Raw genomic sequence first — 137,258 nt, 5'->3', positions numbered from 1 at the left:
ACAGAAGGGCCTCAAACCAGGAATACTGTATCCAGAACGATTATCATTTAAATATGAAGGAGGGATTAAACAATTCCCAGACAAGCAAAAGTTGAGGGAATTTGCCTCCCACAAACCACCTCTACAGGGCATCTCACAGGGACTGTTCTAGTGGGAGCACTCCTAAAAAGAGCACAGAACAAAACACCCAACATATGAAGAAGGGAGAGAAATAAAGAATCATCAGACCGTATTTATAATAGCTCAATAAGCAAGTTAAGTTAGACAGTAAGATAGTAAAGAAGCTAACCTTGAACCTTTGGTAACCACAAACTTAAAGCCTGCAATGGCAATAGTACATACCTTTCAATAATCACCCTAAATGTAAATGGACTGAATGCACCAATCAAAAGATACAGAGTAATAGAATGGATAAAAAAGCAATACCCATCTATATGCTGCTTACAAGAAACTGACCTCAAACCCAAAGACATGCACAAACTTAAATTCAAGGGATGGAAAAAGATATTTTATGAAAGCAACAGAGAAAAAAGCAGGTGTTGCAATACTAGTATCAGACAAAATAGACTTCAAAATAAATAAAGTAACAAAAGATAAAGAAGGACATTACATAATGATAAAGGGCTCAGTCCAACAAGAGGATATAACCATTATAAATATATATGCACCCAATACAGGAGCACCAACATGTGAAACAAATAGTAACAGAATTAAAGGAGGAAATAGACTTCAATGCATTCATTTTGGGAGACTTCAACACACCACTCACTCCAAAGGACAGATCCACCAGACAGAAAATAAGTAAGGACACAGAGGCACTGAACAACACACTAGAACAGATGGACTTAATAGACATCTACAGAACTCTACATCCAAAAGCAACAGGATACACATGCTTCTCAAGTGCACATGGAACATTCTCCAGAACAGACCACATACTAGGCCACAAAAAGAGCCTCAGTAAATTCCAAAAGATTGAAATCCTACCAACCAACTTTTCAGACCACAAAGGCATAAAACTAGAAATAAATTGTACAAAGAAAGCAAAAAGGCTCACAAACACATGGAGGCTTAACAACATGCTCCTAAATAATAAATGGATTAATTACCAAATTAAAATGGAGATCCAGCAATATATGGAAACAAAGGACAACAACAACAAAAGCCCAACTACTGTGGGATACAGCAAAAGCAGTCTTAAAAGGAAAGTATATAGCAATCCAGGCATATTTAAAGAAGAACAATCCCAAATAAATGGTCTAATGTCACAATTATCGAAATTGGAAAAAGAAGAACAAATGAGGCCTAAGGTCAGCAGAAGGAGGGTCATAATAAAGATCAGAGAAGAAATAAATAAAATTGAGAAGAATAAAACAATAGCAAAAATCAATGAAGCCAAGAGCTGGTTCTTAGAGAAAATAAACAAAATAGATAAGCCTCTAGGCAGACTTATTAAGAGGAAAAGAGAGTCAACACGCATCAACAGAATCAGAAATGAGAAAGGAAACATCACGACAGACCCCACAGAGATACAAAGAATAATTAGTACTATGAAAACCTATATGCTAACAAGCTGGGAAACCTAGGAGAAATGGACAACTTCCTAGAAAAATACAACCTTCCAAGACTGACCCAGAAAGAAACAAAATCTAAACAGACCAATTACCAGCAACGAAATTGAAGCGGTAATCAAAAAACTACCAAAGAACAAAACCCCCGGGCCAGATGGATTTACCTCGGAATTTTATCAGACATACAGAGAAGACATAACACCCATTCTCCTTAAAGTTTTCCAAAAAATAGAAGAGGAGGGAATACTCCCAAACTCATTCTATGAAGCCAACATCACCCTAATACCAAAACCAGGCAAAGACCCCACCAAAAAAGAAAACTACAGACCAATATCCCTGATGAACGTAGATGCAAAAGTACTCAACAAAATATTAGCAAACCGAAATCAAAAATACATCAAAAGGATCATACACCATGACCAAGTGGGATTCATCCCAGGGATGCAAAGATGGTACAACATTCGAAAATCCATTAACATCATCCACCACATCAACAAAAAGAAAGACAAAAACCACATGATCATCTCCATAGATGCTGAAAAAGCATTCGACAAAATTCAACATCCATTCATGATAGAAACTCTCAACAAAATGGGTATAGAGGGCAAGTACTTCAACATAATAAAGGCCATATATAATAAACCCACAGCCAACATCATACTGAACAGCAAGAAGCTGAAAGCTTTTCCTCTGCGATCAGGGACAAAACAGGGATGCCCACTCTCCCCACTGTTATTCAACATAGTACTGGAGGTCCTAGCCACGGCAATTAGACAAAACAAATACAAGGAATCCAGATTGGTAAAGAAGTTAAACTGTCACTATTTGCAGATGACATGGTATTGTACATAAAAAAAACCTAAAGACTCGACTCTGAAACTACTAGAGCTAATATCGGAATTCAGCAAAGTTGCCGGATACAAAATTAACACACAGAAATCTGTGGCTTTCCTATGCACTAACAATAAACTAATAGAGAAATCAGGAAGACAATTCCATTCATAATAGCATCAAAAAGAATAAAATACCTAGGAATAAACCTAACCAAGGAAGTGAAAGATCTATATTCGGAAAACTGTAAGACACTCTTAAGAGAAATTAAAGAGGTCACTAACAAATGGAAACTCATCCCATGCTCCTGGCTAGGAAGAATTAATATCATCAAAATGGCCATCCTGCCCAAAGCAATATGCAGATTTGATGCAATCCCTATCAAATTACCAACAGCATTCTTCAATGAACTGGAACAAATAGTTCAAAAATTCATATGGAACCACCAAAGACCCCGAATAGCCAAAGCAATCCTGAGAAAGAAGAATAAAGTAGGGGGGATCTCACTCCCCAACTTCAAGCTCTATTATAAAGCCATAGTAAGACAATTTGGTACTGGCACAAGAACAGAGCCACAGACCAATGGAAACAGACTAGACAATCCAGACATTAACCCAAACATACATGGTCAACTAATATTTGATAAAGGGGCCATGGACATACAATGGTGAAATGACAGTCTCTTCAACAGATGGTGCTGGCAAAACTGGACAGCTACATGTAAGAGAATGAAACTGGATCACTGTCTAACCCCATATACAAAAGTAAATTCGAAATGGATCAAAGACTTGAATGTAAGTCATGAAACCATAAAACTCTTAGAAAAAACATAGGCAAAAATCTCTTAGACATAAACATGAGTGACCTCTTCTTGAACATATCTCCCCGGGCAAGGGAAACAAAAGCAAAAATGAACAAATGGGACTATATCAAGCTGAAAAGCTTCTGTACAGCAAAGGACACCATCAATAGAACAAAAAGGTACCCTACAGTATGGGAGAATATATTTGTAAATGACAGATCCGACAAAGGGTTGACATCCAAAATATATAAAGAGCTCACACACCTCAACAAACAAAAACCAAATAATCCAATTAAAAAATGGGCAGAGGAGCTGAACAGACAGTTCTCCAAAAAAGAAATACAGATGGCCAACAGACACATGAAAAGATGCTCCACATCGCTTTTCAGAGAAATGCAAGTTAAAACCACAATGAGATATCATCTCATACCAGTAAGGATGGCTACCATCCAAAAGACAAACAACAACAAATATTGGCGAGGTTGCGGAGAACGGGGAACCCTCCTACACTGCTGGTGGGAATGTAAATTAGTTCAACCATTGTGGAAAGCAATATGGAGGTTCCTCAAAATGTTCAAAATAGAAATACCATTTGACCCAGGATTTCGAGTCCTATCAATTTACCCTAAGAATGCAGCTCTCCAGTTTGAGAAAGACAGATGCACCCCTATGTTTATCGCAGCACTATTTACAATAGCCAAGGTATGGAAGCAACCTAAGTGTCCATCGGTAGATGAATGGATAAAGAAGATGTGGTACATATACACAATGGAATATTACTCAGCTATAAGAAAAAAACAGATCCTACCATTTGCAACAACATGGATGGAGCTAGAGGGTATTATGCTCAGTGAAATAAGCCAGGAGGAGAAAGACAGGTACCAAATGATTTCACTCATATGTGGAGTATAATAACAAAAGAAAACTGAAGGCACAAAACAGCAGCAGAAGCACAGAACCCAAGAATGGACTTACAGTTACCAAAGGGAAAGGTACTGGGAGAATGGGAGGGAAGGGAGGGATAAGGGCGGGAAAAAAGAAGGGGCATTACGATTAACATGTATAGTGTGGGGGGGGCATGGGGAGGGCTGTGCAACACAGAGAAGATTAGTGATTTTACAGCATCTTACTATGTTGATGGACAGTGACTGTGAACAGGTATGTGGGGGGGACTTGGTGAGGGAGGAAGCCTAGTGAACATAATGTCCTTCATGTAATTGTAGATTAATGAAACCAAAATTTAAAAAATAAAAAAATAAATAATAAAGGGGAGATGAGTATCTAATAATATGAAAAGATTAAAGAAATACAGAGAACAAAAAATCCAATGAGCTATCACCTCACCCATTAAGATGGCCACTGTCAAAGTATCTTAAGTGTTTTGAGGATGTGGAAAAATTAGAACCCTTGTGTGTTATTGATAGGAATTGAAATAGTGCAATCAGTATGAAACAATATTTAGATTACTCAAAAAAATAAAAATAGAATTAACCAGATGATCCAATAATCCTACTCTTGGGAATATATCCAAAAGATTTGAAAGCAAGATCTGGAAAAGATATGTGCATGCCCATGTTAATAACAGCATTATTCACAATAGCCAGGAACCCAAATATGCATTGAATGGATAAACAAAGTGGGATCTGTACATACAATGAAATATTATTCAGCCTTGGAAAATCACAAAATCCTATCTATGCTACAACATGGATGAACCTTGAGGACATTATGCTAAGTGGAATAAGCCAGACACAAAACATGCTGTATGATTCCACCTACTTACAGTATCCAAATTAGAACAGAAAGTAGAATGGAAATGGTGCAAAAAGTGACTGTCATTAACAGGTAAGTCAAATTTTTTCTTTGGTTAAATGGTCAGAGGGGCTTTAAGTGATGTTTGTTTAGTTAAATTAGAGATGTATTATATTACTAATGGTTTTTTTGGGGGTGAGCGGTTATTGTGAAATGGTGACAGTTTACCTAAGACTATTCTAAATACATATAACAGAAAAGTTAAATGGCATGATCAGTAAACATTCCCTTATGGGCTGTTTTGTTTTGTAAGTGAGTGATTTTGGAGCTGTTTGGACATTTTTACCATACAAAAGAGAACGGTGCCAAGGCATACACCTATTACTGTCTTACTCACTTTATTAGTCAAGAGTGTCTGATATTTTCAATCATGTGATTTCTACCTTCTTAATATTCTACAAACAGAGTTATTGTTTTATGTATACAGGTCCCATTTATGCCACTTTCACACTGTAACACCTTGAGTTAAACAGCTTTGAATTGGAGAGTTGTTAATAATTTTTAAACTTTTGGACGAATTCAAACAACCATAATTTTTTCTCATAAACTAGGTAAATTTTACCATAAATTTTTAAAGTCACCAAACATAACTACTTTTAGACTGCAGTGTCAACTGCTGTAGTAAATTCTAATCATCTAACACACATGTACAGTGAGAACCCCAAACTACCACATCTTGTACTGTAATCTAAAAAGCATAATAAGGGTTAATAAGCAGACTTTGGTTAGTCTGTTTACTTCAGGCCTTTCAACATAGGCCGAATCATGGCCACACACTATCTCAGAAAAAATACCCAAGTCTAAACAGTTTTACAAAGAAGGTACACTAGATGTCACTGTGGAAGTCACTATACTTTGTAATACAGGTTTGACCTGGTATTCAAAAGTAGAGTGTTTCCAAGATGCCTTTTTTTAGTGGAAATGGGGAAAAGCAAAAAAAAAATTACCATTTCATAAAAGTCGAAATCCTTTTCAGATTTCTTTTGGTTAGCAAAAACAGGTACTGATGTAGACCTTTGGTAAAAGCAAAGTGGCAAAAGGAAACTTTCGATAGCTGGGATGTTGCTCTGGGAGGAGAGAATTCCCTGCCCTGGGCAAGTTTGCTGTGAATTCACGAAGACCCAATAAAGACAAGGGCAAGAAGTTGGGTGTTTAAAAAGGGGTTCATCTCAGCTTTATTCTCACAGCAGATGTCTCAGCGGAATCCTGGCTCCAGCACGGCTCCCTCACCCCCAGCACAGGCTTAATCCTCGCCTAGCACTGGGTCTCCACAACTTCCCTCCACAAGCCTCCATTCTCTTCTAGTTCTCCCTCCAATCTTCTCTTTCCCCTCGCAGCACTCTCTATCTCAATATTATTTTTCGAAGAATTAACACAAAAATCTTGACAGAAGAACTTTAACAAAAGCTGAACGTAAAGAAATCAAGTATATATAGGTATCAATCCATCCAGTAGGCATTCAAATGTTCTGTCTATAGGGTAGTATTTCAGAGTCTAAATGTATCAATATAATAGATTGCTTTAAACAGAGCTATTATTGCTGGGCTGGTTATTAATTGTCTCTAAGCTCCAAACCCACTCTCTATACTCTGTGGCATTAGGACAGAGGCAAGCAAAAAACTACTTTAGGTTTCCCCAAAAGGGTGCTAGAAGAGATTGGAAGGCAAGAGGAGAGTGATGGGACTTTGCTGCTGTTCCTGTCAGAATCTTTCGAGTCTTCCCTCCCTTCACTCTGGCAGCAACAGTTCGTTTCTGTCCCCAGCTTTTTGAGTCAGCCTTATTGTGTCCCCTCAGAGACGCCAGCAGCAGCTGTCAGTGCCTTCTCAGAGATTTGGGTCCCAGTTCCACAGGGCCTCTCCTCCCAGCTGCTAAATTCTTAACAACCCCAACCTTTGATTCTCCAGCACTAGGGGTGATAACTGGTTTCTGTACTTATTATCTGTGTGACTTTGGTGTTCTCTTTGGGCCTTTTCAGTTCTCCATTGCCCATTTAACCAATCCCCATATTAAACATCCTGTTAAAATAACTCGTGTACATCGGAGGGGCGGAAGATGGCGGCGTGAGTAGAGCAGCGGAAATCTCCTCCCAAAACCACATATATCTATGAAAATATAACAAAGGAAACCCTTCCTAGAATAAAGACCAGAGGACACAGGACAATATCCAGACCACATCCGCACCTGAGAGAACCCAGCGCCTCGCGAAGGGGGTAAGATACAAGCCCCGGCCCCGCGGGAGCCGAGCGCCCCTCCCCCCAGCTCCCGGCGGGAGAAGAGCAGGCAGAGCGGGAGGGAGACGGAGCCCAGGGCTGCCGAACACCCAGCCCCCGCCATCCGGGCCAGAGCGCAGACACAGTACGTGCCCAGGGGGCCCTGGATGCTAGGGAAACAGGGCAGCAAGAACAGTGAGCGGGCACCGGAGGCCGGGTACCGGAGGACATAAGAAAAGCGCGCGACCATTTTTTTTTTCTTTTGTCTTTTTTTTGCTGTTTTGTTTTGGCGAGTGCTTTTTGGAAGTCTTAAAGGGATAGGGCCCCCAATACTAGGGAAACAAGGCAGCAAGACCTGTGAGCAGATGCCTGAGGCTGCCACCGGAGAATAAAGAAAAACGGGCGGCCATATATATTTTTTCTTTAATTAAAAAAAATTTTATTTTTAAATTTAAATTTATTTATTTATTTATTTATTTATTTATTTATTTATTGTGGTCGTTTTGTTTTGGCGGGTGCTGTTTGGAAGTCTTAAAGGGGCAGGGTGGGACACTTAATCCAGAGGTAGGGAATCTGGGGATCTCTGGGCACCCTAACCCCTAGGCTGCAGGGAGGCCCCTTACGGAGATAAATAGCCTCCCAGCCGCTCCTGCTCCAACGCGACTCCACCACTTTGGAGTAGCTGCCCGAGCCAGGCCACGCCCACAGCAACAGCGGAGATAAACTCCATAGCAGCCGGGCAGGAAGCAGAAACCCTGTCTGCGCGCAGCTGCCCAGCACAAGCCACTAGAGGCCGATTTTCTCCCAGGAGAGGAGGGCCACAAACCAACAAGAAGGGAAGTTCTTCCAGCCGTCACTCGTCCCAGCTCTGCAAACTATTCCTATCACCATGAAAAGGCAAAGCTACAGGCAGACAAAGATCACAGAGACAACACCAGAGAAGGAGACAGACCTAACCAGTCTTCCTGACAAAGAATTCAAAATAAGAATCATAAACATGCTGACAGAGATGCAGAGAAATACGCAAGAGAAATGGGATGAAGTCCGGAGGGAGATCACAGATGCCAGAAAGGAGATCGCAGAAATGAAACAAACTCTGGAAGGGTTTATAAGCAGAATGGATAGGATGCAAGAGGCCATTGATGGAATTGAAATCAGAGAACAGGAATGCATAGAAACTGACAGAGAGAGAGAGAAAAGGATCTCCAGGAATGAAACAATGTTAAGAGAACTGTGTGACTAATCCAAAAGGAACAATATCCGTATTATAGGGGTTCCAGAAGAAGAAGAGAGAGGAAAAGAGATGGAAAGTATCTTAGAAGAAATAATTGCTGAAAACTTCCCCAAACTGGGGGAGGAAATAATCGAACAGACCAGGGAAATACACAGAACCCCCAACAGAAAGGATCCAAGGAGGACAACACCAAGACACATAATAATTAAAATGGCAAAGATCAAGGACAAAGAAAGAGTTTTAAAGGCAGCTAGAGAGAAAAAGGTCACCTGTAAAGGAAAACCCATCAGGCTAACATCAGACTTCCCGACAGAAACCCTACAGGCCAGAAGAGAATGGCATGATATATTTAATACAATGAAACAGAAGGGCCTTGAACCAAGGATACTGTATCCAGCACGACTATCATTCAAACATGACGGTGAGATTAAACAATTCCCAGACAAACAAAAGCTGAGGGAATTTGCTTCCCACAAACCACCTCTACAGAACATCTTATAGGGACTGCTCTAGATGGGAGCACACCTAGAAAGAGCACAGCACAAAACACCCAACATATGAAGAATCGAGGAGGAATAAGAAGGGAGAGAAGAAAAGAATCTCCAGACAGTGTATATAACAGCTCAATAAGCGAGCTAAATTAGGCAGTAAGATACTAAAGAGGCTAACCTTGAACCTTTGGTAACCACAAATTTAAAGCCTGCAATGGCAATAAGTACATATCTTTCGATAGTCATCCTAAATGTTAATGGGCTGAATGCACCAATCAAAAGACATAGAGTAATAGAATGGATAAAAAAGCAAGATCTATCTATATGCTGCTTACAAGAAACTCACCTCAAACCCAAAGACATGCACAGACTAAAAGTCAAGGGATGGAAAAACATATTTCAGGCAAACAACAGCGAGAAGAAAGCAGGGGTTGCAGTACTAATATCAGACAAAATAGACTTCAAAACAAAGAAAGTAACAAGAGATAAAGAAGGGCACTACATAATGATAAAGGGCTCAGTCAAACAAGAGGATATAACCATTCTAAATATATATGCACCCAACACAGGAGCACCAGCATATGTGAAACACAACAAATACTAACAGAACTAAAGGGGGATATAGACTGCAATGCATTCATTCTAGGAGACTTCAACACACCACTCACCCCAAAGGATAGATCCACCGGGCAGAAAATAAGTAAGGACATGGAAGCACTGAACAACACAGTAGAGCAGATGGACCTAATAGACATCTATAGAACTCTACATCCAAAAGCAACAGGATATACATTCTTCTCAAGTGCACACGGAACATTCTCCAGAATAAACCACATACTAGGCCACAAAAAGAGCCTCAGAAAATTCCAAAAGATTGAAATCCTACCAACCAACTTTTCAGACCACAAAGGCATGAAACTAGAAATAAACTGTACAAAGAAAGCAATGAGGCTCACAAACACCTGGAGGCTTAACAACACGCTCCTAAATAATCAATGGATCAATGACCAAATCAAAATGGAGATCCAGCAATATATGGAAACAAATGACAACAATAAAACTAAGCCCCAACTTCTGTGGGACTCAGCAAAAGCAGTCTTAAGAGGAAAGTATATAGCAATCCAAGCATATTTTAAAAAGGGAGAACAATCCCAAATGAATGATCTAATGTCACAATTATCGAAATTGGAAAAAGAAGAACAAATGAGACCTAAGGTCAGCAGAAGGAGGGACATAATAAAGATCAGAGAAGAAATAAATAAAATTGAGAAGAATAAAACAATAGCAAAAATCAATGAAACCAAGAGCTGGTTCTTCGAGAAAATAAACAAAATAGATAAGCCTCTAGCCAGACTTACTAAGAAGAAAAGAGAGTCAACACAAATCAACAGTATCAGAAACGAGAAAGGAAAAATCACGACGGACCCCACAGAAATACAAAGAATTATTAGAGAATACTATGAAAACCTATATGCTAACAAGCTGGGAAACCTAGGAGAAATGGACAACTTCCTAGAAAAATACAACCTTCTAAGACTGACCCAGAAAGAAACAGAAAATCTAAACAGACCAATTACCAGCAACAAAATTGAAGCGGTAATCAAAAAACTACCAAAGAACAAAACCCCGGGGCCAGATGGATATACCTTGGAATTTTATCAGACATACAGGGAAGACATAATACCCATTCTCCTTAGAGTTTTCCAAAAAATAGAGGAGGAGGGGATACTCCCAAACTCATTCTATGAAGCTAACATCACCCTAATACCAAAACCAGGCAAAGACCCCACCAAAAAAGAAAACTACAGACCAATATCCCTGATGAACGTAGATGCAAAAATACTCAACAAAATATTAGCAAACCGAATTCAAAAATACATCAAAAGTATCATACACCATGACCAAGTGGGATTCATCCCAGGGATGCAAGGATGGTACAACATTCGAAAGTCCATCAACATCATCCACCACATCAACAAAAAGAAAGACAAAAACCACATGATCATCTCCATAGATGCTGAAAAAGCATTTTACAAAATTCAACATCCATTCATGATAAAAACTCTCAGCAAAATGGGAATAGAGGGCAAGTACCTCAACATAATAAAGGCCATCTATGATAAACCCACAGCCAACATTATATTGAACAGCGAGAAGCTGAAAGCATTTCCGCTGAGATCGGGAACTAGACAGGGATGCCCACTCCACTGTTATTTAACATAGTACTGAAGGTCCTAGCCACGGCAATCAGATAAAACAAAGAAATACAAGGAATCCAGATTGGTAAAGAAGAAGAAAAACTGTCACTATTTGCAGATGACATGATACTGTACATAAAAAACCCTAAAGACTCCACCCCAAAACTACTAGAACTGATATCAGAATACAGCAAAGTTGCAGGATACAAAATCAACACACACAAATCTGTGGCTTTCCTATACACTAACAATGAACCAACAGAAAGAGAAATCAGGAAAACAACTCCATTCACAATTGCATCAAAAAGAATAAAATACCTAGGAATAAACCTAACCAAGGAAGTGAAAGACTTATACTCTGAAAAGTACAAGTCACTCTTAAGAGAAATTAAAGGGGACACGAACAGATGGAAACTCATCCCATGCTCGTGGCTAGGAAGAATTAATATCGTCAAAATGGCCATCCTGCCCAAAGCAATATACAGATTTGATGCAATCCCTATGAAACTACCAGCAACATTCTTCAATGAACTGGAACAAATAGTTCTAAAATTCATATGGAAACACCAAAGACCCCGAATAGCCAAAGCAATCCTGAGAAAGAAGAATAAAGTAGGGGGGATCTCACTCCCCAACTTCAAGCTCTACTATAAAGCCATAGTAATCAAGACAATTTGGTACTGGCACAAGAGCAGAACCACAGACCAATGGAACAGACTAGAGAATCCAGACATTAACCCAGACATATATGGTCAATTAATATTTGATAAAGGAGCCATGGACATACAATGGCGAAATGACAGTCTCTTCAACAGGTGGTGCTGGCAAAACTGGACAGCTACATGTAGGAGAATGAAACTGGACCATTGTCTAACCCCATATACAAAAGTAAACTCAAAATGGATCAAAGACCTGAATGTAAGCCATGAAACCATTAAACTCCTGGAAGAAAACATAGGCGAAAACCTCTTAGACATAAACATGAGTGACCTCTTCTTGAACATATCTCCCCGGGCAAGGAAAACAACAGCAAAAATGAGTAAGTGGGACTATATTAAGCTGAAAAGCTTCTGTACAGCAAAAGACACCATCAATAGAACAAGAAGGATCCCTACAGTATGGGAGAATATCTTTGAAAATGACACATCCGATAAAGGCTTGACGTCCAGAATATATAAGGAGCTCACACGCCTCAACAAACAAAAAACAAATAACCCAATTAAAAAATGGGCAGAGGAACTGAACAGACGGTTCTCCAAAAAAGAAATACAGATGGCCAACAGACACACGAAAAGATGCTCCACATCGCTAATTATCAGAGAAATGCAAATTAAAACTACAATGAGGTATCACCTCACACCAGTAAGGATGGCTGCCATCCAAAAGACAAACAACAACAAATGTTGGCGAGGCTGTGGAGAAAGGGGAACCCTCCTACACTGCTGGTGGGAATGTAAGTTAGTTCAACCATTGTGGAAAGCAGTATGGAGGTACATCAAAATGCTCAAAACAGACATACCATTTGACCCAGGAATTGCACTCCTAGGAATTTACCCTAAGAATGCAGCAACCAAGTATGAGAAAGATCAGTGCACCCCTATGTTTATCGCAGCACTATTTACAATAGCCAAGAATTGGAAGCAACCTAAATGTCCATCGATAGATGAATGGATAAAGAAGATGTGGTACATATACACAATGGAATACTACTCAGCCATAGGAAAAGGGCAAATCCAACCATTTGCAGCAACATGGATGGAGCTGGAGGGTATTATGCTCAGTGAAACAAGGAGAAATACCAAATGATTTCACTTATCTGTGGAATATAAGAACAAAAGAAAAACTGAAGGAACAAAACAGCAGCAGAATCACAGAACTCAAGAATGGACTAACAGGTACCAAAGGGAAAGGGACTGGGGAGGATGGGTGGGTAGGGAGGGATAAGGGGGGGGAGAAGTAGGGGGGTATTAAGACTAACATGCATGGGGGGGTAGGAGAAAAGGGAGGGCTGTACAACACAGAGAAGGCAAGTAGTGATTCTACAACATTTTGCTATGCTGATGGACAGTGACTGTAAAGGGGTTTATAGGGGAGACCTGGTATAGGGGAGAGCCTAGTAAACATAATATTCGTCATGTAAGTGTAGATTAGTGATACCAAAAAAAAAAAAAAAAAAAGGGCAGTTCCTGTGTGATAACCTCCAACGAGTTCTACACAAGGGTATAAAGGGCATATAAAAGTGTAGGCAAAGGGTCTGTTTGTGTTTATACAGAGGATCAAAGCCTAATTGGGCTACCCCGAAAATGAACTAAGATACAATATGAAAAAGAACTTCCAACATCTGCACTCTCTGGAAGACTCATGCCAGAAGATGATCATCAAAAAACCCCAACAAAGATCCATGCACTGCTACAGCTGTAGATGCACTCATCCCACCAGTTCCTGGACTTGCCATGGGAATGAGGAAGGAGATATCTAAGCTGGCCTGTGCATACAGTAAAACAACAAAATTGGACTGGATCTATACTGTTGGAACTCAACCAAGAATTTGGAGAAGTGCCAATTGTAGCGCTCCAAAGTCTTACAACTACCAACTATTTACTTTTAAAAGAACATATGGCATGTGAACAGTCCCCAGGAATGGGTTGTTTTAATTTGTCTGATTTCTCTCAGACTGTTCAAGTTCAGTTGGACAATATCCACCATATCATAGATAAGTTTTCACAAATGCCTAAGGTGCCTAACTGGTTTTCTTGGTTTCACTGCAGATGGCTGGTAATTACAGATATGCTTTGGTTATGTAACTATACTCCTATTATGTTAATGTGTGTGTGCAATTTAAGTAGTAGCTTAAGACCTATACATGCTGAAGTTACTCTACAAGAAGATATATCAAAGAAATAATCAATCTTCCCATGTTTTCTTCCGCCTGCTACTTCTATAGCTTTTCTTCTTCCTTCCTAATTACAACCCTTAAATAGAATTCGTGCCTCATATCAAATTTACCGAGTATCATAATTCTTCCAAGTGGTAAAGATACCTCAAGACAAATGCTGGGCATAGAAGCCACAGGGCATAAATATGCAAAGAAGTAAAAAGCTAACTTTTTCAAACAATAAGGCTTCTCTCTCACTTACCAACTTCACATTTCCCTGTATGGCCCCGGAAGATGACTGGTTAGCTAGAGACGGGTAAGATTCCTCAAGGGAGGAACAACCTAAGACAGGCTCAGTCGCAGGGGGGCCATCAGGTGAGAAATTGGGGATCAACAGAGGTGAGGCTTAGAACCTCACCCCCCCGTTCTGAGAGAAATCTTCTGCATACGTGGATGTTTTATTGCCCTGGTCTAGCTTGGATTAGCACATAGTCTACAGGCACACACCTGATCATCTACATGTGCTCTCTGACAACACTAAACTATGTTTTCTACCTTTATCTTGTATCTACCTACCACTTCAGCATTTTATTAAAAATAATAATAATAGAGAAATGTGGTATCCACATATAAATCAAGTATAAAAACCAAATGAGTATTCATATTTGAACTGACTGTTTATAGTTCATAATGCATGAGCAAAACCGAAAGTTTCTGTGATGACTGCCCTTGTACTGTTCACTATGTAACTTATTCATTATGTAAGAATTTGTTCTACATGTTAAAACTTGTTTGTTATGCCTCAGAAGATTGGAGACTGACAAAAATTAGGCTTGGGGTGGATTAATGATTGTGCATTGAGCATTGACTCCCCTATACAGAATTTTATTGTCGTTAACAACCATTTGATCAATAAATATGAGAGATGCCCTCACAAAAAAAAAAAAAAAAAGTAAAGGACAGACTTCCAATGGTAAAATAAATAAGTAACCGGGATGTAATGTATAGCATAAGGAATACAGTCAAGATATTGTAACAGCCTGGTAGGGTGATAGCTGGAACCTAGAATTATGTATATAAATGTTCTACCACTGTGTTGTACACTTGAAACTCATGTAATGTAATACTGTGTGTCAACTACCCTTCAATAAAAAATAATTATTTAAAAAAAAAAAAAAAAAAAAGAATGGACTAACAGGTACCAAAGGGAAAGGGACTGGGGAGGATGGGTGGGTAGGGAGGGATAAGGTGGGGGGAGAAGTAGGGGGGTATTAAGATTAGCATGCATGGGGGGGTAGGAGAAAAGGGAGGGCTGTACAACACAGAGAAGGCAAGTAGGGATTCTACAACATTTTGCTATGCTGATGGACAGTGAATGTAAAGGGATTTATAGGGGGTCCTGGTATAGGGGAGAGCCTAGTAAACATAATATTCATCATGTAAGTGTAGATTAGTGATACAAAAAAAAAAAAAAAAGCAGTTCCTGTGTGGTAACCTCCAATGAGTTCTACACAAGAGTATAAAGGGCATATAAAAGTGTAGGCAAAGGGTCTGTTTTTGTTTATACAGAGGACCAAAGCCTAATTGGGCTACCCCAAAAATGAACTAAGATACGATATGAAAAAGAACTTCCAACATCTGCACTCTCTGGAAGACTCATCCCAGAAGATGATCATCAAAAAACCCCAACAAAGATCCACACACTGCTACAGCTGTAGATCCACTCATCCCACCAGTTCCTGGACTTGCCATGGGAATGACGAAGGAGATATCTAAGCTGGCTTGTGCATACAGTAAAACAACAAATTTGACTGGATCTATACTGTTGGAACTCAATCAAGAATTAGGAGAAGTGCAAATTGTAGCGCTCCAAAATCTTACAACTACGGACTATTTACTGTTAAAAGAACATAAGGGATGTGAACATTCCCCGGGAATGGGTTGTTTTAATTTGTCTGATTTCTCTCAGACTGTTCAAGTTCAGTTGGATAATATCCACCATATCATAGATAAGTTTTCACAAATGCCTAAGGTGCCTAACTGGTTTTCTTGGTTTCACTGGAGATGGCTGGTAATTACAGGTATGCTTTGGTTATGTAACTATGCTCCTATTATGTTAATGTGTGTGCGCAATTTAAGTAGTAGCTTAAAACCTATCCATGCTGAAGTTACTCTACAAGAAGATATGTCAAAGAAATAATCAATCTTCCCATGTTTTCTTCCGCCTGCTACTTCTATAGCTTTTCTTCTTCCTTCCTAATTACAACCCTTAAATAGAATTCGTGCCTCATATCAAATTTACCGAGTATCATAATTCTTCTAAGTGGTAAAGATACCTCAAGACAAATGCTGGGCATAGAAGCTACAGGGCATAAATATGCAAAGAAATAAAATGCTAACCATTTCAAACAATAAGGCTTCTCTCTCACTTACCAACTTTACATTTCCCTGTATGGCCCCGGAAGATGACTGGTTAGCCAGAGACAGGTAAGATTCCTCAAGGGAGGAACAACCTAAAACAGGCACAGTCGCAGGGGGGTCATCAGGTGAGAAATTGGGGATCAACAGAGGTGAGGCTTAGAACCTCACCCCCCCGTTCTGAGAGAAATCTTCTGCATACGTGGATGTTTTATTGCCCTGGTCTAGCTTGGATTAACACATAGTCTACAGGCACACACCTGATCATCTACATTTGCTCTCTTACAACACTAAACTATGTTTTCTACCTTTATCTTGTATCTACCTACCACTTCAGCATTTTATTAAAAATAATAATAATAAAGAGAGAAATGTGGTATCCACATGTAAATCAAGTATAAAACCCAAATGAGTATTCATATTTGAACTGTTTATAGTTCATAATGCATGAGCAAAACCGAAAGTTTCTGTGCTGACTGCCCTTGTACTGTTCACCATGTAACTTATTCATTATGTAAGAATTTGTTCTCCATGTAAGAACTTGTTTGTTATGCCTCAGAAGATTGGAGACTGACGAAAATTAGGCTTGGGGTGGATTAATGATTGTGCATTGAGCATTGACTCCCCTATACAGAATTTTATTGTTGTTAACAACCATTTGATTAATAAATATGAGAGATGCCCTCACAAAAAAAAAAAAAAGAAAAAAAAAAAGAAAAGGACAGACTTCCAATGGTAAAATAAATAAGTAACCGGGATGTAATGTATAGCATAAGGAATATAGTCAAGATATTGTAACAGCTTGGTAGGGTGATAGCTGGAACCTAGAATTATGTATATAAATGTTCTACCACTGTGTTGTACATTTGAAACTAATGTAATGTAATACTGTGCGTCAACTACCCTTCAATAAAAAATAATTATATAAAAAAAAAAGTATACACTTCCAATTTTAAAATAATAAGTAACCGGCATGTAATGAATATAGTCAATATATTGTAACAGCTTGGTATGGTGATAGCTGGTACCTAGAATTGTCATGTATATAAATGTTGAATCACTATGTTGTACACCTGAAACTAATGTAATGTAATACCGTGTGTCAACTACCCTTCAATAAAATAATAATTATCTACAAAATAAATAAATAAATAAATACCTCGTGTGGTTTCTTTTTTCCTGACATTGACCATAATCTCAGTTTATCGAGGAAAATAAGCATCAAATAATCAACTATTCATTTTGAAATAATACCTTAGACTTTCTAGAATGTTCATACTGCATTAGTCTTAATAAAAGGAATGATCTTCAATGAAATCACTTCCTATTAGAAAATCTTGAAAACCAGACAGTCTTGAAAAAGGCACACTGAAAAATTTTTGTAGAATAAACTCTTGACTCCTAAAGGCTGCTAATATGATTTCTAATAAACAAGGTAAACTGTAGGGTGTATATTTTAAGCTATGAATCTATAGTGTGACAAATGGCTGCAACAAATGAATGCAAAGAATGTTAACTGCTCTATAGTAATCCTTGCACTTAGGACTGGTAACATCTTAAATAGGTTTCTCTAAGGAGGCTTGATAGCTTGTAAACCATTTGAAAATACTTCTGGGACATTTTCATGTATGCATGTCTGACACTCCAGGTGCTGAGGATCTATTGGTGAGCAAAACACCCTTGTAGAACTTCTGATTAGATAATTATAGGTAATTTAAAGGAGGTGAATGCTTTCTTAGCCTGAGCAGATGGAACTTAATTCAGTTCAGCAGTTCAGAATGACCAAAATAAATAGGCTCAATAATGTGAGCCCTTCCTTCAAAAAGGATTAAGGTGTGCCTGGGTCTTGGTTACTAAAATACCATTACTCTGTAAAAGGAAACAGGGATTCATGGAGAATGACTGATATCAGGACTAGGGCATGAAAAAGAACTAATAAGCCAGGAATATCTTGTATTAGAGAATAAAGATGTGCTCAAAAAGTATAAACACATTAAAAGAACAGCTGAGAAGTCAGCTGGAAGTGGCTCTCACTGGGATAGTCTGAATAACAAAATAATAGTAATGTATTATAACCCAGAATCCAGAGTCTATATTGACAATAAATAAATAAGAAAGCTCATTCTTAGAGCTGAATAGTCAACTAAAAAAAGTGTAGAAGGAACAAGGATTTAGAAAACTGCCATTTTGCAACCATAATTGTAGTTGACTTAGACAAGAATCATGAGTGGTTGCCAAATTTTTCAGAAACAGGATATTTACATTGTCTCATAAGTATCTCCCCACGAATTACTTATTAATTCAGAGGAAAAGATAACTTTACAGTGACAAAACTGGATAGACACTACCTTGAGCCAAGTGATCCAAGTTAACCTCAGTGATGGTGTAAAACAACGAATGCCTCCTGAGGGAACACTGGGAAGCATACATCACTTAGATGGTCTTCCTTCCCTAAATGCACAACTTTTACTCAGGAAGAAACAACAGACAAACCCACATTGAGAAAAATTTTATGAAATACTTGACCTGTTCACTTCAAAAATGCCAATGTCATGAAAGACAAAGACAGAAATTTACAGAGCAAGGGAACTAAAAAAAACATGATCACTAAATGAAATGTGTTGTCTTCAATCCGATGCAGACCGGGAAAAAGGCATTGTTACAAAGGATGCAGTTAGGATCACTTGCAAATTTTGAATATGAATTGTAGATTATCAATGTTAAATTTCCTGGCTTTATGATTGTATTATGTTTATGTAAGAGAATATCCTTGTTCTTAGGAAATGCACTCTGAAGTATTAAGGGGTAAAATGCGATAAGTCTGAAACAGTCTCAAATAGTTCAAATTATATAGCTAGATGAATGGATGGATAGATAGATAAAACTATTAAAGCAATTGTGGCAAAATGTTAAAGACTGGCAAATCTGGAGAAGTATATATATATATATATGAGAATTCTTAGTATTATTCTTACATCTGTAAGTTTGAAATTGTTTCAAAAAATTTTTTAATGATTATAATTAAAGAAGGAAGCACAGAGATGTCCATCATACAGCAGGTTTTTAATGAACACTTCCTAACACTAGAGATGCTTACACCATAAGAAAAGATATTAGCCTTTGGAGCAGGAATGACTGTTATAGACACGTGATCCTGCTAACTACTAAGTACTGCTAGAAAAACTGCCTTTAAGTGAACTAATCCAAAACCTAAATCATTTTATACATTTCCCCAGTGTGTATCTAAGGGAATGCATAACAGGTTTGCTCATTGTTCCCTGGTTAACCTCACTTGCCTTCTAAGAATGTTCATCAGGAAGCTACACTGTTATCTAGGTATAAACAGAATCTATTCAAATGTGTTCACACTGGGTGAAGATGATGGGTCCCTGAATATCCATATGCTCCTCTGTCTTCTTAGTCCTATGCTTCTGAGTGGTGTCATGGGATTAATTCTTGCTCAAGAAATATGAGCAGAAGTGATGTGTCATTTTCATTCTGAGGCAATTGAGAGTGGGTGTGCCTCTTCCTAGTTTCCATCTCTTTTTCCCCTTCAGCCAAGCCTGTAGTAGTCATATGTTACATGGCAGAGCTGTAAGATGAAAGCACCTTTGATCCCTGAGTCACCGCCTGGAGGAGAGCTCCCTGGAGAGTCAGCTGATCAAAACCAAGTTTCATGGGAGCAGGAAGTAAACTTTTACTGTGTTGTACTGTTAGGATTTGGGGTTAATGAAGAGAGCCACAGCTGCTTTCCCTTCTCTTCTATTTCTGTTACTTTTTCTATTCTTTAAGAAATATCGATTAGTCCCTTTAACTTACTGGTTTCTTTTCTTCACTTCAGGTAGCCAGAGCCAGTGGTACCTGTAACACTGATGCTAAGGAAGCTGCCAGCCAAACTAGGACCTTGGTTATATCAAGGGGAATGAGCAAATAAAAGACAATATATTGGAGATAATGAAGACCAGTTTAACTCCATCAGAGAGGGGAGTTATAAATGTGGAAAGAAATAAAAGGCTAGAATGAATCCCGTAGTATTCTGATTTGGAACTGGAGGTATTACTGTGAACCTATGGCTTTTGAAAGAAAAATAGAAAGAGGAAGGGAGAGAGAGAGAGAGAGAAAAGAAAAGATAGAAAGGTATATATTGATTTAAATGTGTGTGTGTGTGTGTGTGTGTGTGTGTGTGTGTGTGTGTGTGTGTGTGTGTGTGTGCGCGCGCGCGCGCGTACTGTGAGAGCCCAGAAGCAATAACATCCTGGAACAAAGGCATACTTTGCTCCCAGATCTTGGTGTCTAAATGCTGTTCTCCTCTAAACAGAACCAGAGTTCTTTGAAGAAATGTCTGATCTCAGCGCTGGGGTAGAAAAGTGTAAGGTGAACCTGGAATATCTTGCTGTACCAGAAAGTTACAAAGTGCTCAAAAAATGATGGGAACTTGAAAGAATACAGGATCAGCTCAAAGTGGTTCCCACTAGCCAAATCTGGGACAGTATAAGCATCAAAAGAAATAATGTAAATATTAGCTTATAATTCATTGAATAAAATAGGAATCCATTAGTCCATACTGATATAAATAAATGAAGAATGAACTAAATAAATTAGGAGAAAGGAAAGCACTTTATTACAGTAGGATACTAATAAACATAGGACTGATGGAGTTTTTTGTACAACTGTGATTTGGCAATTATCACAATAATTATTGACTGATTCTGGCACTAATCATTGACAGATGCAAAAACTAGTGGGTGAAAGTTTGTCAAAGAACAAAATAGTTACGTAGTCTCAAAAGTATCTCTGCATCAATTACTTAGCAATTACAGATAAAAATAGTAGCTGTACAATAAAGAAACCTGGCAACACCACCTTATCCAAGTGATCAAAGTTCACCTCCCCATTAGTAGGACAAATCAACATCATCTGTCTTCTTGATATGATGCTCCAGAAAGAAAAAGGGTCACTTTTATGAAACTCCCCCCCCTAAATTCATACTCTCAAAATGATCACAGGAAAACAGAGGAAATCCAGACTGAGTGACATTCTCCAAGGTAGTGTCTTGTATTCTTCAAAAATGTCAAGGTCATGAATGACATAGATAAAAGAACCGTTCCAGACTGAAGAGTGAAGAAACATGAAAATGAAATGCAGCGTGCTCCTGGACTGGGTACTGTACTAGACAAAAAAGTGTTTTTGGTTTGATATGTTTATTGCTATAAATGACATTATGGGGAAATTTGGGTAGGAGCTATGAATTAGTAGTATTATATCAATGTTCATATCTTTTGTGATGGCTGTGCTTTGTCTTTTAGGAAATAACACACTGAAGTATTTAGGAGTAAAGACATGTATTTAACAACTCAATTGGTTAGGACAAATATGTATATATATGTGCATGTATAGGTGTCTATATATGTGTGCATCTGTGTGTATATGGAATCTATATAGATATATACAATAAGTAATTATACATGTGTGTATATCTCTTTCTATAGATGTGCATATAAATGGGAGAGAGAAAATGATAAAGTGACTGACAAAATGTTAACAATTGGGGAAACTGAGTGAAAGTATATGGAAGCTTTTAGTACAATTCTTTTATTTATTTATTTATTTTATTTTATTTTTTTATTAAAGGGTAGTTGACACACAGTATTACATTAGTTTCAGGTGTACAACACAGTGATTCAACATTTATATACATGATAATTCTAGGTACCAGCTATCACCATACCAAGTTGTTACAATATTTTGACTATATTCCTTATGCTATACATTACATCCCAGTTACTTATTTATTTTACAATTGGAAGTGCGTGTATATATATATATATTTTTTTTTAGTACAATTCTTTAATCTTTTCTATAAATTTAAAATTGCTTTAAAGCTTAAAAAAACCTAGAAAACATGAAATATAAAATGTTAATAATTTTCACATAAAGGATGAAAGCTAATACAATGGGAGCAAAGGGAATTCCTGGGAAGAGAATGTAAGAGAAGAGAGCCCAAAGCAGAATTTTGGAGATATTCACAGTTCCATAAACTATTTGTTCAATAGATATTAAATAATTTTAAAATAGATAGCTTAGGCTATCTTAGCTATTATATTGTTTTCTAAAATTCTTGTACTAAAATATTTATATTTTGCTTAGACATAATTACATATTTTAGCAATCATGCTACATTAGACATTTTAGTGGTTGAAACATGCCTATGATTTTTTTTCTCTCAGTTACCCTTAATCCATGCTGTTATGGCAAAATCTCAAGTGTTTCAACAAGTTAAAAAAGTATGTGATGTTAACTTGCCTTGTTCTTATTTTTTTAAAATAATTTTTAGAGTGGTATTCCAAAGCCTTTTAAGTTGTCTAGATTACTGTTACACAGAGCAGTTCCCATGTATTTTGGCAACCGGGCAAGAAGGTAGGATGCCTAGATATTATTTGGAAGATTGGACCTAACTGGAAGATAGTCTTAACAGAAAAACAATGGCTATAGTACCCAGCAGGACTAGGACTTGGCAAAATGAGATAAAAGGAGTTCTTAAAATTTAAGATTGAAGCTTGTCCACATAACTCAGAAGGAGATTCATTTATGTAATGAAAATTATGAAAGCAGTAAAACATAATGACAATTCAGGCTGGGTACAATTTGTTTGAAAGACAACAGAAGTACTGGAACAAATAATGTTCATGAGCAAGAACACATTATAAGGAATTCTGGACTCCACCAGTGTACAAGGAATGTATAGCAACTTCATTCTAACAGAAACTGCATTTTCATTTAGACAGACTTCAGGTGCTTAATCATATATTTTAAAAAACAAAATATGTGCCTAGCTTTAGACATACCACTTAAATAATGAAGTGAATAATATTGTTCATTTAATTCAGACACTTAATTTGATCATTCAAACACCCCAGAACAAGTTATTCTGACCCATGAACTGCCCTGGGTAAGTAAATTAAATAGTTGACAAAATTCTACCTTGATGTTTATTTTCTCCTACTTCGTAATTTTAATGATGCATGATTTAAATATTTTTCAAAGTTGACATTCTTGAAATCAAAACATGAAAACTACTGTTTCTTTTTTCACAATGTTTCAAAGCAGCATAAATTCTAGAAAATTGCAGTAATTGCCAGTGTTATGTAGGTTAATTGTAACTGTGTAACGGTCAGCAGTATGCAGTTTCTCTCAGAAAAATAAAATCAGTCAATTAATTCCACTAACACTTGAAGATACTGCTCTCTAAAGAATATGTTTTGATTCCCTAAACCTTCTAACTGACTACCTTCCAAGTTTAGAGATAAAATAGAAGAATTCGAGAATTTTCCCTAAAGTTTCATTATGTTTGCACATTTTAATAACATTTAGGGCTGATTTCAGTTGCATTGTGCTCATTTGTGAGTAGGTCTCTCAGTATCTACAGCAAAAATATAAATGACATGAGGCTTGAATAATGACAAAACTACAATACATTTCAGTTCATAATGACCCAGAGCATAATAGAAACTTAGGTGTTAGGAACTCTATCCCATGTCTCTAGGATGAATGGAATTATTTCTACTTCTTTAAGTAAAGTTTAATCCCTCCTATTCATATTCATTATCTTCAAATTTGCTGTTCTTCAGATGTATGTATTTCTCTCTAAAATTACCTGTACGTCAGTAAGCCTGTGGCTGTGTCCATCTTTGAGCAGCGCTGCTATTCCCATGTCCCCTTTTTTACCTCTCATACTTAGAAAGTTGCCCCACTTTGCATGTACCCAGCAGCCCTGCACTGTTCTGGCATGTGAAAGAACAAGGTGAACAGTCAGTTTGAAGCAAAATGGATCAGCTGGAATTCCTTTCCAGTAACTGAGCACTTTATATCTTTGGCAAACTAGGTAATTCAGGACGTGGTCTCATTTTACAGATAGGAAAGTCTGTCAGGCTCACTCCACAGGCTTGTGCCTGTCTTTGAATTCTTAGATCATCAGTATCCTAAACCTGGCTGTAGGAATCACCTGGGGATCTTTAAAAAATGGCAGATTCCAGGACTCCTCATCCAACTAAGTAGAATCTTTTGTGGCTTGAGCATACGTGTATCTAAAAAGCTCCCAGGTGCTTTGATGAGAAAACACATTTGGGAACCTCGAACTTCTGATACCAGGCCCCACTTAAAAGCTGTCAGGGTGATGAATTGTATCCATTGAATGACTACAGTTGCCACATATGTATACGCCTTCTGTGCAGCCTGTGTTAGGGTCTGCCATACTGGGTATGCCTCCTATCTTTGGGCAAACCATATTTGATGCTTTTAGCTGCAGAAAGAAGAAAATTTCAAGGTATCAAGAGATAAAGACTGGGTAAAATGATTCACCTGCATTTTATTTTCTATAAAATTGCAATGTCCCTTGTCTTGCCAATGGGTTTCAGTCCCAGGCAAGTTCGCTATGGATTCAACGTGACCAAAGAAATGACAGTAGAATGTTCTTGGGATGAAAGTGTTACACCCAACTTTATTCCCATTATGGCAGGTCAATCACTAGAATCCAGTCCACTCAGAGCAAGTCTGCACCAGCAAGCCAGTCTCTGCCTCTGGGCCCCTCTGTCGTCACAGCAGTGCTATGAGCCTCTGTCCTCGGTGCTACCACCACTCCAGACCTCTGCTCTGCTCTCCTGCACCCTTGCAACTGTACTACCGTGTTGTACAGAGCACTGGGCAGGGTTCTTTATATAGAGTCAATAACAACATATTGCCCACACATGTGTAGTGAGCTAGCCAACCAGGGCCAGGTGAGAATTCTGGCCACAGAAACCTTCATTTATCCACACCCTGAATATGCAGATACAATTTCCACAGTTTTCAGCCCCCTGAACAAAAATGGGTGATTTTAAGAGTCTGAACCTGGGCCGCAGAGCTGGGTCTGAACTCTTGAGGTGCACTTTGGTAAAGGGGTAGTCCCTGGTCTTACAGTCAAGATATACTAGGCTGAACCTAGGGTAGCCTTCCAAAGAAGGAAGGGAATGGTTTGACCTTTTAAACTTTCCAGAATGGAAATTACGGCCTCATAGTGAAATCCATTTTATCTTATTTCATATACAAAGAGATAAATTTTATTTATGGAGACATGCAAGAAAACCCAAAACAAAACAAGATTTCTAATAAAATCAGATAATAACTAAGGTGCTTGTGAATGTTATTCTTTTTTTCCTCAGACAGATATGAAATGGGACTTTAGTCTACCTTGCATAATTTATTTTACCCCTCTATTTCATGGCTGTGCTAGGAATTATTTAAGGATTTTCTTGTGATTCCCCATGACAGGGAGGATCCTCAAAGCTACAAATGCAAACCTGACCTCTAGCTCTAAGTTTACAAATGCCTGTTGGAAAGTTCCACCTGAATGTCCTATCTCTCTAGCATCTCACATTCTTGCTGTTTATCCCCTAAGTGTGGTTCTGAGTTAGGAATGACCACAAAGGGAATTTGTGCAAGATTTCGAGGGCAGAAGTGAAGCAGCAGTTATTACACTCTGAAGGTCAGTACAGGACATCAGTGCTGTAGAAGCTCATGCACACGGTTGCTGATCTGCTGGCTCACTTTGGAGTGGGGCAGTAGCCAGAAGTGGAGCTCTTGCAGCAACTCCTGGACCTTTTTCTTTCAGTTTCTCTGAGTCCTGGGTCAGATGCACGTGCAGCACTGTGGCTCTTATAAGCACCTGCACTATGGCTCCTGTAGGTACCTGAATCTTCAAGGTTGTAGGTGGTAAGAGACAGAGCATGGTCTAGTTTATTCTTAGGCGATACAGTTTGTCTTTGTGGGTTCCACTTTGTCTCTGCTCAGCCTCACTGCATGTCCAGCTTTCTTGCCTGACTATAAGCCCTAGCAATTTATAGACATTTCAGACCCATCCCTCAGACACAGAGGCAACTTCTTTTCCAGCTTCCACAATTTATAAGGCTTAATCCCTAAAATAAATCTCATGCCATATGACTCACAGTGGTTGTGCTTCTCTGCTCAAACTCTGATATAGACAATGGTATTATTGGAAGTAATTCCAGAAGAAACCAAACCTTAAGAATGGGTTCTCTGAATTGGTTCTGGGTTATCTGATCAGATTGGATTTAAATGCTATTATGACAAGTTGTCAATGATAAAGTTGGCACTGGTTGTCCATTACTTGGATTAGTGAAGTTTCTTAATTATCATCAGTGGATACCTGTAATCATGTACCTAAAGAAGGCATGGCTTTGGGTGACCAAGTAGATATGTCCATAAAATATTTAAGGAAAATAAGAAATGCAGTGGGGTGGTTGGTTTATCCTAATTATATTGGATAACTGGGGGAAAGGAAATGGTGAGATTAGGGCTTTAACTTCTCGGTTCAAGATGAGATAGTGACTAGAAAGCTTATATGACTGCCTTTCTGTATTTGCAAGATTGTAATTTCTAAAAACCAAACCCCAAATTGAATCCTGAATTATAATGTAAATGAATTCCCAATCCTGCAGATCTCCTGTTGAAGTCAGGGCATTTTTTTGAGCAGCAGTGAGACCCTGAGTATTGGAATGGGACCATATGGGCAGATTCTGATGACACTAGGATCCTGAACGCCTAAATTCTGCTGAGCCTCCTCTGCCTGTAGGAACAGCCCTTCCTCCCTTGCCTGAGGAACTTAGCCTCTCCTTGCCTATAAAATCTATAATGGCCTCCTCTGACATGGTTGCCTTGCAGGGTCTGTTGATTCTCTTTAAGACCTATTGTCAACATTTCTGATTGCTTTTAGACCCCACTGTTGGATGTCCTAGAGGGTAAGAGAAAAAGGTGTGCAAAATTTAAATTGACAGAAACCTGGGTAACATGATTGGGGATGGAGACTTAAGAATGTTGGTTTGGGTGTGTGGTAGTCATCCTTTAGGATGACACCAATGACTCCCACCACCCTACCTACACTGTTTCAGGATCGGTCTGCATGACCAATAAAATACAGCAGAAGTGATGGAGTGTTACCTCAGGGACTAAGTTATAAAAGGAACTGTAGCTTCTGTCTTTCTTGAATTACTCTGGGGAAGCCAGGTCATGAGCAGCCCTATGGAAAGGCCCACATGACAAGAACGGAAGCATCCTGTCAACAGCCAAGTTAGTGAGGTTGGGAGCAGGTCCTCCAGCCTCAGAGGCTTCAGTCCCAGGGATGGCTTGACTATAATCCATGACAAACCCTGAGCCAGACCACCCACTCCCAGATTTTTGACCCTCGGAAAATGAGATAATAAGTATTGCCATTTTATATTTTTAAATTTGGGGGTAATTTGATAAACATGTTAACTTAAATAGAATAGGAGGAATATAAAGGTAGATCAAGCCAAACTTACTGACATGGGTACAGTAAACAGTGTTTCAATCCATTGTTTTAGCTCAAATTGCCGTGAGTAACTCTAACAGTTTCATTGAAATTTAAACTAAATGGTGGCCCATACTGAATAAAATTAAAATGCCAAACTTCCTTGGTATACTAAATAGGAATGTATTGACAAAGACTCTCTTCGACCAATCTGTAGTTTGGCTCCTCTGAGCCCCTTTCCAACTATGCCTGTCCTTGAGCATGTCCTTCAAAAGCCCAAGTGTAGCAAGAATTCATAATCCCCATTATGGTTTAGCCATAATCCCCCATCCTCACTATCTGATCACCCTCAATACCTGATCAAATTCTCCATCCCCCCAAGTGATATCTGATCACGTTGGCCCACTTTCATCAAGAATCCTGTTAGGTCAATTTAGCAAGAATTACCCTATCCAACTTCCCATCCACTGTCTACTTCCCCAACCCTATTCCTTGGTTAACAATCCCCACTTTTAGATATTATTTCATTGAGTTATAATAAACTCTGCAAGATAGGCATTACTTCTATGCAGGACCAGCTACTTAATTTGCAGGGCCAAGTGCAAAATTAAGAAAAAGAAGGGCCTTTTGTTTATGAACTATTAAGAATTTCAAACTGGGGAGAGCTAAGTATTAAACCAAGCATAGTGCCTGCACACTATGTACACTTGTAATCGTACAGTTAGCAAGCCCATGAGGCCTGCCCTGCTTCCATCCTACATTTAAGGAGCAGGCTCATAGAGGTAAGTAAATTCCCAAGGTTACTTTTCAAGAGCTGGGAATTGTCAAGTCAGTATTCTAACAGAGGTTTGATACCTACTGAAGTCTCCCCAGTTAACTTAGGCCCTTCTGTGTTAAACTGAAACTAACGAAGATTTTCTAAATTTATTGAACACACAAAATCTGCTGTCACTTCCACTCTAGTTCATCCCCGTATCCCCAGATGTTAAAAAGCATTTATTGAATGTTTTAATGCCACATAAACCACTGTGATGAAACAGCAAGCTGCCTTGTCTACTTTTAACAGTTCTTGCTGCACCGTTCCTTTTAAAATACTCGCCTATAGTTTGATGTAAAATGCAGCCATGTCTATGTGTAATGTCAATGGATGGCACTTAAAAATTTTTTTTGAAAACGCCATAACGGCAGAGGTTGTGACATGAAACACCACAGTAACATTATAACTGAGACATCGAAACAATATGTCATTAAGCATTCGGTCTTTTTGCTTGAAGTGTCTACTACCCTGCGTCTCATTAAATGGAAAGAACTGAAGCCCTGGCATCAAGGAAAAGTCGCTTGAAGGTGAAGGGACAAAAAAAAGAGAAGGTCACGAGCTGCAGCCCACACAACTCCAACACCCCAGGGCCGGAATGCGCGCCTGCGCAGAATGAATCCTCCTGCGCAGAAGCCGGGCCGGAAGGGCAGGGGTGGGGATAGGGTTGCTAGGAGAACGCGATGACGCTACGGCCTTTGCGCGCTTCTCCGCCAATCGGTACCGCCTGCCTGCAGCGACGTGCTGTGTGCGTCCCGCTGACGACGCGCGAAGGGCACAGATCTAAAGGCCTTGAGGACGTTCGGTCTCTGTGAGTCGCAGCCGATCAGAGGGAGCGGTGGTGCTTGCGCCATCTTGGGGAGTGAGTGTGGCTCGGCCTTACCCGCGGTGGAGGGGGAGCGGAGCCCCTGGTGGTGCCGCTTTGGCTGTAGGCCCCGTCTGCCGCCTCTGGGGAGGCCGCCGTGACCTCCTCAAGGGCGCTCAGGCAGATAGAATGAAGGTCCTTGTCTGGATCCCTGGATGCCAGTCCCTTTTGCCTTTCCTCTGACCGCTGTACTCTCTTTTTCCAGGAAGATGTTTTCGTCCGTGGCGCATCTGGCGCGCTCGAACCCCTTCAACGCGCCTCACCTGCAGCTGGTGCACGATGGCCTCGCGGGTCCCTGCAGCAGCCCCGCCGGGCCTCCGGGCCCGCCCCGGCGCACACGCAGCCTGGCAGCCGCCGCCGTAGAAGGTGAGGTCAGACCCTGCCCCGGAACGCCGCTGTGCCGGCTCGTGGTCAGCTCGGCCTTCGCGGCGAGGCCCGGCGTGGAGGACAGGGAAGGACGCGCCCAGCTGTTTTGAGGGAGGATGTCAGCCCTTTCCGCCCTATCCCGGTTGTCAGATCCTGGCGCGCTCTCAAGGGCGTGGAAAGGCTCAGGCACAGCTAGCTTTGGTGACCTCCACGCCCTCGAGGGAGCGTAGAGGCGTCTAGAGGCCTTGACTAGCTCTTTATCTCCTCCGCCGTCAGCCCGGTTGGTCAGCAGACTAAGTGTTGGGTGAAGGGTCCTTCTAACCATTGGCCACCCGCAGTTCTGTCTTATCTGTTTCTTGACTTGGCTTTAATTTTCTTATTTAAAATACTCCTTCCCTTAAGTATTCCCGAAGTGTAGTAATACTTGATAAGAGTATATGAGGTAACTGGGTCTCTTGTTTAAATGTAATTGGTGGAGGAAGCTACTTGCAGCCCCCCATAGGCTATAGAAAGGAGATAATTTGTAGGGATCCCTTTGGTCTTATCTCTTGGGATTCTTGGTGGTTAGACCCAATTTTAAACTAATTGTATTTTAAATCCCAGTAGAGTGTATGTACAAGGAGACTTGAAAAGCGAATTGTAGGAGTCCTGAAAATGTCATCTATATTGTGCTTGTAAAATGTAAACTGTTTCAATAATGTATGTGCTTCTGTTATGTTTAGCGTGGGCAAAAAAATCCTTAAATTATCTGACTGCCCTTCAGTTTAGAAAGTTAAAGCTAACATCATTTGTGTAGTGAATGTATTTGTTTATCTATTTTTATACAACAGGAATCCTTAAGTGGAGATAGTTTTGTGCCTGGGGTAAACGTAGAGGTTTGCAAGTTTTTGTTTGTTGAGTGCTTTCTGAGTTTGATTTGTAATCTGAAGTGCGTTCTTATTGGCAATTAATAATTTAAAGTTTTGAAGTTTGACTTTAATTGGAAGAGCCATAGGTGTTGTAGAAAATGTTATTAATATGGCAAAATAAGAGACAGCAAGTATCTTACAGATTGAACACTCAGTAGTATTTAAATGTTTTTTGACAGTGAATTTCTTGTTATTAGCACTAGGTGGAAAAAAATCTTTCAACTTACTGTTCAGTTGTGATAGTATTTCAGAGAAACTCGGTTCTCTTTAATTCCATGCCCTTAGTCATCTCTGAAGAAATACTTACTTTATCTTTTTTTCAATCAAACAGAGCAGTATAGCTGTGACTATGGATCTGGCAGATTCTTTATCCTTTGTGGACTTGGAGGAATTATTAGCTGTGGCACAACACATACAGCATTGGTTCCTCTAGATCTGGTTAAATGCAGAATGCAGGTTTGTTTTGCATGTTGGACTAAATGGAAACATATTGTTGAAGCATGGCTGTTAAGTTGTAAGATATAGTCATCTACTAACAAGCTGTGTGGAAACCTAACTGTCCAGGAGGTAAGTCGATAACCAGTAACATGAGTTTTTAATTAAAATGCATGGTGTGTCTTGTCTTATTACAGAGTACAGTTGTGAATATGGTTCCATGAAGTTTTATGCACTGTGTGGCTTTGGTGGGGTCTTAAGTTGTGGTCTGACACACACTGCTGTCGTTCCTCTGGATTTAGTGAAATGCCGAATGCAGGTTTGTATTGAGATGACAACATTGAACGTCTCTTGTGTGTGACCTAATTCCAAATAATCTTTAAAGACTTCATAAATGAGAAGAATTTGAAGACAGCACACTGGTAGCAACGTTAGTAGGAAATCAAACCTAAATGTGTTTAACTCATAATCTTTAATTAGTGTTTTAAATACACGAAAAGCCTCTTTTCAAATAACAGTGTGAGTAGTTTGTTGGATCTCAGGCAGGCTGTAAATGGTTTTTTGCTTCTGGGCTCAGTTCTGGCGAGTGTTCCTCTTCAGGGTCTACTGGTTCTTTATGCTCCAAATAGCCATTTTACAAGCAGTTACATGTCAGAGTGGGCAGTTATTCTTTGTGTATTATGTGAAGTAACTTGATATTTCTTATTTATTGATCAAGGCAGTGAGCATTATGGTGATTAAAAAGGATGCTCAGTATCTTCATATTAAAAATTTGTAGGCATAGCTTCTTGCATATTTATTTACATAAAATTTTTTTAAAACTAGAGTATCTTAATTAGGATTATTGAAACAAAAATAATCAAACATCAAAAATTTATTTGTCCCAAACAGGATTAGAAGTCTACTTACTTAAAACAGAAAGGAAGGTGAAATATTAGCAGGGAGAGGAAGGTGATGTATACCAACCATTCTAGTACTGGCATAAATAGTGAGATAGGAGTTTTTTTGCCATTAGTTAATAGAATGGATTTGAAATATACCTTTACTAAAACTTAATGCCTGTCTCTTGAAGTGAATTTAAGTCAGAAGACAGATTCTCATTATGTTGATGTACCTTTTTAACTTATATTTAGTTAGCTTAAATTCAGAAACTGTAGTATAATCTACTGTACAGGCTAGCATATAACAGGGATATAGACATCTATTATTAGGTAGTATTTTTTAACCTAATTTTTCAAAAGTGGTGGAGTTGGGTGGTGAAAAGTGTTTCTGGGTCAGTTTTCTCGTGTTTTTGTAGGAATTTTGCCCTCATAACTAACCCTCTGTTGAGACTTAAATCTCACTGAAAGAGAGCTAGGTCTTAATGTACAAATACATTTACAAAGGTAATTATAGATATTAGACTGATAATCTTTCAGTGAACTTGTATTTACCTACCTTTTGTGTAGTTGTTTATTTTAGAACCAAAAGGAAAAAGTAATAATAATGAAACAATTAAATATTCCTAAGAAGTGTTAGCTCTTTGGTACATTTAATTTTTTTCCTTCTCATTTTAAATAAAGGTGGACCCCCAAAAGTATAAGGGCATATTTAATGGATTCTCAATTACACTTAAAGAGGATGGTGTTCGTGGTTTGGCTAAAGGATGGGCTCCAACTTTTATTGGCTACTCTATGCAAGGGCTCTGCAAGTTTGGCTTTTATGAAGTCTTCAAAGTCTTGTATAGCAACATGCTTGGAGAGGTATGTAATTTAACTTTGAAATTGAAAGTCTTAAGCTTAGTTTAAGACTAAGAAGGCTCTTAGATTTTTTTTCTGACCCACCTTGTTTAGAACCAAGTAAATGGTCTCAAAGGGTGAGTAACATGTTACAAATCATAAGTCAGAGATGGGTAGGAAAAAAGAAAAATGTATTTCATTAGATTTAGTGCTTTTTAATTTTACTAAACTACTTTCCAGATAAGTTGGAATTTTTAGTTTTTTAAAGAGGCCAACTATACTTAGCATCTAAATGTTCAAAAAAGTAAATTGTACTCCAGTTGATGAAGTATGAGAGAGAACATAGTCTCATCACGTGTGGGTTATCTGTGAACTGTGTGATAAATACTTTTAAAATGTCTGAAATTGAACTGTTTCCTAGAGCTGTCCCTTAAGTTAAATTGAAAACAGCCAATGCAACAGCAATTCATGTTCTTTCTCATGTTTTTCAATTAGGAGAATGCCTATCTCTGGCGCACATCACTATATTTGGCTGCCTCTGCCAGTGCTGAATTCTTTGCTGACATTGCCCTGGCTCCTATGGAAGCTGCTAAGGTTCGAATTCAAACTCAACCAGGTTATGCCAACACTTTGAGGGATGCAGCTCCCAAAATGTATAAGGAAGAAGGCTTAAATGCGTAAGTAAACATTTGCCTAAATTTATAGTATAAATATACCCATTTGAGGAAATTGCACTTGTTAGTATTAAGCTATTGTTAGCATTAAGCTGTTACATTATTTAATGTCTATCTCCCCTTCATAGAACATAAACTCCAGGGGCAAGGATAAGTTGATATATGGCTTGAGCCCTGAATTAAAGATTTTTTCCAAAGTAAGAATCATTTGTTAATCTACAAATTATTTGATATTTGACCTATACATCAACTGTTAACTTTTTGGGGAGGGCATGTTAGAATTATCGTCGTCTGCGTTCACAGTTAAGAATGCATAAGGTCAGGCCACAACATGCTTCCTTAGATCCGCCTTTGTGGATGCTAGTCTTTAACTGAGTTCTACTTGTAAGCTTCTTGTTTCCTGTAGTTCCAGTCAAAGAAACATCCAGCAACTTTTTTGGTTGTATAGTCAAAGGTGCTTGAGTCATTGGCATGTGAGATAAATATACCTGCATGTTAGTCTTAGGTTCTGATAGAAATGACATGCCGTTGTGCTGTCATTTTCTACTATCAGGACTCGACTGGTGTGCGGACACTTCTGTTAGTGATGAAAATCTCTGCTTGATGAATGTATGGAACCGAGTAAAATTAAGTCTCCTGATTTCCTAGATTCTACAAGGGTGTTGCTCCTCTCTGGATGAGACAGATACCATACACCATGATGAAGTTTGCCTGCTTTGAACGAACTGTTGAAGCGTTATACAAGTTTGTGGTTCCAAAGCCCCGAAGTGAATGTTCAAAGGCAGAACAACTGGTTGTAACATTTGTGGCAGGTTACATAGGTATGAGTTACTTAGAACGCATTTGTCTGTGAAATTAAACACAAATAATCATTCATATATTGACCTCTTGTGAGGAAAAAAATATTCCAAAGAAGTTTAATTATCCCATAGCATGTTATGTGCCCTTCAGGATTCATAAATACTTGCTAATTATAATTAGTTTCTAAAATGATTATTTTATGGTTTGCATGTGATGGCTAAGCTTGGGAATGTATTGGTTTCACTGTTGGACTATTTGTGTTTTTTTTGGTCAGGTTTTCAAGAACAAACAATACAGGAGAAAGTGCTGGTTGTTTAAAATCAATATAAAAATTTTTGAAGGATTATTGTTTTATATAGGATAAACTTTATAACCTTTCTTGTCAGTCTTACTCTAAATTGATTTTCTCTAAGAAAAGAAAATTTTATTAGTCATGAAAAGGTTGTTATGATGGGAAATTTTTTTTTCAACTCACTCCATATTGGGTCATTTATCTTCACCTTTTTCAGCTGGAGTCTTCTGTGCAATTGTTTCTCACCCTGCTGATTCTGTGGTATCTGTGTTGAATAAAGAGAAAGGTAGCAGTGCTTCTCTGGTCCTTCGGAGACTTGGATTCAAAGGTAGGATTTTCTTTTTCCTCTTTAAGAAAGAACACTTTTTGGGTACATAACCTTTTTTAAAATTCATGTTTCATATTTCGACCAGGTGTATGGAAGGGACTCTTTGCCCGTATCATCATGATCGGCACTTTGACTGCACTACAGTGGTTCATCTATGACTCTGTGAAGGTGTACCTCAGGCTCCCTCGCCCTCCTCCTCCTGAGATGCCGGAGTCTCTGAAGAAGAAGCTTGGATTAACTCAGTAGATCAAAGCAAATGTGGACTGATTCTGCTTGTTGATCAGTGTTGCGGAAGAATAAAAGGAACTTTTATATATTTGACAGTGTAGGAAATTGTCTATTCCTGACATAATTACTGTAGTACCCTTGCCTGAGGCAGGAGTTTCAAACTTACTGTTCCAATAAACCCAACTGTTGGTGATTTGTCTGTGATTTGATGATTATTTTTAAAACTAGTTTTTAAAGATTGAACCCTGAAGTGGAAAGAATTAAGTGTAAGTTAGAACCTAAAGGAAAAAATGCAAACTGACCACTGTTGGTTGAATACTCCAATCCCTATTCAGACATGTATCTCAAGTTTTGTCACTTGAGTTCTATATTTTTAGGAAACATACCCTAAATTATCAAAAAATCGATTTACTTGTAGTTAATATGTATAAATAATTGGGTTATATTTTAACAACTTCAGTATAATCAAATTTTTGTAACATGTACTTTTAAAAAGCCTAGTGAGTTTGCCAATTATTTGTAAAAGAGGTAATCAGGCTGATTCTTAGAATAATAGTTTTTAAAATGACCAAAGCAATTGATAGTTAAAACCATTTTAGGTAACTAATTCTTTTCATATATACCTGACTTTGTAAATTACAAAAAACGTTTACCATAAACTTCTTAGTTTTGTTTTTAAGAAAGGCACCTGCTTGACCACTGAAGGAGGTAAATGTCCCTGGGAAAGCAGCATTCTGGTGTACTTCAACATGTGGAATTTTGTAGGTTTGAGCCCAAACTGATTTAGATGCTTCTAAAAAGTAAGTCACTCTGTTTAGTTTCTGTAAACAGTTAAAAAGCCCAATCTATAATATAGTCAATGCTTTTCAAATGTGATTACATTTTACCTTGAGGCCTTTGGGTGTAGTACCAGTGTTGGGTTGACAATCCTTGTGTAAAGTATATAGAGGGACCTCGGGAAAAATCTTTGAAGGTTTCTAATCAGGAAGAGAAATGTTATAATTATATACCCATATTGTGAAGTCAGTGAGTTAAATTTAGAAACTAGATGCATCTAGTTGTGTGTTAACTTTTCTGTATCATCACCTGGTCTTGTTTTAGTTGCGTTGCAGAGAGAAAGGAAGGGTTATAGGTGCAAATCTGGGCCAAACTTAAAAAAGAGCTGTAGTCTGAGCACAAGCAAGTGACAGCTGTGATAGTTGGTGTCCCCAGTGTGCATTAGTTACTGCTGTGTAACAAATCATCTGCAGTGTAACGGCTTGAGATGGTATTTACCATAATCTCTGGCTTTTTGTGGGTAAGGAATTCTGGAGCATCTCTGCTGGACTCTGGCTCTGAGTCTCAAAGTTACAGTCAGATGGTAGTTCTGGGGTCATCGCCAAAGGCTTTTTACTCAATCTAGGTTGGAGAGCTGCAGCTCCCTGTTAGTGACTGGTTCAGGACTTCAGAGCAGCTGGGTTTAGTTCAGGGCTCTGAAGTGGAGTCAGGCAGAAGCTGGATCATTTTTAGGACTTGTCTGTGGAAGTCAGCATCACTTCTATTAAACTCTTGGTCACAGCCTGAGTTCCAGAAGACCAAATCCCAGCTTCAGGATAAAGGAATGTAGACTGGACTCCACCCATTCTGGGAGGAGTGTCAGTCACTTTGTAAGAAGAGCCTGTGGGTTGGATGGTAGACCGTGGATTTGAAAACTTCAAGATAAGCATTTCAGCCATCCTTCACTATGAGGCAGATTTCTGCTGTCATGGTCTCAGGATTCAAATTTTCAAGACAATAGATTTTATTTGTGGGTATTGATACAACGTATGTTGTGTTCAAGCTGTCAAGGATTGCCTATCTAGTTAAAGGTATTTCAGAGCTATTTCTGAGAGAATTTCACCTGCAAAGTTCAACTAAAACCACTTAAAATTTTGTGAATTCCCATTTCCCATTTTAAAATGTCTTCATACTGAAAGAGTATCTATAATCAGGAAGTTTTAACATTTTTTCACATCTGGTTTAATGTCAATTCTATAAAGCAGAACCCAGTGGGATGAGTGTACGGAATGAGTAGTTTAATTGAATTAGGCTATAATGCTGGAACATGACAGCATTGCATAATAGTTTCCAGAGGGATCAAATGATTCAAATTTTCTAAGCAATTAAAATTCTAAGAAAGCCTGATTTTTGCTAAATGATGCAGACCTAGTGACATGTACAATAAAATTGACTAGTAAAACAAGTCACAGCTTCTGTATTTTGTGAAAGCTTGAAATGTTTTGACCATGTTTTAAAATAACTTCTATAATACCATTTTTGGGATAGAAATGTCCACAATGTTCATGAATTTGGATTTATGGCAGTTTTGCTGCTAAATTATGTACTTTCTTAAGTTATATAATCATTGTTCACACAGTTTTTCTGTATCATTTATGAGGTAAATCACAAAATGTTAAAAATCCCAGATACCACATAGTTAAGAAACTTTGAGGAATCTAGTTCACAGCTGAATGTTGTAGCTCTCCTGATCCATCAGAGAACGATGTGGTACCTTAGTACAGGAGCTGCTACTCACAGCTCCTACCTCACTTACTTTCTATTGAATCATGCCTTTTGACAGCCCTGACTTAACATCTCTGCCAGTTCTCCAGTTAGAGCCCCAATCACACATTATGCTCTCTGGCAGTCAGGGCAAGTGGGGATTCGGATTTTGCCCCTTCTAGGTTTCCCAATGCTAGACTGGCAGATCCTGCTTCTCCCTTGGTGTTTTAGTGTGTGTTTTAAGTGTTGAGATAATGATGTTCTTGTTATATAAAGTTCAAGTATATGTTTTCACATACTTATTTTGGAAAACGAGGTGCACAATGCTTTAATATAGAAATCAAAATAGAATAAAGTACAAAATGGTATTAACTCCAAAATTCGATTATTTCTGACTTGTCAGGCTTTTTATGACAGTGGTCTTATTTTTTAAAAAGTTCAGTCTAATCTAAATAACATAAAACTAATCTATATCTGAAATACGTACTATTTCATCTTTTATATCTTTAATTTCAGCATGGACTGTTGTTAAGTTAGATATTTTTTCATTTAACAAAGCAATTTCTTTCTCTCTTTGTATTAAGTCAGTAACCAATCTCCCAATGCGTAGTATTAAATCATTTACCAATGGTTCCAAACGGGAAAAGTCCTTCTTTAGATTATACACCTTTGGTTTCAGATCATTTGCAAAAGTCACTGTCTTCAGAACTTTAGCTCTGTCACTTTCTAAGCTTAAAAACCTATCCGTGTGTTTGTTGAAATCATTCTTTAGCTCTGAAAGTATGTTCTTAACGGAGTTAATTCTTTGTGAATTTTCAAATGCTGTTTTCCGGAGCATTGCTGTTCGGTCAATGCTACTTGAAAGAAGATCACCTATGTTTTTCACTGTATTTTTTTCTACTTTTTCTATTTTATTTTCTAGTTCTTGCACAGAGTCTGTCAATGATGTTACATCCGTTACTAAACCTGAAATACGTCGTATGTTTGTCTTTATAGTTGTAATCTTGAGACCAATATCTTTTGCCATGGAAGTTATATTCTGGTCTACTTCTGTAACTTTTTGAGAAAGACCTGTCAAGTTGTTGTTCAGTGTATCCTGTTTTTCAGTTATCCTGTTAGACCAAGTTTTCGCCTCATGTATTTTCTCCTGTAGACGCTTTAAGCGAGTAATTATTTGAAAAGACTTCAATTTTTCCATGAAGGCTTCAGACTTCTGACACTATAAGAAAATATAATACCACCATAATTAATTGATTAAAGGCTTAATATTTAAAGTTCAACTTAAATTTTATGTGCTATTTTTAACTATAATTTCACTGCTTTCCTAGAAAGCATTTGGTAAAAGATGTATTAAGTGTACTACTAATGAATAAGAAGGAAACCATTAGCAAAATTTCATGTTACTGGAAAAGGTGTTTTTCAGCTATTATTTTTCACCATCAATTCTCTGTACAGTGACAAAATGAGCTAAATGAAGGACAGTGATATATTTTGTCAGTTGCTGGAGCAGGGAGGAGAAAACCTCTAGATGAGCTTTGGTAGATTTGGAGGGTCAAGGCAACATAACTACTGAAACAAGTTTGTACAATACTTATTATTTCAAGTGCTAGAATGAAGAGACCTAATTTATGAATAATTTTCTGGGGTATCCATGAGACCTTGACTAATTCGATTAACTAACTAATAAGCTGTTAGACATGCCAAGTGTAAGGGACATAAAGATGACTATAGTTTGGGTTGTGACCCTAACGGTAGTTTAGATACTATCTCCAAGTTCTAAAATTTTGATTCCAATACAAGTGGCTCTCAAATTTTATACATTTCAGTATCATCCTCCTTCCCCACTGTCTATTGTATACTTAGATACCTCTAAATTGTTTTGGTTTAACTTGGATACATTAACCTATGAACATTATGAGCCACACAGCTGTCTGGCAACATGTTTCAAGTTGTTTTTGGTGGTGGTGGTGTCTGTGTGTGCATGTGTGCGTGTGTTTGCACACAGTGTTGGAAAAGTTGAATATTTGAAATTTCATTGCATTGTGTCATCAGTTAATAAAAGTAAGAGGGAAAGGGAAAAATTTAAACTTTCAGCTTTTTTTCTAGGAAAGTGTTTTAAAATGGAAATTGCCTATAGCTTTCTACTAATAATAAAAACTAGTTTGATTCAACATTTATTGTACTAGTATGTGTTACATAGTCAGGAACAATTTGCTTTCAGAAAGGTTGTAGTTTAGTTTGGAAATGAAAATGACAAATTAAAATTTATAAAACAATCAATTAAAAACATGCAGGCTGAAAAACATTTTAATAAAATATGCAGTTTCATCTAAAGACATCAAGTTTTTTCCAAAGTAATTGTGTTTTCCTCATACATAATATATATATATATATATATATATATTTTAATGAATTACCTTTCTTAAATTGCATTTGCCTGGTTTACTTAGCTAACCTTTTGAGATTACTTTGCTAACATTAACTTAGTTATATTTAATGCAAATAAAAATTTAATATGCTTGTAATACTATTTTTATAGCAGCCTAAAAAGCAGCTATATAGATGTGGAAAATGACAAGCTGAAATGGGGCCGGTCAGCTGAAAGCAGTAACTCCCCCATCTCGTCTCATCATATATATTTGTTTTAAAAATATATTTAGTTATCCTCAGTAGGCTTTGGTATGTCAATTATTGGTGGGGGATGTGGCCCAAAATGTTTTTTGGTAGGAGTTAAGTGAAAATGTTTCTGTGGATATGATGTTAAAGAATGGCCACAAATAGGAAGGAAATGTGGCAATTGCAAAAGCATGTTTTATTTGTAAAGGGAAAGTTCTGCAATAAAGTACATTTGCTGAGACTCCCAAGAGTGAAAGAAGTAGTAGCTTAGTTCATCCATTTCATTACTAGATTATTGCTTATTAATGTATCTACTCTACCATAGAGTAAATGTAGCTTAATAGCATTACACAATTAAGACTCCTCAGAAAGCTTAGTTGATTCTTAGAAGGATCAGATCATTGAAAAGCTGCTAGTAAGCTTCTTTGTTTTACGTGGTAGCATATAAAAGCAATTTATCATAAACTTCTATTTAAAATATAAACTCAACACAGTATAGGAATAGTCTAGAAATTGTTTTACTGAGTTACTTTAAAAAATTACTTGGGGCTTGTTTAAGCTATTGGCCTAGAATGGACGGAAGAGTTTGGAGAGTCTTATCAGTAACTCCAAAGTTTCAGCCATAAAAATTTTTGAATATTTACCAAGTATCTATCATACATGTAAGGTACTAAGCTAGATGCTATCCTGTAATGTTAAATACTGTCTAAACCTACAAGCATAGCAACATGGCTCAAGGGATTTATTTCTGGGTACAATTGGCCTTCCAAAAACTTTGCTGAAGAGTTTTTGAAAATGTACTAAAAGACCTGACAATTTTATTGATCTCTAAAATTTAAAACCACTTAAAACTAGAAGGGATCTTAGAAATTATTTGGTACAATTCTCTCATGAAAAAACAGCCCCCAGATAAAGTGTCCAAGAACACAGTGGCAAAGCCTAGATTGGAAGATTCCGGTGTGGGGCTCTTTCTCCACCATAGCTTTCCCGCTCTCTTCTAAGCATATACTGATTCCCTCTTAGTGCCTAAACAATTTTAAGTCAGTTTTAACTTCAGTGACTTACACTCTAGCTTAATGGTGACATGCAGTGGATACATTTAGCTGAACTACAGTTTTTTGAATTCTCAAGATCTGACAAGTTTTTTGTTATTTTTTTCCTCCCCTGATTGAATAGCAGCAGGTTGCATTGTGTAGTGGGAGTTCAGTGGCTTTTGTAGTTGGACAGACCTAGGAGTGTGATCGCAGGCTTCTTAATCTTCCTGAGCCTCAATTTCCTTCTCATAGCTGGCAAAGCTGTGGTAAGAATCAGTGCAAAGATCCATGCAAAGTAGGTGGCACAGTTACTGGAACATGGCAGGTACTCAGTACACGGAGCTGTTAGGATGATAACGATGTAGGCCCCAGCAGTATTTGATGTGTACTAGGCTCCCAAAGGTTCAGTTCTTCTTCCCTGCTGTGTAAAGCTGGGATGGAGCGTGTTGAATAGTATTAATAGCTCATAGCTGAACTTAAAACAGATGCTGGCTGAGTTTGCAGAGCTTTTGCCAACTGCCAAGTATGAAGTGAGTCTAAAAAAATTTTTTTTAGTGTGTTTAGTGAATTTATAGCATTATTTTATAATGACATATTAAGCTTTGGTCAAGATTATACATACAAAAGTGTACAATTAGCTTGAGATGAAAAATAATGCCATTAACTTTGTATCTTACAAGTTTAGCTTTCTATAGAATATAGGTTAATAAATTAACATTTTTCATTATAAAATATAAAAGTACACTTAACAGCTTCTAATCATTAGGCAAAGTTTAAAGAAAGTACTACAAAAATACATTTAAACTTTACATCTTAAGGTTAAAAAAATTAGGTGTTTTGTAAAAAAAAAATTAGGTGTTTGTTTTGTAGAAGTGATTTATTTCAGCTAAATTAAAAAAAGTGCCCAGTGCTATCACAAATTGATGTAAAATTTATTATCAATTACAAAGATGCAAAAATGTGTCCTAGAATATGGTAATCTTCCTTAAAAGAAAGATTTAATAATATTATTTAATATTTGATGCACAAGAAAGTTTTTAAAATTTCAAGTGTCTGTTAAGTGAATGTAAGAAACAGAGGAAGACAAATTAGGTACAGTAGTCCCCGCTTATCCACAGGGCATATGTTCCAAGACCCCCAGTGGATGCCTGAAACTATGGGTTGTACCAATCCCTATATATAATGCTTTTTCCTATACATATATACCTATGACAAAGTTTAATTTATAACTTAGGCACAGTAAGAGATTAACAATAATAGACAATTATAACAATATGCTATAATAAAAGTGAATGTGGTCTCAAACTGTCTTATTTTGTTGTATTTACGCTTATAATGATGTGAGGTGATAAAATGCCTACGAGATGAGATGAAGTGAAGTGAATGACAGGTATTGTGATGTAGTGTTAAGCTACCACTCACCTTCTGATGATAGGTCATCAGAAGGAGGACCATCTGCTTCTGGACTGCAGCTGACTGCAGGGAACTGAAACAGTGGAAAGTGAAGCCGAGGATGGGGGGACTACTGTAGGTCTCAATCTCTCTAAGGACAACTTTTTATAGGAAAACCTCTGAGTAAAAGACTATACACATGTGTATAAACATAGACCCAACAGTTTTCTCCTGAAATACAATACAGTATTCGGTGTATCAAACCTGGTGATAGGCCAAAAATACATACGTAAAAATGAAGAGTACAAGAGATCACATCTGCTTTGACAGGATGGGGGTTAGAACAACAGTCCCTGCTAACTTTATTTTCTTAGCATGAAAATAAAAGCAAAATCCAATTTTGCCGGTGCACATAGATGAGAACTTAAGACATTCAAAGTCAAGAAATGTAATGTTTTCTGAAATAAATGCTATGCCCCTTAATAGCAGCACTCTTCCAGGTTTGTTTTTATGACCTGTGGCTGACTACCGTAAGCACTCCTAAACTCAAAAGTAGAACTTGCTTGGGATTTTCTTCCAAAAATGTGCAAAGTTACATCATAAAATGACCTGACCACAACTAATTTCTGTATTTTTGTAACCGCTTTCAAGTTCTTTGTGTTTAATTCCACTGAAATTGCATTATAAAACTGGGAATACAGTTGGTTATTGACAAGAAGAAACAAGAATAGTACTTCCATGTGCAGTCGACTCAGTTTTCAACAGCAAGTTTGGACACTCTTGATAAATCAGCTTACCAATAAAAGTCATGTGATCTTCCAATCCTGCACACTTCTAATTATTATTATTGGAAAAATCCAACTAGCCCTCCCCTTAATCTCATCTCAGTATGTCCATTCTTACTCCTTGTGACTCCATTATATAAATTTGTGTAAAATAAAGTCACTATGTAAAATGAATTTGGTTGGGTAATTAGTTTGGGGACTCTAACAACATACTTTTAATTACCATAATTACAATTTCTCATTATGCTGCTTTTTCCTCTTTAAATAGGCCACAGGCTTACTGGTATACTTTTTATTGTAAGTAGAAAAATATATCTAGAGATTATGTATGTAACAAACTCAAGAGTCTATAACACAGGGAGAACCTTAAAAAAAAGCCCAGGTATATGAAGATCGTCCAAGGAAGTTTCTTCAAAGCATACACACTTAATTCATATGAAAAGCCTTCAATAACAACATATCTACTCCTCTTTAAAAATTCTTACAAGTATCTGTAACAGTTTGGAACCTTAACAAAAAGTAAAAACATTTCCCAGGCTCCATAGTTTTCAAAAGTGCGTATTAATTCATAACGAAGTACCCCAGGCTCTCCCTTGGGCATGTTTATTTTTTAGATAAAATTCCTATTAACTTGGTTGTCTGGATTCTTGGCCTGCAAAATTACAAAGGAAATGAAAAACTGGCTTAAACAGGCATATATTACCAACCAACCTACAGTAAGATCAGGTCAGTGGGTCACCTTTTCAGGTGACAAAAAAGGTATAGTAGCCATACGTTTGAAAAAAAAAAATGGGTCATTTGGTGAGGAGGTAAACACTCCTCAATAGCTTCTAGAGGTATTAATATATTTAGGTCCAGTATAACTGGTGAGATTCATAATGATGTCCATTAATTATTAGAAAAACTTTAAAAAATATTAAGTATATTGATTTAAAAAGTGGAGAAATACATATTTTAGAAATATTCTTATTTAAAATGGTTAAAATGAAATAAGTTTTATTGCTTAAAAAGATAAGCTTTGGATGTATGGATAATTCATCTGTGTGGACATCTCACTAGGATAAAGTGAGACTTATCAAAATAGCACAAAAGCATAGAACTCATCAATTTATGTATAATAATGTGACTTATCAGAGTAAATGTAGTGCATTTAAAACTCACTATCAATTTTTCCTTCATTTTCTAGATTATAATCTTCTAAAGTTCCCTTTTCTCTTGTACTTGAATAGACTATAAAATCATGAACTTTTCCTTTTAGAACATCCAGTTCATTTTGCATCTTTAATATGCTATTATCATACTGAATTCCTTCAAGGGTTTTCTGCATCTCCATTATTTCAGAGACTGCTTTCAGCATGTCATCTTCCATATTAAACACCTGAGTAGTCAAATCTTCCATTTTCTTTTCTGTCTCTATCAGATCCTGAGAGACTCTCAGAACAGAGTGAATAGCACTTTCAATTGTTGGCAAATGTGTCTTGCATTCTTCAACTTTGGGTTCATAGTTGGAAAGTTTATTAGTCAGGTCTTTGTCTCTGGCAAAGAGGGCATGCTGCTGCTCTTCTAACTTTTCAACTGCTATTGTATCAGAGCCAAGCTGCTCCTCTACTCGCAGAAGATCCTCTTCTTCTTGTCTTTTTACTGTTCTAATGTTTCTCAGTGTGCTGTCTTCCAAATCTTTTAGCCTTTCAGTAAGCAATTTTATTCCTTGTTCAGCTGAGTTAATTTGGACAGTAACTTGAGAATGTATGTGTTTTGATTCTGATTTGAAAATATCTGTATTAACATTCATTTCTTCTAGGCTTCTCTTCCAGAAATCTGTAACATTCTGGAATTTCTTATTAAGGCTTTGCATCTTTTGAGTGAGCACCTCTTCACTACTTTGAATGTCATGTAAGATACTCTGGAGGCTTGATACTTCCTGCTCAAACTGGGTCACCAAAGACATGGATGATGTAGCTTCCTGCAGGACACTTTGAGTAGACTCAAGCTGCATTTGTAACACAAAACAATTCCCAAGGCTACTTAATAACTTTTATATTTCGGAAACATACTTTAACAATCACCTGTCTAGTTCAAGTTCTGAAGATGTCTAAAATATCCAAGTATACCACAATCATACTGACAAAAACATTTATTACTTTAATAATTGTTTTAACATATTTTAAACAAATTTAATAGGTTAGCACTTTGGTAGATAAACATATACTTGAACCTATAATCTCAAGCATTTGTGCATTTTCATGGAGGAATATTCAGGAGAGTCATAATGTTAAAGAAGCCTGAAGTATATCACATTTCCCTCTTTTTTTACTCAATGGAAAGCAACTCAGTTGTCATCCTTATGGTAATTTGGCTTTTTAAGGAACTCTAAGTTAGTAATAAAATTTGTTAATTTTCCTAAATTCTATGATTCTGGAAAAGCTCCTGCCTGAGGAAAAAATTGATCTCTTGTAGAGAAGGTACCAAAATCAGATCTTTATATACATCACAAAAAACAAATGAATGAAAAAATCTGTTTGGTGAGATAATTCATGTCAAACAATAAAGTATTCTAAGGATCTTTTAATTATGGTAAGCTCCTGGCATCTCCTAATATGGGTCTGGAATATAGAAGGGCCAAGTGGCCCTCTTTTAGTCATAGATTACAGCCTTAGAGACTACAGGAAGGCCTAGAAATGACCATTAATTTATCAAATGTTTGCAGTATTGTGTTAGAGACACAATACTGTACAAGACACAGTTCTGCCCTTATTCAGCCTAATTTAATTGAGAAGAAAACAGTCTATATGCACTGTAGCAGTAAAAGAGCTTTAGAAGCACTTGCATGGAGCATTCAACCAAAACTTTGATGATCAAGCAAAATGTTCTGGAAGTATTATCTAACATCTGCTTCCAGTTACCTCCTCCCTAAATCATCCTACACACTACAGCCAGATTAAGATTTTAACAACTGCTATATACATCATGGTACTACATAAAAACCCCACTATGTTTCCTAATGGTTCTAGGATAAAGTCCCAAACTTCATAACCTCTAAATGCTATTCTTCCTCCCCCTTTGCTTAGCTAAATTCTGTGCTTCCTTCAGGCAGGACTGAAGGCTCAGACCAAATCTCAGCCCCTCAGGGCAGCATTCTTCCCCAGCCCTAGCCCTGACCACCCAAACACCCGTAGCAACTATAGTATTACATAATTTGCCACCTGTTTGGCATTTTGCACATATAATTAATTTTTGAGTGTTCACTCTGCGCCAGACTTTGTTCTAGACTCTGGACATAAATACAGATACAGTATACTCCCTGACTTCACAATTTGATAGGGGAGGTAGTGTTTTGGATCTTTTACATTATATATTTTTCTAGAGTCCCAATAAGATTTATTAAGTATCCTCTGTTCCATTATTAGGCACTAGGGATACAGTCATAAAAGACAGCATTTGCTCTAAAGAGAAGTAAAAGAGACAAACAACAAAAAAAATCACAACAGATTATGATTCATGTCATGAGGAGAATGGATGCATACAGGAGAGATCAGAAGTCTGAGGGCAATTAGGAAAGGTTTAGAAGCGACTCGGAAATCTGACTCTAACAGACTGATGTGTTAGCCAGGTTAAGACATGAGAACTTCTGAATTCCTTCAGGGAAGAGATCATGTCTTATGCCTTTTTGCAGTCCCGTATCTCATATGTTTGTTGATGCTAAGGAAGCAGAATGGCCATAAACCTTTTGAGCCCATCCCAATCAAGACCTGAAGCAGTTTCAGGTGATAGCTAGGAGCAGTGTGCAACAGTACTAATATAGCAAGACTACTCTGAAACCTTGTTTAAAAATTGTTTTTAATGTACACACATAGCCATAATACAAGTTCCTTTAAAACTCAATTCTGAGAACTACCTGTACATTGATAATATTAGGTTTAGTTAGGTTTTATTAGCAGGATATATTTGTTCTTATTAGCATTTTGAAGGAGCAAACTTATCTTCATTTAAGGTAACTTCCTGTTTACACTGTTCACTACAGCCTCATTGTAATTTGGAAGTAGTATGCTCCAATAGACCCCAACTACAAGATCAACTTTCCAAGACAATACAGGTCTTAAGGTTTAATCTGCAAATATATAGTGACTAGTATACTACAATAACTAGCATTTATGGGCTGCCAACATATTCTTACAGTTTTTCATTTTTTAAAAAAGAGCCAACACCTTAAATTTAGTACTGCATTAAAGTTTTCAAAGAGTTTTCATACATATTGTATCACATCTGATCCTTATAAAAATCTTGTTATTTTCATTTAATAATGATGAAAGAGGCCAAGAAACGTTGATTTTGCCAAGGTCATACCATTGTGATAAGAGCCCACACCTTGCTTTCCCCTCCTTCTGCAATATGCTGGCCTTTCAAGCCAGCTTTGTGAAAAGGCAGCTATTGTTAAATCACATATAGGGCAGACTGGGAGGAAGAGTGCTATGCAAAGACTGAATATTTCTGGGATACTATGATGATATTTAAAAAACATGCTTCAAAAAGCATTTAAATTGCTACCAAATTTTTCATTTAAAAAGGGTATCTTCCTTCAAAATTTGTTTTCGATAGCTTTTAAGTACATGAAGATTCTATCTCCTGGAATTTTTTTTTGTCATTATGTTCCCTCTGATTAGAGGCTCCCAACAATTCTAACCAGATTCTAACTTGAGCCCTAGGACAAAAATACCAACGCCTGCAGGTCTATGCTGCTCCCTGCCGGAGGCCCCTAAACTCATCTGCCTTGGAATCTCCTGGCTTGTGTGAGGGCTGCAAACTTTTCATCCATGGCTCTTTTCCTCTAGAGGACTATCACTAATCCTGGGCATGAGGCTACAGGAATTTACACCCTCTATTTCATTTCTGCCTAGTTTTATAACATCCTTGCTCACTGTTGCCAAGTTCTTGTCTACCTTATGACACAAATAAAGGTTTAGTGAATGAATAAGTGAACAAACAAGGCATTTAAGATAGCTTGGTCTCTGGTAGCCAGAGAAGGCCCACATGATGCCTTATTGATTGCCACTGACCCTCTCCTGAGTAGTTAAAACTTTTTTATCGTCTCACATTTCTAAGAATCATAGTAATAAGCACCTGTATTTGCAGCTTGAAGAAACACAACATAGACATGGATTTAATTTGGCTAGAAAATCAATATTTTATTTTACCATTGATTTATTTTTGGATTAGTCATTCTTAAATACATATGTATATATGCTTACTAAATGGAAAGTAAAGGGGGAAAAAAAACAATGGATCTTTGCCCAACAAGTGCTGGTCCTATTCTAATTTTATACCTGAAGATCAATTTCATTTTCAGTGCTCTAGACACTTGACACTTAAATAGAAAACTGAGGTCACATCAGTATGAACATATTAGTCTTTTTAAACAATAACGTTTGTTTATAAACACAATCCTGTCCTTTCAAAATGTAACCTGAATCTAAACTGGATTGAAGGGAGAAAGTGAAGAGGTAGGAAGAACAATGAGAGTTAAAATAGTAATGGCTTTAAAGGCAGGAAAAAAGAAGCTATGAATTGGGGTAGAAGGGATGTAGTGGGGAATAATAATGGAAAAATCTTCCCAAATACGCCAATTAATAATTACCTTTTCTGAAATTAAACCGACTGAACTTTGAAAACTTTGGAACTCCTTGGTTTCTATTTTCAGTAACTGGTATTGGTTTTCTATCCTTGCAAACTTCTCCGACTGCCGAAATACAAACCTGGAAAAGACAAAAAAAAAAATCACTACCACCTAATTCATAACCACGTTAAGCTTGAATTTTAATGGTGTATTTTATATCCACTTGCGGTAAGGACAACATAAATTCTGGTATAAGTAGTAGTAGCTTTTATTGGTTGATTTCAACAAACTGATGGAGAGCCCGCTACATGGTAGGTACTGGTTTAACTGAACTACTCATGCAAAGACAAGTAAGACTGCCCCTGTTCAAGTTGACAGCCTAGACAGAGAGCTGGTATGATATCATAAGAGATGTATGCACAAGAAATACTTTGCAGGAAGAAACAGTGAATTATTGTGAATTATTTGGAACAAGATATGTGGTCTCTACTATTTTTCTCAAGGTTATATCTGGGGAATATCTAGAAAATAAGTGTTTTTACAATGAAATGTAGAAGCAAGAGTTATCTATGTAAAAAAACATTTTTAAATTAAAATGTGGGAGAAGAAAAACACGTAGTGAAGTAGAAGAGAGAGGCAAAGATTAGAAGTAAAATAACAGGAGTCAAACCTGTGAAAACAGGAGTCATTGGCAAAGTGACAATAAAACACACTCATTACAAGGTGCAAATCCCTACAACTGGTTATATGCAACAAAACGTGAGTCATGTAGGTGTAGTTTAGATACTACTCTAAAATTGGAGTGCATTCTTTACCTGGTAAATACTAAAGGACAGAGGGGTAAAAAAGTTATTTCAATCTTAAAAACAATAAATGTTTGTGCAGGACTTGAAATGAACAAGCACACACACACAAAAATGCTTTGGATCTAACACCATTTGGTTTAATCTACTTTGACTCAATTCTTTGGGAATCAGAAAAAGCAGCAGTTGAAATTCTCTGTATTTTCTGAGTCATCAAAAAGTGGGGCAGCAACATCACTAGTCATCAAAGAAATGCAAATTAAAACCACAATGAGATATCACCTCACACCAGTAAGCATCGCCACCATCCAAAAGACAAACAACAACAAATATTGGCGAGGTTGTGGGGAAAGGGGAACCCTCCTACACTGCTGGTGGGAATGTAAATTAGTCCAACCATTGTGGAAAGCAGTATGGAGGTTCCTCAAAATGCTCAAAATAGAAATACCATTTGACCCAGGAATTCCACTTCTAGAAATTTAGCCCAGTTTGAAAAAGACAGATGCACCCCTATGTTTATCGCAGCACTATTTACAATAGCCAAGAAATGGAAGCAACCTAAGTGTCCATCAGTAGATGAATGGATAAAGAAGATGTGGTACATATACACAATGGAATATTATTCAGCCATAAGAAGAAAACAAATCCTACCATTTGCAACAACATGGATGGAGCTAGAGGGTATTATGCTCAGTGAAATAAGCCAGGAGGAGAAAGACAATTACCAAATGATTTCACTCATATGTGGAGTATAAAAAGGAAAAACTGAAGGAACAAAATAGCAGCAGAATCACAGAACCCAAGAATGGACTAACAGTTACCAAAGGGAAAGGGACTGGGGAGGATGGGTGGGAAGGGAGGGATAAGGGTGGGCAAAAAGAAAGGGGGCATTACAATTAGCATGTATAATGTGGGAGGGGTACAGGGCGGGCTCTACAACACAGAGAAGACAAGTAGTGATTTTACAGCATCTTACTATGCAGATGGACAGTGACTGTGAAGGGGTATGTCGGGGGGACTTGGTGAAGGGGGGAGCCTAGTAAACATAATGTTCTTCATGTAATTGTAGATAAATGATAACAACAAAAAAAGTGAGGCAGCATAACCTTACAAACTGCCTAAATCAGAGTATATAGACCAGTGGTTCAAAAGCTTTTCAGCGTAACCGAATTACCTGGCAGCTTTAAAATAGTCTGATGCCTGGGTCCTACCAAATTTGACTTAATTGGTTTGGGATGTGACTTGGCTATTGGAAATTTAAAAAGCTTCCCAAGTTATTCCAGTGCTCAGCCAATCTGAGAACCACTAATTGTTTTGTGAAAGTGACTTCCACTGAAAGACAATTTAAACATCCCAAAACTCAATGGAGGGGTGAAAGACGTTTGCGCTTTGTGCATCATGGCAAAGGTGCTGATGTTTCAAACCCATAAATGTCATCACTTGTCTGTTGCTTTAAAACGGTCCAAAACAAAATGGATTTTTTGCTTTTGCAGCAACTATCTAGTGTTGGATGAAATAAATGTCTTTTGATTACGTTTAATGTCTATCCTAAGACAGTGAATTAAGTAAGCCTAGGTTATATAATTAGCACAGACTGACTTTTCTCCTGTGTGGCCAATAGGAACTTTTAAACAAAACTCTGTCATTTGAAAGCACCATTATCCTAGTTTTCAAAGATGTATGTATAGACTTATTCTTTTGTGGTTTCATTCTTGGCTTTTAAGAGGTTCTTTTTAGAGTATGGGCTTATCCCAGATCAGCAGAGACAAAGATAGATGACTTTCAAGAAATAAGTCTAAATTCAGGGACTAGATATATCAGCATTACTACAACCTCAGGGATTGGCCTACAGATCAGTGTGTTTATTCAAAAGAAAATCATTATTATAAAACTGGCTTTTTGTGAAGATTGACCCACAACAGTAATGTGTTACAGGAGTTTTCACTTCATTAAATATTTTAGTGTTGTCTGTCCAGTTCTCTTCAAAATTCAAATATTAAGCAAGCTTGAAGAAAATGATGTCATTTTAGTGGAAATAATAATCTTTGGTGATAAATGTAGGTTTTTGTCAGCTTCTCACTGAAATTAAAAATAAAAGATTTACCATGGCTACCTATGAATAGTAGTACATATAAGAAGAGACAAGCATGAAGTTGACTTTATGCTGGTAATGAAAAAAATGAGAAGTGATTTATTTGTATGGTGCTGAGTTACATTTATGTTGTAGTCAGATGTGCCAGACACTGTAAAGTGCCTTATAAATACAAGCCCATTTAATATTAAGGAAGAGGTTGATGTTTCCAGAAGCCAAACATATATTGAGAGAAAGTGCTTTCAATTCTGAGAAACTGATTTTTGAAATTGGCATCTAAGCCCTAATTGCTTGTTTCCTTTTTATGAGTCACAGGCATCTTCTACCAGGAGCAGTTCAGGTACTCCTTGCTCCCCATGTACCCCAGTTTAGATGAGATGGACAATTAGGGTCTGTTAAGGACCCTTCTAACTTGTAGTTAGAAAAGGACTATAAATACTTCAGGACTAGGGATTTCTATTTTTAGGACCTTGGCCTCTTGGGAGGCAGCATACATATTGGCTGTGTGTGGAGCTGGGCAACTTTGGCTCTGCTGTTTACGAGCTCTGTAAGCACCCTGGGCCAGTTATTTAACTTACCTTTGCTGTAGTTTCCTCATCTGTTAAGTGGGGATAATAATACTTCATAGGGTTTTTGTATAGTGTCTATAGTATAACATAACAGCTCTTTAAATATCTTGGCCCTTTCTTTTGGACTGCTTTGTACAGCTGCTTTTCCATCCCTCTGACAAGCCTACAGTGATGTAAAAGATCAGGGCTGCCTCCTTCCTACTTGCACTTGATAAAGGCCCGAGGCCTGTACCCCTTTAAAAGCACTGTTGGGTTTATAGCAAATGAAGGATAGAATGCATGGAGTGGACTGCTTACAGGAAGAGAAGCACTCTTATGCTGTTTTGGGGCCTCTTTTCACTATTATAATATGTAAAGGCCTTGAAGGTATGGATGGTAGGAAAAAGGGACATGGCTTACTTGGCTACTTTAGGCTTTACAAAAGGAGGGAAACTTCCTCTTTCATAATCCATTGCAGTCTGCAGAGGCCTCATACTGTCTCAAGGCCCTGTAATAAAGAGTGTGCATTTCCTTAGAGTGTTGTCTTTGGATAGCTCTTTTAGGAGCTTAGATGGTGGCAGACAGCTTGAGGACTTAAAAACACAGGAGTTTTTCTGGCTCTTCTTCAACTTAATAATGAAAAATAGGCAACCAAAGGAAGTTGTTATTATGCACCTTTAGCAAGAAAGGGAGTTCCAGCGCCACTACTAGTGTCAGGACCTATTTAGCCCTATGTTTCATACTATAGCTTCTTTTTCAGCATAATACTGAATGTTCTGGAAAAATATTGATATCCATTTTTACAAAGCAGGGCATTTTAAAGGATTTTTTACTTTTAGCAGGGCATTTACTTTTAGGTAAAATCTCACTAACAACTACAACAAATGAGAAATGCAGTTAGCTGAGATTTTGTAGTATAAATGATTTATGGAGAAAGTAATATTAGATGGTAGAGAAAAAAACCTGAATTAGTGGACTGATTCAAGAGCTTTAACTTCTTGTACATAATTATCAAAAATGCTATTAGAAGTTTTATAAAGGTAATTAAAAAATCTGTTGAAATTTCCAAAAGCAACTTAAAATTTTCACAATGGAACTTCCAATTGACTAAATTTCTATGTAATTAAATTAGCTGGGAAGGTTTTGTGTCTCATTTAGTAACTTCACAACTTTCAAACTTTCTAAAAGCAAAATTTCTTCAATCCTCCAATCTGAAAATTTTCCTTCAGAGTTTAGAACGAGCTATGCAAATTAACACTCAGGCCATATAGTTTGGACAATTGTCAACTCCAACATTTTATTGTCATGCTGACATTGGATGACATATGAGAAGATGTTGAAGTATCATACTGCCATTATGCATCATGTCTATTTACTCTGATAACAAATATCAGAAGACTGGAGGTTTGAAGACTCGGATGTAATGATGCCTTGAAATCCTCTTTGGGTAGTGGGAGGGTTCTAATTTCTTTTCCCAAATTAATTAGACAAAGTGCGAGAGGATGGTGGCTAGGCTGTGTTTAGGAGTACACAGATAGGCACATATACTTACTGTTGTATTTTAAGAACCAGGACGGTGTCAGTACAGGAAGCAATCAATAAAGAGTTGATAGACTCTTAGATGCTTAAGTGTGTGTTTTAGTGGTAAAGATCTCAATGGCTTTGGTATAATTTCAGTGTGTTTTTAAGTATTTTGAGATGCCAAACGTTTGTTTTTTATTTGGAAAATGCTTGCAGAAGTCTTACCAGGATAAATTTTCATTCCCAAACTTACCATGAATAAATATTTGCTATAAACACTGGCTGAAGTACATACACTTCAACTCGTGTGGCACAAGATTTCACCAAAGCAATTAAGTACATTATTTAAATAACAATCACACAATCTGCCCATTTTAGAAATAATTGATTGAGCATTGTTTGACTTCACGAAGACACAGCTCAAATAAAACCTTACTACCAAATGTAACTTGTGTCTTTATTGTTGGCACTAACAGTAATTTCTAGTTGAAGAATCTGCTTTTCAACAATTTTTTTCCTTCATATATTTCTACTAGTGTCTTTCCTGGACAGTTACTAAATGATTGCAAAGGGGAGTATTTTGTGATGTAATTTATCTCATATGAATATGAATCCTTGGATAGTTATGATAATAAATTTAGTAACCAAAAACAGTTGCATTAGGTTCCAGAGAGAAGCAACATATACAGATGGTCCCTGATTTAAGATAGTTCAGTTTAAGATTTTTCAGCTTTGTGAACTTTACTGAAAGTGGTATGTATTCAGTAGAAACCATACTTCGAATTTTGATCTTTTCCCGGGCTAGTGATACGCTGAACAATACTCTCTGTTGAAGCTGGGTAGTGGAGCCAGCTGCAGCAGCCAGTCAGCCACGTGATCACAGGGCACCCTGTCAATATACTTAGAGACCATACCAGTCTGTACCTGTACAACCATCCTGTTTTTCACATTTTGCATTCAATATATCACACTATATATTCAGTGCTTCATTATAAAATAGGCTTTGTGTTAGGTGATTTTGCCAGTTCTAGGCTAATGTAAGCCTAAAATAGGCTAAGCTAAGCTATGATACTTGGCCGATTAGGTGTATTAAGTGAATTTTTAACTTAAAATGTTTTCATCCTGTGATGGGTTCATGGGGATAAAACCATTTAAGTGGCTGAAGAGCTTTATCTTTTGGCCTAAGTTCTACGGCTGAACAACTTTCCCAACAGAAAAAGGTTCTTTGTTTATCTAAAGAAGGTTATGCATTTTAAGATATAAGAGCACTTTATTTGAATCAGTAAATTAGTACTTATTCTAAGATAAAAAATCAAAGTATTTCACAAGTAAAGTACATTAGTAAAAGAAACAGTATTTTTTTTGGAAGAGATGATTTAACAATCAACACTCACTTTACTGTAACAAATCTTTTATTAACTTAGATGTAGGGTGAATTCATCAGCAAAGTATAATTCAACATTTACTACCATCAAAGTGGTCTAGACTAGAGGCCATCCAAGGTTCCATCTAGAATTCTATTACTCTTGAGGAAGATGAATAGCTATCTTCTACTTTAAAAATCAGTGAAAAATGAAGGGAAATTCTGATTTAAAGCTCATCTTGTTATTAAAATGAAATGTTATCCCTAAAGAAAACGATTGGGGAAAATTAAGTAAGTTGATTTTAAGGTTATTTCTAATATTCATTTTTCCTGTGACACCCATATATAGTTGTTTCCTTGGTTTAAAAACTGTCAACGTTTAGTTAATAGGTGGATACAACTGCTATGCTTTTGTAGTTTACAGCACTAAAATTCAATCTGTAACTTAGGAATGGACTTTTTAAATTCATAACGCATACACATTGATCAAAATAGGAGAAATCCTCCAACCTTTGATTATCATTAACGTCGGCTGCTTTGAGATCATAACGGATTCCTTTAAAGCTGCAAACATTGCCATTAGGGTGGGGTTGAGGAAATCGGTCCAAGAGGAATGCCCTGCAGACAGAGTTAACTGGTTTTAGGAACCGGAAAGCTACCGATGTGCAGTAGGCCCTTAATAAAGTGTGGCCAAGTCTGTATCTCTCGAGAAACGGCTGACTCGTTCCACACCTTAGCCTCAAGTCCAGTTGAGTGAGCGGGGCACGTAACTAGTACAAAGGAAAAATGCGTTACAAGAAATGAGCAAAAGGAAAAAGCTGGGCTGTCCTTTTTTTGGGGCCGAGGCAGAGGAAGAGAAGCCGCAAGTCGGGGGTGGGGCTTGGAGGTTAGTGGGGTGCCGAGCCGGGTGGGGTCGGGGCAGAGCGGGGCCCCGGAAGCGGGGCGCAGGGCCCGGACGTGCACTCACCAGGCCAGGCCCAGGCATATCCCCAGCGACAGCAGGCTCACGAAGGTCCGGGGGTCCGCCCAGCCCCCGCCTCCACCGCCCCGGGCCTCGGGGCTCTTCCCGAGGTCACCCCGCTTCCCGGGCTCCGCGGAGGCTCCCTTGGGCCCGGACTTCTTCCGGCTCTTCACTTCGGACATGTCTGGCCCTGAGGACACACCCGGGGACGCGTCCTCACCCTGGGGGAGCGGGACGTGGCCTCCGGCGCCTCGGCGGTGGCCGCGCCCCCTCCCGGACTTGGCACCGCCCAGAATCCAGCCCCTCCCTCACCGGGCACCGTCACGGCTTCGCAGCGTTCCGCAGCCCCTCGCCTTGCAGCTCCGCCAGCTGACCCGGGTGGCGGCCCTACCTCCTCAGCTGGTGCTAATGCTGCAAACTTGAGGCAATCCTGACTCCAGGTGCCCGCGAGCCCCGGGAGCGAGGGGGCGGGGCGGGGCGGGGCAGCGCGCTCCAGATGGGGCGCGCCGCCGCCGCGGTCCTGCTCTCGTGAGCGCGGCGCGCCCTCGTGGCTCAGGCCGAGCGCGCTTTCTCATGCGCGCGCGGGCACAGGCCGGAGCGGCAGTGCGCGCGGCAGCGGTCGTGCCCGGGTCTCGGGGTGTGTTTATTTGCGTGCGCGTGCGCGCGCCGTCCACACTGGGCGGGCCCGCGGGTTTGACTGCTCCGCGGGTCTGAGGCGGAGAGGCGGCGGTGTCGGGTGAACGCGGAAGCTTTATTCCCGGACCGAGCGGCTGCGGGAGCCGGCGGTGAGGAGTCCGGGCGGCCAGCGGCTCGCGAGGTCTTGCAGCCGAGGCAGCCCCGGAGTGGCGCTGGGCTCGCGCCGGGGTGCAGAGCCCGCCGGGGAAGGAGCAGTCCGAGTGGCCCTCCTTCCTTTGTGTCTGGATTGGGGTCGCCCGACGGCCGGGCCGCACCTCGGCGCCCCGGGACTGCGAGGTCCGCCCGCGGGGGTGACACCTACTCCGCCCGGAGCTGCTGAGGCCCAGGTAAGGCACCTGGAGGCCCAGACGTGTCCCGGGGCTGTGCCCGGAGCCCTGCGCTCCCTTGGGAGGCGCCCGTGGCTCTCCGTCTGGGTTTCTTAGTCTGTCGCTGCAGGGCTGCTCCTCTCGGTGAGACTTTGGTGCGAATGTTCGGTTAAGTTTGCGCCTAGCTTTTCTCCCCCAGCCGGGGTTTTTGGATGCTCAATAGCCTATTTCTGGGACTCAGTTCTGAGACGAGGAATAATTGATAACCACCCCGCTCTTGTGCCAGGAAGAGAAATTATCTAAAGAGGAAGCAGTCGTTTTCCTGGATGAAATTGCTCTTTACTTTCTATTTTACATCTGTGAAGAGTCTTGACTTTACGTTTGTGTTTACAAAAGGTCGGACACTGAGAATTTGTTCGGCATATTTCAATTTATGCACAGTTTTAAAACGTTTAAAATTTACGTAGTTTTAACAGGGCTAGGTATGGTTGGGTATTAGTTTGAGGTTGCCAGTGTCCATTTGCTTAGCTGTTGGAGCTAACATAAAAAATTCGGTTTTATTTTCGCAAATCTAATTTTATTGCTAAAAATTAATAGACGTTTTATGTTTAAATTGACATCATAAAACGTTATTAAAACTTAAGAAATACAATATCATTGGTCCTAACCGTTAACTTTTCTTTTATCACTTTGATGCTAGTACTAGGCATTTTGTGGACAATCATAGGCAAATGTGTACTTCCATGTGTTTTCAAGTGGCACATTTAGCGGCCGTTTAAAAATATGTAGTCACTATTGAGCTGAAAGATGATTGCTTTTCTGTGCACTCTAATTACTTGCATTTATCTCTTTTTGAACTTAGGACATCACGTTCTAATTACCTTTTAATTTTTCTCTCCCACTAGTTTGTGAATTTTTAAAGGGATATGATTGAATTTTCTCTGTAGAGGCAGGACCTGGCTCATAGGAGGGGCTCAAATCAAATATTTATTGAATGAGTAAGTTAACACATTTAGGCACTGTAATGTATTGACTAGAGTTCTGTTAATGTTTTAAAAACTTGCACATGTACTGATCCGGGCCTTATGCCCATGGAAAAATTTGCATTATATTTGAAATAAAGTTGGTAGAAACTTAAGAGTATTATATTGTAAAGAATATTATTCTTTGTGTCCTCCTAATCCAAGAAATTGTAGGGTATTTTTTGTTTGTTAGCAGCTTAGCTGAAACATTGGCATGGTGAGCATATGAGTTTACCACTGAAGACCCAGAGTTGAATAACCCCATCTTGAGTGAGAATGTGAATTCATAGTTCCAACAATGTTCTAGTTTCATATTGGATGAAGAAAACAGGAAGGTCCTCAACATTAGGACTTAAGTATGATCACTGTTTATAAAATTTTAACTTAAAAGAAGTTTTTATTATAAAAATGATAATGTGTATTGAAAAAATTAAGGCAGTATAGAAAAGTACGAAAAAGAAAAGGGGGAAAAAAATCCCAAAATCTTTCTATTTGGAAGTAATCCAAACATTTTGTTGAACAAACTTTTAAACATATCTCTCTGTATTTATGGGATACCAACACATATTTTGTGCTGTATATGGGATCATAATTCTATCAGCAATGAATCACAAAGCATCTTTCCATGTCAGTACATGGAGATATTTTATTTTAAATGGCTGTATAATATTCCATTTTGTAGACATACTCTAATTTTTAAAATCTCTACTCAGAATGATGAGCATTTAGGTTCTCATTTTTTTTAAACCTAGACACTATTAACTCTTTCTTTGAATATTTTTGCATACATATGTGAATGTCTCCTTGAGATGAATTCCTAGATGTGGATTTCTGGGTTAAAAAGAATACTTAATGTCAAACATCTCTGTGACTTACCATATTGCCTTCCAGGAAAGTTCATCCATTTTGTACTCTCCTCAAGTAGTATGTAAGAACATCTGCTTTCTTACACCTTTGAAAGCATTGGGTTTTGTCTACTTTTAAAAGCCTCTGGAAAGAAATCTTACTTTCTTTACATCTCCTGACTGCTAGTGAGGTTATACATATTTTTATGTTACTGGCCTGATGAATATTTTGATTTTTTGCCTGTAGCTCATGATTAACAGCTTAGAGAGAGAAAAATTTGAGGAGGATGGATGCAAAAGCTCGAAATTGTTTACTTCAACACAGAAAAGCCCTGGAAAAGGACATCAAAACATCCTACATCATGGATTGCATGATTAGCGATGGAGGTTTAACAATATCAGAAGAGGAAAAAGTAAGAAATGAGGTAAAGGTCTCTGAGGCAGTTTATGCTTTCTTAAACATTTTTAGAATTTATTTCAGAACTTGCACTGACTTCCACTAATTTGTATCCCAAATGTATTCTTTGTATATGTTTATACATATACATATGTTTAGTATACTAAACTACTTATTTATTTTTTTTAGCCCACTCAGCAACGAGCAGCTGTGCTAATTAATCTGATACTTAAAAAAGATAATTCTGCCTATATATCATTCTACAATGCTCTACTACACGAAGGGTATAAAGATCTCGCTGCCCTTCTCCATGGTGGTATTCCCGTTGTCTCTTCTAACAATGGCAAAGATTCTGGTGGTGGAATAACTTCATATGGTTTGTATCCATTATATCCTCTGCTACATTGGTGCAGTTTTGTCTTAACTATGGATGGAGTCTGCTTGAGAGCTGATCAGTCGCTAAAAAATTATTGTTGTTTTCCAGTTTAAATATTTTTATCTGCATCTATGTTCTCTCTCACATTTTCTTCTTGCCTAGTAAGCTATCTACTGCTGAGGTAATATACATTACCCTAATTATTACAGATAATTAGACAACTTATAGGTCTTTATTTAAGCTTTTTCCCAGTTCGGTGCTTATCAAGATCATGCATAGGAAGGAATAAGAATCTTCCGAAATCTATGTTCTTGAAAGATTTCTATATTCCTCTCTTTACACTTTCCTTCCCAGTCTTCAATGTGAGAAAAAGAGAGAGTCAGGGAGGAATAGGGTTGAGTAAGGACAGATCCATCATTTATTGTCATGTAGAAGAGTGTATGTTTTCTTTTGTTCTGGGTGTTCTGAGAAATCAGAAAGTTGAAGTTAATATGCTACCTCCATTTTCTTACTTCTAGTATAATTCTGAGGCTAAAGCCTAGTCTTGCTCTCTTTGTTTTTTATGCTATTACTTGAGTAACCATTTCAAAGTTCTGTTCATTCATACGTGTTCTGTTTTGAATTTCAGTAAGGACTGTCCTATGTGAAGGTGGAGTGCCACAGAGGCCAGTGGTTTTTGTTACTAGGAAGAAGCTGGTGAATGCAATTCAGCAGAAGCTCATGAGACTGAATGGTGAACCGGGATGGGTCACCATATATGGAATGGCAGGTTGTGGGAAGTCTGTGTTAGCAGCAGAAGCTGTTCGAGATCATTTCTTCTTAGTCGGTAAGTTAATGATGACCATGTGTTGCTGGCCACGGAGATAGTCTTTAACCATTGTATTAGTTTCTTGTTGCTGCAGTAACAAGTTACCAAAAATCTGGTGGTTTAAAACACAAATTTATTATCTTACAGTTTTGGAGTCAGAAGTCCAAAGTAGTTCTTGGCTAAAATTCAGGTATAAGCAGGGTTGAGTTCCTTTTGGAGGCTCGAGGGAGAATCCTTTTCCTGGCATTTTCCAGCTTCTGGAGTTGGCTTGCATTCCTTGACTCAGGATCTCTTCCTCCAGTTTCAAAGCAGGCAGCACGTAGCATCTTCAGATTTCTCTCTCTCTCTCTCTCTGCTCTTTGCTTCTGTTACCACATCTCCTCTGACTCTTGCTTCCCTCTTATAAGGGCCCTTGTGATTGCATTGAGCCCCCCAGGTATTCCAGGATAATCTAATCTCAAAATCCTTAATTTAATTGCATCTGCAAAGTCCCTTTTGCCATATAATGTAACATATTTACAAGTTCTGTAGATTAGGATGTGGACATCTTGGGGAGCTATTATTCTCATTCTGCCTACCACAGGCATGATTAACTTTGGAGTTCACTTTCTGCCTAGCCTGTCACACTGAGGCTTGGCTAACTGGGCCAGTAATTCATATGTCATGTGGTACTTATCACTGGATTGAAGCCAGTTCCTTTGTACTTTAACAGTTGGGGGGATTTAGGGTTAAAGAAGGGTCTCAAAAGGTTGTTCAACTTGTATCCCTCCCTGTCAGGCAGTATTAGACTTACACCTTCCTGTCAGTCCAGAGACTGTTTTGGCATAGGGTGCTATAGAGAAGGAGGTTCTTGGAGACTCAGTTCCATTAATGACTCTCCCAATGGGTGATTCTGTCATGTCTTTCACATCCTATATTAAATTATTCATTCCATCTCTAATTAATTTTGTTTCTTATTTTTAAAACATAAAAAATCTTTAGTAATTTTTCTAACATGTAAGGCCAAGAAAAAAATTGGGAGTTGACGAGGGCAACCAGTGGATTTTTATAGGTAGGCTTTTTAGGTTCATTTAAGGTCTGGTGACTTCTTTTGCTTCAGGTATTCATGTTTTCAGTAAATATTTGAGAGCTTCCTGTGGAGCTTGGCACTGTTTTGGGTACTGGGGATCCAAAAAGAAGGCACCATCTGTGCATCTAAGGAACTTATTCACAGTCTAATAGGGGAGACAGATATGTGAACAAACTATGATATATATGATGAATGGAATAGTAGAAACAAGTATAAGGTGCAAAGTTAGAACAAAGGAAGGAAGTGTTATTTCTTTGGGAGAAGAGGATGGACAGGACAGGCTTTCTGAATGAGATGACATTTTAGCTGGAGTTCAGCTGGAGAAAGGATAGAAGTTTGCCATGCAGACTAGGTAAGGATGGGACAGTTGGAAAAGTGGAAGGGTATTGGGCAGTTTTTGGAGTAGGGAAAGGCATACTGTGTAGAAGAGGGTTTAGGACATCTGGCAGGTGCCCTCAGCAGTACACCTTACTGAGTCTGGTAGGTCCTCAGAAATAGTTAGATAGCTCTCTCAGTCTTTGGTTGCCTCCATTCTTTAGTGAATTCTAGGGGAATTTAAAGACAGTTCAACTTCTAATTGTTAATAATTTCTTTTTTTGGTATCATTAATCTACGATTACATGAGGAACATTATGTTTACTAGGCTCCCCCCTTCACCAAGTCCCCCCCCACAAACCCCATTACAGTCACTGTCCATCAGCGTAATAAGATGCTGTAGAATCACTACTTGTCTTCTCTGTGTTGCACAGCTCTCCCCATATCACCTCCTCCGACATTATACATGCTAATTGTAATGCCCCCTTTCTTTTTCCCCCACCTTTATCCCTCCCTTCCCACCCATACTCCCCAGTCCCTTTCCCTTTGGTAACTTAGTCCATTCTTGGGTTCTGTGATTCTGCTGCTGTTTTGTTCCTTCAGTTTTTCTTTGCTCTTATACTCCACATATGAGTGAAATCATTTGGTACTTGTCTTTCTCCTCCTGGCTTATTTCACTGAGCATAATACCCTCTAGCTCCATCCATGTTGTTGCAAATGGTAGGATTTGTTTTCTTCTTATGGCTGAATAATATTCCATTGTGTATATATACCACATCTTCTTTATCCATACATCTACTGATGGACACTTAGGTTGCTTCCATTTCTTGGCTATTGTAAATAGTGCTGCGATAAACATAGGGGTGCATCTGTCTTTTTCAAACTGGGCTGCTGCATTCTTAGGGTAAATTGCTAGAAGTGGAATTCCTGGGTCAAATGGTATTTCTATTTTGAGCTTCTTGAGGAACCTCCATACTGCTTTCCACAATGGTTGGACTAATTTACATTCCCACCAGCAGTGTAGGAGGGTTACCCTTTCTCCACAACCTTGCCAACATTTGTTGTTGTTTGTCTTTTGGATGGTGGCGATCCTTACTGGTGTGAGGTGATATCTCATTGTGGTTTTAATTTGCATTTCTCTGATGACTAGCGATGTGGAGCATCTTTTCATGTGTCTGTTGACCATCTGAATTTCTTCTTTGCAGACCTGTCTGTTCAGCTCCTCTGCCCATTTTTTAATTGGATTATTTGCTTTTTGTTTGTTGAGGTGTGTGAGCTCTTTATATATTTTGGATGTCAACCCTTTGTCGGATCTGTCATTTATGAATATATTCTCCCATACTGTAGGGTAGCTTTTTGTTCTATTGATGGTGTCCTTTGCTGTACAGAAGCTTTTCAGCTTGATATAGTCCCACTTGTTCATTTTTGCTTTTGTTTCTCTTGCTGGGGAGATATGTTCATGAAGAAGTCGCTCATGTTTATGTCCAAGAGATTTTTGCCTATGTTTTTTTCTAAGAGTTTTATGGTTTCATGACTTAAATTCAGGTCTTTGATCCATCTTGAATTTACTTTTGTGTATAGGGTTAGACAATGGTCCAGTTTCATTCTCTTACATGTAGCTGTCCAGTTTTGCCAGCACCAACTGTTCATCACATATATCAGCAACCAAAGTTCATCATGAAGGATATTTCAGGAATGAAATTGATTTTAAGTTCCTTTAGTGTGAAGAAATAGGTTTTCCTTTCAATATTATGATGAATTTTCTTTAAAAATATATTTATAACACAAATTTATAGGATTAAAAGTGTGCCCCTCAACTTAGTTTAAATCACTCAAGATGACTGGGGTGAATTTTCAATTTTAGGAGTTAAAATTAACCAGCAACGTACAGAATTTAAATACCCAGGAATTATATTGTATAAATTATGGTCTTGGAATAGATTTTTGTTTTGAGAAAATGTCAGTGCATAGTGAGTTTAATTCATATCTCATATGCTTTTGTGAGATCTCAAGCACACAGGACTGAATTATATTCCTTAGTTCACAGCCCATTATTTTAGGTTGGTATAAGACTTAGGTTGTTTATTTCCTTTTAAAATTTCCTCTCTTCTGCAGAAAAACTATACTTCTCCTTTGTGTCTCCTGAGCAAAACTGCAACACTACATCTTTTCTGACACTAGATATGTGGATATTCCACACATCTAGTAATTTTTCAGTGCCAGCTGGGTGTCCTTATGATTTAATTCATTTCCAACACCGTCCACCTGGAGATAGCATCAGATCCCATAGGTTAAGGGTTCAGTCCTTAAGACTGCCCTCCCATCCCCCGCCTCTCAACTTTAGATGTCAGTTGCAGGTCCCTGTTATTACTGTGCTTCTGACCAAACAGCTGTAGATAAGAGACTCCCTTTTTTTTCTTGTGTTGATTAGTTTGCTAGAGTGGCTCACAAAACTCAGGAAAACATTTTACTTATTAGGTTCCTGGTTTATTAGAAAAGGATATAAACTCAGGATCAGCTGATTGAAAAGATGCTTAGGGCAAATTATGTGGGAAGGGGTGAAGCGCTTCCATGCCCTCTCTGGGTGCACCATTCTCTCCACACCTCTAATCCAGAAGCAGTCTGAACTCGCATATTTTGTTTTTTCACTGAGGACTTAATTACATAGGCATGATTGATGAAATTGTGACCATTGGTGATTGAATTCAATCTCCAACGTGTCTCCTCTTCCCTGAGGTCTGAGGGTGGGGCTGATATTTCTAACCCTCCAATCATATTATTGATTCCCCTGATAACCAATTCTCATCCTTAGGTTAGGTAGGGGCTTTCCAAAAATCATTAACATAAACTCGGATATGGTTGAAATGGACTTGTTATAAGGATAACATAAGATAGTCACTTCTCTTTTATAGTTATGGAGGTATTTCTGGAACTGGGGACAAACTAAATATGTAATAAAAGATGCCTATATATGGCCCTTATATATGAAATTACAAGGGTTTTTAGAGATGTGTCAGGGACAGTGAAGAAGATCAAATATATATATATCACAATGTTATACTTCCCCATAGGTGTTCTTTCTAATGTATGTTCTTCATAAATGTACATGTAATATATGTTTTCTTATAATTTTATGTTGTTTGTAGGCAGATACTTTAAATTTGCATGAATGTTATAGTGCTGTTTTCTTCTGTTTCTTGACACTTTTTAAGATTTGTCCTTGTTGCTGTGTATTCATATTATTTGTTACCACTGATCGCTACGCTCTGTAGGGTGCATCCGGCACATTTTATTGTCTGTTTCCATAGTAGATGGATATATAGATTGTCCTCAACTCTTTGCTACTTCAGCAAAGCTGGGTTGAACACTTATGGAAGCAAGTATTTCTTGACTATATGCAGCTAGGAGCAGAATCACTAAAGTACAGGATATACAAATATAAAATTTGATGGCTCTTTTAATTTGTATATTCCCATCAGGGCTTCTACATCCTTACTTCCCTTTGATACTAGGTATCATCCAGCTTTATAATTTTTATCAGACCAGCAGGTATGAAGTGATGTCTTTTAATTGACATTTCTCTGATAAGTTTGATCATTTCTTTTTTTATAAATTTTAATTATATATTTTATCTGATTTTCCACTGGGATTTCCATCTTTTTTCTTGTTTTTCTTAAGGGTTTCTTGTATATTCTAAATATTAGGCCTTGTTAGTTTTAGACTTTGTAAATACCTTCTCCTTATGTGTCACCTGTATTAACTTTGTCCTGAATGCCCTTATAGAAATCTTTACTTCTCTTATAGTCAAATCAGTTTTTTTCCTTCTAATTTGTGCATCTTGAATTTTGCTTATATAGTCCTCTATTACTCTTACCATTCATATTTAGCTCTTTATTCTTTTTGGAGTCTGCTTTAGAATATCCACTAGTTCAAGGATGGATATTTTCCTAAAGATAAATTTTATTCTCTATAGTTCACTTTCATTCTAAAATATAGGAACATTGAATTTTTGCCATTTACTTGCACTGCAAAACCTTTTTTTCTTTTGAAAGTATAGATTACTAAGGGTTACAGACTTTATTAAAATTGTGGTTCCTGTAGAAATTTTATTACTTTTGGATAGTGTTTGGTGTAAATTTTTTATATTTTTATATTTTTATTTTTTTATTTTCTGTTATGTAAGATTTTTATTTATTTATTTATTTTTTTGTAGATAATTATTTTTTATTGAAGGGTAGTTGACACACAGTATTACATTAGTTTCAGGTATACAACATAGTGGTTCAACATTTATATACATGACAATTCTAGGTATGTTTGGTATAAATTTAAGAATATTAAGTTCTAAACTATTTATGCCTATACATTTTTAACCCACTACCTTTTGAAATTCAGCCTTTTATATATTTATTTTTTGGGTAAGGCAGTTGTAGAGTTTACATTATTTTTAAACCATTGACACTATTATATTTATAAGCTGTTTTTAAAGCATAGAAGCTTTCTCCAGAGGCTATTTGTTCTGCCCTTCCCAAGATTTCTTTGATTGCTGTTAGATTATTAATTGCTACCAGGGGAAATCATGTTTGAAAGTAGAATGGTGTTACTTTTCTCTGAATAAGGACAGTTATTTCTGAGTTTCTGTGAATGAATTATAGGTACAAAGCTAAATTGCTCCCTCTTGTGCCCATAGTCAGTATGTTAGATTCTCTCTGAAATGTGGAATTAACATCAGTATTTAGCTCACTGCCATATTGTGATGGTAGGAGATTTTCAGATCAGTTGGTCTCTTTGTCATTCTTTTCAAAGCTTGTAGTGTTTTATTTTTCCTTGCCTATGTTTATAATGCCCTAATATTTCAGTTTTAAATTTAAGAGAGAAAGACCTTTGCTGTAGGTAATAGGTACTTATATTTAAATCTGAAAAGTTTACTAGTTAGCTCCATCAGGATACTTTCTTTGCTTGTCTTTAATCTTGGGGTGATTTTAAAAGTTTTTTTAAAAATAGAAAGCACAAATTAAAAAAAATCAACCACAAAACCTTGGAGCAAAAGGTAGTTTAAAACTTTCTTGTTTGTTTTAAATATTACAAAAGTAGTATTTTCATTTAAAAAGAAGTAAAAATTATTTTCACCTGCCCTTCTCCCCTTTCTCCTAAATTCTGAATCCTTCACCAGAGATAATCATGGTTAACAGTTTAGAGTGAATTTTTCCAATCTTCTTTCCTATGCACTTACAGACATGTGTACACACTGAACACAGCTATAACATGTAGTGAAGCTTTAGGGATTTACAGTTTACACTGAAAGAAGTCTGAGGAAACAAACTTGAGGAAGCTTTCAGGAGCAAAACAGTAAGACTTGTCAGACCCTGGCACTGATAATTAAACCAGGCTTCGCAGCACTGTCTTTGCCTCAGTGACTGTGGAGTTCTCTGCTGTCATTTTTTTTTTTTCTTGTAGATTCTCATGCAGTTATTACTCAGTACATTGCCAATTCTGATCGAGGTCTCCCCCCCTCATTTCCAAGACTTTCTGCCTTTCTGCTCTCTAGACTTCCTCCTCTATGATCAGGAAGCTCCTCTGTATCATCAGCCTGCTTTTAGAATGTTTACCTTCTTGCTTTATCTGAAACAGGACTTCCCTGAGGATACAAACCACCTTCCCAAAAGCCTTCTTCAGTGGTGTGGCAGCTCTTTCCCTGTTATATCCCACATGCTGAAGCACTAGGAGACAGGTGGATGTGGTCTTTGATCTGTGCTGTCTCATCTAGACCATTAACACTCCCTTTCCAGCTAAATTCTTCATCCTTTGAGGTTCAATTCTCTAATCTTCCCCAGTTATGTTATATCCCTCTCATTTGTTGATGGTTAGAGTTTTTAGTTATAAATTTAAGTCCTTCTTCTTTTGGCACTCTTTCAGAAACTTTGGTCTCTTAATTCCTTGGCCTCTTTTTCTGCAGTGACCATTTCCTTCACTCCCCTTCAGTGGTATACATCTCTGATCACAGGCTGGACCCTGGTCATTGCTGTTGGCAGAAACAATACCACTTTTGAAATCTTGATGCTAAATGTTCTATTCTACCCTTTGCCGACCTCCACCTATTCTGTTTTTCAAGTTCACTACTATAGTTTTCTGACCTACCGAGACTCATCTATTGATTCTGTAATGTCCCCACTTTTTATCCCACCAGCTTCCTCAGGCCTAACTGCCCATCATCCAGTTGCTCCTTAGCACATGCTCTTGGTTCTTTAGTTCTCTCAGCTTGAGTCAAAGCTGATTCCTTCTTCTCTCTGCTAGGAGATGAGTTAGGTATTCCTTCTCACTCCCCAATGCTTCATCTAGAGTATTACTTGCTTCCTCTTTGCTGGAGAAAATCACCCAACCGAGTTCCAATTTAAATTGATCATAGACCTTGGCAATTTTACTAGGTTTATTTAATGGATGTGTAATCATTGCATTGGGGTTTAAAGGGTGTAGTCAGAAAATAACTTTTTTCCCTTACTGATTATTTAAAACTCTTCTCGGACTTACTGTTTCCCTAGCTTTGTACAGGTTGAGTCCTCAGGTCACTTCAGTTTCATTTCAGTAGTTAATTAAAATGTGGAGACCTGTCTAATGCTCCAGACTTCATTTATATGTAAGTTTCTCCCCTTCCTCAGCTGGGCTTGCCTCTCAGACATAGGGAACTGGCAGTGGAAGAGGATGTTAAAGGTTGTTTCATCTTTTTCCTGTTGCAAACATTGCTGCTGTGAATGTTCTTGTGGAGGCAGAATAGTTTGGAAGTTGAGCATTGATGCTGGATTCTTGAATCCCAGTTCTGCATTATTAGATGTGTGACCTTGGAGAGGTTACTCAACCTTTATACCTCAATTACCTCATAAAATGGATATATTATAGTGTCTGCTTGATAGTCTCCTGTGAGGATTAAATGTAGATTAATATGTATAACTCCTAGAATAGTGCTCAATAAATATTTAAAAAATAGATCTTAGTGCACATATATATGTATATGTAATATTTCTTTTGGATGATTAAATTTTTAAAATAGTGATTTCTTTTTGCACTTAATTACTTGTGAATAGTAGTAAATTGTTCTTTGGTGCAAAACAGCTTATTTATCCATGTATTTATTTTTTTGCTTTTTCTTACACTTCCATGATTCCATAATATAAATCTTTTTTTTTTAAATGTTTAACAGATGTAAACTATTTATTGAATATTTGCCACCAAATATTGTTAAATACATTATCTTGCAGCATATCACTTTCAAGTTAAAATGTCAGAAACAAACACCAATATTTACAATTCTTTTAAGGAATGTTATATAATGACACATTAAGGCGTAAATTCTTTTGGCTTATAATTCTTAAAAGAATGATAATAGCAAAAGTGATGCAAAATCTTCAGTGTGAGATTATGATTAAGCTACATTTTACGAAAATATGGTGTAAGATGGCAATTATCCCATTCAACATCCTGGATTAGATCCCTTCGGGAGGGACTGATAATTTATACAGTCAAACTTTAAAATTTACAGATAAAGGCAGTTCAGTACTGCCACTGAGAGGTACATCTCTTAACATATACAAGTTTCAGGCCACAGTCTTGAAGGTCTGAAGTATCAAGTTGGTTTGATGAATTAGTCGGTTGGCACTTATGAACACATTTATTGCCTTGCCATCTTTAAAATAGGTTTTCAGAGTGTCACTGAAACTTTTGGAGTACTTTACAAATTCTTTCTTTTAGTGTTCAAGTGCCCTGTGGTTCTGGTATTGGTATTTCTTGAAGACATTATTCACTGTATCAAGAAGTTCTTTTATTGCACTAGCTATATCCTTGATTATCTGTAGAAACCTCACTCTGTCATTGATCTCATCTGGGATCTTACTGAGAATTTGTTTAAGTGCTCGTGCCTTTTCATTTAGGTCCTGGAATTCTGACTCTGGTCGTTCAATCATATACTCTTCTACATCATCAGCTGCCATTCGAAGAAGGGAGTCTGTGAAGTTAACCTCTACACTTTTTTTCTCTAAAATTTTCATAATGATGTCTTGTGTGAGTCCTGGATTCTCTTTTTCAGCCTTAATGAAAGCTGCTCTCAGTGTCTGAGCTGCAGACAAGTTTACTCGTTCTCATTAAACACAGGATACATGACTGCATAGAGGGGCATATAAACCATGGAGGTGGTCTCAACTTCATTCTTCATCTCTTCCATTGTCATCCTCATTCAAAGGCCAACTATAGTAGAAAAGCAGTGCTAAAATGCAGAGGAATCTTCATTCACTGCAGTATTTCTTCTCTTTTTTTGTGATAAAATAGGGCATAAAACATATACTGACCGGGAACTGAAGCACTGACTTCACTTCCCACCTTTGGAGCCCTCTTCAACTCCCGGATCAATTCACTCCGGCGACGCCGGAAGGACCCCATAATATAAATCTTTATGGTTAATGCCACTGGTATGATTTAATGCTACTGTTCACCATATTTTACACATAAAGACCCTCTTTTTTTTTTTTATCTATGTGGAGCTGATTAAGTATATGAAGTCTTAGAATTTTTGTCTCCTGACACATATATAAATAAAAATGCCTATTTAAGATAAAATAGGCTTAATTAATAATGATGATATAACAGTTGACAGTAACAGTAATGTCCACTCTTACAGAGCACTTGCTAGTTCAGACTTTAATATTTGTAAGATGCTCTTGGTCTGTGTCACTAATAATACTGTCTATTATAACCCTTTACAGTTAACATAGCAGATTCACATATTTTATATCAATACTTTCTCATAGCAACTCTGAAATAGGTGGGGTAAATAGTTGTATTGCAGTATAATAAATGAGAGGTTAAACAATTTGCTAAAGATTGTATGGCTAGTAAGCAGTAGAGACAGACTTGAATGTAACTTCTTTTTAAGTCTTAATACAAGAACCCTAGTGAGTACATTATGTGTTCCTGGACATCAGTGGCTCTCAGGCAGAGGTAATTTTGCCCCCAAGAGGACGTTTGAGAGTGTTGGGAGACATTTTTGGTTGTGATAACTGGGAGGGGGAATGTAACTAGCATCTAGTGGGTAGAGGCTAGGGAGGCTGTACATCCTGCAGTTCCTAGGACAGTCCCTCACAACAAAGAATTAGCTGGCCCAAAATGTCAAGAATACTGAGATTGAGAAATAGTGCTGTACAGTGATCATTGATGACATAGGACAAAGATTGTGAAATTTTGTTTGGTAAGTTTATACTGATAAGCAGTAGATTTACTTCAAACTTCAATTTCTTCATACCTTCAACTTTTCTTGGAGTCAAGCTATAAAGCTTAATGATACCCTACAAGCAAAATTTATACCCTGTATCAAGAGAAATTGAAAATATAATGGGATTGAAAATTGGAGCAAATTCATAGCAGTAAAGTCTTTCGAAAACAGACTCTTGTTCACAGGCCCTTCAGCATATTACTCTTTTCCTCACCAGGTCACTTCCCCAGGGGTGTGCATTGGGTTTCAATTGGGAAACAAGACAAATCTGGCCTCCTGATGAAACTGCAGAATCTTTGCTCACGGTTGGATCAGGATGAGAGTTTCTCCCAGAGGCTTCCACTTAATATTGAAGAGGCTAAAGACCGTCTTCGAATTCTGATGTTGCACAAATACCCAAGGTACAGATGGTCAAGTTTAGTTGACATGTGAAGTCCCAGTGAGAGTTAACTACTGACATCTTGTGAACATCATACCCTTTTCTTGCTGTTTGGTAGAGGGTCTAACAAAGAACCATTGCTTTCCTGCTGTTCTCTCTCTAGTATTAAAAAAAGAAGTGGCTGCCACTGGCCTAAAATTACTACTTTGTCTTCTTTGCTTCCTACTACTACCTTGTCCCTTATGTACCATTGAGGCTCTCAAGAGGTATTTCTGAAGTATGTGAGTTGGTGAGTGGTCTTTGCTAGAAAAATATAAGCTTCTTAACCTTGAATCCATTATTTCTAATGGATTAACATTGAACTCGAGACAATAAATGTAGGCAACTAGCAAGAGGATTATTTATTTAATGGGACCCTTCTGTTGGGTTTTCTTAATTTTTGGGTGTAGCTGTAACTCTTCCACTTCCATGTACTTCAAGAGTTTGTGTTGTTTAATAATTAACTAAATTATTTGATAAATACTATTATAATTATGTTCCAGACACTGTTATCAACTTGGTGTTTCAACATTCATTACCCAGAAGGGAGACAGCAGCTTAGGTGCTGCTTGTGTTAAGAGTATAACAGTTCATCAGTTGGGATTCAAAAAAAGCAGCTTGTTTTCTGTGGCCCAGCAGCCACACTTTCATTTGCTCATTTAACTAACACTGGGTGTTGTGCCAGGTTCTGGGTAAAGTGCTGCAAGTACAGAGATGAATAAAGCATTCCCTGGGGGTGTAACAATATATTGTGTGAGAATTAGGTAATGGGTCTGAACTTCTTTTAATGCCTCAGTGCACTTGACAGTGCAGTATACTTTCATATGTAACAGTGGCTGAGTATGGCAGTGATTCTTAAATTGGTAAGGGGATAAATATCAGAATATTTGGTGAGAGGAGTGATTTTTGGAAAAAACCTCCTAGGTGAAGGATTCATACTACAGAGGGGAAGCTCCCTTCTGTGGCCTCCTTCTCCTCCAGATTCCTCTATTATTTCCCTCTCCCTTGGATGTCACTGGTACCCATTTTTCTGGAGGAAATAGGATTGAGACCATTGGCCATTCATTCCCTCTTTCCTTGCTCAGTAACTTCTTCCTAGTCCTACTTTCTTTTTTTGTAAAAATAAGTGATTTATGAAAATATTGTAACCACTATCAGATATATCAGACCATGGCTTATAAAGTCAGTCATTTTGTTTCTCTGCCAGCCTCCTGTTGGTTTATGCTTTTGCCTTTTTCCAACCTGTGTGTGCACAGAAGTAGTGTACCATTCAGATAAAAATGCTACTGTATAATTAAGCTATCAGATTTTAGTTGTATTTTTTATCCATCTATTCTAGTGAGTTTAAAAAAGTTTTTGGAGAGACCAGTCAGGAATTGGCACATAGATTCTTTGTCATCATGAATAAACAAACTGATTTCTTTGATGAAAAAAATCCCCACTAGAGTACCAAATGAAAAGTGGTGACCTTGCTAGTGCATTGTTAGGTTAGCTGGAACATACGAACTTGCTAGTTTTCTAAATTATAAAAAGGTCACATCTCATCACTGTTGTTTGATTCCTTCTAATGCTTACCTAAGCCTAGTTCTTGTTTTTTTTTTGGTGCTTAAAAACTAAATTGGAAAAATCCTATTTCCTGAGTAGTTCTTTTTAGGCACTAGGTGACCTGACTTATAATACTTAATGGTATACACAGTCCTCTTCTTATAGGTCCCTTAACGTTAATATGCATTAACTTGGGGTGGTTGGAGGGTAAAGTCTTTAATTTTTTTTCCTTACTTGAGTTGGTTATCTAGTAGAGGGATATGGCAAGAAAGAGAGGAAGAACCGTGAAATAGGCATCTGTTCTTTCTTTTTTTATTTTATGAATTTTCAGACACTGGTGGCATCATCTTTGTTTAAAGGAAACTTGAAATAAATGTCAGCGACTCAATACAACTTTTTTTTTTAGGTCTCTGTTGATCTTGGATGATGTTTGGGATCCTTGGGTGTTAAAAGCTTTTGACAATCAGTGTCAGATTCTTCTTACAACCAGAGACAAGAGTGTTACAGATTCAGTAATGGGTAAAGAAAGATTATCAATTTGCTTTTTAGTACCTTTATGTTTTAATTCAGTTAAATTTAAATATGTCACATACAAAATTACTTACTATATTTTGTAATTTTGTTGCAGGTCCCAAATATGTAGTCCCTGTGGAGAGTGGCTTAGGAAAAGAAAAAGGACTTGAAATTTTATCACTTTTTGTAAATATGAAGAAATCAGAATTGCCAGAAGAAGCTCACAGTATTATAAAAGAATGTAGAGGTAAAATTATTTTGTATATGAGAGGGTTATAGAGATACCAGTTTTGCCTTTTATAAATTAAGCTAATGATAATGACAGTTTAGCACATGAACATTCAAAAACTTTACCAGAGTATTTAGTTAGGTTCTTTTCTGATACCCTAAATAGATAATGGTGTTTTGGTATATCATTCATTCATTAAAATATTATTTAATAGATATGTACATGTTAGCTGGAGGGGTGAGATGAAAACATGACCTCTGCTGTCAAAACAAAAAATATAGTGAGAATCAGTTTTAAATTTTTTTGGTTGGGATTTTATAAAACCTAGTGTTCTAATTTGTTATGTAAAAACTGGCATTGTCTTCTTAGTTTGCATTTTTTGTTAGTGAAGTTAAATGTTTTATTGTTTATTGAATATATACATTTTAAGAAATAATCCTTGACTCCCTTTTCTTTGTGATATGAGGATTTTTAATTGATTTTTAGGCACTCTAAATATTGAAGCTATGATCCCTTTGTCACATATTTGCAAATATTTTCCCTCAGTTTTTTGTCTGCCTTTTTAATTTCATTTGTAGTAGTTTTTTGACATACATAAATTAAAATTTTTATATAGTCAAATCTGTCAACTCTTCAGATACTTTTTTCTATTGTTATGTTTCTTTTTTTGAACTTTAGGAATTCAGGTTTTTTTTTTTTTTATCCAATTGGTTTTTTAAAAACTTGAGGTTTCATTGATATACGTACAATCTTGTATTGGTTTCAAGTATACAACACAGTGGTTAAACAGTTATCCATATTATTAAACCCTCACCCCCACTAGTGCAGTAATTATACGTCAACATAGGAAGATGTTACAGAATCATTGACTATATTCTCCATGCTGCACTACTATCCCCATGACTAACTGAGATTATGATTGAGAATATTTGTGTCCCTTTATCCCCCTCAGTCTCCCCACACCACCCCGAACCCTTCATGGTAACCGCCAGTCACTTCTCAGTGACTGTGAGTCTACTGATGTTTTGTTCATTTTGTTTTGTTTTTATATTCCATAAATGAAATCATATGGTATTTGTTTTCTCCACCTGGCTTACCATAATACCCTCTAGGCCCATTCATGTTGTTGCGAATGGCAGGATTTCTTTCTTTTTTATGGCTGAATTCTTCCATTGTTGTTAATGCTTGGATATACCTTCTTGTTTTTCTTTCTGCCACCAAATAGATAATTGGTTTGGAGTAACTTAAAAATATCTTAAACTTAGAAAAAGTACATGATTTGTATTCAGTTAAAGAAATTTTTTTATACAATTTTTGCAGTATTATTGACATACACTCTTATGAAGATTTCACATGGAAAACAATGTGGTTACTACATTCACCCATATTATTGAGTCCCCACCTATACCCCATTGCAGTCACTGTCCATAGTGTAGTAAGATGCCAGAGTCACTGCTTGTCTTCTCTGTGTTACACTGTCTTCCCCATGATCCCATCCACACCATGTGTACTAATCATAATACTTAATCCCCTTCTCCCTCTCCACCCACCCTCCCCCATTCGTCCCCTTTGTTAACTGCTACTCCCTTCTAGGAGTCTGTGAGTCTGCTGCTGTTTTGTTCTGTCAGTTTTGGTTCATTGTTATACTCCACAAATCAGGGAAATCATTTGGTACTTGTCTTTCTCCGCCTGGCTTATTTCACTGAGCATAATATCCTCCAGCTCCATCCATGTTGTTGCAAATAGTAGGATTTGTTTCTTTCTTATGGCTGAAGAGTATTCCGTTGTGTATATGTACCACATCTTCTTTATCCATTCATCTACTGATGGACACTTAGGTTGCCTCCATATCTTGGCTATTGTAAATAGTGCTGCAATAAACATAGGGGTGCATATGTCTTCCTGAATCTGAGAACTCGTATTCTTTGGGTAAATTGCTAGGACTGGAACTCCCGGGTCAAATGATGTTTCCATTTTAGTTTTTTGAGGAACCTCCATATTGCTTTCCATAATGGTTGAACTAGTTTACATTCCCACCAGCAGTGTAGGAGGGTTCCCCTTTCTTTGCATCCTTGCTGGCATCTGTTGTTCTTAGTCTCTTCAATACTGGCCATTCTAACTGGTGTGAGGTGATATCTCATTGTGGTTTTGATTTACATTTCCCTGATAATTAGCGATGTGGAGCATCTTTTCATGTGCCTGTTAGCCATCTGAATTTCTTTTTTGGAGAAGTGTCTGTTCATGTCCTCTGCCCATTTTTTAATAGGGTTATTTGCTTTTTGGTTGTTGAGGCTTGTGAGTTCTTTATGTATTTTGGATATTAACACCTTCTTGGATATGTCGTTTACAAATATATATATATATATATATATATATATATATATAATTAATTAATTTATTTTGTTGTCATTAATATACAATTACATGAAGAATATTATGTTTACTAGGGTCCCCCCTTCACCAAATCCCCCCCCACAAACCCCATTACAGTCACTGTCCATCAGTGTAGTAAGATGCTGTAGAATCACTACTTGTCTTCTCTGTGTTGCACAGCCCTCCCCATACCCCCCCTACATTATACATGCTAATCGCAATGCCCCCTTTCTTTTTCCCCGCCCTTATCCCTCCCTTCCCTCCCTTTCTCCTCAGTCCCTTTCCCTTTGGTAACCGTTAGTCCATTCTTAGGTTCTATGATTCTGCTGCTGTTTTGTTCCTTCACTCTTTCTTTGTTCCTATAGTCTTTGGGTTTGAGGTGAGTCTCTTGTAAGCAGCATAGAGATGGGTCTTACTTTTTTATCCATTCTATTATTCTGTGTCTTTTGATTGGTGCATTCAGTCCATTTACATTTAGGGTGATTATTGAGAGAGATGTACTTATTGCCATTGCAGGCTTTAGATTCGTGGTTGCCAGAGGTTCAAGGTTAGCTTCTTTAGTATCTTACTGTCTAACTTAACTCGCTTATTGAGTTATTTTAAACACTGTCTGGTCATTCTTTATTTTTCTCCCTTCTTATTCCTCCTCCTCTGTTCTTTTTATGTTGGTTGTTTAATTCTGTGCTCTTCTGTGCTTCCTTTAATTGCTTTTGTGGGTAGTTGATTTTTTTTTTTTTGCCTTTAGTTCGTATTTGGTTGGTCTGTTTTCTTTGCTGTGATTTTATTTTCTCTGGTGACATCTATTTAGTCTTAGGAGTGCTCCCATCTAGAGCAGTCCCTCTAAAATACCCTGTAGAGGTGGTTTGTGGGAGGCAAATTCCCTCAACTTTTGCTTGTCTGGGAATTGTTTAATCCATCCTTCATATTTAAATGATAGTCGTGCTGGATACAGTATTCTTGGTTCAAGGCCCTTCTCTTTCATTGCATTAAATATATCATGCCATTCTCTTCTGGCCTGTATTGTTTCTGTTGAGAAGTCTGATGATAGCCTGGTGGGTTTTCCTTTGTAGGTGACCTTTTTCCTCTCTCTAGCTGCCTTTAAAACTCTGTCCTTGTCCTTGATCTTTGCCATTTTAATTATTATGTGTCTTGGTGTTGTCCTCCTTGGGTCCTTTCTGTTGGGAGTTCTGTACACTTCCGTGGTCTGATTGATTATTTCCTCCCCCAGTTTGGGGAAGTTTTCAGCAATTATTTTTTCAAATACACTTTCTATCCCTTTCTCTCTCTCTTCTTCTTCTGGTACCCCTATAATGCGGATATTGTTCCTTTTGGATTGGTCACACAGTTCTCTTAATATTCTTTTATTCCTGGAGATCCTTTTTTCTCTCTCTCTGCATCAGCTTCTATGCGTTCCTGTTCTCTGGTTTCTATTCCATCAATGGCCTCTTGCATCTTATCCATTCTGCTTATAAATCCTTCCAGAGATTGTTTCATTTCTGTAATATCCTTCTGGACATCATCCCTTAGCTCTTGCATATTTCTCTGCAGCTCCATCATCATGGTTATGAGCTTTATTTTTAATTATTTTTCAGGAAGACTGGTTAGGTCTATCTCCTTCTCAGGGTTTGCCTCTGTGATCTTGCTCTGTATCAATTTCTTCTGCCTTTTCATGGTGATAGATATATTTGTGGGGAGCTGGCGTGTATGTTGGGTACGAGAAAGTCCCTTCTTGCCAGTTTGTGGCCTTCCTCTCCTGGGAGAACAGCGGCCTCTAGCGGCTTGTGCTGGGCAGCTGCGTGCACGGGGCTTCTGATCTTGCCCAGCCGCTAATGGAGTTTAGCGCTGCAGTTGCTGTGGGCGTGGCCTGCCTTGGGCTGCTTCTCCAATATGGCGCAGCCGTGTTGGAGGGGAAATGGCTGGGAGGTGCTTTATCTCCATGAGGGGCCTCTGAGCTCCCTGCTGCCCAGAGGGTTAGAGTGCCCAGAGTTCCCCGGGATTCCCAGCTGCTGGACTAAGTGTCCCAGGACGCTTCTGTCCAGCTGTGGGGTCCCTGTCCCTTTAAGACTTTCAAAAAGCACTCGCTTTTTTTTGTCCCAGGGGCGCCAGCTGCGGGGACCCGCTCACAGGTCTTACTGTCCTGTTTCCCTAGTTTCCAGTGCCCCATGCACGCACTGTGTCTGCGCTCTGGTGCGGATGGCTGGGGCTGAGTCTTTAGCAGTCCTGGGCTCCCTCTCCCTCCCCGCTCTGACTCCTCTCCTCCCGCCGGGAGCTGGAGGAAGGGGTGCTCAGGTCCCGCCGGGCTGCGGCTTGTATCTTACCCCCTTCGCGAGGTGCTGGGTTCTCGCTGGTGTGGATGTAGTCTGGCTGTTATCCTGTGTCTTCTGGTCTCTCTTTTAGGATTAGTTGTATTTGTTGTATTTTCAAAAATATATATGGTTTTGGGAGGAGATTGCTGCTGCTCTACTCACGCCACCATCTTGGTTCTCTCCATTTACAAATATATTCTCCCATACTGTAGGATACCTTTTTGTTCTGCTGATGGTGTCCTTTGCTGTACAGAAGCTTTTCAGCTTGATGTAGTCCCATTTGTTTATTTCTGCTTTTGTTTCTCTTGCTTGAGGAGATGTGTTCAGCAAAAAGTTATTCATGTTTATATTCAGGAGATTTTTGCCTATGCTTTCTTCTAAGAGTTTTATGGTTTCATGACTTACATTCAGGTCTTTAATCCATTTTGAGTTTACTTTTGTGTATGGGGTTAGACAATAATCCAGTTTCAGTCTCTTGCATATAGCTGTCCAGCTTTGCCAACACCAGTTGTTGAAAAGGCTGTCATTTCCCCATTGTATATCCATGGATCCTTTATTGTATATTAATTGACCATATATGCTTGGGTTTATATCTGGGCTCTCTATTCTGTTCCATTGGTCTATGGGTCTGTTCTTGTGCCAGTACCAAATTGTCTTGATTACTGTGGCTTTGTAGTAGAGCTTGAAGTTGGGGAGCATAATCCTCCCAGCTTTATTCTTCCTTCTCAGGATTGCTTTGGCTATTCAGGTTCTTTTGTGGTTCCATTTGAACTTTAGAACTATTTGCTCGAGTTTGTTGAAGAATGCTTTTGATATTTTGATAGGGAGTGCATTGCTTTAGGCAAGATGGCCATTTCGATAATATTGATTCTTCCTATCCATTACCATGGGATGTATTTCCATTTATTGGTATCTTCTTTAATTTCTCTCATGAGTGTCTTGTAATTTTCAGGGTATAGGTCGTTCACTTCCTTGGTTAGGTTTATTCCTAGGTATTTTATTCTTTTTGATGCAATTGTGAATAGAATTGTCTTCCTGACTTCTCTTTCTGCTAGTTCATTGTTAGTGTACAAGAATGCAGCAGATTTCTGTGTATTAATTTTGTATCCTAAAACTTTGCTGAATTCAGATATTAGATCTAGTAGTTTTGGAGAAGATTATTTAGGGTTTTTTATGTACAATATCATGGCATCTGCAAACAGTGGCGGTTTAACTTCTTTACCAATCTGGATGCCTTTAATTTCTTTGTGTTGTCTGATTGCCGTGGCTAGGACCTTCAGTATTATGTTGAATAGAAGTGGGGAGAGTGGGCATCCTTGTCTTGTTCCTAACCTTAAAGGAAAAGCTTTCAGCTTCTCGCTGTAAAGTATGATGTTGGCTGTGGGTTTGTCATATTTGGCCTTTATTATGTTGAGTACTTGTCCTCTATATCCATTTTGTGTTGAGAGTTTTTATCATGAATGGATGTTAAATTTTGTCAAATGCTTTTTTGACATCTTTGGAGATAATCATGTGGTTTTTGTCCTTTTTGTTGCTGTGGTGGATGATGCTGATGGATTTTCGAATGTTGTACCATCCTTGCATCCCTGGAATAAATCCTACTTGATCATAATGAATGATCTTTTTGATGAATTTTGAATTTGGTTTGCTAATATTTTGTTGAGTATTTTTGAATCTATGTTCATCATGGATATTGGTCTGTAATTTTCTTTTTTTGTGTAGTGTCTTTGCCTGGTTTTGGTATTAGAGTGATGCTGGCCTCATAGAATTAGTTTGGAAGTATTCCCTCCTCTTCTACTTTTTGGAAAACTTTAAGGAGGAGTATTAGGTCTTCACTAAATGTTTGATAAAATTCAGCGGTGAAACCATCTATCTGGTCCAGGGATTTTGTCCTTAGGTAGTTTTTTTGATTACCATTTCAATTTTGTTACTGGTAATTGGTCTGTTCAGATTTTCTGTTTTCCTGGGTCAGCCTTGGAAGGTTGTATTTTTCTAAGAAGTTGTCCATTTCTTCTAGGTCATCCAGTTAGTTAGCTTATAGTTTTTCATAGTATTCTCTAATAATTCTTTGTATTTCTGCGGTGTCTGTAGTGATTTTTCCTTTCTCATTCCTGATTCTGTTTATGTGTGTAGACTCTTTTTTTTCTTAATAAGTCTGGCTTGGGGTTTATCTATTTTGTTTATTTTCTCAAAGAACCAGCTCCTGCTTTCATTTATTCTTTCTATTGTTTTATTTATTTCTTCTCTAATCTTTATTATGTCCCTCCTTCTACTGACTTTGGGCCTCATTTGTTCTTCTTTTTCTAGTTTTGTTAATTGTGAGTTTAGACTGTTCATATGGGATTGTTCTCTCTTGAGGTAGGCCTGTATTGCAATATACTTCCCTCTAAGCATGGCCTTCACTGTGTCCCACAGATTTTGTGGTGTTGAATTATTGTTGTCATTTGTCTTCATATATTGCTTAATCTCTGTTTTTATTTGGTTGTTGATCCATTGGCTATTTAGGAGCATGTTGTTAAGCCTCCATGTGTTTTTTGGCTTTTTCGTTTTCTTTACATTATTTATTTCTGGTTTTATACCTTTGTAGTCTGAGAAGCTGGTTGGTACAGTTTCAATCTTTTTTTAATTTGCCGAGGCTCTTTTTGTGGCCTAGTATATGATCTGTTCTTGAAAATGTTCCATGTGCACTTGAGAAGAATGTGTATTCTGCTGCTTTTGGGTGTAGAGTTCTGTAGATGTTAGGTCTGTCTGTTGTAATGTGTTGTTCAGTGCCTGTGCCTCCTTACTTATTTTCTGTCTGGTTGATCTGTCCTTTAGAGTGAGTGGAGTGTTGAAGTCTCCTAGAATGAATGCATTGCATTCTGTTTCCTCCTTTAATTCTGTTAGTATTTGATAGGTAAGTGGTCCAGTGTTGGGAGCATAGATATTTATAATGGTTATATCTTCTTGTTGGATTGACCCCTTTATCATTTGTAGTGTCCTTCTTTGTCTCTTGTGACTGTCTTTGGTTTTAGGTCTATTTTGTCTGATACAAGTACTGCAACTCCTACTTTTTTCTCCCTAATAGGTACATGAAATCTTTTTCCATCCTTTCACTTTGAGTCTCTGTATGTCTCTGGGTTTGAAGTGAGTCTCTGGTAGGCAGCATATAGACGTATCTTGTTTTTTTTATCAGTTCAGTGGCTCTGTATCTTTTGATTGGTGAATTCACACCATTTACATTTGGGGTGATTGTTGATAGGTGTAGTTATTGCCATTGCAGGCTTTAGATTCGTGGATACCAAAGGTTCAAGGGTAACTTCCTTACTGTCTAACATTCTAACTTAACTCACTTCGTCTGCTATTACAAACACAATCTAAAGGTTCTTTTTTTTCCCCCTCCTTTTTTTTCCTCCTCCATTCTTTATATATTAGGTATCATGCTCTGTACTCTTTATCTATCCTTTGACTGATTTGGGGAGTAGTTGATTTAATTTTGCATCTGCTTAGTGATTGATTGTTCTACTTTATTTACTGTGGCTTTATTTCATCTGGTAACAGCTATTTAGCCTTAGGAACACTTCCATCTATAACAGTCCCTCAAAATACACTGTAGAGACAGTTTGTGGGAGGTAAATTCTCTCAGCTTTTGCCTAGCTGGAAATTGTTTAATCCCTCCTTCAGAGTTAAATGCTAATCTTGCCGGGTAGAGTATTCTTGGTTTGAGGCCCTTCTGCTTCATTGCATTAAATATTGATTTGTATTCATTTTAAAGGCAATGAGTATCCATTTTGAAACATTTAAAAATGTGTGAAACATGAAGAAGTAGAAATTACCCATAATCTGAAAATTAATACCATCATGAGAGTATATCTCTTTCAGTCTTTAAGGACATATAAAGCTTTGAAAAAAAATTGAAGTTATAATGGTATGCATAATTTTGAATTTGGTCCTTTTTTTGTGTAACAAATCTTGAGCATTTTCCCATGTCATAAATACCTTTTGAAAAAGTTTACCTGTGGCATAATATTGTGGTATACTTTAATTTATCCAGTCATTTCTCTGTTGAGATTTTTCACTATTTTAAATAAATGCTTTATGAATATCTTGAAATATTTCTTACTTCTAATGACTTACTTAAATACCTGAAGTGAATTTTGAAAAATTATGTATATCTTAAGGCTTTGGATAACATGCAGCAGAAATTGTTCCTTAAGAATAAATTGATTCTTAATTTGATGTAGTACTGAAATGAGACAGTATTAACACAGTGATTTTGTTTTTATTTTTAGGATCTCCTCTTGTAGTGTCTTTAATTGGTGCACTTTTGCGTGATTTTCCCAACCGCTGGGCATATTACCTCAGGCAACTTCAGATAAAGCAATTTAAGAGAATAAGGAAATCTTCATCTTATGATTACGAGGCTCTGGATGAAGCCATGTCTATAAGTGTTGACATGCTCAGAGAAGACATCAAAGGTTATTACACAGATCTTTCCATCCTTAAGAAGGATGTTAAGGTGCCTACAAAGGTAATAGAGGGACCAGTAATCCTCATCATTGGGTATTTATTTATGACACGTCATACTGAGAGTATTGTTGCAGAGGACATTGAAAATTTAAGACCTGTGTGGTTGAGGGGAGGGGCTGGAGGGTGTTAAGAGTCCCTCTGCTCTTAGTGTCGTGGGCATGGTGTTGAATACACATGAATTATGTATTTCTTAGTGGTTTTTGTGAAGCTGAAGAACCATTTGACTTTCTCTTTGCTGTCTTGAGGGTAGAAAAGAGCTGCTGCTTATGAAATGGAGCTATTTTTACTCAGGACTTTAAGATATGATTTTTTTTTTGTATGTTAACATCTTGTCTCCAATCCTAGTAATGGTACTTTTGTGGCATATTAAATGCTTAAAATGATTCCTAGGTGTTATGTATTCTCTGGGACATGGAAACTGAAGAAGTGGAAGACATACTACAGGAGTTTGTTAATAAGTCTCTCTTATTCTGTGATCGGAATGGAAATTCATTTTGTTACTATTTACATGATCTTCAAATAGATTTTCTTACAGAGAAGAATTGCAACCAGCTTCAGGTACCTGCTTGTCTGTGCATTTTTTTTTATACTTTTTATTTTGAAATAATTTTAGACTTAAAGAGAAGTTGCAAAATAAGAGTTTTTATGCCTATACATACCCTTCACCTAGCTTCCCCCAATATTTGTATCTTACATAACCGTAATACAGATACCAAAACCAGAAAATTAACATCAATACAGTACTGTTAACTAATCCACAGACTATATTTGAATTTCTCCATCTTTCCCATTAATGTCCTTTTTGTGGTCCAGATCAAATTCAGGATCACGTATTGCATATAATTGTTGTGTGTCCTTAGTTTCCTCAAATCTGTGAAAATAACTCAGCTTTCTTTATCTTTCATGGTCACTTTTGAAGAGTACTAGCCAGTTGTTTTAGCATGCTGTTCCATAGTTTGGGTTTGTTTCATAATTTCTCCTCACTAGATTGAGGTTATAAATTTTTGGCAGCAATCCTGCTGAAGTGATGTTGTGTCCTTCACAGTGTGTCGTATCAGGTTGCTGATGGTGTCGTCTTATTAATAAGTGAGGTTAATGTTAATCACACCATTAAAAGTGGTATCTGGAGCTTCTCCACTGTAAAGTTACAGTTCTTTCCTTTTGTAATTAATAAGTGTCTTGTGGGGAGATACTCTGTACATTCTTAAATAGCTTTGGAAACTGGAATTACTGTGATGCTTAGGTTTTGAAATTGTTTTTGTCCTCTGAAACGTTCTGTTTGGGCTTCAGGACCTGCATAAGAAGTTGATTACTCAGTTCCAGAGACATCACCAGCTACATACTCTTTCACCAGATCAGGAGGACTGCATGTATTGGTATAATTTTCTGGCCTATCACATGGCCAGTGCCAAAATGCACAAAGTAAGAGGACTCATTTAAAAATCATTTTCTTTATCTCACTTTTGTCCTATGTTTAGAATTTTCTTTTTTAGTAAAAATAAGATTATAGCCTATGAAAGTATTTTTGTTTTTGTTACTATTTATATCTGCACTGATTGAAAAAGGTACCCTAGTTACTGTAGTAAGTGAGCCTTCTAAAAATTCACTCTCTTCTTACTAGTAGCTTTCCTATATGGGCAGTATGGATTTGTTTTTAAGCTTTGTGAGGAAATGGAGGATGGGAAAGTATATTCATTCATTCAACAAAGATTAATTGAGTGCCTGTTAAGTACTCATATTGCTCTTCATTATGAAGATATACCTCCCCCAGGCACAAAGACCCTGCTCTCATTGAGCTTACATTCTGCAGGACCTATAAATTTATGCTGTCAGAGGGTAGTAAGTGCTGAGAAGAATTAAAAAGTGTGGGAGAAGAAAGAAAGTGATGCTGTAGGGACAGAATTGTTATGGTTTGTTGATGGATTTGATGCACATTACAAAGTCCAACCCTGTGCGATGGAAAGGGTGGAGTTCTTGTGAACTGAGATGGGGACGACTGGGTAGGACAAGTATTTTTTTGGAAGTATTGAGTATTGAGTGGATAATTGGATATATGAATCTGGGGTTTCTGGGGGAAAATCATGGACTACAGGTAAAATTTGGGAATCATCAGCACATAGATGGTATTTGAAGTCATGACTGCCAGAAAACTACTCAAAATGTTAACATTTTGGAAAACCATATGTACTTTGAACAATTTTTCTATGCTTAGGTAATTCTCTCTTGGTTAAAAAAATGGTGTATTGTTGTAGCCTGTTCTTTTCACCTAGCAGAATATAGTTTATGTTTAATAACCTACATTGGAATGAAGGTATTCCAATAAATATTTGTGCCTTTATTTACTTAACTGTTGAACATTTAGGTTGTTTTCATTTTTTTGCCCTTAGGATGCTGTAGTGAACATTCTTGTCTGTCTTTTCACCTATATTATTTCCTTTAAAAACTACTTGAAGTGGAATTACTGGGTCAATGCACCTTTTAAAAACTTACGATGTGTGTGATAGTGTGGCAGGATTCAGTTTCTTCTCACTTTTTTAGCCTTTTTTTCTGATTTTTAGAGGTAATGGTTTAGTTTCATTGAAAACATTTAGAAAAAAATGAAAAGAAGGAAGTGAAGATCACAACCATTGCTAATACTTTGGGGTATAGTTTTCTAAGTCATTTTGGCTGCTTGGATACACACACTGTTCTTTAAAATCAAAGTTGAATTGTAGTATAAATAGAGTAGTATATCTTATTTTTTCCCACTTAATTGTATTTCATGGCCATCTTTTTATGTCAGTTTATATGGACTGACATAATTTTTAAAGGTGCATACTGTTTTCATTGTCTGTTGGCCAATTGTTTAAGCATACTTATCTGATTATTTTCTTAAGACACATTTTTATAAGTGTAATTTCTGGGCCAAATGGTGTGTAAAATTTTAATTCTAATACAGACTACCAAACTGATTTCTAGAAGGGTACTCTGATAGACATCCCTACCAACAGTGTACAAGTCTGTTTGTTCTTGATTCTAGCTAATACCCTTTTCACTCCTTTTAGTCTTTAGAAATTTGTTATTAAAAATGTTAAATCTTTGTTGTTTCACTTTGATTACTGGTGAGGTTTTTGGCCATTTGTACTTTTTATTTTGTGAAGTGGCTCTCATCCGTTGCCTTTACCTATTTTTCTTTTGGGGTGTTTATCTTATTTTATTAGAATTTTCTATAAAAAATAATATTAAGCCCTCATCTATTAGATGTGTTGTTAATAAACATTTTTTTCCTGGTTTATTCTTGTCTTAATTTTATTTACATTGTATCCTACTTATTGAAGATTTGATTCTTTATGTAGTTAAATTCACCACTGTTTTTCTTTTTGGTATTTTGCTTTGGTGTCATGTTTACAAAAGTTTCTGTCACCTCAGGGTTACAGAAATATTTATCTATGTCTTCCAGTATTGAGGTTTTCTACTTTATTTTTAAGTCTTTAATCCAACTGAAATTTATTTTGAGTTAAGGTGTGTGGCCCATTTTGTTTTTTTGGAACTATTCCTTTTCAATGCTTCCTTGTCCTTAAGTTATAGATACCTGCTAAGTTTTTCTTGGTATTGTTAGTATAATAATTGAAGACTCAAAATTCTTTTTTAACAGTGCTCCTCATCTTACTTTTTTTTTCTTAAAGGAACTTTGTGCTCTGATGTTTTCCCTGGATTGGATTAAAGCAAAAACAGAACTTGTAGGCCCTGCTCATCTGATTCATGAATTTGTGGAATATAGGCATATATTGGATGAAAAGGTATTACATTAATGTAGAAAATAAGTCCTTAAAGGACATCTCATTTTGATATTTAATTCTAGGTTTAGTAGTAAGGATGGCAGGATAGAAGGGGCAAAGTGGTTTTTTTTTTTTTTTAAAGGTGTTAAGAAAGTACTATTTTCTTGATAATGAGACTTTTATCATCTTCTTAAAAGTCTGAAGAGGGTCACTATATATTTGTTATCTAAATGGTTGACTTTAATTTTAACTCATATTTCATTTAAGTCTTTAATGTGACAAGATCACAGAAACAGAAAAATGTTAGATCTGGCTCTGGTTATGTTTCTAAGAGATTTCAGTTTGTTCATAGGAGTGTGCAGTGTGTGAGAATTTCCAAGAGTTTTTATCTTTAAATGGACATCTTCTTGGACGACAGCCATTTCCTAATATTGTACAACTGGGTCTCTGTGAACCGGAAACTTCAGAAGTTTATCAGCAAGCCAAGCTGAGGGCCAAGCAGGAGGTCGATAACGGAATGCTTTACCTGGAGTGGATGTAAGTAGGTTAGGGGAGAAACCAAACAGAGCAGAGTGCTAACTATGTCATTATTTTTCAGGTAGTGTAAAGTTCATTCCAGGAGGATATAACTCCTTTGGAAAGGGTTGGAACTTTTAATAAGTATTCTTACTTACTGAAAAGTTCTAGAGAAGTAAGCATAGGAGAAATAAGATTTTCAAAGAGTCCACAGAGATAGATGCTTTCTATAAGGCATTTGGACAAATAGTCCTAAATATTAGTACCAAATGCTTTACCTATTCTAATACAGTGTATTAGTGAAGAGCATGAGCTTTGAAGCCACAAACCAGGTTTGATTCTCAATTCTAAAACCTGATAGTTTTGTGATTTTGAACAAGCTACAGGTTATTCTCCTTTCTCGTATGTCAAATAGAGATAATAATCTTTGAGGTGTTATTTTTGTGAATATTTAAATGAGTTGCTGGTTATAAGTTGATTTTTGCCTTTCACGAGCCCTTTATTAAACTTCTACTGAATCTTGATTCTTCTTCTAACTCTTGTTCAGTTTTCTCTTACCTTGATTTTATCAATTAGTAAAGGGAAAGGGTAAACTGCCATCTTTTTAATGCCTGTTATATACTTTATGCTCACATATATTACCCATTTTATCTTCACAACAACTTTATAAGGTAAATACTATTTGCCACATTTTACAGATGAGAAAATTGAGGCAGAGAGGTTGAGACTTTGACTAAGCTCCTGTGGCTTGTTGAATGGGATTTAAACCCTCGGTCTGTCTAGCTTTATTTTCTATGCTCTTTCTATATGTCATGCTTCTCTTATTGCTAGAAATAATAAATATGAATGGTTGTCTTTTCACATGTATAATTTATATCAAAATTGAACTCTAGGTTGAGATCTGTGATAGTTATAGCCCTGGACCCTTTTTCCAAATAAATCAGGTTGCTATGGGTGATTTCCCTAATTCGGTTTTGTTGTACAAACATTTGAGTTTTTCTGTTGTGCTAAGCACTGTTAGTAGGTTCTAAAGCTCTCCCCAAGGAGCTCAAAATCTAGTAGTAAAGAAAAAAATTTAAGCAAATAATTAAAATATAATGTGATAAGTACAACAATAGAAGTATGTATAAAATAGAAGTAAGATTGAGAAATGGGTTCTTGGTTTCCAAGAAATTAACTTGGATAGGTGAGGAATTCTGGGGAAGTCCCATGAGGGAGGGAGTTAAAACAGTTTTTTAAATTTAAAATTAAATTTTCATTTTTTGTTGGTTTTATTTTTATTTTACATTAATCTGTTTCTGATTTAAAAAATCAAGTAATAGAGGGATATAAAATGAAAAGTCAAAGGCTCCCTACCTTCCCACTTCTCAGAGTTAACCATTCTCTAATACTTTCTTGGGAAGAAGTTTACTCTCCCTGGAAAGCAGCCCCCTTGCTCTCTGAAGCTGGGTCACTTGTTTACTCCATATCATAGCATTGTGTCACTTTATGTCTTTTTATTTGTTTTTTCTCTTTTACTGGTCCATACATTCTTAGTATAGAATAGTTAGGAGGTTAAAGTAACAGACTTTATTTGGCTCTAGATTGCCTGGGTTTGAAACTCAGTCCTGGTATTTATTAGTTGTATATAACTAGGGAAAATAATTCAACTTCTCACTTACGAAGTACTATTTCATAGCACTGTTGTGAGGATTAAATGAGTGTGTGTGTGTGTGTGTGTGTGTGTGTGTGTATAAACATACACACATAGAGTACTTAGAATAGTACCTAGTTCATAGAAAGTGCTCAGTTAATATTAGTTGTTGTCAAGAATAGCATTTAGCATTTTGCCTGGTCCATATCGTTGGTATTCAGTAGATCTGTAGAAGATTGACTGAATTCATGTTTTAGTTCGTGGCTGAAATAGAATGTTAATACTTGGTCTGATAATAAAATGGGCATGGACTTAGTTTTTATTATTATGAGTTGCTGAGTTTGTTATTTTTGTTTGTTTCTTTTTTTTCTATCCATTGCATTTCAACCTGTGATATTCTCTCATAGAATGTTTATTCATAATTGTATTTTTAATTGGATTTGGTCAGGTCATTCAAAAAATGCTCCATTTCAGTACTAGAAATAACTTTTTTTTTGTAGAAAGGTTTAGATTAATATAAGCTTAAATTTAACTGAGTTTCAGCTTTCAAAGAAATTGTTCATTCATTCACTTATTTCTCTAATACTTTTTATCAATCAACTACAGGGCCATCATTGTGACAGATCACTTTCTGACTTTGGGGAATTGAGTAGATAGATCAGGAGGGAAGAAAGGGTATTTTTACTCTGATTTTCTGAATTTTTCTGGTGACTTATCTGTTTTTCTTCCAAGTTCTCATTACTCTAGTTGTTATAGTTTGTTTTATTGATTCTAGTAAAGTATACTAGAATTTTTACTTTATTACTAATATTACTAGACAAAGACTCGGTCTGATTTAACTTTGTGTTCCCTTTTCTCAGCTGTCTTGTATGTAGTTCCTTTTTTTAAAGAATAGTAACAATGGCATCCTCATGTGCCAGGTGGTGTTTAGAGCTGGTATTATTACTTCAGTTTTACATACAAGGACATCGAAACTTACTAGGTTAGCTAATATGCCTAAAGTGGATGAACCTAATAACTAGTAGAAGTAGGGTTGCACTTGTAGGTTTATTTGACAACCTTTGATTCTTAAAATAAGCATGATACCATTTAAAATATTAACTTGTACTCAAAGTGACTGGGTGTATATATGTGAAATTATGACACTGTTTTAGTACTTTACCGTTTTGAGTATATGTTACATTCCTTTACCCTTTAGCTCATGAGAAATAATATCTGTATTATATTATATACTAGTGGAATAGTTAGTATTCATTAGATTAAGACACAGAAAATAGTATTCATTAGATTAAGATACAATGAAATTATTGCCTGAATAATCTATTGTCTGAATAATTGCAGTTACAAAAGAGTAGTTTTAAAGTATATCATCGTAACGGTGGGTGTGTTGTCATACTTTAATTAGGAATTGAGCTTCATTTGGCTGTGGCTTCTTTCCTGTTAAAAAGATGGAGTTTTTTTTAGGATATCTTTACATAATGTTTACTCTGCACATGATATTATTTAATGTATCAAAGGAAAATAGAAAGCAACATATATTTTATTAACTAGATTTCTTCTAACATACTGACATTTGCGACACATGAGAGGCTGCTTGATATAGAGCAGCATTTCTCTTAAAATGCAGCTTCTGTTTTATATTATGCTTTTTTCTTCAGGTGACCTCTGCTGTCATTTGCATGTTGGTGTTTAATTTTAAGAAATTTGTATTTTTGGAATATAGCTATGTTAAAAGACAGTTTACTTTATTACTGGAAGGAAGTGTTACTTTTATTGTCATTTATTGGGTTTTTGTTCACTTTTTCCTTGTATGTAGAAACAAAAAAAACATCAAGAACCTTTCCCGCTTAGTTGTTCGCCCCCATACAGATGCTGTTTACCATGCTTGCTTTTCTAAGGATGGTCAAAAGATAGCCTCTTGTGGAGCTGATAAAACCTTACAGGTAAAATGTATCTCTTGAGAAAATTTGATGGGGTGTACTCAGTACTGTGCATGTCAGAATATATTTCAATCCTAAAATTCAAGAAAATTGCACATTAGAAATAGAGAAATCTAAATCTCTTGAACATTTTATGAACACTTTCTCTAGGGATTTAAAAGGTATGGTTGTGTGTTTTCATAATTCTGAACTTGCTAGTTGCCTTTTACCCTAGCAGTTATGTGTGCTCATCCATGAGCCAGCTAAAGGTAGTGAGGAGATCATAATTGTTAAAAAATGTAAGTACTTCATAGCAGAGCGAAAGGGCTTTGATGAAAAATGCTGATTAAGTAAAATACTTGTTTTATCACAGGCTCAGGCATGTATTTCTGACTGTCAGTGGGAGTTGTACTAGATTATTTCCTAATGTGCTTGAAATAATGTCCATTAAGTTTTCATTTGTTTTCAGAAAATATGAACAAGTGCTTTTCTTTAAATTTGTACTCCACCTTTTGATTTTGAAGGAAATAGGTTCAAATTAGTTAAAACTATTTTATCTAGGATAACTTTAGTCTTTGCAAGATTATGACTATAAACCTTATTTCTATATGTGTCCTTTATTACTAATATTACTAATTTTTGCTTTTGAGCCCCAGAAAGAATATTGAATAAAATGTTATCTCTTTGATTGTTAAAAATTTGTCAGATGACTCTCAAGAACTGAAGCTATACGCTGCTAGTTCTCTTTATTGATATTACAAACATTTCACAATGGGTAGTTCTCTATTTATATTAAGGCATACAAATTCTGACAGAATTTGCAATTTTTCAGGTGATTTTGCCAAGGTTTATTTCTATTGCATAATTACACTCGTTAAGATCTTTTAAAAAAGGATTTTTATTGGATTATATCCCAAAGTTAAGTGGGTTATAATAAGACAAGTTTGTTGCTTGTGCAGGTGTTCAAAGCTGAAACAGGAGAGAAACTTCTAGAAATCCATGCTCATGAGGATGAAGTGCTTTGCTGTGCATTCTCTTCAGATGACAGATTTATAGCAACCTGCTCAGTGGATAAAAAAGTGAAGGTAGGGAAATATTTTTCTTTTGAGTTGTAATTACCGCAGAATTCATTTTCTTTTTCCATAGTAGAGGCACTAGGATAAGTAGACTGTTGCCTACTGATACGCTAACTTGAGGCAAACCATTTTTTATCCATTGTAAATTAACACAGTCTGGAAATCCTTTTTATCTTTTTTTAAAGCACCAGCAAAAATGCCTAGGTTGATCAGCCTGAGATATTTGCCAGGCAACTGGGAAAAACAATTACAAATTAGTAAAACTGTCTGCTATTTATTGACAGGTTCTGTGGGTTAAATACCAGTTGAAATCTTTGAGTGCATTGTGATTGGATGTGTTGCTGCACAGAATTATTGTCTGAGATCAGATTCTTCTTCTAAAGTATGTAATTTATGAAACGCAACCCCAATTTTTTTTCCCCCTCTCTGAACTGGCTTACATTCAGTGCAAAACCAGATGGATGAAGAAACTTACAATTAGGTTACTAGTCTAAAAAGTAAACAGAAAAAATAAGCACATACTAATTTTTTGTTAGTTATTCTTTCTTGTCTCTTATCTCTAGATTTAGCTTTTTTAGAGAGAGCAATTCTATGGAATTTAAGAGAAACCGAAGTCTAAGAGAATGTTTTATCTGATAATGGGGGGGAACCTCACTTCAGATTTTTTTCAGAGTGGTTGTGGAGTGCTGAATCTGGCTAGGTGAGGTGGACCTCAGTGGACCTGGGAACAAGAAAGTTGGCTTAGGAGTTTTACTGGAGTTTGCACCCACTTGAAGAGGGCTTTGGAGGGTCCAGACAAACTGAGAGCTCAGAAGAATCTACCTCTTGATGCACTGGACTCTATAGGTGGCTTTAAAACCAATCAGTTAATTCACTCTGTAGCCCCTACTTTGAATTGAACTTGGAGTTGGCCATTCGGTGCAGTTTGAAGTCAGAGCTATGTGGGGTAAAGGAAATGCTGTACTGAGTTTCTGTTTTCTAAGCACTTCAAATATAAAGCAGAAGGCAGAGATACCTATTAAAGAACTTCAAAATAAAATAAACTCTTTGGACCTCTGGGGAGTGCTTTGATAAGACAAAAAGAAAATTCTCTGGGAGGGACATTAGTACCTCTAAGAAGTTCATAGCCTAGTAAAGCTTCATTAGGTAATTTGTTTGTTTTGTTTATTAGTTGGAACAGACTGCTTAATTATCTTAACATAACTAGAATGATTACTTTTTATTGAGAATTTAATACTGCTTGAGGCTTTATACTACAAACTTTTTTTATGTTATCAATTTTTCGTAGCAACTTGCAAAGTAAGTATTCATCACATTTTACAGATGTGGAAACAGGTTCAGAGATGGAGTCATTTGCCCAAGCTCACATCAACTAATAACTAGTGGAGCCAGGGTTAAAGCTAGGTTGCCCTTAGAATCTAAAGCCTTTAACTTTTTCACTGAGCCATCTGCCTTTACTTATTAATTGGTATCTCGAGGTCAGTAAAACACTTACCATGCCCTTAACCTCATTTGATACTTTGAATTGTGTAGGACAGGTGTAAGTATCCCCATTTTACAGAGGAGGGAACTGAGATACAGGTAAATTAAGGGCTTAACCAGGGACACACAATTGTAAGTGACAAAGCCAGGCCTGGACTTAATCCTTCCTATCTGAAGTCCATTATTCCATCTCCTTTACAGAACCTCTCTGTCTGCTGTCATTTGTATGAACATGTGAAATCTTGCCCTTGAAGAATGTAGTGTTTTCATGAGATTCTAATTATGCTATAGAAAAACACATGTATAATTGTTGAGTTACTATGTTGTTTACCTGAAATCAGTATAATACTGTATATTAACTATCCTTCAGTAAAAAAAAAAAGTAAACAGTAACAAAAACATCTCAGCAAAATACTAACATATTTTAGGGAAGAGGGAGGTATTCCTTAGCGAAATGTCCGACTGGTAAAATCTGCCAGGCAGGATGGATAGCATCCACAGACAGCTCACATTTGCTTTGCCCCTCTGTTCTTCCTTTGAAAGTAAGAGATTGTCATAACTTTTATTTTCTCTATTCTCTTTGTAACCCAAACAAGATTTGGAATTATATGACTGGGGAACTAGTACATACCTATGATGAGCATTCAGAGCAAGTCAACTGCTGCCACTTCACAAACAACAGTCATCACCTTCTTTTAGCCACTGGGTCAAATGACCACTTACTCAAAGTAAGTATGGGTAATGAGAATTATGTAGATAAATTTGATAGGTGCAGCAGAACATCTCCTTTTCTTTTCTTATTATTAATCAGGGTTCTTTTGGTTGAAGTGATAGAGACATTCATAGTAGCTTAAACAAACAAGAAAAAGGATATTATTGGCACATGTAATTGAAAAGTCTTGAGGGACCATGGCTTCAGGCATAGCTGAATTATGTTTTTGGGCTCCAACTCTCTGTCCATCTCTAGACTCTGTTTCCTTCTTTGTTGATTTGGTCATGTTCTCTCGGTGTGGCAGGAAGTACGGCTGTCTCTAGCTCCAGGCTTACCTGGGTCTTGCAGCTCCTAATCACAGAAGAAGTGAAACTTGCTGTTTTCCAAATCCCATAGATTCAATTTTAGAGAAGACTCTGACTTGGTTTGGGTTACATGCTCATTGCTAAATAACGCTAGTGGCCAGTAGGATGGAATCCTTGGATTGGTTAACAAGTTTAGCCATGTAGAAATGGGACAAATCAGGTGAAGTCTAGTCTATCTGAATTATAAGTGGGGGGCTTGATTCAAACAGAGAGGTTCTATTATCAGAAGAAGGAAAGAAACAGTGTGCTGATAGGAAAAAAAGAAACATACAAAAAATAGTGTTCATTACATGTTTGATAATATTTTATAATACAAATTATAAAATATTTTTTAATCTTGTTTGTGGCATCTTGAAGATAGATAAAGTTTTCTGAGGTTTCAGAAAAATCTAACTTCTTTTGGACTATTTTTTGGTTTGGTTTCTGCCCTTTCTTAATGTCACACCGTCTTTGCAGTGGAACATTGTATTTTGTGGAGGGGTGGGCAGAACTTTTCAGTTTAGAAAATCTCATAGAGTCTATTTTGACATTTAAATAAGCTATTTAAGAAAATATAGAAAACTTTGAAAATTATACCTCCCCTCCCCTCCTCTCCCAACACACACATACACACACACACACTCTCTCTCTCTCTCTCTCTCTCTCTCTCTCTCTCTCTCTCTCTCTCTCTCTCACTTACTTACTTACTTGCAGGAACCTTAATCTTTATCTTACTTTTTCTCCAAAAGAAAACGTAAATATATGCTACCTATGGCAAAGAGATAACACACACACACCTTGCAGGAACCTTAATCTTTATCTTATTCTTTCTCCAAAAGAAAACTTAAATATATGCTAACTATGTAGAAGAGATAAAGCCCATTGGCTCTGGTGGAGGTGGGGGTATGGGCTTACATTTCTACTCTATCTCTTGTTCCCTCTCTTGACCCTCCCCCCACCCCCACATAGTGCCTTTCATGCATGATTCTGGAATCCCTAGGGCCTTAGAGAGCAAATTTGAAAACACTGGATTGGATCAAAGTAACAGCCTAATGTAGTAACATAAAATTAACTCAGTTATAGTCCACTTTTACGCAGAAAAGCTTTACCCTATTGAATAAACCCACCTCCAAAGAGACTATTGTACTATTTTCAGGAAAGCTTGCTTTATTTGAATAAACCTACCTCTAAAAAAAGACTTCTGTAGTGTTCTGTAGTGTTTATGACTAATCTTTGATGTTTCTTCTTCATTTGTGTAGTGAAGAAGTTTATATTTCCTGCTTTTAAATACAGACAAAAACCTCTAAGATGTGGTAATGGGATATTGGTTAGTCAACAGTTTTCATTAAGGGCAAGTTTTACTTTAAGATCTGCCATACTGTACTTGCCATTACCATGAGGCCATTACTAGTAGAAGCTCACTTCTGCGATTCTTGAACTGAGAGAAACCAGTGAAACTATGTAAATCCGAAGTCCCCATGTAATTTGCCATATCAGAAGAATTAGGTTTACCTAAGACTGGGATAAAGAAGCCAAGGATGGAGATGGACTTACCTCACTTATTGATCATTTTCAAAGGATTTTTACCAAGATTAATTTTTGGCGGATGAATTTCTTCTGTGTTAATCTAGTAAGCTTAAATCACGGGAGATGGCTGTAGCACCTTTTAATCTACAATTTTTATACTTTTCAAACATATTCAAAAGGAGAGAGTACAATAGTGAACTCCTATGATATCCATTGTCCAGCTCCAACAGTTACCAGTGTTTTGCCAATCTTATTTTATTCCCCACTGCGGCCACCCATTTTTTTGACTAGAGCATGTTACAGCAAACCAGATATTATGTCGTTTCTCCCACAATACCTCAGCATGCATCTCTAAGGTCTTAACATTGGGACCATGCCATTATCACAGCTAACATAATAAACAGTAATTTTGTAATATACCTGGTCCATGTTTACTTTTCCCCATTAGTCTCAAGACATAACTTTCTACCATAAGGTTTATTAGAATCAGAACCCAAACTTCAGGTGGCATTTGGTTGTTATGGCTCTTAAGTCTCTTTTATACTGTAAAAGTTCCCCTTCTCCTCTGCCTCTATATTTATGCCATTGATTTATTAGAGAAATTGACTCATGTGTCCTGTGGAATGTCCTACATTCTGGATTTGGTTGGTTGTTTCCTGGAAGTGTTGTTTAACTAGTTCTTCTAGTCCCTTATGTTTCCTGTCAAATATATTTATATCTATCTTTGTTATCTTTGCATTTTTTTGAGTCATTTTTTAAGAGCATAAATAGGTTTTAGCCTACTTACTAGACTCAAGGTTTGCATTGGGAAATCTTAGAAATGACCCTTTTTAGGGTTGGGTAATCTATCACTTAAAAAATTTGGGGACAATTTATTTTATATACTACTCGTTGTAGAGCTGAGTAAAATAATAACTATTTAAATGACTTTGTTAAAATAAGCAGTAATTGCCTAGTTATTTAGTGCTCAGACTAAAAGCGTAGGTAAACCTTTGAGTCGATTAGTAGGTTTAGGTGCTGATCTAAGGGTCATCCAAGTACTCTGTTAATCAGAAGTTCACCCTTGAGTTTGACAACTTTGTGTTACTATGAATTAAAATCTTTCTGTAACTGAAAAAGCTTAAGCGGGAGGGAAGGAAGAACTTTAAATGAGTTCTAATTTTTCCTCATTCAGTACTAGTTTTTTAGTTATCTTTTTATCTTTCTCACATAGCTCTGGGATTTGAATCAAAAACATTGTCGAAATACCTTGTTTGGCCATACAAATTCAGTCATTCACTGCAGATTTTCACCAGATGATAAGCTTCTGGCTAGTTGTTCAGCTGATGGAACATTAAAGGTATGCTTTTGTTCATCATTAAATGGATTATAATTTTATGGTCTTATGATTTAGTTATGGAACTAGGTTTGTTTTTCACATTTCTGTAGAAAACGCTTTTTAAGTACTGTATTAAAAATTGTGGTACAGCTAGGCTTATCCGGTGCACATCGGAGGCTCTTCACCACCTTCATCATTCTGCCACCTCTGTTCCTATGGAATTTGTTTCTTTCAGCCGCCACACATTAATTGTCTGTTCTAGGCAAGGTAATTTTGGGGGCTTATTTCGGCTACTGTTCCTATATGTATGTATCATTAGTCTTTCTTGGAATTTTTTTTTTTTTTTGCCTCCAATTCCCTTGTCCATATTTTTTAATGACCCTTAAAACTTTATGCAAAGCTTTCTTCAGAAAGTGTTCTCTTACAAATCCATCCATCTGGTTCTGAGTCATTCTATCTACCTACCTATTTGCCCACTACCTACTGATCTACCTGCCTGTGTCTGTATACATAGATAGAGACTGCTCAGTTTGTCTTCTGATTTCCACTTGTAAATGTGCAGTTCAGTCATTTTCATGTGTCTTTTATCTCTTCGATAAGGTTGAATATAGGTTTATGATCTGTAGAGACCATGTTTTCTTCTTGTTGTATCTATCTGAAGTTCATAATACTGAATTGTACACAAAATGGCACTCAGTAAATTTTCTTGACATATACTTCTTTCAGAGAAATACTTGAACCCTCCTGGGCACTATTTTGTTTGTTAGGATTGTTAGAGGAGGAGATTTGTTAATGCTAATAGGTGACTTCTCAATTACAGTAAGGTGAAGACTTTTGATGCTGATCCTTTGGTTGAATCTTTGATCTCTCTGTGTTGGCTGAAAACTCTTTTTTGTGTAAATTTCTTGAGGGAATCTAGAAACCCTCTCTGGGTAGGTTTCTACTTTATACAATTTCCTAGCTGTTGGTAGATGTTGGGAGCTTTCTTAGTAGAATATTTAAGTAAATGGTTTTGGCCTCTATGTAATCTACAGGCACAAATATCTGTTTCCTTTAGGATGACAAGGATCAGAGGTTTTGCAGAATACCCTTGGATAAGTTAAGGCAATCCTCTTCTGAGAGAATCTTTCAGTCCTAGGAGCCTATTATTTCTTTTCTTTTTTTTTTTAAGGAAAAAATTTGTCTCCAGCATTATTGAGGTATCATTGATACATAACATGGTGTAAGCATAAGGTGTGCAGTGTGATGATTTGAAACTCGTATATATTGTGAAATGCTTAGCACAATAAGGTTAACACATCCTTCACCTCATAAAATTACCATTTTTGTTGTCGTAATGCTGAGAACACTTAAGATCTACTCTCAAAGTAATGTTCAATTATATAAAATAGTGTTGTTAACTATAGTCACCATGCTGTACATTAGATCCCTGGGACTTGTGTCTCCTATAACTGGAAGTTTGTACCCTCAGACCAGCATCTCCTCATTTCCAACAGCCCTCAGCCCCTGGCAACCACTATTCTTCTCTTTGCTTCTACACTTAGGCGACATCATATAGTATTTGTCTTTCTCTGTCTGACTTACTTCACTTAGCACAATGCCTTCAGGATCCACACATACGTTGCAATATTAGGATTTCTTTATTTTTTTATGGCTGAATAATATACCCCGGTGTGTGTGTGTGCACACATATATGTATATATGTACCATATTTTCTTTCTTTTTTTAATTATCTTTCGGTTTATATTGTTAAATTCTCTATAGTTTTTTATGTTACCATTCAACACTTAGACTAACTCTTGTCCCTGAGCTGTTGGGCCATCATTTTCTGCCTCTCCTTTACTGTTACTCTCCCACTAAGCCCATTATTTTTCACTAAGTGAATGACTTCGGAGGAAGGCATTTTATATCTTAAGCCAAGTTCTCCTTCCATCTTATATCTATTTTGAATTCCAAATTCTGGAAAGATTTCATTATCCTTAAGATTATTCTATTATTATTAGGTTGCTTAATGTTCAAGAAAGTAGTGAAGCCAGGCCATTTATCTGTTACACAAATTTGATTAATCTTTCCAACTCCACGGGGCCTTCTTGGATGCCAGGCTGTGGTCTGTTCCCCCTGATTGAACTGTTCTCACCATAGTGCCTGTTCCAAACCTTTGATGTTCTTGAGCCCCCCCACTCCCCGTCACTGCATCCCTCTCATTCTCTAGAGATGACCTTATGTCATACCTATCCAGGGGGTTGATATATCCCACTAGCCCCCCACCACAAGTCCCCTCAAAAATGGCCATGGAAGCCCCCTACTCCCTTCATTTTTCCTCATCTCAGTGCTTAGAAAGTCCCCTATTTGTGCCTGCTGTTCCTGTTATTCCGTCTTTGCTTAGCACCTTACTTCATTATTTCTTCTTTCCCTTTGCATCTTTAGCTTTTCTCCTCCTCTGGATCCTTTCCCACAGCCTACAGATAGACTTGGGCCTCCTTAAGCCATGTAAGGCCAAAAAAGTGAAAAACCTTTGATTCTTTCTAGATTGTGTTGGTCTCTGAAATAGTCATTCTGTTTTTCTCTTTCCTTTATGACTAGGCTCTGAGGTCACCTATACCTGCCTCCATTTCTGGACTGTTCACTTATTATTTTTAACCCTTTTTAGCCTGGTCCTACCTTCCCTGAATTCCCTTGCAGAGTGTAAGGTCCAGTTTTATTTTTACTCTCTGTTTTTTTTGTTGTATAGTTTAAAGCTCTTTGGATTAGTGTGGAATCTGGTATTTTTCTTTATCCAATCTGTATATTCTTTTTATTGTGTTACCAGTGTATAGTCCTCCATTAGCCACCTGTACTTCCTTTTTGAAACACTCCTCATTTGACATCAGTTTTCTTGTTTCTCCTCTTAACTCTCTAATCCCATCTTTTTTTGTTTTTATTAAAGCATCATTGATATACAATCTTATGAGGGTTTCATGTAAACAACACAGTGGTTTCAACATTCACCCATTTTATCAAGTCCTCACACCCTCCATTTAGGTCACGGTCAGCTTTCTAATGCTGTCTTTAACTCTCCTGCCCATGAATATGGCACTTCCTCAAGCATTCCAGCCCTGACTACCACCGCCATCACCTTTTCCATTCAGTCTCAGAGCTTCAACTCTCATCTCTTCTGTGATTGACCTTCAGGTGTGTTCTCTACAGCCCTCAATGCTCTTATGCTGTTATGTCCTGCATCTCTAACTGCCTGTTAGTTGTCACTTAGATAATACACTGTGCCTCAAAGTTACTGTGCTCCGAACTGAGCTAATTATTTTTCTTCCCAAACATAACCCACTTTTTGTGGTTGCTGTATGGTTCATGATTTTGGTTAGATCAGTATTTAGGATTTACATTATCGTGACTGGTCACAGTTGAGCCAGGTCGTATAAGTTGACTTTTTTCCTTTGCTCATACAAATTACTAGTTTCCTTGGGATTAAATGTGTTGTACATTTAATATTGTAAATTTGCTTTTATGTGCTTATTTTTGAAAATGTGCTTGCTCCTAATTTATTTTCAAACTATTCCTTGTCTAAACTGCTTCTTAAATCATTCAGACTTACAGGTATTTGATAAATTTGGTAAATTTTCTTTTCCTGGAAATAACTTTTTTGGAAGGTTCTGTCCCCGTGGTAGGATTCCCAGTGCCCAGCTGCCATCCTGGGACCTCCTGGTGCTGCCATCCCGGGGGCGCCGCTTGCTTTTCTCCTGGCCTGAGAGCCGTGTTTCCTGGGCTTCTCGCTGTCTTTCTCAGATTGTCCTCTCAGCTTGGTGCAGAGTCTCCTTTGGCTTCCGAAGGAAGAGTCTCTGGGAAGTGAATTTTTGAGATTTACTTCTCTAAAGGTATCTTTATTCTAACTTAATACTTAATTGATATTTTTGCTTGCGTACAGAATTCTAGGATGGGGAATTTTTCCTTAAAATTTTGGAGACATTGCTCCTTAGTTTTCCATCTCCACAAAGTTCCTGTTGAGAAGTGTGAAGCCATTCTGGTTCATATGTAATCTACTTTTTTCTGTCTGGAAAACTTTTAAGGTCTTCTTTTTATCCCCAGTGTTTTTTCTATTTTTTAAAAATTCCATAATAATGTGCCCTGGGGTAGGTTTGTCTTCACTTACTGTGCTTGGCATTTGGTGGCTTCTTTCAATTTGGAAACTCATCCTGTTCAATTCTGTAGATTCTGTAGGTTTCCTTTAATTATTGGATTTATTCTTCTCTACTTTATCTTTTTGGAATGTCTGTTTGTTTTCGGATGTTTTCTTATTTTTTTTCTGCTTCCTGAAAGATTTCTTTAGCTTTATTTCTAATCCTTCTATTGATTTTTAAATTTCTGGTATCATATCATATATTCTTAGGATCACTTCCCTTTTTCATATTATCCTATTATGATGCAATATCTTTTATCTTTTTGTGGGTATTAATTTTTTTTTTTAGTTTTCACATTCCTGTATAGCTGCTTTTTCCCCCTATTTGTTGGTTCATTTTTTTGTCCCTATTTTAGAGATCTATCTTAGCTGTCTGATCCTTGAATGTATCTGCTGTCAGTTCCTGACTTTTGATGGCTTGACTTACAACTTTTAGACTTTAAGGTGGTGTGAAAGTGATATGCATTCAGTAGAAACTGTATTTTGAATTTTGATCTTATCCCGGCATAGTGGTATAGTCCGATTCTTGCATGGCCACAGCTATTCAGACACACGATCATGAGGGTAAACAACCAGTATACTTAACAACCATTCTGTATCCATACAACCATTCTGTTTCTTACTTTCAGTGCAGTATTTGGTAAATTACATGAGATATTCAACACTTTATTATAAAATAGACTTTGTTAGATGATTTTGCCCAACTGTAGGCTAATGTAAGTGTTCTGAGCATATTTAAGGTAGGCTAGGCTAAGCTATGCTGCTTGGTAGGTTAGGTATTTTAAATGAATTTTTGAATCCTGTATTTTCAACTTAGTGATGGGTTTATTGGGATGTAACCCCATCATAAGTCAAAAAGATCTATGTATATATTAAATATATATTGTGCTCATTTTTAAGAGTGTAGCACCAAAAAGTTGATAGGGAATTATGACTTGTTTATTGCAGGTTTCCCTGTAGGATTATCTGGCTGTCATTTTTTGATGGCTAATTCCTGATGTCAAACTCTTCAGCTCTTTTGTCTTGATCTGGTTGGATATTCAGAGAGAAATTAGTCTCCCACCTGTGGGGTATAAGTCTGGTTGGCAAGTTCTGAGAAGATGGCTAGCAGAGGTCTTAACTTTGGAATATAGACTTTCTCTTAATTTCTCTATTCTCAGAATGGTGACCCTGCACTCAAATGTTAGGTATACAAAAACCTTCTACTTGTTGGTTAGAGTAGGGCACAGCAACCTGAATTGCGTAGTATGGGAGGGGATTTCAGGGACTGTCAACGATTTTTCCTGGTTTAGCTCCACCTTTACCAGAAGATACCTGTTGCAACACTTTCTGAGTCCTGTGGGTTCTGTGGTGTACATTGAGTGGCTTCTTGGCTTTTCCCACTGTGAGTTCAGGATCACTTTTTAGGAGTTCCCTGGTCTTCCTGCTTCCTAGCCTTTATAGTTTTGTTGCTGTGCAATCTCTTCCTCTGTTCTCCTACACCTTGGGAATTATGCCTAGAGAGAAAAATTGCTCTTTACTCTTGTTCTGTGTGGGTTTTCAGAAGGTGTGAAGGTGTTTGAGTTTTTTCTACATCTTTAACCTGAACCCTATTTCTTTCTGTAACTATTGTCTCTACTCACCTGTGCTGGAAACATGGGGATAATGTTTCTTTTCACCTAAAATGTATTTATTGATCATTCATTGAATACTTCCTATGTGCCAGATGTTATACTAGGCATTTGGGTTTTAAACACTTAAAAAAGTGCAGTTCCTGACCTGAAGTTGTTCAGAATGTAGTTGGGGAAAGAGATAAGTAAACAGACAGACCATGGAAATGGTGGAAGTGTGTAGAGGTGCTCTGAGAGCAGGTGAAGGCTCTGTTGGGGAAGTGCTCAGGTACCTGGTACTCCCTGCAGACGGCTCTCGTCCTCCCTTTCCATCTCGTCCTCCTTTTCCATCGTCTCTGCTTCCGATTTTGTATGCTAGCTTGTGCTGAGCCCTTCCCCTAGACTCTAGGCCCTCGGGTGTTCCTCCTCTCTTTTAAAAGTTCTGTCCATCATAAGTTGGTGTAAAGTAGGCTAATAGTCAGGGGAGGAGAGTGAGGTGGCCACCCTTGCAAAGAGTTTCCTCCTGCCTACAGCTTGGGTATAGCATTCCTACTGTGCTGTGTCTTTTCCTCTCAAATGACACATCTGGTATATCTTGTGTTTGTCTTTTATGTGCTTGTCTTTTCTGGCCTGTAAACTTTACTGTTTACTGGCCTGTAAAACTCCTTGAGGGAAGTATCTATATCTGGTTCATTTATATAATCTCAAAGTAACTAGCATAGTGGTTAATGTGTTCAAGATGATAAACCTCTGCTGTGTCCCTTCAAATAAAATTAAGACTTCTCCAAATTCAAATTTAAAAAGTTTCAAAGGTCTTCAGGGATGGAATTTTGATTTCATGTGTGAGTATTGAAATGTATTGTGGAGCACAGGACGCTAGCAGCAGGGTGCCGACATTACTGCACTCGTGGTGAGAACTGCTGTGTTTTGTGCCAGCTCCCCAACAGTGCTGTTAAGCCACTATCGTTAGCTGGTTTGCACTGATTCAGTGACATGCAGTAAGCAAAGGTCCTGTAAAGTGATGTTGGGTAACAGCATTTCAAGGTCAATGTCTTCTAAAGCTTTTATCTTCTGAGAGGTTGAAGAACTATAAAATTATTTCCTGTCCCAAATGGCTCTGTAATCTTAGAAGTGTTCTGTTGTATATGATGTTGATAAGCAAGTGTTTTTTAGGCCCTGGTGATAAACTGTTTCAAAACGGGAGTTTTATTTAAAAATTGCCATTTAAACCACACAAGGGCCAGTGTGCACTTGTGCCCTGAATACAGTACAGTGATGTGCTCAAAATGAAATGCTGGTATTTACTTGGTGCCTCGACATGTGGAATTTCATTACTCCTTGGATAGGAGCTGAAGTCAAGTCCAGATGCACAAGATACAGTTGGGCACATGTAATAAAATTGGGTTGTTAGTTTTGTTTTTCTTTCTTAAATCTAGGCAATGATTGCTTTGTTTTTCGTATTAGGAGGGAAAAAGTATGATTTTTCATATATTCTAGCTGATGTGACTGAAGCTTCTGGCATTTATGTTTAGGTGTTTTTCTCTCTTTATCAAGGAAGTCTGTTTTAGTACCTGATGTCTCTTTTGCTTCATACAGTTATCTGCAGTTGCAAGGGAAAATGTTTTGGTTTTGCCTCTATTTCTTAATGTATGTAATATTTCCCTAAACTCAAGAGATTTAGAAATGTACCTGGCCAGACAAATCAGGTTTTGCCTTGGAGCTGTGCTTGCAAGCTGAGTCAAAACCTGGGAAGCAGCTTTTATTTTGTCCTTGTCTTCGGCCAACCCTTGTGTGAAAATGGACGCTGTTTTCACTCTGTGAAGCTGAGATGCTGCTCAGGGCCCAAGGGAGTGAAGTTGGATCTTCTTGAAAGCTTTTGTCTCTCCTGCTGCTCAAGTGGCTCTGCTAGTGAGCAAGGTTTGGAGTCTTTTGTATTACATTCCTTAGGGTCCAGTTGTTTTCACTAAGCACATAAGGTATCTTGCTTCCTTTCAGCATGTTCTCTTTTCAGGGACTTCCTTATGTCTCTGGATGCTCTGCTAGGTTATAACTTGGCTTGGTCTGGGTCCTGTCTGATGTCATGCTGTGCATGCACTATGTGAAGAAGCAAACTTTATGCCTGAAACAGCAGAGGGCAGCAGTGGCCAGTCTTGAGTCTTCATCTCCCCTTTCTTCCACAGTCATCCTTACTGTCAACACCTGATCTTTAGTCTCTGTCACACCATGCAAGTCTCTTTTTTAACATTCTATTTAGTTTTACATTTTGTACTTCAGGCAGTGTTTCTGAATTTTTTCTTTTCAGGAAGGTGTTGAATGAAACTGGAGTACTTAATTTTAAAGCCTTATAAAAAGTCATGCCTCAGATAGTAGCTGTACTAGTGGGGTGAGGAGTTAATAATATGGGTAACTGTTGAACCACTGTGTTGTATATTGGAAACTATATAAGACTGTATATAAAAAAAAAAGTCATTACTATGTAAGAAAAAAATCATTAGGTAAAGTGAATAATTTGCATGACATTTAATCCAGGCAGAATTCTAGAGGTGTGATTTGAGATGAAAACAAACTTAAATTATTCTTATTTTTGTAATTGGAAGCTTTGGGATGTGAAATCAGCAAATGACAGGAAGAGCATTAATATGAAGCAGTTCTTCCTCAATTCAGAGGAGCCTCAAGAGGATATGGAAGTGATAGTGAAATGTTGTTCGTGGTCTTCTGATGGTGCTTCAATAATGGTGGCAGCAAAAAGTAAAATCTTTGTAAGTACTAGTATTTTAAAAAGCCAAATTTAATCTAATTTAAAGAAAATTAAAACTTCTGTTGACTTTTGCATTTCATACTGTTTGTTGATGTAAATTAGGTATAGATGTATGATTTTGGGCAGGCTCCCTAACATCATAGTTCTCAGAACTGTGCCCCAGGGGATGTTGTTAGGCCCTGTGAGGAAAAGTCTCCATAGTCACACTGCTTTGGGAAATGTTGTGTATTGCTTTCCCCCATTAGAGGGACTCACTGTGTACCAACATATTTAAAGCTTCTAAAAGTTCTGTAATACAGAAACAATTTATGTCTTTTAATCCAGTGTTTTCTCAAATTTACTTAAAACATGGAATACATTCTGCGTCACTTTTTTTAGAAAACAATTTTTAATACATTCGTTTAGGTGATTGTCAAAGTACTTTCTTACTGCTAAAATTTGTTATTTGGTGATTCTAATAGAGAGAAATACTGATCAACAACCAAAGAAGATTGTGATATTTCTGTGGTGGAAATGAGGAAGATATGCAAGACAAAGAAATGCCTTCATCTTTTAAAAAATTTAGTAATAATTTACATTTGTAGTATTCACAGTGTTCTCATGTATAATTTCTTTGATATAAATATCCAGGGAACACAGCAGATTGTAATAACCCTGTGATAACAATGAGGCAACTGAGGTTCAGAGCAGGTAAATCATTTGTCCAAGGGAGTTATACCATGATTTGGAAAGCCAGGTCTTCTGATTTATGGCTCAGTGACATTCCATTCTAGCAATAATTTGAAAGACTTGTATAACAGATATTACAGTTTTACTTTTCAGCTTTATTGAAGTGTAACAGAAATTTTAAGATATTTAAAGTGTACAGTGTGATGATTTGATATATATATGCATTGTGAAAGAATTCCCTTGAGTTAATTAACACATCATCACCTCACATATTTACCTTTTGTTTTTTTCTTGGTGAAAACACTTAAGTTCTACTTTCTTAGCAAATTTCAACTATACAATTCAGTGTTATCAGCTTTAGTAACCATTTTATATATTAGATCCTCAGACCATAATTCATCTTCTAATTGAAAGGTTGTATCCTTTTATAAACCTCTCCCTATTCCCCCCATCTGAGGTATTACAGTTTTAAAGAACATAATTAAAATATACCATATAGTTATATCAAAATTTACTGAGGGACTGTTCATATTATTGTTATTGATCTAGTAGCTGTGACCCTAGATCTTGATTGTTTATAGATTTATACCCCTTTAGAAGGAAATTAGAGAAAAATATCTCCTCTTTAAGTTGTTAATGTCTGTAAGAACAGAAAAGGAACCACTGCGTTTACAAGATTTGAAGATTAAAAATATATTTTTTGTTGTAAAAAAAAATATATATATATGTACAATTTACCATTTTAACCATTTTTAAATGTACAATTCAGTGACATTAATTACATTCACAATGTTGTGCAAGTATCACTACTTCCAAAACTTTTTTTATCACTCTAAACAGAAACTATGTAACCAGTAAGTAATAGCTCCCCATTTTCCTCTCCGGCCAGCCATTGGTAACCTCTAATCTATGAATTAACCTATTCTAGATACTTCATTTAAGTGGATTCATACAATATTGGTCCTTTTGTGAATAGCTCATTCATTTAGCATTGTATTTTTAAGGTTCATCCACGTTGAAGCATGAATCAGAGCTTCATTCCTCTTTATGGCTGAATAAACATTCCATTATATGGATATAACATGTTTTGTTTATCCATTCATTGATGGATAATTGGGCTGTTTTCACCTTTTGGCTCATGCTGTAATGAATATTGCTGTATAAGTATGTTTGAGCCCCTGTTTTCAAATCTTTTGTGTATAAACCTAGGAGCAGAATTGCTGGGTCATATAGTAATTCTATAATTTTTTGAGAAACCACTAAACTTTTCCTTAGTGTCTGGACCATTTGCTGTTTCCACTAGCAATGTTTTAATTTCTCCACATCTTTGCTAACATTTGTTATTTTCCTTTTATTATAATGATCCTGTTAGATGTGAAGTGATATCTCATTGTGGATTGATTTGCATTTCCTTAATGACTAATGGTGTTGAGCAGAATTTGAACATTTTAAAAGTTATATTCTAGTAAGAGAGGAAAATATTTTGCATGAAATGCCTTCTCGCTTTAGAAACCTAGATCAGCTCCTTATTTTACCTGCTAATATAAAGCTACCCTAAGATTACCCTTAACTACATGTAGATTCCAATCTCTTACTCTTTGGTCTTTCCATTCTCCTCCTCTTATTTCCAATTATTTTGTGCTGTTTGGCCCACTCCTATTTTTAGGTCTTTTCTTTTTGCCACTCAATAATTGGAACAACTGCCTATTTCATTTTTGCCAAGCTTTCTCTATCACTCCCAGTCACTAGTTTTCAAGAACAACCTGTCCTAGGAAACCTTTTAAGTATGATTTCTGTCCTTTTTTGTTGGCCCCTGATTGTGCTGCTTACTATCTGTGCCCACTCGCAGGGCTGTACACTCATAAAACATATTCATGGCTCCCACTTGAAGCTTATTTTTCCTTCCTGAAGATTATCCCATGGTCTTAATTACTGTATATTGTAGACATTTATATGTCTTGTCATTTGACAAAAATTTTGGAAGAGCATATTCAGCATTTAAGAATATTTCAAAAATTGAAATGAAGCTTGAATTACTGGAAAATAGCTTTTTTGGGGTTCACAAATGGGAAAATGATGGATTGTAATGGAGTAATTTGGTAGCCCTGAAGAGAAATAGAAATGGTTGGACTAATTTCATTTTAGCAAGCCTCTGCTCTGTATTATTTTGATCATTTTCATTTATGAGTCTCCATTTTTCTCTTTTGAATGAACAAGCACTAGGGAGAACTGCTCTGTATGTTAATTTGTCTAGGCCATTCACTTAATCACAAAGGTTTTATTTCTTTCTAGGTCAGCTTGAGAGAGAGCATCTGTGATAAACTTTCCTTTATAGCTAACGTGTTTCAAGATGAGCAACATTTTAAAAGTATATGTATATTGATTTATATCTTATTTATGATTGTCAATAATTATGCCAATTACCAGTGTTTGTAGTATTTTTTTTAGGACTTATGCTTTATAATTTAAATGGGAGGATTTTTTTTAGAAATAAACTTAGACTCATCTTGAATAATGCTGTTTTTAAAATCTTTTACTTTCATAGATATCTGTTTTATGTTGACAGCTTTTTGACATTCATACGACTGGCCTTTTGGCAGAAATCTATATAGGCCATTACAGCACCATCCAGTACTGTGACTTCTCCCCCAGTAACCGTTTGGCAGTGGTGGCTTTATCCCAGTACTGTGTGGAGGTAAGTTGTTGACTGTGCTGTGTAATGCCTGGGTCTCCAGAGATATGAGGATGGGCTGATTAAACCCTCAACTGTTGAGAATGTTTGCGTGAGAAATTATGTTTTCTTCATAGTATAATGACCTATAGCTTGAGGATATTAAACTGTATAGCCAGTGTTATTGCTTTAGCTGTGATTGAAGACTTAATTTGGTAATATGGCAGAATCATTCACTTAAGTATTTATTGAATGGCTAACATGTGCCAAGGTCTGGGGAAACAGTGGAATGACCACTAATTTCCTAGGCAGAAACACGACATCTCTTAAACAATAATAGGCAAATACTCTTCTGTAAAGGAAACGATGAGAGAGGAATCCAGTACAGATTTCCTAGATCATTGAGAAGGATAAGATGGAAGTTAAATTTAGAATTTGTTTACCTAGGATGTTCATTGCTGAGCATTAATGAGTAAAATGGCTCTTATAAATTTACATTTTATATTTATAATTTTGCACTTAACTGGTAAGAGTTTATATTCAGAATCTATACCTAACTGGCCCTGGAAGAATCCTACCCAGTGAATTGCTATATTAATTTTTTCAAAAAGCAGTGAATTCCCTAATATTTTTCTTCCAAAGATGGATTAGTTATTCTGAGCTTTGTTGCCACTTATTCTTTGAGTGGATCTTAACACTAGGTAATTTGAAGCCCCTTAGATTATAGTCCAAGAAGGTAGTATGGACTTTTATCTGGAGAAGAGGGAAATTCTCTTGGTTCACAGGCCGTCTTTAAAGGTAGCTTGACTGCTGCAAGCATTTCTTCTGTGTTCTGTGCTTATATCTGCAATTTTTAGTGAGTTTGCCAACTGCCCCTTCTTGTGAAGGTGTTGAATGAGAGCTGCTGAGCCATAGCCCTTCAGCATGGAGTTACAGATGAGAGTGAGTGGGTGAGCTCTGTAAGATCCTCTTAATTCTGAGTAGAGCAGTGCAACTGAGAGCATTCCTGCTGAGAATCTTCCCATTGGAAGCAGAAGCCATGAGTGTGAACAAGCTCTAGTACTGTTTGAAACAGTGGGAAGAAGTAGGGTGCTGTGGGCAGCGTTCCTTTCAGCAGAGGCCCTGAATTGAAAGAGTGAGATTTGCTGGGAGATCTTGCACCTCACCTGTAGATCCTAAAGGTAGGTGTGATTGGAAATTTCTCCTTTCTGCATTTTGTCAGAATTTTTAGGAGGAGTAGAGGAGCAACCCCTTTATCATCCTTTCCTGTCACTTCTAAAATCCTTACCCTCTGCTATTCTTAGAAAGCTCCAGGAAACACTGTCTTTCTGAAGTATAGGGTCTTGTTTTGGAGCATCTGAGTAACAAATAGTGTGGGAGAATGAAAAGGGGAAAGACAGGAGGATTTCGAAGGGAGATTTTTCAGTTGTGGAACCACTTTCATTTCTGGCCTTTAGCTCAGTGTGTCCCAGCTTGGACTCTAGAGGTAAGGCAGAAAAAATTTCATGCGATCAATTTGTAACCGTAGAAATCACTGATTGAAAACCACTGGGCATGTGATGAAGTACTTGTTTTGTCCATGCTGGTTTTGAAATCATGAAGTAAGTCTGTCATTCAGACTATAATGGGAGGAACTCAGGTACATATTGTACTTCATTAGACTGGAATATATTTGAGTAATTTGCAGCAAACAGCACACAGGACAAAATACAGCCTGGCTGGTGGTAGACATTGAAAATTTGTAGTAAGTATGAAATACAGTAGAAATATGTACATGGCAGTTAGCACATTGATTTATAGTAGGATTTAGCAACTGGTTGAAATGAGGATTAGATGACAGTGGAAAATAGTCTTAAGATTGATTTTTAAAAAAAGAGATAAAATATATACATGATTTCTATATCAAAGCTTTTTGGTAAGTGACATTCAGAGAAGTCTCATTGTCATCCCTATGCCTTCCTCTCCACTTTTTCTCCCCTTGCTATAGATAACCATTTTTTGTTTTAGTTTAAGATTTCAGTGTTTCTTTTTGCATATATAGGCAGATATCTGTGTGTATTTTATATATAAATATAAAATCTCTACATGTCTACATGAAAAAAATACATATTTATTTTTCATCTCTTATATAGTATGTATGTGTATACATATGTATGTATACACATACATATACTGTTCTGCAGAAATATGTAGTCTTTGCTCTTTTTCTGCAGACAATATATCCCAGCGACTAGTCATTATCAGGGTGTTTTTGTCATTATTTTTTATGGCTTCATAGTATTCCATTATGTTGTTTATTCAGTTGATTTCCCACTGGGTTGCTTCCAGATTTTTGCTGTTAAAAGTAATGATGCAGTGAATAATCTGCACTAGTCATTTTGTGTTTTTGGCTATATCCTAGAAGTGGAATTGCTGGGTCATTCTTGCTATTTTCAATTTTGCTATGTTCAAAATACTTATGAATGTGATTTCTCATATGCTGTGTTTATTCTGTAGTTGTGGAATATGGACTCATGTTTAAAAGTAGCTGATTGCAGAGGACATTTAAGTTGGGTTCATTGTGTGATGTTTTCTCCTGATGGATCATCATTTTTGACATCTTCTGATGACCAGACAATCAGGGTGAGAAATATTGAGATTTTCATTTTAGATATTTACTAATGGTAAGCTAAAGCTCCTACAAACTAAGAAATTGGTGGACAGTATTGGGGGAAGTAAAACAGGAAACCATTAGATTCATATTTATCCTTGAAAATTGCTGTTATATGGACTGTAACAGTCTCCTTCATTCAGTACCTGTTCATTAAGTATTACCAGGTACAGGAAAAGTTCAATAAAAAACTGGATTTTGGTTAATTCATATATCTTACATTTGATTCCTCAGAGTAATTTTTCACTCTTCCCTCTATCTTGAATTCCCACATTTAATTACTTGCCATTTGTAGTAGATTCTACCTTTCCACTTTCTATCATTTGTTTCCACTTTTCCATTTCAATTTTATGTGCTTATTACCTGTTGCCTCTCTTGTATTAGTCTTTGCTACAAGTCTCTTCTTTCTTGGTTTTCTTTCTACATGCTGCTTCCAAGATATTTTCCTCATGTACGACATAGTCATATAATTTTTGCTCAAAAACAGATAGTGGCTCCCTTGTAAATATGTATTCCTAAGTCTGCCATTAAACTTTTCCATAGAGTGGTCTCATTAGCTCAAGTCTGTTCTCTAGTTTTCTTCTATAGGCAACCTGCAGTGGACTGCTCACATTTCCCTGAACATCCTTAGTTCTCTGCTTCTGTATTTGCTTATGTGGTTTCTTATGTTTGGAATATCCTACTTTCCTTTCTTCTTGTTGACATCCCTAACAATTCTCCAAGTTCCCTAAAGGTTTGGGTGAAGTCTTTCCTTTTTACTCTCTCCTTTAATGTCTGTGCATTTTGAGTGTGAAACATGGTTTGTATCTTGCATTAAGACTAGAACGTCTTTCCATATTTCAGAGGATACAGTTACCTTATTTTAGTTTTTTTTATCTCTTAATCAGCTCTGGGAGACAAAGAAAGTGTGTGAGAACTCTGCTGTAGTGTTGAAGCAAGAAATAGATGCTGTGTTTCAAGAAAATGAAGTGATGGTTCTTGGAGTTGACAATATAAGACGTCTGCAAGTGAGTATTTTTAAGAAAACAGAAATTGTTTTGATTGAACTCAATTCACAATTTTTCTTGTTTGTTTTGGTCCCAGGATCAGACTAACTGTATAGTGTCTAACACATGTTCAGGTATTAATTGAATAAATATATAGATCTTCAGTCTCAGATATGCTAGTATTTAGAATTAAAAAAGGGTAATGGCTCGCTTCATCTCATTCCCCTTTTGCTGGTATCTATTCCTTTTGGTGGTCATATTCCTTGATTTGCATGAGGCTAGGATATCATGAGGACAAACTTGAACTTGTCCATAATAATGATTTAAACATGTCTTTTGGACTGTGTAAGGTGGATGAGCATACCAATGGAAGCTTTATTGCAAGGAAAGGATAACGGGGGTTTTTGAAAGAATAGAAATCCCCTTAAGTGAGGAAGGAGTCTGACCCATTGGAACTGAGGTGGAAGGAGCTAGGCTGTGCATACTGAAACACATCTCTTCATTTGTTCATTTACTCACACATTTGTTCACAAAATATTTACTGAATGTTTAATATATTCCTTGAGAAGAAAAGGGTTACAAGGTAAAACTGAAAGAGCTGTATCACTTAGGGATCCAAACAGCTCTGCTCCAGACTGCTCTTTCCTTTGCCCCCAGCAGAGAGTGGCAAACTAAGAGGAAGGCATTTCCTGACTGGGTGACGAGGAAGGAAGCTCAGAAGTCCACTAGCAAAGTATGGTAGTTAAGAGCTTTGGTGGTAATGGAGTAGGTACCCTAAGGATCACTGGAGTTCAGGGGCAGGTTATCACCTGTGTTGGTGGCCTGAATAAAGTGTCATCTGTATGGAAGTCCAATGAGGTTGGTATTGAATTGGTAGAGGAATCCTGGGAGAGGAAGGGTAGCATTCTAGGTAGTGGCAGCTGGAGAAAATAGCCATCACATGGAAGGTCAAACCAAATCACTGCTCTCCTGTTGGCCAGCCTAAGCAGAACAGCTGAGTAAGGGACCATTGTAGGAGGTGTCAGCATGTGGAGCTGAGTGACAGTGACTTGCCTGAGGAGCAGCAGCCAGAGATGAAGGCAGGAGTCAGCATGACTTCTAGATAAGCTACTGAGATATTCCCCCTTGTCCTGAGGATTCCTTGAGAGACAGAGAATTGGAGTGGACAGAAACCCTGTGATAGGTGAGGGCTTAGAATCCTGTGAACTGTTTTCTCATAGTCCATGTGTTATTTTAAGACCTTCATTAGGTATTTAAGAGCATGAATGCAACTTGAGTTAACCTTTTTTTCCAGAATGGTTTATAGAAATGCCTTATTAACTTCTAGGGAGAGGTTTTAGCAGCAATAATGTGATCTTATGCCATCTTTGCATGTGATTTTTCTTGATTGGTTATTGAAAGATAGCATGAACATGTGAGAGAATGAAGTGAGCTAGTGAAGTAGAGCTGGAATGAAGAGAGAAACAGAATAGAGAATAGGAGACAGCAATAGAGGGAGCATGCACATGGGAGGTATGAGAGACAGCAGGAGCTTGAGACAGACGGACAGGATAGGACAGAGCTTAACAAGTTCTACAGCTGCAAAGTTGAGCTTGATGTAGTGGAGGGAGCAGGGACTCTTCACACGAAGACCCAGGTCTGAGTTCAGGCTTTATCGTCAGCTAGTTCTGTGATGTTGAGTAACACATGACATCTCTGAGCCTCACTTTCTTCACCTGTAAGGTCCTTTTCATCTTCAAAAGTGAGCTGGTTATAGGGTCAAAGTCGGATACAAATTCAGGAGACAGATATCTGGGAGTAACTTGTGTGTGGTATGTGGTAACTTCTGGTCTGCTCTGGGGGTCAGAGTCAAGCTGTATTGTGAATTTCTTGTTACTGATTTTTAGCAGACTGATTCTTCCACTTGGGGTATTTCCCAACTGCAGTTTTCTTGTTAAAGTCAGTGTTCTCATGCTTGTATTATTTCTGTTAAATTTGTGCAACCTTTCTTTAATAGTTGTCATAGCTGTAAAACTTAAAAGGGAGGTCATCTGACAGTAAAAGTATTGTTTTATTCTATGTCAGTGATTCTGGGAGAGTTTAGAGGTTAAACTGACCAATTTCACTTAAGTGAACAAAACATGTTTAGTCACTACTTAAAAAATATGGAAATTGAATTTTGAGAAAAACAAGATATTCAACTTTTATTAGTTCAGTCTTCATTTTGAATGTCTAATAGAACAGAACATGCCAGGTAAAATATTGTAAAGAAAAACTATCTTGGTTGATTGACTATAATCTTTGTATCTGAAACAAAGATGACTGCTTATTTCATGTTGAAAAATAATGCAAGACTTTTAAGTTGTAACACTTAGAGGCATCTGATCATTGATTTAAGCTTAAGAAATATTTCTCCAGGTCACATATTTTAGCTGAGTGGTACGTATTATCAAATCGGATAATACTACTTTAAACAGTACAAGTCCAGCCACCCAAATTATGCTTTTGAATTCTTCTCTAACGTTCCCTCTTCCCAAATGAAAAAGGGCATGCATTTTAATTTATTCTTTCTTGTGAGCAATTTGGAGGATATAAAGCCCATATTAATTTGAATTTGGCATTTTATGTAATGTCTGTCTCAGTCGTGTTTCACCAGTCCCTTTGAAAAGTTATCAGAGAAATGTATTTTAACAAACGATAGCCCCATTAAAATGGGCTTTGTGAAGAAATGGAAAACAGGGTGTGGAGCTAGCTGTGCGATTATAAATCAGACAGATGTGTCTCAGGTAGTGGGTATAGCAGCTGCTTTTTAAACTTTTTAAATCTCTTTTTATTTTATTAAAATTATTTGAACCACAAAAGTGAAATGAAATGAGTGTGAAATGCGAAGTGCAGCTGCTGAGAGTAGGATAGGGCTTTGCTGTTCCTCTGGGAGCTCTTGTTGGTTATTTGCTGTGTTTTATTTTATTTTTTCAATTGAAGTCTCTGTTCTAAAGAACAGAATCTGCTCTTACAGCCTAATAACGGATTGTGCTTTTTCATTAGCTCATCAGTGGGAAAACAGGTCAGATTGATTATCTGACTGAAGCTCAAGTTAGCTGCTGTTGCTTAAGTCCACATCTTCAGTACATTGCATTTGGAGGGGAAGATGGAGCCATTGAGGTATTCAGCTCTGGTCTTCAGTATAGTTGTTTATTTAAAATTAATTATATGTCTGCACTGTAGACTTATATACTAAATAAATCTTTCTTTGATATGTTAATCATTCTTCCATTAGACTAAAAGATCTTACAATCCAGTTATATATTTTTCCGATTGCCTTTACTACTATTTGTTATAATTTTTGTCTTTTTGAGTTCCTTATTCTTTACCTAGTTATTTTGCTGTTCTCTAAGCATATCAGACACTGTAAGAGATTTAGTTATGCAAAGAGCATTTTTTTCTCTTAGAAGCTCAGCTGTTGGTGTAAGTTGTTTCCAATTTGGTATGGATAGGATTCATTGGGAATATTAGGCAAGGTGGCCTTATGCTTACCTGTCTCTCCAACCCTTGCTGTTTCTAATTTTGCTATTAGAAATACACATATTCACCACCTGAAATCCTTAACTTACCAAACAAGACCAAACAAATAAAAAAATGCAAAAAAGTATAATAAAAATGATTTCATCACAAATGAAACTCATCACAAAAGCACATTTTCTTTAGCTGTATAAGTTTTTCCAGCAACACTGGCTTCTTCTGTCACTTTTTCTCACCCAAGCTTTTTGGAATTATTTCTTAATTTATTAATTGTGACACAAGCCACATTTATTTTGGATTAACTTTCACAAGGAATTACATAAATATTCTCCAGTCCATATTGCCCCACAAAGAGGAGACTGTGTTTATACACAACAGAAGAAGGAAACCTTTGGGAAGTGGTGTCATTGCTCCTGTGTATTTGTCATGGCCATTGTGGCATAGATTCAGAGTTAAGGCTTTCTGGGGTTTTTTCATTTTTGTGAAAATTTACTGATATATTGTGAAGATGAGTGCTGTTCTGAAAAAGTGTACTGTGGATTTTTGTTAGGCAAGGATGGCTGTACATTTTTATGGATGAACCTTAATCTTCCCTCTTAGTCTCATTTTTGAAAATGTTGTATATTATTCATTCTTAAAGGACCCTTGGTTCGCCTTTTCTTCTTACTTTATTGTCAAGCCAGCACCACATTTCTTTTGTTTTTACCATCATTTTATCCTGAAATAAACCTTACAGATAGTTTAGGAAGTAACTCACAAAATACATGTGCCTCATCCATATCCATATCCCCCTCCATGTCATCAGACAATATAAAGAATATATAAATAAATCATATGAAATTGCCAATATTTGAGTGTTTTTAACCTATAAAATGGCATTTTTGTGTGTTTGAGCCTAGTGTCAAATAATTATAACAATAGCAGCTACTATTTATTAGGTGTTACTGTGCCAGATGCTCTCACTGAATTTTTCTAACACCCTGGATGTGAGATACTACTATTCCTGTTCTATAGATGTCTAATCTCCATTCCATGATTTAGATAAAATCAGTAAGTAGCAGAGATAGGATTCAAATAGGGTCTCTGAGCCTCTGCTCAATGACTGTGCTGTCCTTCCCTCCCATAGGAATTGTGAGATTATCCATCCTACTCGTTCAGGAAGGCTCTCGTTCACACAGTTCCCCTCGCATTTTAAGGGGCTTTATTTCAGATGTGCACTTTAGGTTTGAATTTCTGCAGTCCCCTATTTTTGCATTACCTATATTGTCCTTAGGCTTGCTTGAGTACATTTTAATTTGAGCAAAGGAACCATTTTTACTTTTTTTTTTTGGTATGAGTTCCTTTGAAGCCTTTTTGACATAGTCATTTTTTAAGTTCTTTCACTACTTGCTTATCTGCATTTGGCATATTAGTCTTTAGCCCCTTTAAGACTTCTCAGTGCACTGCCCCAACCCTACTCATATCTTCCTTTATTTTACCTGTTTCTCTCATCCTGTATCTTTCCTTGTCCCTGTGTTTTACAAAGAACTTGCCTTGTTCTTAATCCAGGATTTTTTCCTTTCTACTCTTTCATCATCTTAAATGTCATTTTCTTTTTGGAGGCTGAACCCAAACTGCCATTTGTTTGGTGGATTGGGTACTTGAGTACTCAGGAGGACCACTGGTTCCTACTGCCACTGGTTGTTCCAGTGAGTGTCTTATTCTAGGGTGTGTGTGCACACACTTGCGTGTATGTATATACCATTCATTTGTGTGTCTTTATTTAAAATCAAAGCACCATGAGATGGAAATTCTATGCCTTTCTCTAGTCTAATTTTAGTATCTCTGAGGTATAATGCCTGGGTGTTGCTGAATTTCTTTGTATACATTTTCTGTGGTTTTTTATTTTGAAGATTTTAGAGCTCCTAAACAACAGAATCTTCCAATCCAGGAGTGGGCACAAGAAAACTGTACGACACATGCAGTTCACAGCCAATGGGAAGACTCTTATTTCAAGCTCTGATGATTCTTCAATTCAGGTGAAAGAGGATTAACTCTTAACATATGTAATGGTAACTCTAGCAAAGGAACACTTTGATTAAGGCCAAGGCTGGTGTGCAATTTTAACATTTCTTTAAGGTCATATTACTTTGGATGTACATTTAGATTTTGTGTATGGGTTTAGATGAAACCCATTCATGTTTCATATTTTTCTGTTGAGTGAGACTCTTTGACTTAGAGCCTCCTACTGGAAGGTTGTTTATTTTAAAAATCAAGGATTCACTTGAATTCTTCTGCCTACCTTGGTATTTGGCTTTGTATCAGTAAATACACTTTTTGCTACATTTATGTAGTTTGTCTTTTTCTTTACAGTAGTCATATCTAATTGAAATAACTTAATTCTTTTAAGAATAAGGTGTTTATTAGAGGGATACAATCCTGTGAAAAAAGAATACTGTAAATAATGTGGGATTGTAGATATAGAGGCTTTAAGCTTACTATATTTAATTTTTAAATTAATTTTTATCAAAGTTCCAATATAAACTCAACTACTAAAACTCAAATAGTATTACAAGGCTCATGAAAAATAGACTTCCCCATTTCTGTTCTCCAGGGATGCCGCTTTTAGCTTTTAGATGTTTCTTTTGATCTTTACCTTTATGCCCCCCCATATGGCATGCTAATAATCCTAATTCTTGATATTTATGTTTGAGGATCTATCTACTCAATCTCTATTTTATGATGAAAATTTACCTTTCTTTTCTTCTCTGCCTATGCTGCCTTTGACATAATGCACACACCCTTTTACTTCTATTGGTTGCCATCATTGCAGTACTGTTTCAGGCTCACCTTGTTTTTTGCGCTTTGCTTTACCATGCCTCACAGATTCTGTTTTTGACAAACTGAAGGTCATGGCACCTTGTGTTGAGCAAATCTATCTATTGGCACCATTTTCTCAACACATCTGCTCACTTTGTGTCTCTGTGTCCTATTTGGTAATTCCTAAAATATTTCAAACTTTTACACTGTATTTGTTATGGCGATCTGTGATCAATGATTGCAACTCAATGAAAGCTCAGATGGTGGTTAGCATTTTTTAACAATAAAGTATTTTTTAAATTAAGGTATATGTAGATTGGTTTTTTAGACATGATGCAATTACACACTTACTAGACTACAGTATAGTGTAAACATAACTTTTATAAATACTGAGAAACTAAAAAAAATATTTCACTTGCTTTATTGGGATATCCATTTTATTGCAGTGGTCTGGAACTGAGCCTGCAGTATCTCTGAGGTCTGCCCATGTGACAAAATTTTGTTTAGGTCATCAGTGTCATTATGACTGAGTAGTCTAAGTGTACTATGAATGTGTTTTTTGCTTTAATGCAATTTAGGAAATCTACCTTTGGATGTAGTTGAAAATTATTTTATCCTATAATTTTGAACATTGTTCCATTTTCTTCCAAGTTCCAAAGTTCACATTGAAAGTCTGAAGCCATTCTGATTCCTAATCTTTCTTCCTGGAAAGTTTTAGGATCTTCTCTTTGTCCCTAAGAATTTTTAAATGTCATGGTTATGAAGTTCCTTCGAGTGTGTTTGTTTCATTCATTGTTTTGGAAATTTATGATCCTTTCTCACTTTGGGAACTTAGTTTTTCAATTCAGGGAAGTTTACTTGAATTAGTTCTTTGTTTTTTTTTTTTTCTTCTCCCAGTATGCTTTCTTTTTCTGTAACATCCACTATTCAGATATTGGATCTCCTGGACCGATCATCTAGTTTACTTTTTCTACATTTTATCATTTTATACCATGCTCTATTTTCTGGGAGTATTCCTCATCATATTTTATAATCACTTCATTGTTTCTTTCATTTCCGCTGTTATATTTTTAATGCCAGAGAATCCAATCCTATTGTTTATTCCTTTTGAAGAGCATTGTGTTCTTGTTTCATAGATGTAATATATTCTCTGAGGATGAATGAATATATAAATTATACATAAATTATAATATATGTTTTATATGTACATATTTATAATTTTTCCCTCAAAATTTAATTTTCCTGCACAGTTGCTCTTCCTTCTGAAATGATTTTTTGTGTTTGGTTGTTTTGGCCTTTTATTTTAAAGACCTTCCTCAGCTGTGTGCTGATCGTTAGCTACCAGAGATGGACACTAAAAGGCTGGTTGATAGCTCTGTGTGTTGACAGAGATGTTCAGTGAAAGGTGATCTGGTTGGGGAACCTGTGCTGTTAGTTTTTTTAGGTCTTTTGTCTTGGTCTTGTCAGATTCCTAGTGAAGAATCTGCCTGGAGGTCTGGCTGATGGATTCTTAGAACTAAGTGGGTAAGAGAACTGGAAGTAGGTGAAGGGTCTCAATGATTAGTATGTAAACCTTCACCTGACCCCCATTCTCAATACTGTAATCTACCTTCAGTTGTGCTGGTGCCCTTTAAACCAGAGATTTTTCTTTCTGGTTTGCTTTGTAGGAACAGAATGCTGTGCTTTATTCTTTTTTTCTCATAGTAACTTTGGGATTCAGTGATGATCATTTCTTTTTTATGTGAAATTAGTTTTCCTGGACTCTTTGAAGGAGTGGGAAAGGCCAACATTTCTAGCTTCACAGCTGCACAGCCCCTTCTGTTTTTCTAATGAAGCTCTGAAAATATGACCGTGCTCTTATGCAATCTCTTTGCTCTATCCCTTGTTTTTATTTAGAACATCTCTTTGCTTTGCTGCCATCACCCTTGTTCCACTCAGTTTGGATTCTGTTCCCAGCAATTAGTTTGTAGGGCCCAGACTACCCTAGCCCTTCCAGACCATACCACAGTTGCCTTGCACTGCATTTTTGCTGCTCTTCTGCCATTGGTTCACTACACTTTCCAGTGAATGTCACTTGGCTCTTTAGGGATTCTCCTGTTTTTAGGTTTGTCAGGCTCCCCGTGCTCCCCTCTGCTGCTTCCCATCCGTACAGATGCTGTCACCATACAAGTCCTGTAGCTCTCAGTTTGTTCTCACTTACTTGTATCTTGGAGTTTGTGGGGATACTTTGTCACTTAACATTGTCTTATTGTCAGTGCTTTCTGTGCATTTCTAATACTTTGTTCTTAGCTCCATCCTCCTTCCCATCTCCGTATGGATTTAATGACTTCAATTTTTGAGCAAAATATTTTGGCATTCTCTAGTCTCAGTATTGTTGCTTGACTTTCCCTAATAATACTTTAAGGATTCTGTTCTCTTGCTTCTGCTAAGTTGGTTACCATTCTGTTTTACAGACTCCAGCATTTTCTTGTTACCTTCTTTTCCATTCTCTTGACCATGTCATTTTAGTAGGATTTTAGAAGCAAAGGAGTTAAATGTTTATGTTCAGTGGAAGTTACTATGTGTTCCTGTATTTATATTTATATATATTTGTATATCTATTAGAGTTGCAATATTTAACTATACTAATAAAAACTATTTTGGAAAAAAGTGTTTATATATTATGTCTTTGTGAGTTCTGTGTGATCGGAATGAAATTTGGCTTTAGTATAGAAATTTACTTATACAGGCTCCCATGATAACTGGTTTTTTAGCTATGAAACTCAGTATAATATTCACCTTTCTTCCTCTCCAAATGACTTTGAAGTGGGTAAAACTAAACTACGTCTGATAAAATTCTGCTGAGACATTGTATACTGTATAGCTTTTCTGACAGAAGCTAAGTTGATAAGTTTTATGACCTGCTTGAACATCAGATATTCTTAGCCAGTGGGAGAAATAATTTCTAGGAATATTTTTAGGATCAGAACTAGATTATTTTTAGAAATATGAGTTCTACTGTGTTTTATTCTCTTTTTTTGCTCTACTCAGAATACTTTTTACATTTAAAATGTTTTTTGAGTATACATACATCTAACAAAGCTCTTGGAAGGCATTTTTGAGAAATGGCTGGCTGGATTTTTGTTTTATATTTTAAATGTTTTAGTAAATAATTACCTGGAGGTTTTGTTTTTTTCCCCCCAGCTTTACTGAGGTATAATTGGCAAAATTGTATATGTTTAAGACATGCAATGTTATGATTTGATACATGCACACATTGTGAAGTAATTACCACAATCAAGTTAATTAACAATTCTGCATACATTGCACAAGTTACCATTTTAGAGGTTTATTTATTCATCTTTGTATCCCCACGTCCTGGAGTGTAATAAGAATTCAGTAAATCTTTGTTGAGCTGAGCTGAAGTTATTGCCAAATCAGCTTGCCTGATTATAGCACCTAGAGTTGTAAAAATTGTGTACCTTGGTAGATTGGTCCTTTGAGGTATATAATGCCCAAGTTGTAGCCATGTTAATCTAAGCCAGTGTATGAGAATATTCTGATTCTTGCAGGTGTAATAAGATTCTTTGGAACTCTTAAATTTAAATTTTATTATTTATATAACTGAAAAAATTCTACAGTGTATATATATATATACATTGCGAAAATTATAGCTAATGGTAGAGACATTCCCATACTCAACCTTAATACATTTAACGAATTAATGCTGGTCTAAGTTTGGCTATTAAGTGTGATTTAATTAGCACATATGTTTGAGTTCAACAAAGAATATCCCTGTCATCATTGCCTTATCAGGAAGCTTCTGCAACAAAAACTGCTAAGACCGTTGTTACTTCCCCCCTAGTGATTGTCAAATTCTTTATGACCATTGAATCAGGCACAGCTGGGAATAGCAATGCTGGTCAGTCAGGGGAGCTGTTATCAGTAGCCACTGATCCTCAAGTTCAGTAAAGCCCAGAAAGTAGGAGAAGGAAGCCAGAAATACCTAGTGGAAGTAATCTAGGGTATTTTTTGTTTAGTTGTACAAGGAGCCATTCCTTTCTGATATGATTTGGGGAGCCAGAAAAGCCTCTTTTTCTTCCCATTTCCCCAACATACCTCATTGGGTTCTTAAAATACTAAAATTCTTAATTCATTCTCTTTAAAATTACTCTCACTTCCAGCTCCTCTTTGAAGGTCCCCCTGCCCTCATACAAGATACCCTGCTCATTCTGTGAATGAGCACTTAGAGACAGAAGAAATAGAGAGATCTGAGAGCCAGCTTTTGGTGGAGAGGGTGGCTGCTAAATGTAGAGCATAAAGGAGTAAAGAAGGGATAAGAAAGGTGTTATGTCTTTTACAATTTTGCCTGACCCCATAGGGAAGGCCTTAAAGACACCTCTGCTGTTTAATCTTAACCAGTCAAAAACTAGACCCAGAATATTATTGATGTGCATACCTGTGGTGGTGGCTGCTATTTATCTTTTTTTCTTGATGTTAAAAAATAGAAGAAAATTCTGTTGGAGCCTGCCTGATTGCCCACAGCTCAGAAGTCCAGCTTCATGGGGCCCCCTGGGCTGTTTCTTTGAATATCTTCCCAACCTTTTTTCCCTACTGTTCCTTCTGTGTATTGTGTACTCCAGCCAGACTGAACTATGAGAAGGTCCCTGCAATCTTCCTGTTTTCTTGCTCCTGTGCTTTAACTCAAGTGCTCATTCCCTTTGTTTGAAATGCTCTTCTTTTGTGAATCATTGTTCCAGCCCATTCCTCAAGCGTCCTTTGAATGCTCTGTCTCCATCATTTCAGTTTCTTTTCCTCCCCTGCCTGAGCAGTTCTTCTTGGAACTCCAGGTGAAAAATAATGTCCTATATCACTCCTTTTGCCACTTTGAGTATTACGTTAGGGGATAGATAAGATCTCTGAAGCTCAGGAATTCCATAACTTGGTTTGAAGCAGCTCTGGTCAGGTGACCTTCCTAGGCATTATGACTGGTAGGATTCAGTAGCTCCAGTGGAGCTAGAATCTGTAGATTTGGCCTAGCTTGTGAAGTTTAGAAATCTGTGAATGTGTAACTGGGATAATTTTCCCTGGAAAATTTAATCAGATGGTGAGCTCACTAGCATATTATGGCTTTTCTCTATCTTTTGGTATAATTAACTGATCTCCAACTGAAGAAGAGAAATTTTATTAAGAAGGAAAAGTATTTTATTTTGCCTCTAGTCAAGTTATTAAACTCAACTTTTCTCTACTCTGTCTGTAAAATGGGGATACCGTATCTTTCTTGGTACTCTTTTTTGTTTTACTTGAAATGCTTTGAGGATAAAAGACTTTAGACAATTGAGCACATATTCTCTCACCCTTCCAGTGGGGTACTATGGGGAGAGGGTTATAACATATTTATTTCTTTGATATTCAGGTATGGAATTGGCAGTCAGGGGAATATGTTTTCCTGCAAGCCCATCAGGAAGCAGTGAAAGATTTCAGGCTCTTGAAAAATTCAAGACTGCTTTCCTGGTCATTTGATGGAACAGTGAAGGTAATCTGAGCACAGGTTTCTTTTTAAAAAAGTATTTATTTACTACAATGATTATACTCTGATAGCTAAAAGCAGATGGATAAGTAACTAATTAAATTTTTGAATTTCTCTTTTCTCCTGGTCATTTTCTGTTTACTGCAGTCACCTACATCTGCTGTGTGTTTTTGAGCATTTGTACTAAGAGGCACTTAAAGAGATCAGAACAACCTATGTGCTTAAGTTCTTATTTTAAACATTTGTCTTTTAGCTGATGCTGCTCAGTAATACAAAATGTTCTTAAAAGTGTCAACTTCTGACTTTTTTTTGAAGGTTTGGAATATTATTACTGGAAGAATAGAAAAAGACTTTGTCTGTCACCAGGATACGGTACTCTCTTGTGCTGTTTCTTCTGATGCTACCAAGTTTTCGTCTACCTCTACTGACAAGACTGCAAAGGTAGGTTAGTCATTTGAAAACGTGCATGCATAAAACTTCGGTATTGGTTATGTATTTTAAATCCAAGTGCACAAAACAATTAATTTTCTGTCTACATGTCTGTCTCATATTTTGTGAGTTTTCGGAGGATGCCTGTTGGCATTTGGTTGGTGTCACCTAGATTAAATTAATGATATTTAGGACTTTTGATTTCTCCTTTAGTGATTATTTTTTGTCTATTACTAAGCAAATGTAATTTTTACAACATATTATAGGCAATAAAAAGCACTGAAAGGATTTACATTTGATTGTACACTTATAGTAAATTTTTATATGATGTAAGCTGATACTTCTGAAAATCACATTGCAGTGAAATGATGCTGTGTGGTTGGAGACATTGAATACTCCATCTTCTTTGTTTTCCTCCATGTTTGTTAATGGTCTCATTATCTACCATCTCTCCAAACCACAGAATTGGAAATTGCCTGGAACTGTACCCTGTTTGTCACGCTCTGTTGATCACTCCTCAGTGTCTCTTGGCTCCTGTTCTCCTTCTTGTCCTCCCCCTTAAGAACAGGGTCTCCTTCTTCATTGGTGGACCTGCCTCTGGTCTGTGCCTCCTCCAGTTTATCTTCCCTACTGGTGCCTGAGTCTTGTTGAAACACCTCTGTGACCTGACAGTGTATAAGTTAAACTCTTTGCCATCACCTTCTCTTCCTGCTATGTCGTTCCCTCTCTGCCAAGCTACTTCTGCCTCCATCTTTCTGTGATGCTGCTAACTTTGGTTTGACACAGCCTTTTCCTTTTTTTTTCTTTAATTCATTTTATTATCATTAATCTACAGTTACATGAAGAACATTATGGTTACTTCTTTTTTTTACCTCAAAGCATTTTGACTCATTCTTTCATACCTATATTTGATGTCAGCTCTTCAGTGAACCTTTTCCTGACTCTCAGGCAGAACTATCTGCTTTACCTTCAATGTTCCTGTTACATACTACTAGCATTTACTTATATAGCTATTCACTTAAGCATTCCTAAGCCTGTATTCCTGATTAAACTATAAACTTTTTAAGGACAGGGACTGTATCCAGTTCATCTTTCTGCCACCACTTAGCTAACAGTGCCTGGAACATGGCATTTTTCAGTATATGCTTGCGAAATGTGGTAACAGAACCGTCAGGGAGAATATGGAAAGAAAAGAACAGCATTTGGTTGCCAAAGTAGAGGCTATATAGAGACTAACCTTTGGAGAACACTTCCTTCTGATAGGAATTTCACTCTCTGTTATCTCATTTAATCTTTGTAGTGTAGGTACTCTTGTCCTCATTTTACAGATGCAGAAACTAAAGCTAGAGAAGCTTATGGGTGTTGTTCTTAGCCACAAGAAATTAGTAAATAATGGAGCCAGGACTCACACTCAAGTCTGTTTCACTCAGAGATGGCTCTTAACTGATTTGCTCTTCTTCCTTCTAAGTCTGAAGTTACGGAAGCTGTGACTTTGATCCTTGAACTGCAGTTAACCTGAATAATTAAAGGGAAACTCAGAAGAATGAACAACGTTGCAAGTTAGGACTCAGGAAAGCTTATGAAATATGAATGTTAAAACTTCCATGTGATTGAGTACATGGCTAGCCAGCACTCAAGGCAGAGTTTGTAGCTGCTCGTTTTCAGTGTATTTACTATGCCTAAACAATCCTAATTGTCTTCCAGGTTTGGAGTTTTGAACTCCCTTCCCCTCTTCACGAATTGAAGGGCCACAAAGGCTGTGTGCGCTGCTCTGTCTTCTCTGTGGACAGCACCCTGTTGGCAACTGGAGATGACAATGGAGAAATCAGGGTAGGGCATCTGCTGACGTGAAGCACTGCTCTTGTAGCTTTGGCCAAACCTCTGCACCACACTGGGGCTTCTGTTAATGTCACAGGGAAGCACAGCCCTGCCGTTTTGGTTGGGTGAGGTGTTCTTGTTTCTTGTGCACTTTGTGTTCATAGGTGAACTCAGCTGCAGAAAAGAATTCATTTTAGAGTTAGAGTGAAGTATTTCCTATGTATGTGAGGAGGCAGATGCCCCAGTTATGTGCATTTGGTTCTCTGCCACTAGCTTGAAAATGATTCATCTTAGTTCTTGGAACTGAACCAAAGGTGGTTTAGTGGTGGTTTTTTACAAAGGAGGGTTTAACATTCAAGGAGTAGGTATATAATGCAGAAAAATGAGAGACAGTGCAGTTTGCAGGAACGGAGGTATTATCAGTTAGTCTTCTCAGGAGAGTTAAGATTCTGCTGCTTGAGGACTAAGTAACCAACCTCCTCTGTACTGTTCTTGTAAGTGCCCCATCAGCTGAGGGGCAGGGCTGCTTTGGGACATTCATTTTGCTCTGAGCTCTCATCTTTGGATGAAAGGGTTCTTACTGGTTATGGCAGCGTTTCATTTTTCAGAAACCCCTGAAGGAAGAAATGGTCTCTTTTTAAATAAGCGTTAACTTAAAAAAAATTTTTTAGTGCATTAATAAAAAATTTGTTTTTCTACCTGATTATTAAATTATTCAAAATGTAGGAAAGCTGTTAATTTACATATGTGTGTGTGTGTGTGTGTGTGTGTGTGTGTGTATCACTGAATTCTTTCTAATTTGATTGTCTTGGATTTTCTAGGAAGACCTTTACAAATGATGATTTTGATTATTTTCTTTTGCTATTTATGCCTCTATTTCTTTTTCTTATTCTGATGTGTATTTCTTTGTAAAAATTAGAATACTGCTCATATATTAAATGTCACTGGAAATAAATGGAAAGATATTAGCATCTGTGTAATTATGTTGGTTATGAGAGTCTAGTAAAATAATCTTGGTTTATATATGTGTGTACTCATATTTAGAACTTTACAGGGACTTATTGTTTAAGATATGTATACTTCAGGTATTTGAATGACATCTGTCAACAATTCTTAGGGGTAGATCCTGAACTAAAATTCTTTTTTTTATTTGAGGTAGTTTATTTGTTAGGGCTTTTTGTTTATTCTTTGCTTCTTCCATCATTCTCTTTTTATCAAATGAAAAGAGTGATAGTATTCTAGTCAATCACTCTATGTCCTTTTATTCTTTGGAGTATGGTTAAATGATAAAACTGTAAGTAATATATTTTTATTATAACTAGTGTTTTAAAAAATATTTGGAAAGGAGAGAATACAACCTTAAAAAATTCCTAAGGTATCACTGAATTGTAATTATATTTTTAAGAAAGATTTCCAGATGTGTTCTAGATGAAACATCTGTATTTATATGTAAAACTTCTAGGTAACTCTGTTAATGAATTGTGTATCGTGTTTCTGTAGATATGGAGAGTCTCAGACGGTGAGCTGCTTCATTTGTGTGCTCCGGTCTCAGTAGAAGGAGGAGCTGCTACCCATGGAGGCTGGGTGACAGACCTTTGTTTTTCTCCAGATAGCAAAATGCTTGTCTCTGCTGGAGGCTATCTTAAGGTAAGAGTTCATCAAAGACTGTGAAAGGAAAGAACAGCTTATATCCTGCTTTCCAAGCTACATTCACTTCCTTGTTCTCACTTGGGCCTCATACAACCCAGCAGAGTGGAAGGGTGGTCACTGTCATCCCCATCTTGAGGTATTGAGACCACGATCTGCAAGGCTGCCCTCCTCAGATCTCTTGCAGGTTGTGGTGACCGTGTTAGGGATGTGCTTGGTCCAGAGCGCCCATATTGCCCCATACGAAGTCTTAGATGATCAGAATGACTGGAAAGTGGGGTGTTTAACTTAATTTTCCACATACTAATTGTTAATTATTTTGGGTGAAAATCTTTAAAAAATTTGTGAAATTTCCTTTCTGTAGTATTAGAAGCTATAGTAACAGTAGTAATAATAATAATAGCAGCAACAGTGTATTGGTTTATAGTTAACAAAATGATTTATTTACATCATCTTATTGGTCAGCTTTGTAAGGCTTAAATTCCATTATCCTTGGTTTATAGATGATGAAGCCAATGTTCAAGAAGGTTGTGACTTTCCTAAAATTACATAGCTAATAAGCTGGCTTATTCAGATTTACTACTAGCAAATAATGAGACCAAGGCTTGAGGGTGTTTTGGTGCCTCAGGGTAATTTTTTGGTGCTTGCATCTATTTATCCATCCATGCAATAAAAATGCATGAGGTTTCCTCTGTGTGCTAAGACACTGCCATATGGCACAACATTTAGGACTTGGTTCTTGCCTTCAGGTGGCTTATAATCTGTGGGGAAAGCAGGCAGTAAACAAATACAGTCTCTAAAGGGTAGGAGGGTTTCTGGGGCACATTTGCATAAAGATATTGGAGGCACAAAGGAGTGAATAGTTCTACTTTTTGGAGTTAGCAGAGGCTTCCAGTGGAGGGTGATGTTTAAGGTGAGTCTTGAATAGTGGTTTACTTGGAAAGGGGGTTGAAGATGATACTATGTATCATACTGACCACTTAAAAAATAAATTAGATCTGATGATACTGTTATTTCTTACTGAAGACATTCAAATGTAGGAGGTAATTCTGATTGTGTAACACTAATAGATGTTCAGAAATATTTGAATGAATTGAAGTTTTTGGTTATATATAACCCACATAACTGCAATTTTACTAAACATAAAATTTAGCTTTTAAAAAGATAAATTAGAGGGCAGTTTTTAGCTCTATGAGAGAATATAGGTTGTGATCCCTTTAAAAGTTTGCACTAAAAATAACAATGCTGGTTACAAAATGTTTCATTAATCATGCGTTTTGGGGCACACCTTTATTTAGTTATTCAGGAATTGTGAGACTGTCATCACTTGTCTTTTCATATATAGAGAAGCTGTAACTCTTGGTCAGTTGTGAGGATGACACTTAGGAGGAGCAAGGCTGTCTCTGTTGGAAGTTGGGAGTCTTGATCTTTATTAAATGAAAAACTTAACTGCTCAGTTTTCTCACTGAGCTTTCAGAGACCATGTCATCTGATGCTCTGGGTCACCTAAAAACCTGTCACATAATCATGAGCCTGGCTTACAAGATGTGAAAGAGATGAATGACCAATTTTCCAGAGTTCTTGGAGAACTTTGAAATAAAGCAGCGATGTCTGCACAGTAGAGGTTCTATCTTAAGGGAGAAAGAACTTATAGCCCATATATTCTGTCTGTATATTTAAGTGGCAGTCAGGCTGCTCTTTCCTCTGGTTTGATTACTAGCTTGGGTAAACTGATTATGATATAGCCCAGCCTGTATCTGCTCATGTTAATGAGACCATCCAATCCAAAAGCACAGAGCAAAATAAAAGTCAAAAGAAACAGCTGCTGTAGTGTACAAGAAAATAAGCCTTTTGAGTCTGTTAACTTTAGAATCCAAGCTGTGTAAATTGAATATCAGTAAGATAATGTAGGTATCTAGTAGCTAAAAAGCTCTTAACTTTCAAAATTATTCCTATTTATAAGTTAAAAGTAAGTATAATTTAGCTCTTTACTTGTGTAATGCCAGAGTACAGACTGTTAGAATGACAAGAAATCCATATTCATTCATACTCACGAGGAGAAAGGCTGACTTGCCATATGGAATGCATGGTGGTCAGTGCAGTTTTGCCATTACTTAGAGGCAGTGGAGTGTAATAGTCAGGAGAGTGAGCCTCAGGCAAACTTCCTGAGTTCAAAGCCTGGTTCTGCCACTCATTAGCTTTTTAATCTTGCATGAGATTATTTAGCATCCCTGTGTCTTGAATTTATTACCTGTAAAATGGGTATAATATCTACCTCATAGGGTAGCACTTATACATAGTGGCACAGAGTGTACCCTGAGTAAATGCCAGCTGCTATTTAACAAAAAAATTTACTTTATTTCTTAGAGCAGTTTGAGGTTCATAGCAAAATTGAGCAGAAAGGGTTCTCATATGCCTCCTGCCCCCAACACATGCACAGCCTCTCCCACTATCAGCATTCTCCACCAGAGTGGTACCTTTGGCACAGTTGGTGAGCCTGCACTGACACATCATCATCATCCAGAGTCTGTAGTTTACATTAGGGTTCCCTCTTGGTGTTGTTCCTTCTATGAATTTTGGTAAGTGTGTAATGACATGTGTCCACCATTGTAGTATCATCAAGAATAGTTTTACTACCCTAAAAATCTCCTGTATTAGCTGCTATTTAAATTTTTTAACATCTGTATTCAAATTAGTGGCTGATACAGTGTTTCTTAATAGAGCGGTCTGTTTTAGTAAAGGTAAAGGTATTGAAACACTACATTAGGAGCCAGAAACTTCCACCTTTGCCACCTGCTGGCAGTGTCATCTTTGGGTCATGAGGCCTTCTCTCAGAACCCTGATTTGTAAACCAGGTTTACAAACCTTATCTGTAAACTGAGGCTGTTGGACTAGGTGATCTTTAAGAGCCTTATTAACTCTGATTTGCCCCAAAAACTAAAACTTAATGTCTTCTCTCAAGTAGGTGGAACATGTCCTCTGCAGTTTTAATTGTATTGCTATTTTATAAAGCAAGATTGTCAGTTTTGGAAAATTTCAAGTTAGTACAGGTTGTTTCAGTGAGGTTCACTCACATCTCTGGGGTGTACTTTTACCAGTTACTATTACTGATGGTGAGCATGAATAGTTGACCCCGTCACACGTGCAAGGCAGAATGCTAGGCACAACCAAGGATAGAAAAACGAGTGATCATCACTGCATTCATAATGCTCAGAATCTTGAGGTACTTGAGACCTGTTCAAAAGGTGTTTGTGTACTTTGTTTCTTTTGCCTTCATTTTGGCATAAGATACATGGGGTAATACAGTCCCCAATTGGTAAAAGAGTATGAACACTCATAATCTTAACTATTTCAGTGATTGGGAGGAGAAAGGAAGGATTGGCCAGAGCACCTGATGCATTTGATATGTGTTCAGTATTTATTTAGCAAATAAATGTATAGACCATTTTGTAAAGAAACTTGGTCATAGGCTCTTGAGTCAGTGCCGGCGAAAGGGAAGACTCATTAGAGAGAACATTCTACCCTGTAGCCCATATTATGAACAGTCTTGATGTCTGTCAGAAGACCAGTCTGTGTCTGCAGAGGACACAAAATTTTGGTTCAATATTTTATAAAGCTGTGAATTGTCTCCCTTTAGAGAAGGGAGGGGCATTCTTTTGTCCATTCCACTGAGAAGGACATGTAGACAGGAGAGTGCGGTCCAGCCATGCCATAATGGACATGTGTAGCCTTGTGTCTGCAGCTGTCAGTAGCATTTTTCCTGCATGCCTGGCAGTGGAGTTACGTGAGGCAGTCACCAGGGTTTAATCAGGAAAGGCTGACCAGGTTGTAAATACCATATTCATCATTAAACCTTGGCCGTCTTCCCTGCTGTTTGCTTCAGTTCAGGAGTGGGAAGGAGATAGGGTGAAGGATCTGGCTGGAACTACAGGTTGTCACATAATTTAATGAGAATTTTATTTTTTTCTGAACAGTGGTGGAATGTTGTCACTGGGGAATCCTCACAGACCTTCTACACAAATGGAACCAATCTTAAGAAAATACATGTGTCCTCTGACTTCAAAACATATGTGACTGTTGATAATCTTGGTATTTTATATATTTTACAGATTTTAGAGTAAAATTGCTAAGCATTATTTTAGGTTGAACTCTTTAATTTTGAATTGAAAAAAAATCTAGTGAAACTCTGTATTTCAACTTTCTATAAAGCTGTGAATTGTTTTGGAGTATTGCATTCATTACAAAAGTGTTTGTGGTTGGATGGATAATATTAATGTAGCTTTTTCCCAAATGAACACACTTTTAATCTTGTTTTTCATAATCATCATCATTATTATTAACAGTTTGTCCTTAAGATGCAAATGAAATGTAAATATGTACCCTGTTATACTGTTGGTATAATTCTCTCATGATACATTCAAATTGTTTGACATAATTAATGAGAATAATTCAAAGGAAATATGTATTTTAATACTGTCATTTTGCAGGCTGTGCCTCAGGGTAGCAATGGTCTGCTTTCTGAACCATACTTACCCCAGGTGGGGGGGTATAGTCCTCCTAAAATGTGGTCTTGGAGCTTATTTGCACCCCTTAAATTTGCTTTAAAAATATTGTGCCTCTCTGTGCAGAGTTTGCAGTGTTCAATTCATTTGTTAAGTGAGTCTTGAATTCCAGTAGTTCTTTCTGTGAAGCAAAAAGTATGTTGTGTTGGGGGGAGTTGCTGTATTGGTCTAGCTTTTTCTTACTAGCTAATGGTTTGCCAGCCTCTGAGTTGAGCACTATCCTGCTTTGTCTTGATTTTTTTTACATACCAGACCTTTTACTTGACTGGGCTTGACCTTTCTTAATTCTCACACTCTTCTTTTTTTATAAACAATCACTCCACACTTAAATGTTTGTAAATCAGAATAATTGGGGAGGAGCCAATTGTCTTCATAACTTTTAACAACAGAATCTAAGATATATAAAGTAGAAAAAAAAATTCTCTTCTAATTCCATTTACTTTTAGATGAATGGCATCATCAGTGCTATTCTCTTAGTGAATTTCAAGATAATTCTCTGTGTTTTCAGTGCAGCACCAGATGAGTCCTCATGACTCTGGAGGGTATCCTTTAACCTTCCGCCAGCCTTTCTTCCTTTCTTCTTTCCCTTTCTGTCCCTTCTCTCCTTTTCCCTCCCTCCAAGATTAATCAGGAAAGATAGCTTTTGACAGGGGCAAAAGCACATCAGCATCAATAACTAGCTTTTTTGACCTCTTGATTAAGGACTTCAATTGAAACTTAAACCTTAACATTTACCCGAAATATATTGTTAAGGGACATGGCAATAAATTAATATAGATGTGGTTGTTATGTTTAAAAAAACCCAAGTTCAAAAATTTTTGCTGCTGCAGTAGGTACTAAATCAAATGAGTATTGGTGCTAACAGTAGGCAAGCAATGAGCCAGTTTCTATTGTTGGTGCCTACTAGTAGATGTGGGGTGATGGTGGGGAATAGACCACTCCATGTGGATTTTAGATTTGATGTTCCTATTTAGCATTTGAGGGAACCATAAATAGAATGAATAAAATATTTTATGTTGTTAAGGAGGGTTTTTTGTTTTTTATGTTCAGTTGAGAAATGGTTTACAAGCTTACTGTGATTTAAGCAAATGTGATATGAAAATCTTAATTTTATAAAAAGAAACTTCTGTGAGTGGTATGTTCTGCTTAGAATATCCAAGTTGTGAGTTGATTTTGCTTACAATGTTTAGGAGCTTATAGCTTGGAGTATAAAGTATTAACTTTTGCAATTAAAAGCCACTTGTATAACAAAATTGGCTTTGAAAAAGCCTTGAGAGGCCCTTGTCTTAAAAATAAATTAAAAAGGAAAATGGGAAGAAAGACAAGGTAACATGAGGAAAGAGGAGAAGCCTAGTATGACAAATATGCGGATTTCTTAGCAGCTCAGGGGGGCAGTCAGGGGGAGGGTTTGGATTTGTACTTGTAGATGAGCATTTTTTGAGCATTTCCCCGTGCTGTATTTTTTTGGATTGGAAATTACATTGTATTTTGTATATCTAAAGATTTTTTTTTACATTGTATGTGTCTTGCATGTTTTGAAAACTGGTAGTTTTGTATTTGTGATACAGCATAAACAGTTTTTTTTTGCCTTGGTATACGTTTGAATACAGGAATTTAAAACTTTTATAAAAATAAAATTCCTAAAATATTTTTGAAAGACATTTTCAAATTGTTTCAGACTCCTTGCTTGTCCTTTGTTGATTAGAAAACAAATGTGAAAGATTCTCCAAACTAAAGCTATCAACCTTTCTATTGATGTTTTTAATAATTATTTTTTTTTTTATTGAAGGGTAGTTGACACACAGTATTACATTACATGAGTTTCAAGTGTACAACACAGTGGTAGAACATTTATATACATAATTCTAGGTTCCAGCTATCACCCTACCAGGCTGTTACAATATCTTGACTATATTCCTTATGCTATACATTACATCCCGGTTACTAATTTATTTTACCATTGGAAGTCTGTCCTTTTTTTTTTTTTTTTTTTTTTTGTGAGGGCATCTCTCATATTTATTGATCAAATGGTTGTTAACGACAATAAAATTCTGTATAGGGGAGTCAATGCTCAATGCACAATCATTATTCCACCCCAAGCCTAATTTTTGTCAGTCTCCAATCTTCTGAGGCATAACAAACAAGTTTTTACATGTAGAACAAATTCTTACATAATGAATAAGTTACATAGTGAACAGTACAAGGGCAGTCATCACAGAAACTTTCGGTTTTGCTCATGCATTATGAGCTATAAACAGTCAGTTCAAATATGAATACTCATTTGGTTTTTATACTTGATTTATATGTGGATACCACATTTCTCTCTTTATTATTATTATTTTTAATAAAATGCTGAAGTGGTAGGTAGATACAAGATAAAGGTAGAAAACATAGTTTAGTGTTGTAAGAGAGCACATGTAGATGATCAGGTGTGTGCCTGTAGACTATGTGTTAATCCAAGCTAGACCAGGGCAATAAAACATCCACGTATGCAGAAGATTTCTCTCAGAACGGGGGGGTGAGGTTCTAAGCCTCACCTCTGTTGATCCCCAATTTCTCACCTGATGGCCCCCCTGCGACTGTGCCTGTCTTAGGTTGTTCCTCCCTTGAGGAATCTTACCCGTCTCTGGCTAACCAGTCATCTTCCGGGGCCATACAGGGAAATGTGAAGTTGGTAAGTGAGAGAGAAGCCTTATTGTTTGAAAAAGTTAGCTTTTTACTTCTTTGCATATTTATGCCCTGTGGCTTCTATGCCCAGCATTTGTCTTGAGGTATCTTTACCACTTGGAAGAATTATGATACTCGGTAGATTTGATATGAGGCACGAATTCTATTTAAGGGTTGTAATTAGGAAGGAAGAAGAAAAGCTATAGAAGTAGCAGGCGGAAGAAAACATGGGAAGATTGATTATTTCTTTGATATATCTTCTTGTAGAGTAACTTCAGCATGTATAGGTTTTAAGCTACTACTTAAATTGCACACACACATTAACATAATAGGAGTATAGTTACATAACCAAAGCATATCTGTAATTACCAGCCATCTGCAGTGAAACCAAGAAAACCAGTTAGGCACCTTAGGCATTTGTGAAAACTTATCTATGATATGGTGGATATTGTCCAAATGAACTTGAACAGTCTGAGAGAAATCAGACAAATTAAAACAACCCATTCCTGGGGACTGTTCACATGCCATATGTTCTTTTAACAATAAATAGTTTGTAGTTGTAAGACTTTGGAGCGCTACAATTTGCACTTCTCCAAATTCTTGGTTGAGTTCCAACAGTATAGATCCAGTCCAATTTTGTTGTTTTACTGTATGCACAGGCCAGCTTAGATATCTCCTTCCTCATTCCCATGGCAGGTCCAGGAACTGGTGGGATGAGTGCATCTACAGCTGTAGCAGTGCGTGGATCTTTGTTGGGGTTTTTTGATGATCATCTTCTGGCATGAGTCTTCCAGAGGGTGCAGATGTTGGAAGTTTTTTCATATCGTATCTTAGTTCATTTTCGGGGTAGCCCAATTAGGCTTTGATCCTCTGTATAAACACAAACAGACCCTTTGCCTACACTTTTATATGCCCTTTATACCCTTGTGTAGAACTCATTGGAGGTTACCACACAGGAACTGCCCTTTTCTTTTTTTTTTTTTTTTTGCTGTCACTAATCTACACTTATATGACGAATATTATGTTTACTAGGCTCTCCCCTATACCAGGTCTCCCCTATAAACCCCTTTACAGTCACTGTCCATCAGCATAGCAAAATGTTGTAGAATCACTACTTGCCTTCTCTGTGTT

The 137,258-nt window shown here is 37.1% G+C and overlaps 3 protein-coding genes, 1 non-coding gene and 1 pseudogene across 13 annotated transcripts; 3 read left to right on the top strand and 2 right to left on the bottom strand.

Annotated features, from left to right (window-relative positions):
* Nucleotides 1–29,287: 29,287 nt before the first annotated feature.
* SLC25A3 (solute carrier family 25 member 3) lies at nt 29,288–35,387 on the top strand. 2 transcript variants are annotated; one of them, XM_036891287.2, is made up of 8 exons: nt 29,288–29,441; nt 29,650–29,810; nt 31,351–31,472; nt 32,716–32,895; nt 33,367–33,548; nt 34,194–34,366; nt 34,856–34,966; nt 35,052–35,387. In XM_036891287.2, the coding sequence occupies exons 2-8, from the start codon at nt 29,654–29,656 to the stop codon at nt 35,210–35,212; spliced, it is 1,086 nt and encodes a 361-aa protein (XP_036747182.1). In that variant the 5' UTR covers nt 29,288–29,441; nt 29,650–29,653; the 3' UTR covers nt 35,213–35,387. The 2 variants fall into 2 exon arrangements, with proteins under 2 accessions (XP_036747182.1, XP_036747180.1); XM_036891285.2 differs by lacking the exon at nt 31,351–31,472 and adding an exon at nt 31,050–31,174.
* On the top strand, nt 33,874–34,121 carry LOC118915602 (small nucleolar RNA SNORA53). Its single transcript, XR_005026148.1, has one exon. It is a non-coding gene; the product is annotated as a small nucleolar RNA SNORA53 (small nucleolar RNA).
* Nucleotides 35,388–37,943: 2,556 nt separating the features above from the next.
* On the bottom strand, nt 37,944–56,995 carry IKBIP (IKBKB interacting protein). 4 transcript variants are annotated; one of them, XM_036891282.2, is made up of 5 exons: nt 56,832–56,995; nt 56,447–56,630; nt 49,174–49,291; nt 44,703–45,531; nt 38,783–38,933 (listed from the first exon to the last, which is right to left on the bottom strand). In XM_036891282.2, the coding sequence occupies exons 2-5, from the start codon at nt 56,620–56,622 to the stop codon at nt 38,920–38,922; spliced, it is 1,137 nt and encodes a 378-aa protein (XP_036747177.1). In that variant the 5' UTR covers nt 56,623–56,630; nt 56,832–56,995; the 3' UTR covers nt 38,783–38,919. The 4 variants fall into 4 exon arrangements, with proteins under 4 accessions (XP_036747179.2, XP_036747177.1, XP_057342475.1 ...); XM_057486492.1 differs by having other exon boundaries at nt 56,753–56,976; XM_036891284.2 differs by lacking the exon at nt 44,703–45,531 and having other exon boundaries at nt 37,944–38,933; nt 56,832–56,991.
* A 149-nt stretch (nt 56,996–57,144) lies between these two features.
* Nucleotides 57,145–135,146, top strand: APAF1 (apoptotic peptidase activating factor 1). Of its 6 annotated transcripts, XM_057486487.1 has the most exons (27): nt 57,153–57,462; nt 59,556–59,733; nt 59,895–60,081; nt 60,710–60,907; nt 71,747–71,930; nt 73,899–74,011; nt 74,121–74,252; nt 83,185–83,423; nt 83,813–83,980; nt 84,713–84,844; nt 87,088–87,201; nt 87,533–87,717; nt 91,146–91,272; nt 92,208–92,333; nt 94,403–94,534; nt 97,603–97,728; nt 106,062–106,223; nt 109,458–109,586; nt 112,059–112,184; nt 113,100–113,219; nt 116,223–116,339; nt 118,589–118,714; nt 124,891–125,010; nt 125,320–125,445; nt 127,138–127,263; nt 128,752–128,898; nt 132,873–135,146. In XM_057486487.1, exons 2-27 carry the CDS (start codon nt 59,596–59,598, stop codon nt 133,017–133,019), a joined length of 3,747 nt encoding a protein of 1,248 aa, XP_057342470.1. In that variant the 5' UTR covers nt 57,153–57,462; nt 59,556–59,595; the 3' UTR covers nt 133,020–135,146. The 6 variants fall into 6 exon arrangements, 5 of the variants coding, with proteins under 5 accessions (XP_057342474.1, XP_057342473.1, XP_057342470.1 ...); XM_057486488.1 differs by lacking the exon at nt 83,813–83,980; XM_057486489.1 differs by lacking the exons at nt 57,153–57,462; nt 59,556–59,733; nt 71,747–71,930 and having other exon boundaries at nt 59,903–60,081.
* On the bottom strand, nt 69,518–70,713 carry LOC118915429 (programmed cell death protein 10-like; annotated as a pseudogene).
* Nucleotides 135,147–137,258: the final 2,112 nt, after the last annotated feature.

The sequence above is a fragment of the Manis pentadactyla genome, chromosome 10 (genome assembly GCF_030020395.1).
Source record: "Manis pentadactyla isolate mManPen7 chromosome 10, mManPen7.hap1, whole genome shotgun sequence".
Taxonomy (NCBI): Eukaryota; Metazoa; Chordata; class Mammalia; order Pholidota; family Manidae; genus Manis; species Manis pentadactyla.
Note: the sequence above shows the minus strand (reverse complement) of the source record. Positions and strands in the feature narration are given on the sequence as shown.

Bases quoted from the DNA above. Each gene is read 5' to 3' on its own strand.
- SLC25A3 (XM_036891285.2), top strand. From the start codon at position 29,654: ATGTTTTCGTCCGTGGCGCATCTGGCGCGCTCGAACCCCTTCAACGCG. The intron at 33,549-34,193 runs GTAAGTAAACAT...CTGATTTCCTAG, and splicing joins AAGGAAGAAGGCTTAAATGC to ATTCTACAAGGGTGTTGCTC. The intron at 34,367-34,855 runs GTATGAGTTACT...CACCTTTTTCAG, and splicing joins ATTTGTGGCAGGTTACATAG to CTGGAGTCTTCTGTGCAATT.
- IKBIP (XM_036891282.2), bottom strand. From the start codon at position 56,622: ATGTCCGAAGTGAAGAGCCGGAAGAAGTCCGGGCCCAAGGGAGCCTCC. The intron at 49,292-56,446 runs GTGAGTGCACGT...TGTCTTTTCCAG, and splicing joins ATATGCCTGGGCCTGGCCTG to GTTTGTATTTCGGCAGTCGG. The intron at 45,532-49,173 runs GTAATTATTAAT...TTACAAATGCAG, and splicing joins TCGGTTTAATTTCAGAAAAG to CTTGAGTCTACTCAAAGTGT.
- APAF1 (XM_057486487.1), top strand. From the start codon at position 59,596: ATGGATGCAAAAGCTCGAAATTGTTTACTTCAACACAGAAAAGCCCTG. The intron at 71,931-73,898 runs GTACAGATGGTC...TTTTTTTTTTAG, and splicing joins ATGTTGCACAAATACCCAAG to GTCTCTGTTGATCTTGGATG. The intron at 116,340-118,588 runs GTATTCAGCTCT...TTTATTTTGAAG, and splicing joins GGGAAGATGGAGCCATTGAG to ATTTTAGAGCTCCTAAACAA.